This window comes from Pongo pygmaeus, chromosome 14 (genome assembly GCF_028885625.2).
Source record: "Pongo pygmaeus isolate AG05252 chromosome 14, NHGRI_mPonPyg2-v2.0_pri, whole genome shotgun sequence".
In the NCBI taxonomy this organism is placed as follows: domain Eukaryota; kingdom Metazoa; phylum Chordata; class Mammalia; order Primates; family Hominidae; genus Pongo; species Pongo pygmaeus.
In genome coordinates, this window is record NC_072387.2 from 69,114,377 (window position 1) to 69,258,555 (window position 144,179).

General features: G+C 39.5%; 1 long non-coding RNA gene and 1 pseudogene across 1 annotated transcript; one reads left to right on the forward strand and one right to left on the reverse strand.

Annotated features, from left to right (window-relative positions):
• Positions 1-1,351: 1,351 nt before the first annotated feature.
• LOC129011183 (uncharacterized) lies at positions 1,352-48,896 on the reverse strand. The gene is made up of 3 exons (XR_008493265.2): positions 48,748-48,896; positions 13,568-13,782; positions 1,352-1,951 (listed from the first exon to the last, which is right to left on the reverse strand). It is a non-coding gene; the product is annotated as an uncharacterized LOC129011183 (long non-coding RNA).
• A 6,579-nt stretch (positions 48,897-55,475) lies between these two features.
• On the forward strand, positions 55,476-56,746 carry LOC129011641 (TAR DNA-binding protein 43-like; annotated as a pseudogene).
• Positions 56,747-144,179: the final 87,433 nt, after the last annotated feature.

Consider the following 144,179-nt stretch of genomic DNA (forward strand, 5'->3'; position numbering starts at 1 on the left):
CACTCCTGGGAGGGTTTGCAGGAAGCACACAGCAATACCAAAGCCCTTGGGACTCCTGGGTTTGAGGCAGATGCAGTGCAATTCCAGTGGTCTCTTCTGTTCTACTGTAAGCCCATCTCACCTGTTTCAGATCAGTTTAGGTTCCAGTGGGAATGAAGAGGAAAAACTTCCTTTACAGTTTCAGCTGTCAGAAAGCTGCTGTTTGCAAATTCCAGGCTTCCAGACAACAGCAGAAAGGGTTTGCTCAGAAAAAAAAAAAAAAGTTTCCTAAGTGCTGTAAACCATGTTTTGGAGCTTGCTCTGGGAGGACATCAGAGGTTAGATTAAATGGAATAAAACTAGTAATAGTAATAATAATAATAGTGTTAGTCTGTTCTTATCTAATGGGGGAGATTGGGGCAGGTGTTTTCTGCATCCACAGCTGGTGACCTTCTTAAGTGTTTTCTCTCCCTCTCTGCATTGACTTTTCCCTCTGAGTTTTCTATACCAAATCTTTATTTCCTAGAAAGTTAAGGTAATTACTAACTTTTAAATCTATAAAAGCTGGTAGATAAGCTTGCTGGCTACTTGCCAAGACAGCTTTCATTGACATAAAAAAATTCTTTGTTTGTCATAACTAAATATATTAAGATATACAGAACATATTTTGAAGTTAAATAGTTTCAATTTCTTCATAATTAAAGTAAAACAAAGTTATCTTCTAGTGTAAGTTAGCACTCTGTCACTAAGATCTGTGTGACCTTGGGGAAGGGCTTTCTTGTGTCTAAGTTTCCTCAACTGTAAAACTATAAGCCTAAATTAAGAAATCTTTAAAGCGCATTTTAAAATATTAATATAATTTCTAAATATTTTAAAATATTAATATAATTTCTAAATCAAGTCATGTAGAGAACCTAAAAAAATAAATTCTCCCTTGATATTGGACTTAGCCTTACATTAACATTAATTCCAAGAAGCAAACTTTCGATTTGACTGGGAATTATATTCTGTTTGAGTTTGGGTGCTACGTTTGGAGATCACGATGTACCCTACTGAAGCAGCATGTGAACACCAGGGAGAAAAATAACAATTACTTCTTGAAAAAGAGTGATGAGATCATGATCAAAGACTGGTCTTTTTGGTTGAGATAGAGAAAGTGCCAAATGTCTGATAACATTAGATTAATTTGAGATCCAGAGAACGTTTGGGTCAAGCCAACACATTTATCTTTATTTGAGCTCTTAGCAACCTGTATGGCAGGTGTTTATTACTCTTGGACAAGTGCCTTCTGTTTATCTGGAAAGCGTTCATTGAGACATGAGTCTCCATTATATAAGTGTGACATGAAGTGGTAAGAAGTTGTCATGCAAACTCATGTTGTAAGGAACCATGTTTTATTAGGAGAAGATGTTCATGATGCAGAATTTCTTAGAAAAAAATGCAGATTAGACTCATGTTTACATCATCCCCAATTATAAGATCACCAGAGAAAATGTGTCATCGTCCTCCATGGAGTTGTGCTTATTTCAGCCAAAATGATTTCTGATGCATATCCCTCCTTTCTTGGTGCGTGGTAAACAATAACTCCAGCTGTCAAGTGCTGATGCAAGAGATGGAAATTCCATTTTTCTTTTCTTCTACAGGAAACACAAAGATCCTCCATGCAATCTTCTGGGCTATTGTCATATAGTATGATTTATGTATTTCTTGTATGTTCCTTTCTTTTTAAATCTGGAAGTATATTCTTTTGTTTTATTGGGCTATTTATTCTCTTGACATCCTTGGATGTGAGTTAATGGAACCATGATAAAAGGATAGAGAAGTAGAGCAAACAAGCCTGATGGTATAGATTTAGGACTGCCTGACAGATTAGGGATAGCAAGGAGAGGAACAAAAGATAAAATCACCTGATTCATGTGCACTGGGATGGTCCAAAAAAAACTAGTTCTTGAAGTTTCACTTTGCTGTAACTCTGGAAAAGAAACACAGAAAAGATTAGGCTATTATTATAGGAATTGAGAAAAAATGTCTTCCTTTTAAAAATGAATTTTGATATACAAAGTCTAAAAGCTTAATCTAAGAGCCTAGAACAATGCTTTGTGCTCAATGAGCATTTTATAAACATTTGTTACTTAAAGTCAGGGAAAGAGTTTATGGATATGAGAAGAATGGAATGGAGTGGACACACAACTATTATTTTATCTGCATAGAAGAGAATCCACTCCCCTTCTGGCTATGCCCCATTCATATGGCTGAGATTGGAAGCTGCCATCCTCCTACAGATTCCGCTGTGGTGATTGATGTAGAAATGGAAACCTAAATTAAAATTATCCTAGTGCCTTCCTCTACGGTAATTGGCCCAAAGAAGAACACTTCACAAGAGCTGAGCCGACTGGAGGACTTCTCCCAATTTTTCAAGTTGGAACCATGGAAAGTGATAAAACTGGAATAACGTAAGCTTGAAAACTGCTGTCGCCGAGTGTCCCATACTCCATACTCAGGAGGAAATGAGTCTGAGATGGTGAAGTCAACCTGTGGATGGAGACAAGAGGGAAAAGAGTCCTGACCACATGTGACCTGGTTCCAGCTGTCCCCTAGGTCCAGTTTTATCTCTGCCCTTTATAATATTTGGCCACTTGAGCCAACACTGCCCCATGAAAGAGTTTTAACTAACACAAGGAAAAATTAAAGATGAACAAGATAGATTTGGGAATAATCTAGGCTCTAAGCAACAGGAGGTAAAGGATTATATCATTCATCTTCTTAATCACAGTGCATAAAATAGTGCTTGGTACACAGTTGGCAGTCAATAACTCTACAGTTTTTCAAAATATATTTATTAAGTGTCTGGAGAACATGCTAATTACTGAGAATAAAATAGTGAGCAAGACAAGTGCAGTCCTTTCCCTTAAGAAGCTTTCAAGTGGAAAGCACAGAGAAGATGATAACTGGCAATGATATCATAATAAAAAGTAATACTTTTTTTAAGAGACTGGGTCTCACTCTGTCTCCCACACCAGAGTACCAAGGCATGATCATAGCTCACCGTAGCCTCAAACTCCTGGGCTCAAGCCATCCCCCTGCCTCAATCTTCCAAGTAGCTGAGACTACAGGCATGTGCCACTGCCCTTAGCTAATTTTTAAAAAATTTTTTGTAAAGATGGTGTTGCCCAGGCTGGACTTGAACTCCTGGCCTCAAGAGATCCTTCTGCCTCAACCCCCAAAGTGTTAGGATTACAGACATGAGTCACCACCCCTGGCCAAGTAATACTTTTTTGATGGGGGAATATATGATGTTATAGTTTTGGTGTGACAAGTAGACAGCCTAGCTAATCCAAGTTAAAAAGGGAATTATTAGGTAATGGGGTGTCTCACAGAACACAAGAGGAGGAACGCAGCCTGACTTTTGGGAGGACAGGGACTGGGAATTGGACAGTCATTGTCTCCCTAGGAAATGTTCTTTCTGACTCTCCTCTCTGCTTCTCCTTTTCTTTACCCCCAAACTGTCTTATTTGCTCCCCAGTCCAAGTGCTGTTGTAAAACTGGTCACAGCTTTTAAGTACAGACCTGTCCAGAGAAGACAATTATATTGACCAGAATTCCCCTAAGGAGGAATATCTACTCTTGAAAGTAATGCTTCAATAAGCTCTTCGATTAGCTGATTGGCTTAGTGGGTGAGCCCTCAGGGCATGCTCATGTCTGAAAAGATGATTGCTGTAAATTGCTATGCACAAAACAAGGAGGAGAATTAGTGTGGCCCAGGAGAGAGACAGAGTTAGGAAGGAAAGGGAGAAGGGAGGGACTGAATGAACTCTCCCCTCTCCATTCCATTTATAGTAAAGACTATTAAAATTATAAGATACTGGGGATGATAGATATTTTACTGGAAGCTAACAAAAGAGCTAAGTTGTCTGGGTTGCAACAAAACAAGACAGTGCCGGGAGCAGGGACAACCAAGTTACGCAAGCTAAAGACCTAGCCACCTGGAGAGACTAGCATATTCTCTTTGTTAAATTTCAGATGACCAGGAAATAATTCTGCTTGGCTTATCTTGGGACAAGTGGGGCTGATAGAAGGGTGGGATTATGTACAAAATGACTGTTGGATCCACATTTATCTTGGGGTGGGCTGGGGTGTTTTCAGTGGAATGTATCTGAGTTACCGGCGGCGAATCTGTACAGGTTTACAGCAACCTCAGTTCTTGCTTCCTCAGAAGAAAGAATTCCACTGAGGGGCATAAGGCAGAAAAACAGACCAAGGCAAGGTTCAGAGCAGGAGTGGAAGTTTATTTTAAAAGGCTTTAGGATAGGAAAGAAAGGAAAGTACACTTGGAAGAGACCCAAGCAAGCAACTTGAAGGACAAGTGCGGCATTTGACCTTGATCCTAGAAGGCTGACCCACTTCTGGTGTCTTGCATCCCTTTCCCATGATTCTTCCCTTAGGGTGGGCTGCCCGCATGCACAGTGTCCTCCCTACCTTTGGGAAGTGAACACTCCTAGTGTGTTTAGGAAGTTGTATGCATAGCCATCTGAGGCTTTCTTCCCTTTTCTGATGGAGTGCCACCGGAAAGTCATGCTCCACCATTTTGTCTCACAATGCGCATGACCAGGAAGTTGCTTTTTTTCATATCTGCATTCAGTCAACACTTTGGTGCGACAGGTGTAGACCATCAGGAAATGGCCTCTCCCTGGCACTGGCTGCCAATTTATCACTTTTAGATAGGGAATGTGGTAACTGCCAAACCATCATCACTCAACATTCCTGGTGGAAGGGAGGGAGCCCTCTCCTGCCCTGCTCATGCTTAACTACCTGTAAGCATGTAAGGGGCAGTTAACTATCTGTAACAGGGGGGCAGTTAAGGGAATTTCTGGTGAACTGATCAGAGCTTTTAAAAGGTCTTCAAAACAGGGACAAAAATGGGTGTCCAGAATATATGTGTGAGAGACATCTCATCGAAGCTAAATATTGAGTGAAAGAATTAATACACAGAACTTTATTGGATGGCTTGGCAAAAGCTGTGATATAAACAGAAGAAAGGCAAAGCTATGGGTCAGCAGAAGTCTAGAGTAAGAAAAAGATATGAGGTGAACAGAGAGTCAGGAGAATCTGCAGTGTCAAGAAAAGTAGAAGCCAAGGCAGAGAGAAACACTGGAAGCCTGTGATGAAGAGGTTGAAATAATGAGACACAACCATGTGGTAGCTGAAGGGTGTTCCAGTTCTCCTTGAGGTGTGACTTGGTGAGCAAAGAGCTATTATCCTGAAGGCCTGGTTGTTTTAACTCCTGGATGTTTTTCTGTGTGTGTGTGTGTGTGTGTGTGTGTGTGTGTGTGTGTGTGTGTGTGTGTGTGTGTGCGTTTACCTTACCTACCTTCCTTCCTTATTTTTTAATGCATCCTTACAAATAACTCCTATTACCTGAGATGCCCTAGGCATGTTTATGATCCTGAGAATCTGAGAGAGTTTAATAACAAAACCACCAAGGAAGAAAGGAAGGAAGAAAAGAGAGAGAGAAAGAGAGAGAGTGAGAGAAAGAAGCAAGTGTGATCAGAGCTAGCGTATTCATTCTTATTATCAAGTAAAAGCTGACTTCTCTCCTCCAATTGCTGTTTTTTTCCTCCCCACCTCCACTTCTTTATTCTTTGTGATCCTTTCTCTCCTAGCCTTCAAAAAAAAAAAACAAGAACAACAACAACAAAAACACCAAACCGAATCCTACCTACTTTTTCCTTTCCTGTTCTATTTAGCTACAGTATAATGATGTACAGATGCTCACCAGGTTACTCAACACTTGACTTATGCAAATTTGACCTTATACAAATTATTATATAAGGAATACAGTAAAGTTTTAGAAATGTAGAAAATTGGCATTTTATGTGAAAACAAAAAGTAGCCTAGTGCGTAGATGAATTGCCTCCCAAAATGTTTTGATGCATCATCTCACATTGCCATGTGTTAGAATCACAGCCCTCCATCTTTGACTGTACCATAGTACAGGATGCAGTTAAGCGCTCAGACCCTGGGATCTGGCTGCTTGGCTTTGTATCCTTTTTCTACCATTTTCTAGCTGAATGACCTTGAGTAAGTCACCTAAAGCCTCTAAGCCTCAGCTTTCTTTCTTTTTTTTTTTCTTTTTTGAGACAGAGTTTCGCTCTTGTTGCCCAGGCTGGGGTGCAATGCTGCAATCTCAGCTCACTGCAACCTCCACCTCCTGGGTTCCAGTGATTCTCCTGCCTCAGCCTCCCGAGTAGCTGGGATTACAGGCATGTGCCACCACACCTGGCTAATTTTGTATTTTTAGTAGAGACGGCGTTTCTCCATGTTGGTTAGGCTGGTCTCCAACTCCCGACCTCAGGTGATCGCCTGCCTCAGCCTCCCAAAGTGCTGGGATTACAGGCATGAGCCTTGCCATGCCTGGCCTAAGCCTCAATATTCCAATCAATGAAGTAGGAGTAATGTTTTCTTTCTCAGAGTTGTTATAAGAGATAGATCAGGTATGGAGCTTCAGTGGCACAATCAGCTAGTGCGTGGTACTCATACAGAAATAGATCAGGTACTCTTAGCATAATAGCAGCCTGTAGTAAATACCCTTGCTAGTAAATTCAGAGTTTAATGTTGTTGACCCCAATGGCAGGCTTCTTCTTTTCCTGACCTACATATTAAATCTTTTTCTACTTTTAAGTTATGACAAAAACTGAAAAGAACAACTGCATAAACTAGAGAGAATCTGTCATAGCAAATCTAGCACTGTGGGGGTTCAGATCTAAGATTAGTCTTATTTTTTTCTTAGGGGAGTTGAACTGAGCTACTATAGTGATGAAGCGAATTGATATTCCTCCAAAATGCTTTTCCAGATGTTTAGCAAAGCTCTCAATTCCTTCTATTCCAATCATGGTCTCTCATTCTAAGTTCTCCTGGATTATTAAGTGAAGGGGGTGGGTGGGAGGGGGTTGGATGGGGTGGGAATACTTAAACCTGGTTTGGAGAAAGTGAAAGTGAAGGGAGGAGAGCAACGTTGAAGATTGTAACCTAAATATTCTCCCTATAAATACAACTTCCTGCAGAAACTCAGGTCAGATGTCTTTAAGCTGCAATACAGTAGAATAAAACATTCTCCATCTCTCACTGAATGGAGAAATTATCAGGCTGCATTTAAAAAAATCTCCTTTTGTGGAACTAGTGAGAGTCTCTGGGAACCAAGTTCATATCCATAATAATGAAGGTAGATAAGGGTACATGACTCAGATTCTGCCCATCAAAACCAACGATCCAAGCACCATGTGAAAGGCTTTGATAAGGCCCTGTGAAGACAGTTTATGCAGTTTATTTGTCACTGAATATGGTTTCATCCTTAGCACAACATTTTTAAACAGCTTGATTTTTAAAAAATCAATAGTCCTTGAGTAAGAATGATATCAGGACAACAATCTTCAATTTAATATTGAGGGCCCTTTTTCACACCTTTTTTAGCTTTAAACTGACTTGTATCGTAGTCTAAATTCCAACAGTGACTTTCAAATGCTTCCAGATTAATTCTTTCTTACTTTTGTCATATAGCACAGGTACAGTCTCTTTTTTACTAGTGGTTTTCAAACTTGCGTTTTGAGCTGAGGAATCTCTTACCAAATAAAATCTGACTCAACCCAACAGCATAGTGGAACTGCTCAGGAAGTATCTCCTATCAGGAAAATCATTGGAAAATCATTGCCCTGTACCAAAAATACTTTCACTGACAGGTTTCCTAGCCAGAATAGAAGATGTAAGTTCCTCAAAAAATGTAAGTTTCTCAAAGAATAGAAATTTGTTAAGTAACATATGTAGAAAATAATATATAGTAACTGTAGTCATGAAAAAGTTGAATTCCAAGATTAGGCTTTGTGACCAGAAATAGAAATGGCTACACAGGTTCTAGACTGAATTTCCCAGTCTGCATTCCCCATCTCCTGCAGGTTGGAAGGGCTGGGGCTCTGGAGCAGCACATTAGCAATTGGCTCTCTTGCCTCTTTCCTGAATGGATATCCTCCCAATAATTCAAAGTTGTACATGTCGTAAGCCCAGGACTTTCAAACTGGGTAACTGATCCAAACACTGGGAATGTGGGTCCAGAATATGACCCATTTGGAAGAAATCCTAAATGGGTCATATTCTGGACCCACATTCCCAGTCAAGACAGTACAAATGATAGTGGCAGGAGGCAGACAAATGCCTAGGCAGATACGGGCAGGTTGCTGGTGAAACCCCACTTTGAAACCAAAGATGGTTTAAACCCTGAAAACCAAGCCACAATCTCAGATAAATCCACGGATTGGATTAAGAACATCTCTTTCTGTTTGGCGCACTTTCCCCTGATTGATCTCCACCCTTCACCTATTTAACATATACCTACCCTTCCCTAATTGGTTTTTTACACTGTCATGCCCACCTTTTGTGGTGCTTTTGTTTTAGCCTCTTTTGCATACTCACAAGCCAATCAGCATGTACTCTCCCATCCTGAGCCCATAAAAGCCCCAGACCCAGACACACTGAGAGAGGGACCACCCAACTTTGGGTGGGAGACCACCCTTGCCTCCTCTCTCCATTGAGAACTGTTCAATTGCTCAATAAAATTCTTCTCTGTCCTCCTTACCCTTCTGTTGTGAGTGTAACCTCATTCTTGGACATGGGACAAGAACTCAGGAACCACAAAATGTGGGTACAAGCTGTAACACAGGCAGGCTGGGGCACACCCAGTCCAGCTGTGGGCTGAGCTGGTGCACGAGCCAGGCGCAGCCTGGTGGGCCGAGTGGATGAAGTGCCTCCTGCAGCAGGCCTGGAGCCAAGTGAGGCCTAGATGGGGGCATTGCTGGCCATGGAGGGCCCCAACTGGCAAAGTGGCAGACAAAAATCCTGCATCACAAAGATATACTCCTAAGTTGCTTAGACTTTGACATAAGACTGGAGAGAAAAGAATTTTTCTTCCAGCACAAGCATGCCAAACCTTACTTTGCTAAAGGGAACTTTGATCCTAGAGGCACTATTCTACAAACAACAATTCCCTGCATTATATTTGAGAAGACTAACCATCTTTAGGATGAGCCCCCATTTCCCAGTTCTAGAGTGGGATCCTTGGTTTTTATAAATCTGCAAGGGAAAAACATTTCCATATCCTAAACAAAGCTACCTGGCAGAATAGCAGTGTTAGGCAGATTCAATAGTAATGCCCTACTTGCATAGCGCAAAACTAGATGTGTCAAAGCGTTATGAATTGTTCATAGTATGTGACAATCATGATTATATATTTCAATGTTGTACCTTTGCATTGAAAAGCTTCTTTGCCTGTGTTTTCAGTTCCTCTGTTGTTCCTTCAAAGCAGGCAGCCACCATCTCTGAGAGCTGCTGCTATTAAAGTAAATAAGAAGTTATGTGCTTCCTATCTGTCTCTTCATAACTAACTCTCTTCATTAAAGTTAGAAGGAACAGTGGTATGCTGAATCTGGACAATACAGGCTCATTAGAGCTGACTGTTATATTTTCAGGAATTTTATTTTATTAGGTTGGTGCAAAAGTAATCAAAAGTCATGGCAAAAACTGCAATTACTTTTGCACCAAACTAATACATCCCACTATTAAAAATTAAATTGTATAACCTTAGAATTAAATAAATTTCTTCTTAAAAAGGTAACAAATAATCCAAACTCTTCACATCTTAGTGATTTTACTACATTTTACAACAATCTATACCCAATATTTATGTTCATTTTACCTATATGGTAGAAATATCATATAAAAGTGTGCAACTCTTTTCCACTCCACATTCAGCGATGTCAGGTGAGTAGCTTGAAATCAACTATGAGCATTTACACCATGGAAATTGGCAAACATGAAAAAATAGGGCTTTCATTTCAAGAGAACTAGTAGTTAAATGTTTACCATCACACCATTGACAACGAGAGTATGAATAGATGTCAATTCCTTTGCCAATACTTGACAAAACAATTACTTATGTTTACATGACTGGCTAGTGAGACATTTTGCCATCAACTAGCTATTTTTATAATGTTGTGAGCCTTGATACTCACAACTGAATTCCCTCATTCTCTCTTTATCACCAGTGAAAATTGTAAATCAGCAGCAATAAAGAATTAAATTGGGTTTCAACAAGAAATAAAAATGATGCCAATCAACTATGTGGGTAGCATTTTATGCTGTTAGAAAATAATTAAATATATGAAACTCATAAATCTATTTCATGAATATATCAGTCAGAGATGGAGAAAAAGCTATCACAAGGGGAGGGACATAAATTGTGCTTTGTGAAAAGAATGTACTAAAATAAGGAAATGCACTGCATGGGTTCATAATTTGGTAATAATATGAGTTCATTAGTTGCTATATATTTGCTGGGCAGTAGTTTGTCCCTGATAGAAAGCTTTGCTGAAGATCCTGGGATCAGGTCACAGAAGAATGATTTAGTGAACATCTAATGGCTGTTGTCAATGTGCTCACATTCAAAGCCAGGCCCATCTGTAGAGGGGGGTCCCTTGTGTGGTGCCTTTCTGTTTCGTTTCCTTCACCAGGGAAGCCACAGTGTTGCTGCTCCCTGGGAGTCCAGGCCCTGAGCCCCAGAGAATATTCACCTCCACCTATGTCCTACATCCCCAGTCCTTAATGTTTGTCTCAGGATTAACCTTATTCCTGAATAATTAATCCTAATAACATTTTCATTGGTAAGTAAGGGATATGTATGTGTGTGTGTGTGTGTGTGTGTGTGTGTGTATGTGTGTGTGTAAGAGTTCTGCTGTAAAATTTCAGAGGACCAAAAAACTCTGTGATAAAGATAAATAGTATTTAATTTAATATATTTTAAAAATTAAACTTAATGCAAAAAACCCATGATTCATAGAATATCAAAATCTGAAATAAAGACAGGATTAGACTTTAGGATAAGGGTGCTGTTCCCACTAGTGAACCAGGCTTCCAAGTGGAGTGCCTTTCTTCCAATTTTCATTTGTCTCCCCCGAGTTTGCTCAATTAGCTGTTTCTTTTCTCTCCTAAATTTTCAGCTTCTAGCTCTGTATAGGCATTCATTTCCCAAAGCCTACAAACTTGCTAAAGTTCCAACCACCTTTGAAACAAAAACAGAAGCAAGAACTGCCTCATTTCAATTCCTTTGATTTTTCTCCTGCTAACATCCCACACATTTTCCTTTATACCAAAGTTCCTTGAAAAAGTAACCTGTGCTCAGTATCTTTATGTTTTTACCTCCCATTTGGCATTTCCTCACTGCACAATATTCATTATTCCTGTCTTTTGTGTGGGGGGGGGATACAGGGTCTTGCTCTGTCACCTAGGCTCGGGTATGGTGGCACAATCTCGGCCCACTGCAACCTCCGCCTCCTAAGTTCAAGCAATTCTGTTGCCTCAGCCTCCCGAGTAGCTGGGATTACAGGTGTACAACACCACGCCCAGCTAATTTTTGTATCTTTTATTAGAGATGGGTTTCACCATGTTGGCCAGGCTGGTCTTGAACTCCTGGCCTCTAGTGATCCGCCCACCATGGCCTCCCAAAGTGCAGATATTGCAGGCACAAACCACCGCACCTGGCCATTCCAGTCTTTTTGAGAAATTTCTTCTTTTTGACTTCTATGATATCACATTTTTATTATTCCTTCTTCTACCTCCAAACATTCCTTCTCAGTCTTACTTGGAATCTCATTTATTTCTGCCCTTTCTTAAAATGTTGGCAATCATCAGGTGCTAGCATCATCCTCTGCTTCCCTCACCCCTCCTTCAATGACCACACCAACTCCCATGAGAGAACTATCAAAAACAAGCACACAACACTTATTTCCAGCTCTGAAGTCTCTCCTGGGATACAGATTTTTATATAGACAGCCTACTAGACAGCCCCTCTTGGCCACTCAAGGACACCTCAACCTCAACATATCTTAACACACTCATTACGTAGCTCATTCACCACCACTCTGGCTGGCTTTACCTCTACTATTTATCTTGTTGAATGGCACTAGGAATTCAACAAGGAAGCATGAAGCCACTCTAGAGTATTCCTTTTCCTCAAAGGCTAGAGACCTGAGTACTCCTAAAGACGCCACCTCCAGCATCCGTGGAGCTGCCAACAGAAGCCCTCAGAATTTCACTTAGTGTTTGCACACAGGACTTGTGGGACAACCTGTGATCCTGGAATGACATCCCACATTATCACATTGTATTCCTCTTCTCTGCCCTCACCTTCTGCTTCTCTTATTCCTGCTTCCTCTGTGCCAGAAATGCTAGTCTTCCTGCTTCTCCCTGGGCGTTTCTTCCTCCAGATACACAGCTCTCCACATTCCTTTGCTCATCTGTCTGCTGATAGAAATATCTGTCATTGAGGCCTTTCCTAACCGCCCCACGTAAAATTAGTAACCTACTCCCCTACTGTTCTCTTACCTTCCTATCCAACTTCATTTTCCTTCATAGCACTTATACACACCTGACTCATTTTGTTTGTTCATTTTTCTTCTCTATTAAAATGTGCATCCCCTGAAACCAGGATCTAGCTTACTAACTATATTTCCATCACCTAGAACAGTGTTCAATCTTTAGTAGAGACACAATATACATTTGTTAAATGACTGTATGATTAATTCCTGTCATACCTACTCCTTCAACATTTATTGTCTCAGTTTCCTTGGATATTCCTCACATATTCAATAAATATTCACTGAGCTTTTCATACGAGACCTGCAGAGTGCTGGCTGCTGCCATTGTCACTGCTGCAGGACTCATTGTCTCCAGCCTGGACTCTTGGAATTGTCTCGTAATTGGTTTCCTTGCTTACAGTCAGTTCTCCTTTTTGTCTGTTCTTCAGGCTGTTGCTAGGTTGTCTTTCCACCTTAGCTCAAATTGATAGCTTCTCTGTGAAGCCTTTCTCAATAATTTCAGTAGAATGTCTTGACCTTCCTTGTGCCTCAATGTGCCTTGTACAGATGGCTGTCATAGCACATATACTATGGCACTTTGCTGAACATATTTATATATCTGTCACATATTATTTGACTATAAACTCACTGAGGACAGATGCTATAGTCTTTTATTTGCCCTGAGTTTTATTTATCCTCACTGTTTAACACAATACCAGGGCTATCATGAATGCTTGATAAGTATTTGTTGAATAAGTAACATCATAGTGTTATCAACAAATTAACTGTCTTTATGTCAGAGAGTCTAAAGCACTTACACACAAATCATAGTATGTTTTTCCAACTTTTAAAAAAATGATGTGAACACACATCTTTGTATGATAGGTAAAAAGCAGGTATTATTATCTCCCTCTAACAGAAGGAGGATTGGATTTATATCTGCTTCCTAAGATTAGTTTGCACCCATAACTGGATTGATAGCATCAAGTCTAGTGTGCCCATTATTAAATTGGATGCTGAGGGATTAGCAAAGAAAAGTAGAAACATTCTCTGCCTTCAAGGATCATATTACCTGAAGGAGAAGACAATACCCATAGAAAATAGGTAGGAAAATGGGCCCACTGAAGCTCTTCTAAACAATCCTAAAAATGGACCACTCAAATACTGAGAGAAAGGAAAAATGCTGAAATTACCTCTGTAACCAAACTGGACCTTCTATTGGAGATCAGCATCCGTATTCAGATGACAGCTGCTCTACGCAGAGGGCTGTACAAGATGGAGACAAGTCACCTCTTCCAAGCCTGCAGTGCTCCCTAATGGCCAGCTGTCTGGAGCATGCAGCAGAATCACAGCATCCTGACAGTTTAATTCTGAGTATCACTTCCGCAATTTACCTGGAGGGAAGAAGCTGAAGGCAGAATACATAGGGAAATGATGATGAATTCCTAATGACTATTCTAGGTTAAATACTACTGACAAGTCAATGGGTAGAAGGTTTCATTTTGAAGGAGGCTGCTAAAAAGTGACTAACACCCTATTTCTAAAACTAAATCAAAACTCTACCAGGGATTCAGCTTCAAAATTGTGATGGTCTGGTTTTCTGGGAAAATGACTGTGTACAAAGAGAACAAGGCAGGGAAGTCAATTAACATTTCTAGGCACTTTTCATGTGTTTTAAATAGTTCTTTCAAACCCTCTCCCAAATGAATCCTCACAACAATATTGCAAGATAAATATTACTAATTCTGTTATTATAGATGAGGATATTGTAGAAAATAAAGGCCCGCATGAAAACAGTATGTCTTTCTATGAGTGTGGACTCATGAATACTTATGTAATCAGTAGGTTATAATCTATTAGTCTCATTTATTTTGTTGCCTTTCCCAGTTTTGACCATGGGGAGTTCCCTCAAGTGGACTCTGGTGTCCTTTTCACATGACTCATCAATTTTTTATCATTTCCTTACTTTCTGGCATCACAAGATATTTCAGGCTCCCCTTGTATTTCTTTTTTGTCAACTCTGGAATCAGCCAAGGAGCACTGGTTCCTTTTATTAGAGAATGGTTTTAAAATGAAAATGAGATCTGAGTGCTGGTGGGGCTCATTTGCCAAGGTGTTGTTGTTTCTAGGTGCTCACAGAGAAAACAGATAAGAAATATATACATGTATACACATACATAAGTTCCACATACATCCATCTACATCTTTTTCTATCTCTAGCTATCTCAAATATATCAGAAACACAAGTTCACACTGATACCTCAGATTCCAAACCACCACCTCAGGGTTCATTCTAGCCTGTCCCATCTCTGTCTCCAATAGTGAGGAACCAGACTCTCATTACCCCCAACATATTTATTTGAGCAGTCCTAGAATATATACAAAGTAGTTATTGAATTGCTAACTCATACTCCAGTGAAAAACAAATTCAGTAACTAACAATATTTGTGAACAGTTTTTTTTTTGTCTTTAGCCTTGCAAAATATAGTCAAAACATTGTTTTTCAAATTTGTTACTGTGTTTCATTTTGGATGTTCTCTACTTCCTAATTCATTTTGACTATTTCTTCAGTATGACTAACATGATCATGATACCAAAAGTCAAAGCATATGTGTGCGTGTGTGTGAGTACATATATATAGATATATAGAGATCTAAAGGTATAATCAGGTAAATGTCACCTCCCTTTAGCCCTTCTCCTTTGCTCCTGCTCTCCCATTCTTTCTATTGAGTCCCCACCCATCTCCTTTGGGTAACCAATCTCATTAGTTCAGGTTTATTCTTATTATGTTTCTATTTGCACAAATAAGAAGATACATGTATATTTTCTTTTCCCTTTTTTCCTTTTTTTCTTTTCATTCTTTCCTCTTCTTCTTTTTTTTTTTTTTTAGAGATTCTCACTCTTTCCCAGGCTGGAGTACAGTGGCATGATCATGACTCACTGCAGCCTCGACCTCCTGGGCTCAGGTGATCCTCCCACCTCAGCTTCCTGAGTAGCTGGGACCATAGGCTCATGCCATCACACCCTGGTAATTTTTGTATTTTTTGTGGAGAGACAGGGTTTCACAGTGTTGCCAGCCTAGTCTCGAACTCCTAGGCTCAAGAAATACACCCACCTCATCTTCCCAAAGTGCTGGGGTTACAGGCATGAGCCACCACACCTGGCCTTATGTGTGTACTTTTTAATACTATGTTATACACACTAGGATGTACATAACATCCTAGGATTACATTTGGCTTTTTCACTTAAAAGTATGTCCTGGGGGCTGGGCGCGGTGGCTCATGCCTGTAATCCCAGCACTTTGGGAGGCCAAGGTGGGCGGATCACCTGGGGTCAGGAGTTCAAGACCAGCCTGACCAACATGGACAAACCCTGTCTCTACTAAAAATACAAAATTAGCCAGCGTGGTGGCACATGACTTAATCCCAGCTACTCGGGAGGCTGAGGCAGGAGAATCACTTGAACCTGGGAGGCGGAGGTTGCGGTGAGCCGAGATCGTGCCATTGCACTCCAGCCTGGGCAACAAAAGTGAAACTCTGTCTCAAAAAAATAAAAAACAAAAAACCAAAAACGTATAACCTGGAAATTAATCCGTATCACTAGTTTCTGGCTGAACATTCCTGGTCCTTTAAGTAACAAGCTTCTGCTTTGTCCCCCAGTTCTGACAGGAGTTCAATCGTCCAGAGAGCCTTTCTCCTCAAGATCCCAAATTTGGCTGAGGAAATGTTTGTCTCCCTTTTATTTTTGTTCTTTGAGGGGACTTTTAGTCTATGTCTCTCTTGGGATTTAGATAACACCATCCCTGGGGCATGGCCGAATCTGGCTTCATCTTTGAACTCTGTCACTTAAGGGGTTCAGTGCTGCTTCAGAGACCAGGTGGCTAGGGGAACGTGTGTAAAAATGGAATTAAATGCACCTGAAAAAGGTATGGACTTAGAAACAATATGGAAACATGAAGGCATCCATCTGGGACTGGCTTTACCTTATCTTACCCTCCTCCTTCCCCATCACACTGTCTGTTTCTTCCTTGAACCATCTCTACTTCTTTTCCTTTTCAAAGCAACTGTAATGTTTATTTCATCTGCTCTCGTCTGTGTGCCGGCAGAAAGGGGATTATTTCTTTTCTCCAAGGTTTCCCCTGTTGAATGAGGTCCTTTGATAACAAACTTTCCAAATCAGTTGTTTCCTAAACATATTTTCAAACATTCAACCAGCTTTGGTCTTTGCTAGATCCTCTTTTGGGAGTGCCTTTCTACCCCTTCTCTACCTGGAAAACTCTGGCTCAGCAGATAAATATATCATTATCTTTGTCACATGGTCCCAGTCTCCCTTTTCCTGGAAACCCTGTGGAATGAGTTCATCCCTCCTCTATGCTCCTACAGCTCCCTGTGTACTCCTTATTACAGCATTTTCCACATTATGTCATTATATTGTAATTAGATGTTTGCAGATCTGTCTCCCCCCACTAGACCATGACTGCTTGAGGCCTGGCATAATTATGTTTCATTCTTCTTTGTGTCTCCAGTGCCTTGCAGTATCTGCCACATAGTGGGTGCTGAGTAATGTTTAAATGATTTCATTAACTATACTTTGTCACACATGCACAGTCATTTAGCACAGATACAGAAAGGGAGCAACTCTGAAGAGATTTCATGCATTCTGCTAATAAAGAGGAAACTAAAGCACTGTGGTTAAGTCAGAAGTTTCTGATTTTTAGCTGCTGATTAGGTCTTGCCCCACCCTTAAATTGAAAGAGGCACTGAATAAAATGGTCAGGTTTTGCACAAGTTCAACCCATGCCAACAGGAGAAGTTTCACTCTTGCCCGGACCAAAAAGTCTTAGAATTACAGTGATGGATGGGCTTATGGAATGGCTCTTCCTCTTCTAGGAGCAAATGTCTATAATAATTTAGGTCCCATTGGGTTGTGTCTCAACCATGCAACTGGATTTATTAATTTGACCTTTTAATTACTAACAATCTGCTGACCTGAAATTTCTTCAGATCCTCAGAGCAAGGAAATAACCTTCTCCAGGAGAGAGAATAAAAATAAAACAAAAGCAAGTCTGGCACCCAGCTATGTTGGTGTCTTCCAAAGTATGAACACCGTAATAAAGGCTTTCTGCTTCTGTTTCATTATGTGACAGTCAGAGACTGTAAACACTGTCGGTGGCAGAGAAAACAGTGTCTAGAAACAAATAAGAGAAACTAAAGATGAAACTGGGAATATGTGCACAGCTTATGCTTTGGTATTCTGTGGTCATGACAGCTTTTGCTCTTATGAAAGTACTGAGTGTGGTGTTCTTTTTCCCTGTAATGATTTCTGAAACTGTGTGACTTGTGGAATTTGCCTTAAAAAATGCAGTGAGTGTTTAATCGCTCAGGGTGTGAGTAACCACATTCTGTTCGACTATGCTTCCAGTCCTCACTTTCCTCCTTATCAGTGACAGTACTCCAAACACTTGTCTCAATTTTCAGATCAAAGCTGATGAAAAACAGACCTCTAAAGGGTTGAATTGCCTTCTGCATTTTTGTTCATCGGAAGAAAATACCTATACCACTTGAAAGGGCTGAGTTTTTTTAGTGCCTCATCTGTAGATTGTAAATTCTGTTTTGCCTTCCTGCTTTGCTTATTTCTTACTCTGTCAATGTCATCTGCTTCATGAAATGTATCTTTTAATTAATTATTCTTGTCTCAAGTTGCCTGCTGTGGCTCACTGTCAGGGCAAGAATTCATATCGGTAAAACAGGATATGTTGCTCAATGGAAATATCTTGGCTTATTTCAACATGAGATTAACTTCATTTACCCAATAATCACCTTAAATGATTTTTCAGATAAATCTTTTTGTTGTTTCTATTTTATTTGAAGTTGCATACAACATTGCTTTTCTAAAAGAGCAGAAATTTGGAAGCATGAGAACATAACTATAGAAGACCCTAGAAGTCTGATTGAAAAAACATTTAGAAGGAATTCTAAAGCTAGAAGCCAAGTCCAACAACACAACAGTAACAATTCCATTCATATTCTGATCTATGGGAAATCTCCAAAAAAGGCCTCCCAGAAATGCATAATAAAATATGGATAGTTTTGAATAAGTTACACATGGTTTGCCTGAGTTTATTAAAACAATAGAATCAGTTATAAATAATGCAGAAAAGATTAATAAAGTAAGTGAAGGTAAATAAATTTAAAACAAATAGAAACAAGGTGGGTGACAAAATAAACAAACCTCTATGACTTTTCCAAAGGCAACCTTTAAAAACAATGGTAGGCACGTTCTCACTCATAGGTGGGAATTGAACAATGAGAACACTTGGACACAGGAAGGGGAACATCACACACCGGGGCTTGTTGTGGGGTGGGAGGAGGGGGGAGGGATAGCATTAGGAGATATACCTAATGTAAATGACGAGTTAATGGGTGCAGCACACCAACATGGCACATCTATACATATGTAACAAACCTGCACGTTGTGCACATGTACCCTAGATACATGTGCACAAAAAAAAAAATGGTAGATTTTCAAAGCTATTTACTAAGGTGAACAGAAACAAACTTTGTATTCTTTGGAGAACCATAATTTAGTCCTGTTGGGAAGAAATTGAGGTTCAAGGATTTACATGTACTGGTAGAGTATTTCTGAAATGATAGGATCAGACGTATTATTGAATTCAGAATTTTTAAAAAATTTTGGAATATTTGCATATACACAATGAGATATCTTAGGAATGGGACCTAAGTCTAAACATGAAATTCATTTATGTTTCATACACGCCTTATACACATAGCCTGAAAGTAATTTTATGCAATATTTTAAAATAATTTTGTGTAAGAAAGTTTTGACTGCAACCTGTCACACGAGGTCAGGTGGGGAATTTTCCACTTGGGGCATGATGTCGGTACTCCACAAGTTTCCTATTTTGAAGCATTTTTTTTTCTTTTTTTTTTTTTGAGAAGGAGTTTCACTCTTGTCGCCCAGGCTGGAGTGCCACAGCACGATCTTGGCTCACTGCAACCTCCGCCTCCCAGGTTCAAGCAATTCTCCTGCATCAGCCCCCCAAGTAGTTGGGATTACAGGCATGCACCACCACACCCGGCTAATTTTTGTATTATTAGTAGAGACGGGGTTTCACCATGTCGGCCAGGCTGGTCTCGAACTCCTGACCTCAGGTGATCAGCCCGCCTCGACCTCGCATAGTACTGGGATTACAGATGTGAGCCACCGTGCTCGGCTTTGAAGCATTTTTGATTTGGGGTTTTTGGACTAGAAATGCTCAACCTGTATTTCTGAAAGGAGGATATGCTTTTCAGTGTAATCCTTCAGGACTGAATTTGTATTCCTTTCCTAAGGGGAATGAAGGGTCATTCTTCTTTTAGTCCAGATATTAGGAGCACTATAGTAATGCGATATTTGGTTATTATGACTGACTGCATGGTGTGGAAAGGTTACTGGACTAAAAATGAAGGACTGTAGGTTCTCATCCCAGATGCATCATTAACTGGTTTTGTGACCTTGGGAAAAATCAATGAATTTGATAAATATTTCTTAAGCACCTAGGTACTATGTAAGATGTTGGAGCTAAAATGGCAATAGGAAAAGTTCTTCAACTTTCCCCTGAGAAAGACTGGCAGTAAAAAAATATTAATAAAGAGCTACACGTGCCACAGTAAGAAATAGATGGGATGGGGCTAGGGACAGAAATAGGCTTTTCTGTCCAGGAATTTCAAGCCCTTTGGCCTTGCTAGATTCGAGAGTGCTTGACAAGGTGGGCTGAAGATAAGTCTGGAGTCATAGTCAGGGACCAAATTGTTTAACATCTTCTGCATTACAGTAAGAATTTGGACATTAATGATGTATCCAGTAATACTCAAATTTTAGTATGCAATCGAATTACTTGGAGGAGTTTGTTAAAACACAAGCGTCTGCCCTTGAGTGACAGCATCCAAATCTCCAGTAGCAGGACCAGGACACATGTATTTGACAAGCTCCTCAGGTGCTTCTAGCGTACACAAAAGTTTGAGAGCCACTGGTATAGTCAATGCGGAACCACTGAAGACCCTGGCATGAGGGGATAACACCAGATTTGTATTTTAGAAATCACTCTGCAAAGAGCATAGAGAACAGACTTGAGGGGTGTGATCCTGGAGACAGGGAGATTGTTTAAAAGATGATTTTCTTTATAACTCAGGACCCAGCCTCCTCTCCTGGGTATATATCTGAGAAAAAAATCCAATATATGTACCTTAGGAAAAAGTAGAAAAGTGTTCATAGTAGCAATGTGTGTAGTAGCAAAAAAAAAAATAAGACTATCCAAAATATCTATGAATAGGAGAATAAATTGTGGTATTTTCCCATAAGAGAATTTGCTACAACAGTGAAAATGAATGAATCAAATCTATATGCAATTAAATAGATGAATCTTACAAACACATGGGTCCCCCTATCCTCAGGGGATATATTCCAAGACCTCCAGTGGATGCCTGAAACCTTGGATTGTACTGAACCCTGTATATCCTATGTTTTTTTCCTATACATACATACCTATGATAAAGTTTATCATTTATAAATTAGGCACAGTAAGAGATTAACAAATAATAATAAAATTGGATAATGATTATAATATACTGTAATAAAAGTTATGTGAATGTGATCTCTCTCTTTCTCTCTTTCCCTCTCAAAATATCTTATTGTACTGTACTTAGCCTTCTTCTTCTTGTGATCTGTTGATTTGATAACTGAGACCGCTACTACGTGACTTACACGTGGGTAGCATGGACGTGTGGATATGGTGGACAAAGGGATGATTTGTGTCCAGCTGGGAAGAAGTGGGACAGTGCAAGATTTCATCATACTACTCGGAATGGCATGTGATTTAAAATTATGAATTGTTTATTCCTGGAATTTTCTATTTAATATTTTTGGACCACAGTTGACCATGGGTAACTGAAACTACAGAAAACAAAACTGTGGATAAGTGGGGACTACTATAGAGTTTTGAGAGTAAAAAAAGCAGTAATGAAAGACTACATACTGTGAAAGTTGTTGGAATCAAAATGGACTGATTTATGTCAGGCGCTGGCAAAATGGAGTTAGGCAGTCATGAAGTGGGGGGATGCTTACACATATTTGCCAGAAACTACCACAAAAGATTCTGCAAAACCCATAATGTTGCATAAAACCACCACAACCTTGCACACCGCCCCCCACCAAAATAAAGAAGAGAAAAAGAAAAAGAAAATACTTTTGTGAGGACATCCGCCTAGCAAATGCCTCTGCAGTCTTGGCCTGATGCTACCCTTATTATTGATCCTTGTAGCCAAGGATAATTGTCTCATAACAACTTATGTAACCCTCCTCATTTTACCTTTAAAAACGCTTGTCTTTCTTTGCCTTCCTGGATGTGCATATGATTTGTCACAGCATGTGTCCCACGTTGCAATGCCCTATTTGTTCCTGACTAAACTAAATATTTTTAGATAGCCTCTCTCTATTTGTTATTTAGGTTGACAATACCATATGATACCATTCAAATATGGTTTTAAAGTGAACAAAATTAAACAGTTATATACACACATTGTTTTTCAACAAAGCAAGGGAATAAAACTACACAATTTAGGACAGCATTACCACTTGTAGAGGTCAGTGGATTTGGCTAAGGATAAAATACACAATATCTTCAATGGTGATGATAACATTTTATTTCACTAGTTGAATGGTGGATTGATGGCTGTTTGTGTTTTGATTATGCTTCACAACTTATATTTGGTAACCAGTCTGTAAAGATGGCTCTCCAAAGCACGGTGCCTCCCAGTGTTCATGCTTTTTTATAGTCCTCTCCCACATTGAACCTGGGGGTTTAATCAAGAGGATGCAGCAGAAGTGACACTGTGTGACTTCTAAGCCTAGGTCATAAGAAGCCTTGTATCTGCCTCCTGGGCCTCTCGGAACACATGTTCTGAGAAAGCAAGCCACCATGCAGGAAGTCCAAATATCCAGACTCCACCATGTGAGGAAGCCCAGGTTAGCACATGGAAAGGCTGCCTGGAGACAAGGGATGTCTGGCTAGCTATTCCCAGCTGAGACACCGGTTATATAAGTGAAGAAGCCATCATGGGTGTCCAGCACAGTTGAGTCTGCAGATGACTCTAGCCCCAGCCACCATCTGACAGCAACTGCAAGAGAAACTCCAAGAGACAACTGCCCAACTGAGTCCAGTAAACCCTCAGAACTATGAGAGAGAGAGTAGTACATCACTGTTTTAAGCCACAAAATTGGAAATGGTTGGTCATACAAGAGATAGCCAGAACATGATATCACATCTATTATTTTGTATGCATCAAACACTACTATTTTTTTTTCAGAAATGAGATTATTAACACAAGTTGGAATCAGACAGTCTGGCTTCAAATCCTGGTTCTGCCACTCCTAGCTTCTGTGACTTATCCTGAATAAGCCACTTAACCTCTCTAAGAATCAGTTTTATCATCTGGGAAATGGGGAAAATAATAGTTCCTACCTCATAGGTAAGTTGGGAGGCTTAAGAAATACTGACTTTGTATATTCTTATCTAGGCAGAAGGTAAGGACATTACAACTTGTAGGGACAAAGCAGTACTACACAAATTTGCTTCTTTTATGGATCAAAAGAGGAAAGGAAAACGCTTTTGTAAATGAAATGTGGATTATAGCTTAAGAACTCCTATGAGTATTCATGGTAAACAGGATTCAGCTGGAACAAGTGGCTATAAAGTCTGTTCCCACTCTGTGGTTTTATGAAGATTCATTGATTTCCTGCAGTTTATTTCAGGTATAAAACATGTGAACTCGGATTTCTCAGAGATAGATTTCCCTGATTTTAGCATTATCTCTGTCCATGGCTTCCCTCTCCTGTGGAACTCTCCACTTTGGGCCCAGTCATCTCACGTTAGGTGAAAGCAAACAAATAAAGGCGTCATTCAGTCAATCCACTCGATGGCTAGTTAATAGATCACATAGAAGGAAGGGGCAAGGAAGGAGGAACAGGAGACTGATAGTGCTGTTCTTTCTGCAGGGCATTTGAAGTCCGGGAACAGAAACTGGACAAGTGATTTTAGGAAGCAATCTTGTTTGAAAGATGATTAGACTCTAGGAAGGGGTGAAATATGACCATTGTGCATCCCACAGATATCCTCAGAATATGATGAAAGCCAATTTCTACCCTTTCCCATTTAGCTTGGTCCACAAACTACACGGTTCAGGAGGATTAGCAAAATGCCAGCCAGGAGGTAAGCATTGTCTGAAAAGCCTGTTGCCCGTGGAGCTTGTGAACCACAAAACATCAATATTGACATCAGCTGGAGGAGATCTGACGGGAATCAGGCATGGCATGACTGCAGGCTGCGTAGGGGCTAGGCACTCTATCTGCAGACCCTGGAGCTCGCCCGGATCAGAGGATGACTTCCATCTGTTCTCCACACCCACCGGGGCAGAACAAAAAGGATGGGGTTATAATCCAGCAGGAGGTATATGGGTTAGTTGAGCTCCAGAGGTCCCTTTAAGCTCTAATTCAATGAACACTGTCTTTCTTATCTCTGAGAAGAGGTAGCATTTTAAAAAACTGAGTTTGCTTTTGAAAAAAATTATACTTGTGAAGTATTTGTTGAAACTTCATAAATATCTGTGCTTTAAAAAATATTTTAACTGCAGTTAAATGTTCAGATTTACTAGAGAGTTGCTGCAAAACTTCAGAGCTTTATTTACATAATCTTTCTCTTTACAGATTCCTTCTTTCTTCCACTGAATTTTGAGGAGGAAAATAAGTCATTTCTCCTCCAAGAAGTCCCTCTGCTTCCAGCAGTCTGCTATGGTTTTTAGTGGCAATCCTAAATGTCAGAAGGCAGGGTGAAACCTGTCGTGGAAGCTTCAAGGTAGGATCTTTTGATACTTAGCTAGCAAGGTCTTGTGTTGTTTAGCCATGTATAGTATCTAGAGGATTGCTACTATTCTCCCTTTCCTGTGAATACGTATATTCACATCTCTACCTCACTGAGCTCTCCTAATTCCAACGCATTAACAATTTTTCAGACTGGGTGCGGTGTCTCATGCCTGTAATCCCAGCACTTTGGAAGGCCGAGGTGGGTGGATCACCTGAGGTCGGGAGTTCGAGACCAGCCTGGCCAACATGGTGAAACCTCGTCTCTACTAAAAATACAAATTTAGCTGGGTGTGCTGGGGCATGCCTGTAATCCCAGCTACTCGGGAGGCTGAATCAGGAGAATAGCTTGAACCTGGGAAGTGGAGGTTGCAGTGAGCTGAGATCGTGCCATTGCACTCCAGCCTGGGTAACAAGAGTAAAACTCCATCTCAAAAAAAAAGGAAACAATTTTACTTACAGAAAAATGGCAAACACCGTACAAAGATTTTTTCCTAGAACCATTAGAGAGTAAATTGTTGACCTGATGTCTCATAATCCCTAAACACTTTAGTCCAAGGGCATATTCTTACATAACCACAATACAAGTATGCAAATCAGGAGATCAAAATTGATATTTTACTACCATGTAACTCTCAGATTCCATTCAAGATGTGCCAACTGTCACAACGATATCCTTCACAGAAAAAAATCTGGTTCACAATCAAGTGTTTCCATTAGTTGTTATTTAAGTTGCCTTCACTTTGGAATGGGTTTGTCTTTCCTTGACTTTCGTTACTTTGACAATTTTGAAGATTACAGATTTGTTTTTAATAGAATGGCTGTCATTTTGTTACCTCATGATTAGATTCACAGTATGAATTTTTGGCAGGAATGCCACCAAAGGGATGTTGGTTCTCATTGTATCCTATCAGATGGAATGTAATTTTGGTTTGTCTGATGAGCTGATGTTAACTTAGATCATGCAATTAAAGTCACAACTTCCAGTCTTATCTGTATTTACCTCTTCCCCTTTTAAATCAATAAATGCTTTATGGGGAGATACTTTAAGCTACATAAATATCTTGTTCCATATCTAACTTCCTGTTTATTTCAGTGTGGACTCTTGGATTCCTACTTCATTCAATGGATTATAATGTTACTATATTTATTTTGATACTCAAATGACAGTGGGATCCCCTTGAAGGTGGTTCCCATGTCCTTTTCACATGTCCTCACCATTTGTTTAGTACTTTCTTACTTCCTGGCACAAGAAGATGTTCTAGGCTCATCTGGTCCTTTTTCTGCCCCAGCCCTGGAATCAGTCATTTCTCTAAGGACCCCAGTTCCTTTTAATGGCAAATGGTACTTAGAAACTAAACTTTGGTTGCTAGGTGTGCATATTGCTATTGGGGTGTTGCTGCTCCCAGTTCTCTCGGGCCTTTCAAGCCCTTTCTTTATAGTTTAAGAAAATTACCCATTTGTCACTTGTGTTGCAAGTAGCTTTTCTCAGTGTGAAGTTTTTGTTTTGACTTTATTTATGATGATTTTTTTCCTGTTCAGAAATAATTGGTCATTTTGCAGCCCAGTTTGCCCACCATTCTTGTTTTGCTTCTGGGATTAATTTATTAGCCATTCCACACTTCAGAGTTAAAACATTTTCCCAATGTTTTCTTCTAATTCTTTCCTAGAAAAATATTTTTTAAAAAGTCTTAAAGTGCACATACTTCTATGTTGGTGAAGAAAAAAATTGGGTTTCATTTAGAGAGCAAGCTCAGTGCCACAGACTGATTCACTGTCTGAGGAAAACCAAAGACAGATCCAAGTTTTTGGATATGTAAGCATTTTGTGAACAGTTCTAGGAGCTCCTTATCCAAACTAGTGGTTTTCTTACCCTGGTTGACAATTATCACGATCTTAGGAAATTTTCTCAGACATGCTGGTACCCAGTATCCACCACACAAAGCAATTGAATCAGAACCTCTAGGGATTGCTGGGTAAGGGCTTTTTTTAAGTGCTACAGGTGATCCTAATGTGCTGCCAAGACTGAGAACCACTCATCTAATTATACATCCTCACACTTGTCTAATGTACATACTCACACATGAGTAACTGTTTCCTTCAGACTAAGCAATTCCTTTTTGGTTATTTCCTTTCTTGGTTATCTTCTTTTAAAACATATTTTTTTCCAAAGATTTAATATATCAAGTTTCTAATAATTTAGACTAGTGAGTTTAGCAGACTTTTAAAATGAGACACAAGCATTATAGTTATGCATGTGTGGAAACTATGCATGCAGCACACCCACTGTCCTGCACTGGTTGTACACAGAAGGCAGCAGCTACCTAGGTAAAGGTGATATGGGTGGAAATGTTAATAGGAAGAAGCTTTGCCTTCAGAATAATCTCAAGGGGAACCCTGAACAATACATTTGGAATTTTTGAAAACAAGAGCAAGCTGCAAGTTACGTGATGTTAAAAATATGACCCATTATCTGAGTGATTATGAGCAAGTTACTTTACTTTGAAGAGCCTCAGTTTCCTTATTCACAAAAATGAAGCTGATATTAATACCTCTCTCATGAGATTGTTGTGAGAATTACATCAGATTGCAAAGGTAAAGCCCTTTACACGTACCTCACATAGAAAATACTCAGTAAGTGGTTGCCTTTAAGTAAAGAATAGCTACTCTCACTCCTAGCCAGTACCACTTCTAACATATAACTTTTTCTGCATAAACCAAATTGCACTTTGGCTTAAATTTGCTTCTTGAGTGGCCTGTATATAATATTCAGTAGTATCACTATTTAATATTAATCTTAGAATAAGAGTTTTGAGCTGAGACAGTTTTTTTTTTTGGTAATGAGTATGCATTTGTGATTTCTAAGAAATTTCAGTAAAGGGAAAAAATACATTTAAAATAGGTTGAATAAATTTTTCATTCTAATTGTTGGAATTATTTGGGGGTGACGAATGAGTCCAAAATTATAAAAATTGCTAAAATTGTTTATTGCATTAAAGTTCTAGTGCTGTAACTCTTGTATTATCATGTGTATGTATCATACATTCTGGAAAAAGTAATGTCAGAACATGAGGCAATCATGGATGTTACTGAACATGGATATTTATTATGGCATTTAAATTAATATTACAAATAAAATATTAGGTGACCTTATTTTACCTGATGTATTTTAAGAGTCAAGCAACCTTGTGACAGTTTGAAATAATAGACAAAGCATCTCAGAAATAGGCTCAGAATTATGTAGCCTGAGGCACGCACAATTTCCTATGGTGTCAAGTAAAATGAATATGAAGTACATCCTTAATAAGTAGAAACAAAAACTGATAGCCCTTACAAAGGGGGAATTCTCTTAAGCTTTATATATATATATGAAAAATCTATCAACATAGTTCTTTTATTTAAAGGAAATTGATGGTTTAAGTAAACTGTATTTATATAGCCATCAATTCTCCTTATAAAGATCTTCCACAGGGAAATTTTTGCACCTGTTAATCGGTTCCAAGACACAGTCAGTTGACAGAGTTTATATTGATGCCTAAATCAGGCCACAGGTTGGAGGGGTTGGGAGAATACTTGCTTCCAGCCAATAAATTTTTATTAAGCCTCCAGAATGAATTAGCTCTATATTAGGGACTGAGATAACTATGGGCTTGTATAATATAATAAAGGATATGTGAAATATTAGGTAATGATAACTTTTTTTTTTTCTAAAGAGAGAGATTTATTTGGATTGAAGTAGTCAAGGAAAGCTTTGTAAGATAGGACCTGACTTGGAACCTAAAGTTTCCGGACAGATGGAAGTGGAGGAAAGAGAAAGAAAGCATTCCAGGAAGATCAATGTGTAGGTGTAAACTTAGAGGTTAGAATAAGCAAGTAGTGTGTGGGGGCTATATTCATTTGTTTTTGCTATGTAACAAATCATCTCCCAACATAGTGACTGAAAACAAAGGCCATTTGCCATTGTCCATTATTGTAAGATTGGATGGGTGATTCTGCTGATCTGGGCCAGGATCTGTGGATGTCAGTTGGACTTGCTATCAGTTGGGATGCAGTTAGCTGGAAGGTCAGGCAGGGGTGGGCTGGTCCGGAGTAACTCACATGTTAGGCTCGTTGGCTGGTTGTTGGTTGGTTGTTGGCCGAAGTGCCTCAGCTCACCTCTGTTTATTCTCTCATCTTCCAGTTGCCTGGTATGTGCTTGTTCTCCTCACATGGTAGGGATACAAGGGAGCAAGAGCAGAAGTGTTCCAAAGTCTCCTGAGGCATACCTGGCACACTATCACTTTTTGCTAAATTCTATTAGTGAAAGCATATCACAAGGCCAGCCTGGATTCCAGCGGTAGAGACTTAAATGGGAGGAGCTGCAAAGTCACATCATGAAGGATACAGGGAAGGCTACTTTCACAATCTTCCACATGGGCCATCTCACTGAAGTATGGAGGATATGAAAAAAAATACAGCAATTCTCGAGGAAGATTAGTTTGGCAATAGTCCACAGAGATATGAGAATTCATGGAAGAGACTGAAATTAAGGAGATATCAGGGTCTGCACCAGTAAACCTGGTGAGAGGTATTAGGACCATGACAAGGATGGAGGCAGTACTCTAAGAATTTTTGTTGTTTTGTTAAAAGTAACTACCACATAAATGGTTTCATCCCTTTGGAAATATTTGGGAGCATTTTTGAATTGATCTTGGCTCACAGTCATATGTTTCTGAACTGTGTATTTTCCTGTCTGTATCTTTGGGCTGCAGCCTGTCCGGGGTCTTTGGTTGATCATGAGCACATAACATTGTGCTGACTCCCCCAAACAGTACCATATATCCAGCAAATCTGCTGGTGTGAGCACTTTGGGTACACATTCATCAGCATTCAGCTGTTCAACAACCGAAAGATTTTTTTATGGTGTTTGCACTCTCCTGAGTGGAAAGAGTTTCCCAGGAGATTTGAAACAATATTCCAGTCTTGGTTTCTTGGATCCTGTCTGCAACTTCAAGAATTGGTATTCAAATACTGAAACTGTTAAGTAACTTGTTTCATTCCTTTGTTGATGGGACTGTCCCAGCATGATGTTATCAGCTATGAGGTGCTAGATATCATCCTGAATTAACATTAACTCTACTTAGAGCAATAAATGATAGTGTTACTGCTTTTGGAAGCTGCAGATATCACTTCAGGTTAAAAAGGGGAAGTGTATTTATAAAAATCCTAAGACTTATGGAACAAGTAACTTTCACAAGAATTAAACAAAATAAAGACCATACTGATTTTTAAAAGTATTTTATATTTCTTCAGGAAGTCTGAAGAAAAATCTAATAATTGAGTTAGGTCTTAAAGAGATCTTAAGAGGTCACTCTGAGAACACCTGTCTTAGAAGAGAAAAATTAGCTAATACCAAGTAAAGATTTCAGATACTCATCATACTTTCCAAATTGATTAAAAAATTTATTGCTTTAATAACTCAAAGTTCAATTGTTATTACCTACCCTGATATTCTTTTCAAATGGCCACATTGTTTTGTTCTAATGATTTTGCTTTTCCAAAGACCCTAAATCTTATATGCAAAATTTAATTGCTTCCCATGAAGGAAAGAGGAGATGATGGAAATGCCTAGTGTGGGGCTCCAGAAAAACAATGCATTTATCTCTATTTCTGTCTGTTGAGATGTTTTAAGGTTAATAATTGGGAATTGCTCATTTTAAAGCCACATTGCATTAAAAAAAAGACACATGCTTCCTGCTGATAGGATTTTCAGACTGCCTAGGATTTATTATAATTTTGTGAGAGAAAAATCTTAATAGCTCAGTGATCAAATACATTATAAAATAATTTTATAAAACCAAAGTGTTTATAATTTTTCTAATTGTTCCTTGTAAATTTCACTTTCCCCTCTTGTACAGTTATGCTATCAGGATTTAGAATTTTAAATTGCATCTTTCATTCATTTTACAACAGTATGATGAACGTTTTATCTTCCCTGGGAATTATTATTTCCAGAGGTAATAAGAACAGTCATCTGTTATATGGTCTGCATTTCTTGAGTTGTTTTCTGTGCTTTTTGTTGTCAGCTTAGCAAAATTAATTAGATTAATTCCCTAAATTTTAGAGAATATTATTAGATATCAATTAAGCATTTATAAATGGTAATTTTAGATAGTAGTTTTATAGACTAATATTAAAAGAAAGTAAACTTACCTAGATTCATATATTTTAATGCTTAGTCTTTATCATACACCCCAAATTTTATGAATATTTTCATTGTTTTTTGTAGGCATCTAGTAAAAAGTTGCTTGTATGTATTTTGAATAAAATTTTAGCTGACCTTCTTGTTTGTTTATCTATATTTTCAAATAGATCTAGGTACTAGTATATCCTCCAAAAAATTAAAACCACACACACATACATGCCTAAAACAGATTGGTTGCTGATTCTAAATGCCTTGCTAGATGTCCACTTATTTTATGCTTTTATTATTTTTAAAAAGTTATTCTTCAAAATAATGTTTAAAAGCCAACATGCACACAGTTTAACCAGTAAGTAAAATGATATACCCTGCCCCACTTCTCAGCATCCAGTCTTACTCAACAGGGATACCAACTCAGCTCTTTTTAAGTCTTTGGTAGATAACGTTTCCCAGGCTCCTTTGCAATTATTTGCAGCCAAGTTATTGAGTTTAGGCCAGTGGAATATGAGCAAAAGTGATGCAAGCCACTTCCAGGCCCATCAAAAATTTCCCCGATATTACTCCCAATTTCCCGCGAATGGAGGGGACTCAGGGACCTAAAATAATGGATCCTTGAATCACTGTTTGGAGGAGAGTTGGTCTCAAGAGTTGCTGTTGGACTGATGCATAAATGATAAACTTATTGTGCCAAAACACAGAGATTTAGGGATTTTTTTATAGCAGTTAGCCCACCCTGACTAATAGATATTTCTTGATCTACTGCCTTTTTTTGGTTTGTTTACTGTATATCCTCTAGTAGCTTGCCAAAAAAATAGAAAGATACATGGTAGGTAATGTTTCTAAATAATTACATTTTTCAAAATGTCTTTTTAAAATTCTCACACTTGATGCAATAATTTGACTGTTTGAAATACTGTTTTCTTCAAAATTTCAAAGACATTTCTTTAAGCTTTCAATATTGCTTTTTTCTTTCCCTTTGTTTTCTCTGCAATCTCTTTCTAGAAATCCTTTTACTCCTATCTGGAACCTCTGGGCCTAATCAGCTTGTCTTATTTTTCTTGCTTTTAATCTATTTGTCTTTTGGTTCAACTTTCCTTATCTCTCTACCATCTTTAGCTCCCAACTCTTCTACAGAATTATTTCTGCTGTATTATTTTTAATTTCCAAGAACTATTTTTATCTTCTGATTATTTCCCTTCATCTTTTTCATGGATACAATACACAATATCTTTTCTCTCCTCTCTCAAAGTGTTAGTGGTAATTTTTAAAAAACTTTTTTTTCTGCTTTCTTTATGTGCTCTAGATTTAGTTCTTGTTTCTTTCTTTTTCTCACATCGGAGAATTTCCTCATATACCTAGTGGTCCTTGGATGTTTCTTCATATTTAAGAGTGAAACTGTGAAAAGCTGACTAGTTTTTAATCAGCTTTTGTTTCTTAAATATTTGGCAGATTTTTCTAAGGGACTTAAATACTGGCATATTTTTCTATGGGTCTTCAAACAGTATTGGTGATCAGGGTATATTCAACATGCTTGGATGCCAGATTGTTTTCCCTGTAATGTTTCAGCCATTTTTATTCCACCAGAAAGAGCAAGTCATTCCTAGTATGTGACTTTTTTGCCTCTGCTATTATGCAAGAAAATTCAAAACCAGTTTCTAAAAATTTATCATCAAATTTAAAACAATGTTGTCCCAGGTTGAGTATTGCATGTCTTTAAATGTAGTCAAAAAAGAGTAGAGGCTTGCTTCATGGTGATGCTTTGTTTTAAAAAGTCTTGCCAATCATGATGGCTTCACTAATATCCTAAGAAACAAAACACATTCATGTGGAAACAAGATATAGGTAATTTTAAAAAATCATAGCCAGCTTCATTGCTAATATTAGTAGATGTAAATTCATAGTTCACAAAGTCTTATTCATAATTTTGATTTATTTTGACCAACTTAGAGTCAGATCTTGGAATCACTGTTTTGACTTCCCTATGTGAAGGGAGTAGTGGAAATGTTTTCACTGCTACTTTATTGTTCACTTGTGTTTATATCCCTAGTGTTACTTTTGATCAGTGGTTTGTTTGTAGGATCCTTTTAAGCTAATTGTTCATTTTATGAATGTCAGTTAATGCTAGATAATATAATATCCCTTAAACAATGTTATAACTGCAATATGTGGCTATAAGTTGAAATTTGACAGGAGAAAAAGTGCCACTGTCAATGCCTCTGAGTTCCAGAATGTCACACTGCCTTCAAAATTCCTTTCATATTATACCTCTCAAGCATCCACTAGACAGAGCAGGTGAAGGTGCCAGAGTTGTTCTCTACATTACATTAGCAAAGTTTAATTTCCTACTTTTTCTATAAGGCAGTTTTTATAAAAATTACAAGTTCTAATATTTTCTTCCATCACTCCTATGGAATGTTTTCACGTCTGCTCTGGAGACGAGTCCACTCTAAACCATTGCTCTTCATGGTATGGTCCACATACCAGCTGATTGAGCATCCTTCAGAAGACTCTTAGAAATGCAATATTCAGGCCCCTCCCCAAACCCACACGTTAAAGTGTCAGAAACACTGAACTAGAATAAACTTCTGTCCCAGGTGGTAGAAGCCTGGATGTTGGCATTCTGAACATAGGGTCGGGGCTTGAAGATTCACCTTTCTTGTGCAGTCTTCCTTTTAATGCCCTTGCTTTCAGCTCTATGACTCACTCTCAGCAGAGGCTCTGTCCAGTGTTTCCCAAACCACTACTTTTTCCTGGTCAATTTCTTCAGAAATGGAATTTGCATAGAGGCATCATGGTTTTTTTAACCTCAGTGCCTTCACACAGACTTTTTCTGCTTTCCTCTGCCTGCCTTTTTTTCTCCCTCCTTCTCTCCTTCACATTGCCAACCCCTATTTGTCCTTTCAAGACCCAGTTCAAGTGGCAGGTCTCAGGAACATTTTCTCTGGCCTGACTCCCTCACCATCCCTTAACAACACAAACTCGTGAACAACAGAAAGGCCTCTTTGGGGGCACTTATATTACCCCATGTTTACCTCTATCTTTTCATAGGACTTAGTAACTGCTACTTTATCTCTATCTTTAACTAAACTGCAAGCATTTAATGGCCTTTACTTCCCCAATACTCAGCACAAGGCCTGGCACATATAGGAAGTTCTCACTAAATATCTGTCAAATAAAAGGGTGTGTCTGGGGCCCAGTGCAGTGGCTCACACCTGTAATTGTAGCGCTTTGGGAGGCCAAGGCAAGCAGATCACTTTAGGTCAAGAGTTCAAGACCACTCTGGCCAACATGGTGAAACTCCATCTCTACTAAAAACACAAAAATTAGCCAGGTGTGGTGGCACACACCTATAGTCCCAGCTACTCAGGAGGCTGAGGCAGGAGAATCACTTGAATCTAGGAAATGGAGGTTGCGGTGAGCCGAGATTGTGTCACTGCACTCCAACTTGGGCGACAGAGAGAGACCCCTTCTCAAAAAAAAAAAAAAAGAAATGTGTCTGAACCAATGTGGAACAGCTCTCTTCATCTACAGTTGAAGCACAAATATCCTATAAAAGTGTCTTCATTTATGTCCCAGCAGTATGGAGCATTTATCCAGCCTTCTTTTGCTCTGGGCAGCATTTCTACCATCTCTGGTTTCTGATTTGCTATCTCTTATCTACAGTTGCTCTCTCAGCTTGAACCTTTTGGATTGAAGCCAGATAAGGGCTGGGTGCAGTGGCTCACGCTTGTAATCCCAGCACTTTGGGAGGCCAGGTGGGTGGATCATGAGGTCAAGAGATCGAGACCATCCTGGCCAACACGGTGACACCCCATCTCTACTAACAATACAAAAAATTGGCCGGGTGTGGTGGCACGTGCCTGTAATCCCAGCTATTCGGGAGCCTGAGGCAGGAGAATCACTTGAACCCGGGAGGTGGAGGTTGCAGTGAGCTGAGTTCGCAATGGTTTAGAGTGGACTCGTCTCCAGAGCAGACGTGAAAACATTCCATAGGAGTGATGGAAGAAAATATTAGAACTTGTAATTTTTATAAAAACTGCCTTATAGAAAAAGTAGGAAATTAAACTTTGCTAATGTAATGTAGAGAACATTACATGTAATGTAATGTAGAGAACTCTAGCCTGGGCAAAAAGATCAAAGCTCCGTCTCAAAAAAAAAAAAGTCATATGTAGAAAGCTGAAACTGGATCCCTTCCTTACACCTTATACCTTATACAAAAATTAATTTGAGATGGATTAAAGACTTAAATGTTAGACCTAAAACCATAAAAACCCTAGAAGAAAACCTAGGCAATACCATTCAGGAGATAGGCATGGGCAAAGACTTCATGACTAAAACACCAAAAGCAATGGCAACAAAAGCCAAAATTGACAAATGGGATCTAATTAAACTAAAGAGCTTCTGCACAGCAAAAGAAACTATCATCAGAGTGAACAGGCAACCTACAGAATGGGAGAAAATTTTTGCAATCTACCCATCTGACAAAGGGCTAATATCCAGAATCTACAAAGAGCTTAAACAAATTTACAAGAAAAAACCCCATCAAAAAGTGGGCAAAGGATATGAACATACACTTCTCAAAAGAAGACATTTATGCAGCCAACAGACACATGAAAAAATGCTCATCATCACTGATGATCAGAGAAATGCAAATCAAAACCAAAATGAGATACCATCTCACACCAGTTAGAATGACAATCATTTAAATGTCAGGAAACAACAGATACTGGAGAGGATGTGGAGAAATAAGAACACTTTTACACTGTTGGTGGGACTGTAAACTAGTTCAACCATGGTGGAAGACGGTGTGGTGATTCCTCAAGGATCTGGAGCTAGAAATACCATTTGACCCAGCGATCCCATTACTGGGTGTATACCCAAAGGATTATAAATCATGCTGCTATAAAGACACGTACACATATGTTTATTGCAGCACTATTCACAATAGCAAAGACTTGGAACCAACCCAAATGTCCATTAATGATAGACTGGATTAAGAAAATGTGGCACATATACACCATGGAATACTATGCAGCCATAAGAAAAGATGAGTTCATGTCCTTTGCAGGGACATGGATGAAGCTGAAAACCATCATTCTGAGCAAATTATCACAGGACAGAAAAGCAAACACTGCATGTTCTTACTCATAGGTGGGAATTGAACAATGAGAACGCTTGGACACAGGGCAGGGAACATCACACACTGGGGCCTGTTGTGGGGTGGGGGGCGGGGGGAGGGATAGCATTGGAAGAAATACCTAATGTAAATGATGGGTTGATGGGTGCAGCGGGCCAGCATGGCACATGTATACCTATGTAATGAGCCTGCACATTGTGCACATGTACCCTAGAACTTAAAGTATAATAATAAAAAAAATAAAAACCAAAAAAAAGAAGCCAGTTAAGCTGCCTACCTTTCTTTTCCACATTGACCCTGTATGCTAATTCCTGACATAATTTCAGCACCAAAGAGCATACTTTTGTCATTTCAAGGATGTAGTAAAAATGAAATCATAAATGTTACCTTGGAGAACTGGCTTTTTTACTCAGCATAATTCTCTAGAGGTTCATCTAGTTATTACACATATCAATAGCTTGTTCCTTTTTGTTGCTGAGTAGTAGTCTTTGGTATGAATGCACCATATGTTTAACTCTTCATCCATTGAAGGACATCCCCTCTCCTCCTCTCCTCCTCCCCTCCCCTCCTTCTCCCCTCCCCTCCTTCTCCCCTCCCCCTCCCCTTCCCTTTCCCTTCCCCTTGCCCCCTCCCCACTCTTCTACTCTTCTTTCTTTTTCTTTTTCTTTCTTTCTTTCAGGCTATTTTTCAAAGTGACTGTATCATTTTACATTTTCATCAACAATATGCAAGTGATTCCATTTTTTCATATTCTTTCTAGCATTTGGTGTTGTCACTATTATTTATTTTAGCCAATTTGATAGATGCATAGTGATATCTAATTGTGGTTTTAACTTGCATTTCTCTGATGGCTAATAATGTTGAACATCTTTTCATGTGTTTACTTACTCTCTGTGTGTTCTCTCCAGTGAAATGTCTCTCCATGTATTTTGCCAATGTTCTGATAGTATTTTTTTTTTTTTACTGTTTAGTTTTGAGAGTTCTTTATATATTCTAGATACAAGCTCTTTGTCAGATATGTGGTTTGCCAGTCTGTGACCAGTCTTTTCATCTTTTAATAAGGCTTTTCACCAAGTAAATATTTTAAAATTTGGGTAATGTTCAATTTATCAAATTTTTTTATGCATTATGCTTTTGGTGTCAGGTCCAAGGAGTCTTTGTATAGCCCTAATTACTGAAGATTTTGTTTTTTATTAAAAGTTTTGTCATTTCACATCTTAAATTTAAATCTATTATTCATTTCAAGTTAATTGTTCGAATAAGATATAAGACTTAGGCCAAGTTTCTTCATGTTTTCTTGAACTTATGGCTGTCCATTTGATACAGTAGTTTGTTAAATGGGTCATCTTTCTTCCACTGAATTGCTTTTACACCTTCGTCAAAATCTTTTGGGCATATGTATTAGTCTGTTCCTGCACTGCTGTAAAGAAATACCTGAGACCGGGTCACTTATAAAGAAAAGAAGTTTCATTGGTTCATGGTTCTGCAGACTGTATAGGAAGCATGGCTGGGGAGTCCTCAGGAAACTTTCAGTTATGGTGGAAGGTGAAGGGGAAGCAGCACAATTTCACATGGCCAGAGCAGGAGGAATTGGGGGTGGGGGGACGCACATGCTAAACACTGTTAAACAATCAGATCTTATGATGACTTACTATCACAAGAACAGCACCAAAGGGGAAATACACCCCTATAATACAATCACCTCCCACTAGGCCCCACTTCCAACCTGAGGATGACAATTTGACATGAGATTTGGGCAGGGACACAGACCCAAACCATATCAGCATAATTGTGTGAATTTATTTCTGGATTCTCTATTCTGTTCCATTGATCTATTTTCTATCCCTCCATTAAGACCACAGAGTCTTGATTAATGTAGCTATATAATAAGTCTTAAAACAGAACTGATTCTTTCTGTTTTATTCTTTTTTCAAAATTACTTTAGCTATTCTAGTTCCTTTGCATTTTCATGTAAAATTTAGACTGATCTTATGCTATTTATCTACCAAAAACCTTGCTGAATTGTGTGAAACCTGCATATCCATTTGGGGAGAAGCAATATATTTACTATTTTGACTCTTCCAATCCATGAACATTGTATGTCTCTTCATTTATTTATATCATTGATGTCTTACATCAGCACTGTGTGGTTTTTAGTATACAAATCAGGTACATGTCTTGTTAGATTTACACCTAAGTAATTTTTAAAAGCTATTGTAGAAGTATCAGGTTTTAAATTTCAGTATCAATTACTAGTATATAGAAATATAATTAATTTTTACATGTAGATCTTGTATCCTGACACATTGCTAATTTCACTTATTAGTTCTAGATTTTTTCTTTTGTAGAATTTGAAATTGTCTTTCTTCTGTAATAAGGACCATTTTATTTCTTCTTTTCAGATCTGTATGCCTTTTATTTCCTTTTCTTGCCTTATTACACTGGCTAGAAATTCCAGTTTTATGTCAAACAAGGGTAGTAAAAGTAGATCCTTGCAATTTAACATTAAGTATAATGTTAGTTGTAGGTTTCTTTTGTAGATGCTCTTTATGAAGTTGAGTAAATTCCCCTCTACTTCTATTTTTCTGAGAGTTTTAATCATGAATGGGCATTGAATTTTGTCAATAAGTTGGTCTGCCTTGATTTATTTCATTGGATTATGTCAAATTGATTACATTGAATGATTTTCAAATATTGAATCAGCCTTGCATCCCCGGAATAAATCTCTTTTACTTATCATGTATAATTCTCTTTTATATGTTGCTAAATTCTACTTGCTAATATTTTTTCTTAAATTTTTTTTGCATCTGTGTTCATGAGAGATATTGGTCTTCAGATTTCTTATTCTGCACTGTCTTTGTCTAGATTTGGTATATAGAGTAATACTAGCTTCATAAAATGAACTGGGAATCTTGTCTTCTAGATTTTGGAAGATGTTGTATAGAATAGGTGTTAATTCTTTAAATGTTTGGTAGAATTCTCCAGTAGAACCAACCATCTGGGACTGAAGAATTCTTGTTTGGTGGTGTTTAAAATTATGGATTTAGTTTCTTTAACATTTATAGGTCTATTTCAAATTATCTATTTCATATTGGATGGATTATGGTAGTTTTCTCAAGGAAACTACCTTGAGAAAGGTTGAGCATCCCTCATCTGAAAATTTGTAATCTGAAATACCCCAAAATCTGAAACTTTTTGAGTACCAACTTGACACCACAGTGAAAAATTTCATGTCTGATACCTTTGCTTTGTGATGGTTCAATGTACACAACTTCGTTTCATGCAAAAATTATTTAAAATATTGTATAAAATTACCTTCAGGCTGTGTGTATAAGGTTTACATAAAAATAAATAAATTTGGTGTTTAGTCTTGGGTCTCATCCCCAAGATATTTCATTATGTATATGCAAATCTTCCAAAATTGGAAAAAGAAAATCTGAAACCCAAATTTCTGGTCTCAAGTATTTCAGTTAAGGTATACTCAATCCATATTCCCTTATTATCTTTTGTTATGTCTGGAGAGTTTTTAGTGATATCATTTGTTTCATTTCTGATATTGGTAATTTGTCTTCTCTCTCTTTTTCTTTGTTAATAATACTGGAGTTTTTTTTTTTTTTTTCATACCCCAGTTGCACCTGGAACACCAGTGAGACAGAGCCGTTCACTTCCCTGGAAAGGGGGCTAAAGCCAGAGAGCCAAGCAGTCTGGCTCAGCGGGTCCCACCCCCCACAGAGCCCAACAAGCTAAGATCCACTGGCTTGAAATTCTTGTTGCCAGCACAGCAGTCTGGGGTCAACCTGGGACGCTCGAGCTTGGGCTGGGGAGGGCCGTCCACCGTTGCTGAGGCTTGAGTAGGTGGTTTTACCCTCGCAGTGTAGAGGTTTGTCAATGTTCTTGATCTTTCCAAAGAACCAGCTCTTTGTTCCATTCATTTTCTATGTTGTTTTTCTGTTTTTAATTCCATTGACTTCTGCTTTTTATCATTTGCTTTCTTCCACCTGTTTTGGGTTTATTTTGTTCTTCTTTTATCAGGTCACTGAGACGGAATGTTATAGTATTGATTTCAGAATTTTCTCTTGATTCACTTATGCTTCTAGTGTTATAGATTTCCCTCTCATCACTGCTTTAGCTGTGCCACACAAATTTTGACATGTTGTATTTTCATTTTTATTCAGTCCAGCATATTTTGTGATTTCTTCATGCTTCTGACCTTTGTGATTTCTGATGGGCAATCTACTGTCATTTAAATTATTTTTCCCCCATTAGTGAGGTGTCATTTTTTCCTAGCTGCTTTCAAGATTTTTTCCTTGTCTATAGTTTTCAGAAGTTTAATCACTATGTCTTTTCACGCATTTCTTTGGGTTTTGTCCTGTTTGGGCTTTCCCCCAGCCTCTTGAATCTATAGACTTACATTTTCTGCCAAATTTGGGCAGTATTTAGTCACTATGTCTTTGAGTACTTTTTAAAGTATAAATTATTTCTTTTTAAAGTATTTAGAGAAACCTTATTTTTCTTCTCCTCCAGAACTAGGATGACACAAATGTTAGATCTTTTGTTATAGTTCACCATGTCTTTCAGGCTCTTTTCATTTTATTTTTTAGTTTATTTTCTCTCTGTTGTTTAGATTAGGTAATTTCTTTTTTTTTCTTTTTTTTTTTTTTTTTTTTTTGAGACAGAGTCTTTCTCTGTTGCCCAGGCTGGAGTGCAGTGGCGAGATCTCTGCTCACTGCAATCTGTGCCTCCTGGGTTCAATGATTCTTATGCCTCAGCTTACCTGCCACCACACCCAGCTAATTTTTTTCTATTTTTAGTAGAGATGGGGTTTCACCATGTTGGTCAGGCTGGTCTCGAACTCCTGAGCTCACGATCTGCCTGCCTCGGCCTCCCAAAGTGCTGAGATTACAGGCGTGAGCCACCATACCCGGCCAGATTAGGTAATTTCTTTTGCTCTGTCTTCCAGTTTACTGATTCTTTCTTTTGTCCCCTCCATTCTACTGTTGCACTCATTTTATTTCAGTTATTGTATTTTTAAGTTATAAAGTTCCCCTTTGGTTCCTTTTTACATTTTTTATTTCTTTTCTGGGACTTTCTATTTTTCATTTGTTTCGAGAGTGTTTATACTGTTTGTTGAAGTGTTTTTATGATGACTAATTTAAAATCTTTGTCAGGGGTAATATTTAACATCTCTGTCATCTCACTGTTGGCATTATTGTTAGTATTTTTAATTAAGTTTAAGGTCTTATTTTTATTTTTCATTTTTTTATGAGATGAGCTCTTGCACTCTCACCTAGACTGGAGTGCAGTAGTACAATCATGGCTCACTGTAGCCTCAATCACCTGGGCTCAAGCTATCCTTTTGTGTCAGCCTCCCAAGTAGCTAGGACTGCAGGTGCATGCCACCACACCTAATTTTTGTATTTTTATTTTTTTGTAGAGATAGGTTCTTGCTACATTGCTCAGGTCTTTGTGTTATGATGAGTGATTTTCAAATAAAATCTTAACCTTTTTATATTTTTTAAATGAGACTCTGGATCTTATCTAAGCATTTTACTTTAACTATCTTTCTCTGTCAGGAAAAGGGGAGGGAATCTCTTTGTTACTGCCAGGTGGAGGTAGAAGTCCAAGTTTCCCACCAGCCTCTTTTGACACCTGGGGAAAAGAGGTGCTTCACATTACTGCTGAAACTGTGGGACTTATGGTTCCCCCTGTGGTCTCTGTTGACACTGCAGTAGAGATGGCCTTATTATTACTAGTTAATGGTGAAAGCCCCCACTATCCTCTGGGCCTCTTCTGATACCACTCCAGCAGGGACAGGGAGTGGTGCCTCATTACCGCTGAATGGGGGTGGAACTACAGACTCTCAAATGGTTTCCAGTGTTACTATGAAGAGAGGGGATTTATAACCAGTCAGCAGGAATGGATGTCCTGGCTTGTTACTTGGCCTTCTCAAACAGCCCTCTGGTGGGGGTTTTGGGGTACCTAGCTATAGTGATGTGTGTGATTGAAAGTCTCAGCTCCTAAATCAGCCTTTGCAGGCACGAGTGAGGTTGGGGCCACAGTCTTAACTGTGGTGCTTCGCTCTTATTGTCTAAAAGCTTTCTGCCTTGCTAGACTGTCCTTTTTCTGTCTTTGGCTAGAGAGAGCAGATTTTTGTTGTGGCTTTTTTGTCTGTTTGAGACCACTGGCATTCCAATATTATTGGCTTCTTCAGCTCTAAGTCTGGGATATATGAGGCTAAAAGAAAATTTAGGAAACTCATCCCCATTTCTTTTCCTATGTCGCAAAATCTCTTGTTGGTCTGTCTTCTCTCTACCTTTCAGTATCTTCTTGTATTTGTTTTATGTGTAAAGCTCAGGGTTTTAAAATTGTGTTTAACAGGACAAATAGGAAAAATACATCTACTCTATTTTCCCAGAAGCAGAAATTCAACACATTCCATTTTAAGATGAGGAAACTAAAACCTTGGGTAAGGATCTGCAGCTACTAGTGGCATGACAGAATTAGAAACCTACTTTTGCAGCACCTCATTCAGTGCTCTCATCATTGTAACAGTGAAATTTGGGTATCTTCTTGATACTGAAAGGATGTGTACCTGTGATGATGTAACAAGAGACAGTGTCAAAAAAACACTGTAGGGACTGCCACTGACTCCCGGCAACTTTTTTTCTTTACTCTGTGAAGCAGTGTCATTCATCTGGGGTAATATCCAAGGTTCGTTGCCTCATACCAAGGAAATCAAGGACATGACACACCATAGTGAGCTCAAGAGTGGAAGTTTAATAGGCAAAAGAAAGAGAAGAGCTCTCTGTGCAGAGCAGGGTCCTGGAGAAAAATGGGTTGCCAGTTCCCTGGTGAAATGCATGGGGTTTTATAGATGAGCTTGAGGAGGCAGTGTCTAATTTACATAGGGCCCAAAAGATTGGTCAGACCAGGTGTGACATTTACATAGCACGTAAAGAAGCTGGCTGCTCCACGCTGATCTTTTATTATGCAGATGGGTTCTCTGCCTGGCCGGCGTCATGTTGCCTGTTCCTTTACTGTACAGGTGGTTGACAAAAGGAAAGATGGAGCCTCCATGTTGAACACGCCTGGCCCCCAGGTAGCCTTTTCCTATTGACACAGCTGCCGGAATTCACCCGTGCAAGCTTCCAGCTTGTTTATCTATGTCTGCAGCTCGATTTTACGGCTGTTCTTTGTTAGAAAAGAAATTATTTGGGGGCTGCTTTTTGTTAAAAGAGAAGCCTTACCAAGGACTCTCTTACCCTAACTGCCTAAATAATTTCTTTTTACTTCCTGTATCATCTGTACTCTTTAAGAACCTCTGCACTGTTTTAGCAGCCTCACCGTGTTGCCTGTCTCCAATGATGGGTCCAGAGTTTCCATATACGAGCAGTTTGGAGGCAGGAATGTGAATTTAAAGGAGAGCTGTGAACTTATAGCTATAGCCTAGCAAATGTTCTGTTTTTACTTAATTATATATTTATAGGAGGTAGAATGGGAGATGGCTGATGGAAATAGCTTGAAGTGTTAAATTGCCTCAAGTCATCCAACCACCTGCCTTATGTATTTTTAAAATTTTATTTTATTATGGCGAGAACACTTAATATGAAATCACCCTCTTAAATTTTTAAGTTGTATAATACAGTATTGTTGACTATAAGTACAATGTTATACAGCAGATTTCTAGAAATTCATCTTGTTTAACTGAAACTTTGTTTGTTGATTACTAATTTTCCATTCCCTCCATACCCCAGTCCCTGGAAACCACTGTTCTACTCTTTGATTCTATGAATTTAACTATTTTAGATACCTCATATAAGTGGAATCATGCAGTATTGTTTTTTTGTGCCCGAAATATTTCACTTAACATAATGTCTTCCAGGTTCATTGATGTTGTTGCAAGTGACAGGATATCCTTCTTTTTAAAGGCCAAATAATACTCCATTATATGTATATACCACATTTTCTTTATCCATTCAGACAGATTTGTTTTCACATCTTGGCTGTTGTAAATAGTGTGTCAATTAACATGGAAGTACTAATGTATCTTTGAGATCCTGATTTCAGTTATTTGGGACAAATGTTCCAATGTGGAATTGCTGGATGATATGATAAATATATTTTTAATTTTTTGAGGGACATCCATAGTGTTTTCCATTGCAGCTGTAGCATTCTGCAGTCCCAACAACAGTATGCGAGGGTTTCAACTTCCCCACATCCTTACCAACTCTTCTACAATTTTCCAATTTATATGGAACTACAAAAGACTATAGCTAACTAAATCAATCTTGAGAAAGAGGAACCAAGGTGGAGTCTTCACACTTTCTGATTTTAAATATATTACAAAGCTAAAGTAATCAAAACAGTGTAGTACTCAAGTAAAAGCAGACATATAAACCAATGGAACAAAATAGAGACTTCAGAAATAAATCCATACATATATGGTCAACTCTTCTTTGAAAAGGGTACCAAGAAGACACAGTAGGGAAAGAATAGTCTCTTTGAGACTAGTAAATGATGTGGGAAAACAAGATATCTGCATGCAAAAGAATGAAATAGGACCTTTATTTTGTGCTGTACACAAAAATCAACAGAAATGGATTAAAGACTTAAGTGTAAGACCTGAAACTATAAAACCCCTAAAGGACACATAGGAGAAAAGCTTCTTGACATTGGTCTCAAAAATGATTTCATGGAAACTATAGGCTGAATGTTTGTATTCCCAAATTTGTATGTTGAGACCTAATCCCCCCATGTGAGAGTATTTGGAGATGGGGCCTTTGGGAGGTGAGTAGGTCATAAAGATGGAGCCTTCATGAATGGGAATAGTGCCCCTGTGAAAGAGACCAGAGAGAGCTCTCACCCCTGTTGGTTATGTGAGGTTACATATGGAACACATGGAAGTAACAGTGGAAGATGGCCATCTATGAGGAAGTGGGCTGTACTAGATATTGAATCTGCTGGTACTTCCCAGTCTCCAGAACTGCTAGAAATAAATTACTGTTGTTTATAAGCAACTCAGACTGTGGTATTCTTTTTAATTTTTTTTTTTTTTTTTTTTTTTTTTTGAGACAGAGTCTCTGTCACCAGGCTGGAGTACAGTGGCGCCATCTCTGCTCACTGCAACCTCTGCCTCCTGGGTTCAAGCGATTCTCCTGCCTCAGCCTCCCTAGTAGCTGGGACTACAGGCATGCACCACCATACCCAGCTAACTTTGGTATTTTTAGTAGAGACGGGATTTCACCATGTTGGCCAGGATGGTCTTGATCTCTTGACCTCGTGATCCACCTGCCTCGACCTCCCAAAGTGCTGGGATTACAGGCACGAGCCACAGTGCCCAGCTTGTAGTATTTTGTTATAGCAGTCTGAGCATATTAAGACAATGGATAGGACACCAAAAAGCAAAGTCAACAAAAACAAAAATAAACAAGTAGGACTACATGGAACTAAAAAGCTTCTGCACAGCAAAGGAATCAACAGAGTGAAAAGCCAACCAATAGTATTGGAGAAAATATTTGCAAACCATATATCTGATATAAGGGGCTAATCTCCAAAATATTAAGGAACTCCTACATCTTAGTAGCAGAGAAACTAATAACATGATTTAAAAATGGGTTAAGGACTTGAATAGACATTTCTCCAAAGAGTACATACAAATGTCCAAAAGGCGTATGAAAAAATGCTCCTAATCACTAATCAAGAAGTATAAATCAAAACCTCAATGAGATATCACTTGTTTTGTTTTAAGCTATAATGATAACAATATGCTGATATGATAGCCTCTGTTAGTTTTAATTAATTAATTTAGGAGGAAGATGGGATATTTAGGTTAACATAAATTGGAGGTTATCTTTGACATCTGAAGATTAAAGAACACCTTAATGAGTAAATTTGCTTATTTTGCCCCTACTGTTGGCATCAGGTACACATCTATATCCACATAAAAGCAGAATCTGTCACTTCTGAGTTCCGCTTATCCTTGCATAAGTCTCAAGTATCAAAATTGATTTTTTAAAATGTTAATTTGAAAAACAGCAGAGGTAAGATTCAAGGATGCTTGCTCTTAGAAAAGGATTATTTATTAAAGGAAAGACTTGTCTTTTGAAAATTATTATCGTAATTATCACTAAGAACCCAATTCTATATTTCTTATTAAGGCAAAATCCCTATTAGGCTAACACAAGAAGGATGTTGATTGCAGTGGGATATCTGTCTGAGTGGGGCTAAGTAATCATCTTTGAAATGTCACTCAGAGGGAATTAACAGGGTAGAGGCTATTTTCTGGCAGATCTCAATACATTTTTTTTAAATCGTCAAGGATTTGATGTTGGCCTTGCATAGGTTATTATTTTGTATAACTCCAGAAGCAATATTTAGGACTCAAAAAATGATATTGGAACAAAGAAAATAGCATAGAAATCCAAGGAGCCACATCAACTCATTGACTATGTTGAGAGTCACTGAATCATGTACTCTTAAAGTCATTTGGTCCCAACTCACACTGGTGAGTAATTCTTTTCTGCAGTCACCTTGCTGCAGTGTTTTTCCATCTCATGCCAGGAAAATTGGAGACCTGCAATGACAGGCCATTTCAGTCTCTGTGTGCTGACTTCCTTGTCTTCATTTGTAGGCCTTGACTCTATTCCTCAGGGCCATGCAAGGGTTTTGTGAGTAAATAATGAAAATGCAGTTTAGCTTAAGTCATTTAAAAACATGAAAAACCTTAATACAATAGGCACTTGACATTTTGAAAGGTTACACGACAAAACTTTTAATATTCTCCAGACATGAAAATTTTGCTATAGAACATAATTTCTTCCCTAAAGTGTATCAAGTTCTCAAGTAGCAAACTACAGCCACCCACCACTGAGCTTCCAGATGCTAAGAAGTTAACTAGTTTTATTCACTCCCTAAGAATTTGGTAAAACACTTTATCTCTGTAATTTCCACAGCTTATTCATTTCTTCATTCCTTTACTCATTCTACAGAAATGTTTGAAGGCCTAGTCTGTGACAGGTACTGTACTAAGCTCTGGGTATTTTGGGGAATAAAACAAATTTAATCCTTGCCCTTAGAATGTTAACAGTCTAGAAAGAGTATCAAAACAAGAATAGAATAGACAAGTAAATAAATATAAATTATACTAAGTGCACTGAAGAAAACAAACACATAATACATAGTATTACATATTGCAGAGGAAGACCTCTATTTTTATTTTTTTGTTTAGAGATGAGGGTCTCACTATATTGTCCAGGCTAGGGTGCAGTGGCTATTCACAGTCACAGTCATCACGTGATATAGCTCAGATCTCCTCGACTCAAGCAATCCTACTGCTTCCGCCTCCTGAGTAGCTGGACTACGGGCATGAGCCACTGTAATGCCTAATGTTCTTGCCTAGCCACACCAAAGAATTGGTGTGGTGGCTGACCACGGCGAGTGATAGAGACACAGACTGAGGAGAGTGGGGCTGAGGAAATAGGCCCTGAGTATGGGGGCACTTGTGGGCCTTTGTCATTTGGGCAAAGCTTGCAGGCTTGGCACAGGACAGTATTGTCACAAAGGGCAAAGAAAGCCTGTACATAAGGGACTTCACTCCATTTACCTTCCTTTTTACAGAAAAGATCTAGTTGTAGAATGGTGTTATAATTAATACTTCCCTCAGGGGGCCAAGTTTCTCCATTTTGTAAGGAGTACTGTGGTCAGGCATTGGTACAGAAGAAAATCAGCCGCTTCTTTTTTAAGGTTTCAGGGTTGAATTTGTTCCAGTAATTCAGGATACATCTTAAGGGAGTGTCCAATTTTGAAGGTGTGATGCCCATCTGGAATTTTAAACACAGGGATGCCCGCACCCCTCGTTAGTCCTGGGACTTGTCTTCCCTTAAGGCATCCCCTAAGGGTCAGGTCCAATTGTGCTCAAAGCTCATGGGCACTTTTCCTGAGCTCTCCATCTACAGCGTTTAACCATGCTTACCAGCAGGATGGAAACTTCCCTTGCCCCTGCTGTGGGCCCATTGACCACTAAATGGAGCACAAGGACTGTTGGATTTATCGTGGTCCTTCTGCCAACACATCCTACCTGTTCCAGGGTGGCAAGGCTTGAGTCAGGGGCACCACTGATGCTTGCATGCTAAGGCCCAATTTATGTGGGCCTGGCCATAAAACCGTCTTTCAAGGAGAAATCTCTGAATTAGCCACAGGAGGCTTAGTAAGCTTAAAGAGGGTGGTGGATGTCCTCTAAGCCAGGGCTGAGAGAACAGCTGCTGTACTTTAGCCTTCTGTCCCCATTTGCCATCAAAGGAGTAAGCCCCCCTCTCAAGGCGGTACCAGTATCCTGTGTCCCAATTGACTATATTTTCTTCCATCCAATACCAATTATTGAATGGTTGAAACAACAATTCAACGGCTCTAAGACCTGTGCCTATGCACCACAGATTGTACTTCAGAGGCACCAAGGAAGGGGAAAATTTATCTGGGGAGCAATGGAGGAAATGCCCTAAGGCTTCTACTATCCACATGAAAATTACAGACCTGCCTTTAAATTGTCCTGATGTGGGGGACCATACACTATGGTGGGGAACTGGCCCTTCAAAATAGCCATCAAATGACGACACCTGCCTAAACCCTGGAGGGAACCATGAGCAGGGATCTTTTGGGCACCACCTGAAGAATTAAAGACTTCTAAATAGGGAATCTTGATCCTGCCTAGCGGGAATAACCTTGTTTATGAGATTAAGAAAGAGGTCTAACTGGCGGACATTAGGACCCAGGAGGCAGGAGTCAGAAGATGTGGCTGTCTCACGCTCAGTAACCTGTGCAGGGGGAGCCTCTGGCGGCGCCAGGGTCTCAACCAGGATATCTGGGAGACTAAGATGTCTGCTGAGCACTCCCGGGTGTACTTCAGGACCACCACAGAAAGCAAAAGAGTTGGAACTGGTTCCAGGCCAACCGGCCAACCAACGCTCCTAACCCCGAAGGGTCAGGGGTTGTTAGAGAGCCCTTTTCCGGACAGCCTGACACCTGTGTCTTCAGTCCGGTGGCCGTACTAATCGCCTTTAAGTGGCCAACAGGTGCCCGGTTTAGCCTCCGAATTCTAAGGAAGGACAGGACAGAATAGCAAGTGAAAGAGGTCCGATCATACTCACCATGTGACGATCTAGAAGCCTTTTCTGGAGACTCCTGGCTGGCTCGCCAAAATGTAACACCTAAGGTTCTTGCCTAGCCACACCAAAGAATTGGTGTGGCAGCTGACCTCAGCGAGTGATAGACACAAGGACCGATAGACAGAAAAAGCTGTAGGCTTTATTGAGTAGACGGAATGTACAAAGCTTCCACAGTGTGGAAGGGGTCCCGAATGGGTAGCCAGAGTTAGATTATACAATTGCCTTTTAAACTCTTTAAGGTGGGAAATACGTGCTGTGGGAAGATGTTACCAGAGCGAGAAAAAAAGACAACCATTTGTGACATGTCTTAGATCTTAAGGAAAACCGGAATTGCAACTTAGGTTTTTTTTATTTTATCACCTTGCAGCGGCATGGCAAAGGAGACAGCATCTTACGGGACTTTACAAAGTATGTTCACAAGAAATTGGGATTGGGAGTATAGATAAGGTCCACTGGTCACAGAAAAATGGGCAGTTAACATTCTTTTTACTTTAGTTTCGGGGGAGGGGGAAGGGGAGAGGAGAGAGGGAGAGAGGACACAGGGAAACACTGCAAAATTTTTGCTGTTTATGGCTTTCTTGGGGAAGAAAACACATGCAGAAATCCTGGTGTTAGGAATAGTTTAAGCATATATCTTCAATATTATCCATCCAGGACCAAAGTAAGTCCTGATGCAGGAAATGAGTGAGTTTCACAGCTTTCTGAGCCCCTACTCCACCCAGGAAGCCCAGCCGGCCCCTCCTCTCACCGCTGCACTGGGCTGTAGAGGAAGGCAATAGAGGAACAGCATATGTAAAGTTCCTAAGAATGGAAAAACCATGGGGCCTTTGAGGATTGAAAGAAGGTCAGTGTTCCTGCAGAGTAGTGAGAAAGGGGAAGGGGCCGGGAGATAGTTGAGTTTTGTGAGACAGGAAATAGCCAAATCATGTGGGGTCTTTGTAGACCATGGTAAGGAGTTTGGATTTTATTCTCATGCAGTAGGAAGCCAATGAATGGGTTTTAATAGAAAAATGACATGTTCACAGATCAGGTCAAACTCATGGCAATCCAGAGTAGCCATTTTGCAGTAGGGTCTAAAATTTGCTTGTTAACTCGAAGGAAAGGCAGCCAGTAACAATCTGTGACATAGGAAGATGACTGTAGTTGTTGTGGAGAAAACCGGTTTTTGGAGTCATGTCAGTACTCAGTAGAGAAGCCTGCAACATAGTCAATGTGAGATGGTAGCTTAGACTAGAGTGTCAGTGGTGGAAGTGAAGAACAGTGGAAGGACTGCCTTGTTGCTTTTGAGATGCTGGGAGACATCTGAGAGGAGATAGCTAGCAGGAACCTGCAAACCAGAACTTTGAAGAGAGATTTTGGGTGTAAAGTTGGTATTCGGGAGCATATAAATGGAATTTAAAGTCATGGGAACTGAAGAGATCCCCTAGAAAGAGGGCAATAAGGAAGAAAAGAGAGCTCAGGACTAAATCCTGGGGAAAGGCAACAATTAGAAGTCAAAAGGAGATAGGGGTTCACAAGGAGTGTGAGGAGGATTTGGCAGAGAGATACAAGGAAACCCAAGAGAGGATGGTGTCAATTAAGGAAAGAGTTAAGGGGAGAAGGGGAGAAAGAAAGATAAAGTGTCTACTGTATTGAATACTGGTAAGGAAGAGGCTGTTTCCTGATTTCAAAGAGCATAAACATCAAATCAAATTTAGAAATATTTATCATACTTATTTCATGTGTGTTTCACCTACTATCATGTTTCTCCTGCAGGAGTGATGACTACTATCTGATTCATCAGCACTGTCAAATCTCATACTTTAAAAAAAGACTTTAATCTTTTTTTCTTTATAAATTTTGATTCTCCCTGAATTCTCTGGATAATTTCCACAATTCTCTTTATTTTGCTAACATATGCAGAATCTATAATCTTCAAAAGTCTTCACTTTTCAAATGCAAAACTGTTTTAGATGCAGTTTATTGTCTTTTGAAAATTATCCATGTTCATTTAAAAACAGATTAGCTCTTCACCTTCAATGTATTTGAATTGTCATGTTACAGGAGACTTGGAATATTAAGCTTATCAGAAAGTTAGGACAAGTTTTCCCTAGAGGGCGGAGAGTAGTTTTAAATTCGAAGTGGAAAAAAAGTTCCATATCTTAAAATAGAAGCAAATTTTTTCTCCGTTTCATATTCTCTCAAGATATCCGCAATCCTTTTTAAACTCTCTATTTATTATTAAATACAAGCAATTTAGCTCCTTTGTAAGGTTATGCAAATAACTCATCCAGAATTAGCATTTAACACGCGGTTCTTACATCCACACAAATGTTTTGTATAAAGTTGTTTTAAAAAGATTCAAATCTTTATAATTAGGAAGGGAAAATATATTAATAGGAATAAAGGGATACTCTGCTAATCTCCCATATGTAAATTAGCTTATAATTTCCATCATTTACTTTAGAAGCAACAGAACAATGGAACTTTTATTCTTCAATATTGCTGTCTCTCTCCTTCTCCAGCCAGAAAGTCTGTGCTTATACATGTATATCTAAAGAAAAATAAGAAGCAATGTTAAATATTTTAGTTTTGTGGGAGAGAGATGGTTGGGTAACTTGTGAGTGGGATTGAAGTTGATACTCTGTGCTTTGGCAGCCTAAGGGATAAAATGCAATGTAGACCCTCTTGGGTTCTCATTTCAACAGCTTGCATTTCCTTTTGCTCTTTGTTAGTGGGGCTGGATTCATTCCTGCCTACCTGGAACCTTCCTCCACAGCTTCCCACTCCTTCCCCAATCTTTACATAGAGGACATTCTCGTAGAATGTATGAGGAAATTGTTCATTTCCTTGAAGTGCTTTCTCTTTGCTTTAGTCTTTAGCTTGGTCTTTGGAAAAGAATATCATGCAAATTGCAGATAGACATTGGTTAGCAGTATAGGCTAGGTTCTTCCATCTCACTTATCTTCTGGGTCTTGGCTTGTATCTTCCAGTATATCAGAAATCAAGTGCACTGTCCTGGGAGTTTGGTATAAGTTGGTAAACTGGAAGTAGGATTATGAAGGATTCAAAACTGAGTCAGACAAAGAACTGTTGAAAGGATTAAGTCGCTGACCCTGGAAGTGGAAAGGGGAGCTCTGAAGAGACTTTAAACAGAAAGTGGAGGCTGAGGCTGGGCGTGGTGGCTCACGTCTGTAATCCCAGCACTCTGGGATGCCAAGGTGGGTGGATCACTTGAGGTCCGGAGTTTGAGACCAGCCTGGCCAATATGGTGAAATCTTGTCTCTACTAAAAATGCAAAAGCTGTAATCCCAGCTACTTGGGAGGCTGAGGCAGGAGAATCACTTGAACCTGGGACGCGGAGGTTGCAGTGAGCCAAGATCATTCCACTCCACTCCAGCCTAGATGACAGTGTAAGACTCTGTCTCAAACAAATAAAATAAAATAAATAGAAAGTGGGTTTAAATATGTGCCTTATAGTTGCCAAGTGGTAGAACTAGGAAAATGGGTGAAACATATAAGGGATGCATGTTTCTCCTTCAACAAACATTGAAGAAACTGCCAGGTATCTGGTAGAGCTCTGAGAAACTAGATGCAAGATGGAAATCAGCACTTATTCACTTCAAGGAAGTTACTGTTCAGTGGGAAAGACATGCAAGCAAACAATTATAACAGATCATGATAAATGCAAACACTACATATTGTATTCGGTGAGAAAATAGAGGAAGGCAGCCTGTATCTGCCTTGGGGACAGATCTGCTTGGACTATCTGCTTGCGGGTGCCAACGGCAGCTCCTCCATCCTCACTGACACCACTTCATTCAAAATTCCATTATCTTTCATCTGAGTTTCTGCAACTGTCTCAGAGCTGGTCTTCCTGCCTTCAGCTTTGCTGCTTCAATTCTTTCATCCACATTGCAGACAAAGTAATATTTCCAAAAAGGAAAACCTGATTCCCCCACTAAAAGCCTTCAATAACTTTTGATTACCACAAAAACAAAATCCAAAAGCTTAAGGGCCTCTGCTTCAATCTCTAACATTTTCTTGCTCCCCACATTTAAGCTCTATTTACAAAGAACTACTTGCCACTTTCCTAAGTCACCATTTCTTTGTAACTCCTGGGCTTCTGCACATGTAGCTATCTGCCTGAAACCAGCTGCCCTCAAAATCTACACATATAGAAGTAAAAAAAGAGAACATATTTGCATGCGCACACATATTGTGCATATATCCATGTGCACCCACCCACACACTTCCCATTTCTACCCTTGCCTTACTAACTCGTTCTTTCTTCCTCTGGTCCACAACACCCCAAGACTCAGTGTTATTCCTCCTTGTGGGTACACTCCTATGTGGCACCCTCTGTGCATACCTAATCAATGAACTCATCACACTGTATTGTACTTGGCTGTTTACTTTTCCATCTTTTTGTTGTTGTTGTTGTTTTTGATACGAGTCTCACTTTGCTGCCCAGGTTGGAGTGCAGTGGTGCGATGTCGGCTCATTGCAACCTCTGCCTCCTGGGTTCAAGCGATTCTCTGGCCTCAGCTGGAATTACAGGCGTGTGCCACCATACCCGGCTAATTTTGTATTTTTAGTAGGGATGGGGTTTCACCATGTTGACCAGGCTAGTCTTGAACTCCTGACCTCAGGTGATCTACCCACCTTGGCCTCCCAAAGTGCTGGGATTACAGGAGTGAGCCACCGCGCCCAACACCATCTTTTTTACTGGAGGAAAATCTGCTTGAGTGTGGGGACCACATCTTATTCCTCATTATATTCCCAGCAGCTACCATAGTTCCAAGTACATTGTAGAATGTGACTATATATTTGTTTAGTAGATGAGTAAATGAATAAACTTTTGAAGAATGCTTTCTAAAAATGTGAGAACATTCTCATATTTTTGGATAGTATACAAATATATGTTACATATCTCAGTTGAGTGATGGTTCTAAAAACTTTCAAAGGTTCTTCAAACCAAAAAACTATGATTATATAAATCTTTCTCAGATCATTTTTAGAAAGAGGTAATAAATAAGTAAATAATCCATCAACTATTTCTTACCTATGGGCAGTGTGATGGTTAATTGTATGTTGACTTGACTGGGGTGTGGGATACTCAGATATCTGGTTAAACATTATTTCTTGGCATGTCTGTGAGGGTGTTTCTGAAGGAAATTAGCATTTGAATTGGTGAACTAAGTAAAGCAGATTGTCCTTCCCAATGTGAGTGGGCATTGTCTAACCTGTTGAGGGCCCAAATAGGACAATAAGGTGAAGTGAGGTTGAATTCTTTCTCTATACCTGACTACTTAAGCTGAGGCACTGATCTTCTCCTGCCCTGAAACTAGGACTTACCCCATTAATGCTCCCAGTTCTTAGGCCTTTGGGCTCAGAGTGGGATTGATATCACCAGCTTTCCTGGGTCTTTAGCTTGCAGGTAGCAGAGGGCATGAAGAAACTGAGGCCCAGAGGGGTGAAGTGAGATGCTCTTAGTCACAGATAGGCTCTAAATTCTTACCCCAGTACTTTCTACCACAGTCCACCATTTCACAAATAAGGCTGCTTGGGTTATTTGGAATTTCACTCCCCATCTTATTTCTAATTATTTTAGACCAGATTTTCCTTGAGAGAATGAGTTCCTAATGGGAGCCCTACACTGGTCAAAGCAAGTCTGTTCTGTCAAGGACTCTAAGAGACTCTTTCCTTCTGGCATCTTTCTTCTAGACTCAGTTAACCAAGAGAAGGGGCTCATGGTGTACAATCGTCTTGAAAGTGAGGCTTTACAGCATCAACTAGGGGAAAGTACTAAGAGTAAGTCTAAGGCTGACTTTCTTCCCTCAGGCTCTCAGGATGGCAGTTATTCTGGATCCACCTGGATTCCTCATGTTGCTGTTGCCAGGCACATCCATGCCAACCTCCAGGTGTCTCCTTTCCATCAAAAAGGTGGTGCTATTTAGACAAGACTTTCCTCAGGAATGCAATGATTATTGTGATGTCTGCATAATTTCACCTTTTGTCAGTCATGAGACAGGAGGAGTCCTCCATCAGATGATAAGGATGCCTGAGTTACTTTCTCAGCCTTACAGGCAGTTCCATAAGTGACCATCCTGCCCTCTTTGTTGGTTCTATGAAAAGAACTCAGGTTATGTCAATAAACAAGACATTTATGGTGAAAAAACATATGGGAATGAGGAGAGCAAGTGCTTCAGGGGATTAGAAAAAGGCCTACCTCAAGGCCTCACAGAGAAGGTTTGTATTCTGGTATTTTGTGATTAACGTGACTTAACTTGTGTCTCCTGTTGTTTCTGAGGAATTTCTTTCTACATGTACATTTTATACTTTATGACTATGGCATTATTAGAGTGTCTGCTCATTTATAACCTTTACTGCCTAATGGCCTCTGCAAATGGCCTTCTCTGCGAGTCCTTTCACCTTCAACCCCTCTGCTAATTGCTCAACTCTGTTTTTTATTTCACTTTCAAATTCCTGAGAGAAAAATCTCATTGCCCTGCCTAATCAACATCATCCCTTGCTAGACAAAGCTGTTCTGTCAAACCACCTAATGAACCTCTGGATAGCCTGTATATTGGCTGGCCTTTTATCACTTGGTCTAGGAAATGTTGTGTTATATAAAATGTTATATAAAATGCTTAAAAGGGGGGCAAAGCGGTCGCTGACTTGGTGTCCCTGTCGTGCTTCCCAGCAGTGGCCTAGCAGAAAAGTAAAAGATGTCTGAATATATTCGGGTACTGAAGATGAGAAGGATGAGCCCATTGAAATACTATCGAAAGACGATGGGACAGTGCTGCTGTCTATGGTTACAGCCCAGTTTCCAGGGGCGTGTGGCTTCGCTACAGGAATCCAGTGTCTCAATGTATGAGAGGTGTCCGGCTGGTAGAAGGAATTCTTCATGCCCCCGATGCTGGCTGGGGAAATCTGGTGTATGTTGTCAACTATCCCAAAGATAACAAAAGAAAAATGGATGAGATAGATGCTTCATCAGCAGTGAAAGTGAAAAGAGCAGTCCAGAAAACATCCGATTTAGTAGTGTTGGGTCTCACATGGAAAACAACTGAGCAGGACCTGAAAGAATATTTTAGTACCTTTGGAGAAGTTCTTATGGTGCAGGTCAAGAAAGATAGTAAGACTGGTCATTCAAAGAGGCTTGGCTTCATTTGTTTTATGGAAGATGAAACACAGGTGAAAGTAATGTCACAGCTACATATGATAGATGGACGGTGGTGTGACTGTAAACTTCCCAATTCTAAGCAAAGCCCAGATAAGCCTTTGAGAAGCATAAAAGTATTTGTGGGGCGCTGAACAGAGGACATGACTGCGGATGAGCTGCAGCAGTTCTTCTGTCAGTACAGGGAAGTGGTGGATGTCTTCATCCTCAAGCCATTCAGGGCGTTTGCCTTTGTTACATTTGCAGATGATCAGGTTGCACAGTCTTTTTGTGGAGAGGACTTGATCATTAAAGGAATCAGCATTCATATATCCAATGCTGAACCTAAGCACAATAGCAATAGACAGAAAGAAGTGGAAGATTTGGTGGTAATCCAGGTGGCTTTGGGAATCAGGGTGAATTTGGTAATAGTAAAGGGGGTGGAGCTGGTTTGGGAAACAATCAAGGTAGTAATATGGGTGGTGGGATAAACTTTGGTGCATTCAGCATTAATCCAACCATGATGGCTGCAGCCCAGGCAGTGCTACAAAGCAGTTGGGGTGTTATAGGCATGTTAGCCAGCCAGCAGAAACAGTCAGGCCCATCAGGTAATAACCAAAGCCAAGGCAACATGCAGAGGGAGCCAAACCAGGCCTTCGGTTCTGGAAATAACTCCTATAGTGGTTCTAATTCTGGTGCAGCAATTGGTTGGGGATCAGCATCAAATGCAGGGTTGGGCAGTGGTTTTAATGGAGGCTTTGGCTCAAGCATGGATTCTAAGTCTTCTGGCTGGGGAATGTAGACAGTGGGGTTGTGGTTGGTTGGTATAGAATGGTAGGAATTCAAATTTTGCTAAACTCATGATAAGTATATTGTAAAATACATATGTAGTAAGAATTTTCAAAATTGGTTTGTTCAGTGTGGAGTATATTCAGCAGTAAGGAGGTATACCTAATGTAAATGACGAGTTGATGGGTGCAGAACACCAACATGGCACATGTATACATATGTAACAAACCTGCACATTGTGCACATGTGCCCTAGATCTTAAAGTATATATATATATGAAGGAAGAACTAAAGGAATTTTATAAGTTTTGTTACAAGAGCTGGGTACGGTGGCTCATGCCTGTAATCCCCGCACTTTGGGAGGCTGAGGCAGGTGGATCACAAGGTCAGGAGTTCAAGACCAGCCTGGCCAAGATGGTGAAACCCCGTCTCTATTAAAAAGACAAAAGTTAGCCGGGCGTAGCGGCAGATGCCTGTAATCCCAGCTACTCGGTAGGCTGAGGCAGGAGAATCGCTTGAATGTGGGGGGTGGAGGTTGCAATGAGCTAAGATCGTGCCACTGCACTCCAGCCTGGGTGACAGAGTGAGACTCCATCTCAAAAAATAAAAAAAAGTATATAAATAAATAAAAATAAGTTTTGTTACATGAAAGGTTGAAATATTGAGTGGTTGAAAGTGAACTGCTGTTTGCCTGATTGGTAAACCAACACACTACAATTGATATCAAAGAGTTTCTCCTGTAATATTTTATCCCTGGACTTGTCAAGTGAATTCTTTGCATGTTCAAAATGGAAACCATGGATTAGAACTACATTCTTTACTCCTTGTTTTAATGTGAACCCCACCATATGGATTTTTTTCCTTAAGAAAATCTCCTTTTGGGAGATCATGGTGTCACAGTGTTTGGTTGTTTTGTTTTGTTTTTTAACATTTGTCTCCCCTCATTTACAAAAGCACAATATGAAGCCTTCATTTATTCTCTGCAGTTCATCTCATTTCAAATGTTTATGGAACAAGCACTTCATTGAAAGTAGTGCTGTAAATATTCTGCCATAGGAATACTTCTGTCTACATCCTTTCTCATTCAAGAATTCATCATCACGCATCACAGGCTGTGTCTTTGATGGTGAGTGTCCCACTTTTATCCACTACTCTTTATTTCATGGAGTTGTATCAACGCTATGAACGCAAGGCTGTGATATGGAACCAGAAGGCTGTTTGAACTTTCGAAACCTTGTGTGGGATTGCTGGTGGTGCCGAAGCATGAAAGGCTAGTATGAGCAAGAAAAGGAGAGAGTGTGTGCAGAGACTTGGTTGTGCATAATGGATATTTTTTAACTTGGTGAGCTATGTCTCTCAATCCTGCGGCTTTGGTGAGAGAGTGTGCAGAAAGCAATGATAGCAAATAATGTGCAAATGTTTTTTTGCATTCAAAGCACATCCACATCTGTTGGAAGACCTTAAATGAGTTCTTGTTCTTAGATAACCCACATTAGTTGAATGTGTTAAGTAAAACAATACTTGTACCCCTGCTACCCCTTTGTCAACTGCTGTGAATGCTGTATGGTGTGTGTTCTCTTCTGTTACTGATATGTAAGTGTGGTGATGTGAACTGAAGCTGATGGGTTGAGAACATGGACTGAGCTTGTAATGTGCTTTGCAGGAGTACTTGGAAGCAGAGTTCACCAGTGAGCTCAGGTGTTTCAGAGAAGGGTGGAAGTTCTAATGTCTGTTAGCTACCCATAAGAATGCTGTTTGCTGCAGTTCTGTGTCCTGTGCTTGGATGCTTTTTATAAGAGTTGTCAATGTTGGAAATTCTTAAAACAGATTCAAATTTAAAAAAAGCAAAACACTAAAGGGACTATCTAAATTTGCTTTCCTTGACCAGCAGCTGTGGATGGGGGATTCTCAAGAGAGCCAATAAACTTTGGCCTAACTACTCCGTACCCCAGAAAGAAGTTTGAATGTGGTGATGCTGTTTCCTCTCTCCTTGTGAGACTTCACTGGCAGCACCTCACGTTCATGCATGAAATGAAGTGACTCCATAGCTTCCAGGCAAATAATAAACCAGGCTGCTCTTTCTGATCTCCCCAGAAGATTCCAGATCCCTGTTGAAAAAACTGGTAGCCTAAATGTGGAGAACAACTTTAGATTCCTGTGTGCTCAACTTTATTCCATATAGTAATTTAGGCAACAAGAAAACTGGACTGTGGGCCCCTTTGAACCAAACCTTAAATGCACTTTGAAATGTGATTTATTTTCAGAAAAAATGCTTATTGGCTAAAAATCCAACCTTGTGATAATTTGGATATTGTAAATGATGCAACTGTGCTTTGGCCATCTTTATGGACGAAGGTGCTCCTGAGTTATGGATGATTCATTCCTCACTGTACAAAGCATTTGGCATTACTAAACGGAGCTTAAATTGGAGAGACACCATACATTACACATGGAAAAAATTTGCATTTTAATATCTCCAGAATGCTATTAAATATCTCAGAAAGATCCATAAAGGAAAGTGTGTCCTAGAGCTTGAAATAGAAAGTGATAGGAAAAGGTAGAAATAGAGTTCCTATTTTTCAGAAAGGAGCCATATCATCCCATAAATCTTTGAAAAGAAGTTTTCTTGGGCTCTGCTCTAAGCATTCAAATGCTTCCCAGGAGCACCTTGACCTTAAATTAACATTTATAGAGTTTAGCTGACATCAAGCTTTGCAGTTTAATGGAAGGCTTAAAGTTGAAGAAGGTAAGTAGTCTAAATTGGTAGTGTATATTAAGTCCTGAATAAGGATGCATTTCTACAACTACCACCATTTTCATTTATTTCCCCCTCTAGAACAATAATAACAATTGGTAAAATATATGAAATGCATTTTCATTCATGAATAATACATTTTTATATGTTAACCTCATGGAAACAGGAGCAGTTCAACAGTAAGAGCAGCATTAATGCTGTCATCTTAAGAAAGGGTATATAGGTGACAATGTTTGCACTATATGACCTTGATAATGTTGTTTTCTGTAGAACCTGTGATTTAAATGTGGGTTGTAAGAAATATTAACCAAGTGTTAAAATAATAAAGCAGTACCTTTAAACATGAAGAAAAGAAGAAAATATACAGTGTTGCCTACAGATTCTATTACAGATCAAATGAAAATGAGGTAAGTTCCATTCTGCTTAAACCAGGAGTGCATTCTAAGTAGAATATGAATGTCTGGGGAGTAATATATAAAGCATGAAGATGGTTTTTTAATACTGCTAATGAGTTGCCCCTTGGTTGTATTACAGATAAAAATGGGTTTCCAATATACATACACATTTCTACAGTACATAAAGCCTGATTTATAAACGTTCAGCATTAGCACACAAAGGAAAAGTCCATTTCTCCAGATGTTTAGTCTGTCAGAATAGCAGTGACTTGGCCTCTAGGAAAGATGTTTTCAAAACAGGAGGCAACTAGGAGAGTTAGTTCTGCTCTCAGATCTAGGCAAAAAGGCTCCAACTCTGGGCCCTGGGTTAGGCCAGGAGCAGGGTAGCAGGGACCTGGTCCTGTCCTCCTCTCCCCCTTGTGTGTTGGAGCAACTTCCTCAAAAGCTTCTAAGCCCTCCTTTTGTGGCTGAGACCAGCCAGAGCAGCAGTGCCATCCCAGCAGGATGACCTGAGCTGGACCAACACCTGTGGGGGCCCTGGACCCCATGGCTACCCATTAGGGTACTCTCCAATCCTCTCTCCCCACGTCCAAAGTGTAAGTCACCCAGATTCCCTTAGGAATCCCAGTACTCAAATCTGTGGGGCCATCCTAGGGCCCTGTGGCCAGTTGCCAGTTGCCATTTGCCAGTTCCCAGAGGACAGCCTGGTGAGCAAGTGATTCTTGCTGGAGGCTCAGTATTTCTTTTGCTGGATTGCATGAGATGAACCATCAGAATGGTGCTAACAAGCTGATTTGGGGTGACTCAAATTGTTTATGTACACAGTAGCTCTTTAAAAATATATTAACGGTCTGGGCGTGTTGGCTTATGCCTGTAATCCCAGTACATTGGGAGGCTGAGGCAGGTGGATCACTTGAGGTCAGGAGTTTGAAACCAGCCTGGCCAACATGGTGAAACCTTGTCTCTACTAAAAAATACCAAAATTAGCCAGGCATGGTGTCGCGCACCTGTAATCCCAGCTACTCAGGAGACTGAGGCACAAAAATTGCTTGAACCTGGCAGGGTGGAGGTTTCAGTGAGCCGAGATCACATCATTGCACTTCAGCCTGGGCAAGAGAGCAAAACTCTGTCTCTAAAAATAATAATAATAAATAAACATATATTTACCTTCCTCCTTCCATCCCAAGGTAAGGGTGGCCCTGTAGTTATAGTAAGCAACAAAGATTACAATCTAGCCAGATTAAAGTAAGACAAGAAAATTTCCCTTTCTTCAAAGTTGATGACATACATATCACTTATATAAGAACCAGGAAGTAAATTAGTTTTTTGTTAGTGGAAAGTCTGTGAAAATGAGGTGCTTCATAAGAAAAAGAAGGCCAATGTGGCTCATGCCTATAATCCCAGCACTTTGGGAGGCTGAAACAGGAGGATTGCTTGAGTCCAGGAGTTTGAGACCAGCCTGGGCAACATAGTGAGACCTTGTCTGTACAAAAAATGAGCAAAATTAGCTGAGTGTGGTACTGTGCACTTGTAGTCCCAGCTACTAGGGAGGCTGAGGCAGGAGGATCACTTAAGCCTGGGAGGTCAAGGCTGCAGTGAGCTGAGACTGTGCCACTGCACTCCAGCCTGGGCAACAGAGTGAGACCCTTTCTCAAAAACAAAAACAAAAACCTTTCTCAAAAACAAAAACAAAAACAAAAACAAAACAAACAAAACAAAACAAAAACAAAAGCAGCAGCAGCATGAGGAGGAGGAGGAGGAAGAAGAATAAAAAGGAGGAGGAGGAAGAGGAGGAAGAGGAGGAAATAAAAAGGAGGAGGAAGGAAGGAGGAGGAAGAAGAAAGAAAGAAAGAAAAGAAAGAAAGAAGGAAAAGATAAACCAGGACATATTGACAGGTACTTCCTTATGAAAACATTTATCGTAACAGAGAAAGCCAAATATCTTTTCTAGAAGACTTCCTTGCTTAAACTCTGTTTTGGACCTATTGGACTCCTCTTGGACATTGCCTCATGCCATTTTAATCTTGCTTCCTGTTGTAGTTGCAGCTACTGTAAACAAGCTTGCAGGAGCTTTGGCCCATTTTATGCTGAAAGCACTGCTTCTCTCATAACCTGCCCTGTGCTCTTCATGCTGTGGAATGGGACCCTGTGACTCTGGAATTGGGTGCCAAAGGGCAGTGCTAAACCCCCAAAGGAGATCCAAGGGGCATCCTAGAGCCAATGGATACATGCTTTTCCCCATGATCCTTTGGGTGGACTCTCTATTTGGCCACCCAAGGTAGCAGCATGGTAGAGCTCCAGTAAACTCACAGAGATGACCAACTCAAGAATATATCCTTGATTTGGCTTCTCTTCCTTCCTCGTTTCATAATCCCTAATCCTTCACTCCTGTTCCCTGGGATTCCTTTCCAAAATAAACTACCTGTTCAAAAGCCTGAATCTCAGGCTTTGTTTTCCCAGGGGGAAGTCAGGCTAAGACAGCAGACTCATACCACAGGTCACAGCAATTATTCCCCTGATTTCAAATGGCCTCTCCATGAATTATCTGTCACTTAAGCATGTCTCAGTGCATCACAAAGAGCCCTCCATATGTACATGTGTTTATAAAGTTTATCACGCTGCAATAAAGACACACATGATTATCCCATCACTTCCTGCTAAAGACTATAAAGCAGGGCCCGTATCTCATGTTCCCTTGGTTCTCCCTTTCAGCATCCAGGATGTTGTTCCAAATTCAATGGATAATTCATAGTGTTGTGCCACTGGTAACCTGCAGACAGTGGCTGTATAAATATCTGTATTAACTGTAGATCTCACTCATAGATCTCACTCAATACAATCACATAAGTGAGGGCAAGAAAAATATTTTCTTCTAACATGAATATTATGAACAACAAGGTACTATGTAAGATATATAACTGGCTTTATAAAGATACAGACATTCATTTATCTTCTCCTTACCTACCAATGTCGTTGAAATTGGCATAAAATCACCAACTGCTGTGTTTGTGTAGAATAAAATGATTGTCAGAAGATTCAGAAATTGTCATCATTCCTAAGGTTCTGTTTTTTAGGGAAAACTTTCACAGTTATGCAGAGTATAATTTAGATGACTGAAGCTAGGCTGCCAAAATATTCAAGTTTCTTTAAGACTTAAGAACATCCAGGATCCACAGAAAAAAATGAGATGTATTTGTTTAAAATGAACAGGCAAATCAAAAGTTACACACAGGCATACATATATACTTTCATATGATCAACTAGGCCTGCAACATTTGCAGGTAGCAATTTTCCACAGTCCCAAAGGAAAAGTGGGATGATTAAGTGTTTCTCTTGGACAGACTTCATTGCTCTTAAAAAGGAGAAAGCTCTAGATAACATCTGGTAGTGATACATTATTGGAATACATTCTGGACAGTTCTTCTTTTGGTCAAACAGCTGGAATCCTTTTTTTTTTTAAATAAAATTTTGATCTGCCTAATCTTCAACTTCCTCCAGTTTGGAAAAAAGAAAGCATGAACGGCAAAGAAATGTGCCTTCTTTATAATTACCTGTTCTGTTCCAGGCATACAATGTAATGTTCTACACGTGTTATTCATTCCTAGCACAGTCACAGAGAAAAATGCACAACTGATAAGTTGTATATGAAAAGATGTAATCAGCACATTTACATGCATTTTATTGCTATATATCTGCTATATTTTTGTTGTTAGTATCCTACATCAGTGAAGTTCTAGTTCAGAAAACAGAAGGAGGATAGATATTTCAAGCAGAGGGACTTCATGCAGAGAATTATTTACTCAGGTGTTTGAAGGTTGAAAGAACAGAAAGGGAATGCTGAGGTAGCCCTGTATTAGTCAGGGGTTCTCCAGGGAAACAAACAATAGGAGATCTCTCTCTCTCTCTCTCTCTTCCTCCCTCCCTCCATCCTTCTCCCTCCCTCCATCCCTCTCCCTCCCTCCATTCCTTTCCCTCCTTCCATCCCTCTCCCTCCCTCCTTAATTCTCCCTCCCTACATCTCCCTCTCTGCCTCTCCCTCTCTCACTCTTCCCCTCCCTCTCTCCATCTCTCTTGCCTATATAGATAGATAGACATGGATAGGTACATAGAAAGAAATTTATTATGAGGGATTGGCTCCTGTAATTGTTGGGCCTGAGAAGTTTCATGATCTGCCATCTGCAAGCTGGAGGTCCAGGAAATCTTTTGGTGTGGTCACAATCCAAATACAAAGCCTGAGAAATAGGAACACTGATGTCCAAGGGCAGGGAAAGAGAGTTATCTCAGCTCAAGAAGAGAAAAAAAATGTGCCCTTCTTCAGCCTTTTTCTCTTATTCAGGCCCTCAATGGATTGAATGATGCTCACTCACATGGTGAGGACATTCTTCCTTACTCAGCCGTGAAATCTCTTTCAGAAACACCCTCATAGACACATCCAGAAGTAATATTTTCCCAGCTATCTTGACATCCCTTAGCTCAGTCTGGTTGACACAGAAAATTAACCATCACAAACCCTGATGTTAGTAACTGCTGAGAGCAGATACTACCCCTAGGCCTAGGGATACAAAAGAGAAGAGAAGAGAAGAGAAGAGAAGAGAAGAGAAGAGAAGAGAAGAGAAAAGAGGAGCTTGGAGGAGGCCTCCACCCAACCCCACTGCTGATGTTGGTCCCTGGGTTGGGGGCATGTCTGCTGCTGGGAGTGCCAAAAGAACTTGGAGGCTGTAGCAGTGGCTGTCCAGAAATTGGAGAACATGACAGAAATATCTTCTCCCTTCTTTCTGCCTTCCAATCTCCTGTCTGTACCTTCTGTTAGCCTAAGAGAAGGTAGAAGTCAAGGAAGCCTTGGAAATGTTTTGTAAAATCGCAGGCCCAGCATCACACAGCAGATCATAGAAAAGTGGCTTTAGTGCTGAAAGACAATATGCAAATCATCAATCCACAGCTCTGCAATAATTATTAGTTAATATAGTACCTTTTTGTCTAAATTTTTGTGCAAGCAGGCACGTTTTACTTTTCCTTAAGACTCCTTGAAACCATTTATAGTTGTTTTATACCTTGGCACTTTGTGATCACAAGGGGTACAGAGTAAGATTGGATCCTGTCATTTTTAATACCCCTAAAATACTATTGCAAGATGAAAATATTACATTGATGTTTTATTAATTCATATATTCACACATTTTAAATTATGTTCTTATGCATTTTTTATTTTGGCATTTGATATTATTATTCAACTGACAGATAAACAATTTTGGAAAGCTAGATGAATTTTCTGCTGGCTTCGAATCTAAAGCCCTGCAAAACTTCAGGTTACGTTCAGCTTTCCAAATTCAATGCCAGATAATGTGGTTTGAGATCTACTTTCATTAAACATTGTCGCAGCCAATTTTCCACAGAATCACAGTGGGCTTGCATTCTTAATTGGCTTTAAATTAGAAACATGTAACCACTCTTCCTAACCTTTTCAATTTGTCACCTAATGGCCTTTCCCGAAGATTCCCAGAATATTAATTTCTTTATATATTATATCTTTATACATAAAGAGGTATTATTTATTGACTGTTACTAAGTCATGCCCAAAGTTAGAAGTAAAAATGCTTTATTCATAGTGAGAGAAGATGGTGAGTAGGAAAGATTAAAAACTCAAGAATACTTGAGATCAAACTCAGTTATGACATTAATTGTCTATGGTATACTTATGTGCTGTATATTATTTTTATAGCAGAATTTCTCAATCTTGACACTGTTGACATTTTAGGCCAGATAATTATTTGTTGTGGGGAGCTGTCTTGTGCATTGTATGAAATTTAGTAGCATCCTGACATCTAACCACCCGATTCCAGTAGACTCCTTAGATCTCGTGACAACAAAAATGTCTTGAGGCATTGCTAACACTCCCAGGGGCACAAAAATGACTCCTCCCCCTAGTTGAAAATGTAAGTTTCTTCAACTAATTATAATTCCTTCCCATGATGGGCCGGGCGCAGTGGGTCACGCCTGTAATCCCAGCACTTTGGGAGGCTGAGGCGCATGGATCAAGAGGTCAGGAGATCGAGACCATCTGGCTAACACGGTGAAACCCCGTCTCTAGTAAAAACACAAAAAATTACCTGGGCGTGGTGGCGGGCACCTGTAGTCCCAGCCACTCGGGAGGCTGAGGCAGGAGAATGGGGTGAACCCGGGAGGTAGAGCTTGCAGTAAACCGAGATTGCGCCACTGCACTCCAGCCTGGACGAAAGTGCAAGATTCCGACTCAAAAATGATAATAATAATAATAATTCCTTCCCATGATGATGTAAGCATAAGATGAGATACCTGTGTGTGTGTGTGTGTGTGTGTGTGTGTGTATATATATATATATATATATATATGTATAGTCCTAGCATATGCCCAACTCAGCAGATTAGTGCATAATTGATATAAATAAGTGGCATAACCCCTTGGAGTAAATTAATTTTTTTTTGGCTATGGAAACTTGCTGCTCAAAATGTGGTCTGATTAACATCAATTGGGATCTTTAATTCTGCATTTAAAATTTGGGTATTCTGTTCATCATGGATTTTTTAGTATTCATTTTGATTTTTCAAAATATTGCATTAAAATATTATTATCTTGATTACTGAATTTTTTGTCAACCCTTAAATTTTGTGCCTAGTCCTGGCCCTGATAAAAGCAGAAGGTCAGGCCCCAGGTCAGTCTTACTAAATCAGAATTTGCATTTTAGCAAGATCCTCAGGTGATTGAGATGCATAATAAAATTCAAGAAGCACTGCTGAAGTGCTGTTGGGATGGGGTGCAGGGGGGCGGGCAGGATTGGAGAGGACAGTGTGGGGCACATTTCAGATATCTGTTCCTCAGGTCTTCCTCATGAGCCTTGTGGATCAGTGGCTACGGAACAAGCCGAAGCTACCAGGACAAGCTGCTTTCATGAGGGGTCGGGTGAGACATCTTTCTTTTCGATGCCTCTTTGATAAAATGTGGCACAAAGTGGGAAAGAGGCGCAATCCCCCCTATTCTGTGACAAACATGGTGAAACTTGCATGAGAAGTCATCAGGGAATGCGACCATCCTCTAAAATGACCAGTTTTCTGCTTTGGAAGCCCTGGGAGACCGTGCCTTTGCGAGGAGGATGCTGGCACCCTCAAGTGGATCCGTGGGCCATGGTGTGAATGAGGAATAGGAAAGGAGGGCACGTGTGAGACACGTAGAGAAAGACAAGACGGGAGAAGTCCCAGCTGCTGTTCCCCATTCAACGCCCCCTTTCAGTAGGAAGTAGCCAGACAGAGTCGTCGCCCAGAACCCCCTAACAGCAGTTAGGGTGATGTCTCCACAGGGGGAAATGAGGTAGGAGTTATTAAGAAATTATTTTAGGCCAGATGCTGTGGCTCACGCCTGTAATCCCAGCACTTTGGGAGGCCGAGGCGGGTGGATCACGAGGTCAGGAGATCGAGACCATTCTGGCTAACACGGTAAAACCCCATCTCTACTAAAAATACAAAAAATTAGCCTGGCGTGGTGCGGGAGCCTGTAGTCCCAGCTACTCGGGAGGCTGAGACAGGAGAATGGCATGAACCGGGGAGGCGGAGCTTGCAGTGAGCCGAGATCAAGCCACTGCACTCCAGCCTGGTCGACAGAGAGAGACTCCGTCTCAAAAAAAAAAAAAAAAAAAAAAAAAAAAAATGTAATTGGGCACATAGAGAGGAAAAAGGGGTTCTTGGAAAATTTTCCATAGCTCTTGTCTAGCATGAAAGCCCTGGCTGTTTGACCCGGGCCAGCCAGCAATCTTTGACATGCAAATGCCAGCCGTTGGAAACTGCGTCCACCCAACATGGCAATTCCCACCGTTTTCCTCTTGCCTTCCCTCACATATGCCTGGCAGCATGGCCACCCCCACATATCCCCACTTATGTGGAACATCATGCCGCCCTGCATTTGCGTATTAAAAGGCTAGGGTGGGAGGGCCAGTTTTTTCACGGGCTACGTGAATGACATGCCTGGTCAAACCAATTCCCTGAGCCCTGTGCAAATCAGACACGGCCTCCTCTAGCCATCACATATAGCTGGCTAGTATTACCTAAGTGTGGGGTTCCATCTCTCGGCTTTGGAGCCCCCCTCCCTCTGTCTCTGTACAGGGGAACTTCTTTTTTTTCTTCCCTCTTTCTTGCCTATTAAACGCTCCTTAAAACCAAAAAAACAAAACAAAACAAACAAAAAAACCAAAACAAAAACAAAAACAACAACAAAAAAAACAAAAACAAAAAGAAAAGAAATACAGTCCCCGGGTGGGGTTTTCAGGGGTCAAAGGCCTGCAATATTTGGGCGAGGGCAGAAGCCAGTGAAGTTATCTGTAAATCAGGTAACTGCACTAGAAGCCATAAACTAGAGAGAGGGAGGACAACTTAGGTGACATAGATTTATTTATTTATTTTTATTTGAAATGTCGAGGGTCTCCTCTGCCTCCAGCAATGGCTGGGTAAACAGGGGTGACATGCATGTGGTTAGTCTTCAACAAATAATAATTACATAAATGCATGGATCCTGAGATTGAACATTTGACTTGGGCCATATTAACACTCTTCTCTACATGAATAAATTTTAGACCCAGAAATAGTTATTGCATATTATGCCAACACTAGTTGGTTCTTAAATCTGTGGCCTCCCCTAGAACTCAGTTATGTTGAAGAACAGGCACATTTTTATGCATACAGAAATTGCATTAGTAATTGATATATCTCACATGTGTTTGTACTGTCCTGTTAAAGGGTATGTAGAGTGGCTGTTGTGCTTAATAAGATATGAAATTGCTTAAAATTGTATTACATTTATGTCATTTGCTATATTCCTCTTTAAGGTATACCATATGTATAATTAATTCCACAGAGGAGTCTCTGTGTGTATGTGTGTGTACCCACATTATGTTAAAAGAATGTTAAATGTGTGTATACTGTATATATGTATTTTTAAAAGGGTTCCTATGCTTAAAAAGTCAAAAACCCTAAATAGTAGATTATACTTTTATACTTCTATTTCACTGATGAGGACACTCTCAGAAATTAAAGTTTTGCTCAGATGATTAAAAAATGTGCAGCATTAAAAGTCGGTATTAGAATTTTCTGCTTCAGACTCCCATGTCCTCGGGCTCAATTCTCTCTGCCACTTTAACTCAGCAGACAAAAAGTAAACTATAAGAAAGCAAACTATTTTAACTATGAAAGGTGACCTAAAGAAAAATCATTTCAAGACCAAGTTGGTTGCAGCAAAATTCATTAGCCTCCTCCAGGATGAACGCTGGTGTCTGGGTGACATTCCAAGGTTACTAATGCTTGTCAGTCCAACAACTTGCAGACTGTACATGATGGGGAATCTTTGGGGTTTGGCATCAAAGGAGAAAGGATGTAAAAATGGACCTGATGGATGTTCTGAGGTTGTTTGATCTAAATCCAGAGAAAATAGCAGCTATCACAGCTGATGGAGTACCCGCTATGACTGGGAAGATGAATAGGACGGAGGAAAAAAAATTAAAGTCAGAAAAGCTTGTGCCAGACATTTTATCATATCTTTTTATTTTATTTTTTACAAACTAAGCTTGACAACTTGGAAATTCCTTTGTGCAGTTTATAAAATAATGAATTCTAAATGAGGGCCTAGATTCACCAACAGACCAAGCAATTATGTAAACAATTTCTGTTCCCCAATATGGCTCCCTGTCATTGCATTTTCAAGTCAAATCACTTGCACGAGGTGGAACAGTAATATATATGACACATATCTTTGAAGCATTAGCGATCAGACATGGTGAGATGCCAGTTCCCTGATGTCCCAATGACAAGAAAGGTATCTTGTGTTACGTTTCCACTTCTGATTTACACTCAGAGAAGAGTCAACTGAAAGACAAAAGTGCTACAGGATAATTTGTATTCTCATATCATTTCTCCTACGTTTGGTGGCGTTTATTTTCTGATTTCATTACCATGGCTATTTCTTACTTTCAGGCTCCTTTTAAACACACACACACACACACACACACACATGCACACACACACACATGCACACACACACACACACACACTTCTTAAAAGTTACAATTAGTCATGTGGTTTCTTATGCGTCTGCTTTAAAAGTATTTACTTGTGTTAATGCTGGTCCTTTCTGTAGCTTACTAGCTCCTGGTGAACGAGTACCAAGTGTATTATGCCCTTTGTGTTCTCCCCACACAGTGAGTGTTCAATAAATACTATTGACTGACTGACACATCTCCCTCCTTTTCTCTTTGTCTCTGACACCTCTGCTTTCTTCCAGAAATGATATTTTTTAAAGTGGCAATGTTCCCTACTTTGGACTTAAAAAAAAAAAAAAAGCTCTTCTCAGACTCAAACTTTTTCCTTATATAAGATTTTCAACACTAGACAAAATACAGGTGGAAAGAAACTGATATTCTCCTACCCCTTAACAATAAATTCTGTTTTTAATTGGAGCGTGACAAGTATCTCACAGAATAAAAACTTTCTCTCCAAGAACAATGTTAGTGTGCACATCTCCATTGAAGTAGCCATTAAAAAATAATAACACCTCCTGCCTGTCCTACCCACTCCAACAACTCCTGACTTCAGGGCAGGGTATTAATGGGCAGCCTCTGCTTTATTTTTCTTCTGTCACACGATGGGTCAGAGACACTGTCTATAGTCAGTGTCTCTGTTGTTCTCTCACAGAACTTAAATAACAGTTTGTTCTCCTTTTGAAACAGAAGCCCAAACTACAATTATTTTTTTAACCTTCCCTTAGGAAAAGTCTTGGCAGTTCACTGATATCCGGAAATATGGACTTTTCAGGAGACATAAAAGTGTCCCCTCCATCAACCTGAGCATTGTTTGATCTCATAGAGGCAAGGTAGCATGCCTTTATTATTGTTTGCTTTCTGTATTAAAGCTATTATGGGCTGTACAGTTGTGGGAGATGTTTGTTCCAGAGGGTTTGCCCTCATGTCACATCCTTCCATTTGTGTCAGCCTCCTGGAAAAAGTGCAGGTGAGAAAATCTCAACCTAATGTGGCACCTGCTCTTCACAGTCTGTCTCTACACTCACAGCAATTAGAGGAGGAAGCAGTGCTCTCTTTGGACCTGTTTCTGTATCCTGTTTCTTTTCTTCTAAAATTCCTATTTTAAAGCCTCTTGAAAGAAGAAGAATATTCAGGAAAAGAGAAGGCCATAAATAAAAGAAGGATTAGCATGACACGCAAATGTGTATGAACATTTCTCTCTTTGTTCACCTGCTCGCAGGTGTCTGCCTGGTTGCTGCTGCTGATGCTGTGTTTCTAACATCCAAAGCAATGTAACTACTGCAGTTCCCTAACCTATTTCAAGCCCTAGGGATGCCACCAGAAAAAAATGACCACTGAATGTCTTAGTTTGGTTTTCTCCAGAAGCAGAACCCAAGATGAGGATTCTAGTGCAAATTGTTTACTTAGGAGTCGGTCCTGGGAAATCAGGGGAGATGGTGCCATTTGGCATCAGAGGTCTGGTGCTTTACATAGTTATGGGGGATGTCGGAGACAGGTGTCCAGAGTGGGATGGCTCCATTTTCCTATGGTGCTTCATCTATCTCCCTGGGCCTAGAAGCAGAACAACTTGTGGGAAGACAGTACAAAGAAAGGCAGTGGGGGCAAGAGGTGCTGTGACCCCAGTCTATGGCCCAGGGCTCTTCCTCAGGTGGAGAAGGGACCTGGGGAGTGACATCGCTGTTGGGCCCAGGTTCAGCAGGGGAAGCAGCTCAGGTTGTGGTTTCTTCAGTGAAGCCAGGACAGACACAGACAAAGGGAGTGATGACAACAACTGAAAATCTCCCTTCTCACTTTTTTGAACCAAAGAGAGCAAACGGGATGAAATGGGGCCGCGGCAATTGTTGAACTCTAAATTTGCTCCCTAAACGTGTCCCTAGACTGTTCTAGGGCCAGGAAGACAAAAATAAGAGGCAGTATCCATAGAATGTATACCACGCCCTGACCTGTGGGGCAGCCACATTTGACACGGGAAGCCAAAGCACAGATAAATAACCAAGGCCACACAGCCGGCAAATAGCAGAGCAGGGATTTGAACTCCCGCCACCAGACTCCAGAGTCTGCACTTCTGACCATTGCACATAGGGCCACAGGGAAATAACATTTATTCACATCCATGCTCATCTTCACTCCTGTCATTTTCCCAACATGCAGGAAGAAATGATGGTGCAGTGTCTTAGGAACTGCATAGCTTTCCTCATAGAGATTCTTGGATTTGGACATCATGTCTGGGGCTACCTTCTTTACACACCCTTTATTATTGGTTTCTGTAAGTAAAAACATGGTTTACCAAAGGATGCAGGCCTAGAACAGTATTCTTAGCATATGGCAAAGGGCACTGTGCTGACATTATAAACTCTTCATTGATTCACCTTTCACCTCTTCTGTAACTTTGTATTCTTATTCTCACTTTAACACACCCATGTTCCCCATCCAAATGATCCAAGTAAAGAAGTGGAAACCGTTCCTCTTTCCAAGGCAATGAGTACAATATGTAAGGGAAATCCAGCCAACATAACTCTTCGATAGTTCTGCCTGGAGAATATGCTTGGCATGATAATTTTTCCTCCCAGGAGGACAGGCAGTTATTTTGACAGCTTATTTCACTGTTATAGATAAAGTTTACATTGTCAATTAATGGGAATACACCAGGTAATAGTCATGAGCTCTCAGGGGATAATCTTGAAGCCTTTTCCAAATGTCCTTTATGGAAGCATATGGTCATATCCTCCACTTCATCACCAGGTCAATCAGCAGTTGCTCTTTAATGTGGTATGTTCTTCATGCACCAGTGCAATTTCCAAGCTCTATCCCATTTGTTTCTCCCCCCATGGTGCTTGAAAGTTGCTTAAGCCACTGATTATTGCCTTGCCATGAGCTCTGATCACTCTTCTGGATAGTAGGCATTCAGATGTCATCTTTAATTTGTGATATTAATATTGAACTCCATCACTGTTCAGTGATTTTAGTGAAGTATTTACATATAGACTAGCAAAGTGTTTGAGCAGTGCATTGAAAACTGTCCATTCCTAATTGGAACCGTAAAGTTTACCACAGCATCTGCATGACGTGGATATGATTTCTGGTTATAAAGCAGCCTTGGAGGTTTGCTTTCAAAAACAAATGAGATGTGTCTTTGCAGCTCTGTATTTCCTCACCCATTCTGACTGTTCATGATTGGTGGTGACAGTGCTCTAAGAACTGTTTTTTACAACCTCACACACTTTTAGGAAAGATTAACTATCTCAAAGAGTTTTTACTGGGAATCACATTTAAAATTAATGAACTAATTAGTTAAGAAATGTATTACTTTATTATGGAAAGAGAAACCTGGCACCCTAATGATAGGATGAAATGTCCTTTTATTTTATGACATTAGAGGAAGGTGGACTTGTTAAGAACATTTGGACCGCTACTATCAATTATATGATTTAAAGATCACCTCATCCTGTGAGAAAGATGGATTATCAATCAGTATTTGAAAGGCTCAAAAGGATGAAAGAGAGAAAAAGAGAAAAGAAAAAGGGAACATCTTCCTAGTTGTGTTGTTAGATGACCTTGCACCCTGGTATGTTTAAATTGCTTGCTTCCTATAACTCTATAAACTTCTGTGTTTTCATTTGCTGGATTAGATTGAAGTGTCAGCTATATTTGATGAATGGCATTGGTAATATATGTTCATGTTCGTCTTTGCTCTTTCTGCTTTTATTTATATAGTCAGTATAATTTATTTCTCCTGAAAAAGCTTTCAGCAAAAAAGATTTTTTAACGTACAAATACTTTTTAACAGGGCTCTGGGGTTTGTGATGATCAAATCACTCATCTTTCCTTCTTCGTTCTAGGTTTTTTTTCCCCCTCTTGCTTACTTTTAAAACTAGAGACTAAAAAAGAACATAGGAAAGCTCAGTGGTTGCACCATTGGGTATTGTAGTTAGCACTGTCAGCAAGCCTCTAGCACGGTCTATGCATATATTAGTGGAATGATATGAAGAATTGCATAATTATCTGGATAATTTAATTAAAAAATACCAGTCTGCAGCCTTTCCTGTGCAAACACTGTGTTCACTTATAAAGCAGGCCAAGCATAAGACTTAGAATTTATTGTGGTTCTAGCTGATTAGAGGGAATTTGTTTCTTTCTAAGGTGGTATTGAGAAGGACTCTGTGATGATCTTGAGGTAAAAATGGAGCACCTTGTTAACTGTGTAACCAGTTACTCACTCTGGTTTTTTTACTTAGATCAAACTATCATGTTTACATTAAAAGGCATGCCTACCTGTTTCAAAGCTCTCAGAGGGCTAATAGGTAAAAAGCGAGGTGAATAGGGAATGGTGGACTGAAATCACAGTCAACCCAGTTCAAGTCTGAAAACTACAAAATGGGAGATAGAGAAAACTGTGGAAAACATAATAAACACAAGGCTGAATTTTGAGGAGTGCCTTGTTTGTTCTTTCCTTTCTTTCTTCCTTTTTTTTTTTTTTTTTTTTTTTTGCTTTTTTAACCGCTTTATTAAGGTATGATTGACATACAAAAAGCTATACATATGTAATGTATACAACTTGAGTTTGGAAATAAACTTTGCCACGAACCTATCCATTACCTGCAAAAGTTTCCTGTCATCCCCTTTAATATTTTTTTTGTGGTAAGAACACTTAACATAAGATCTACTCTCTCAGCAGACTTTTTTTTCTTTTTATTATTATTATTATTATTATTATTATTATTATTATTATACTTTAGGCTCTATGGTACATGTGCGCAACGTGCAGGTAACTTACATATGTATACATGTGCCATGCTGGTGTACTGCACCCACCAACTCGTCATCTAGCATTAGGTATATCTCCCAATGCTATCCCTCTCCCCTCCCCCCACCCCACAACAGTCCCCAGAGTGTGATGTTCCCCTTCCTGTGACCATGTGTTCTCATTGTTCAATTCCCACCTCTGAGTGAGAATATGCGGTGTTTGGTTTTTTGTTCTTGCGATAGTTCACTGAGAATGATGATTTCCAATTTCATCCATGTCCCTACAAAGGACATGAACTCATCATTTTTTATGGCTGCATAGTATTCCATGGTGTATATGTGCCACATTTTCTTAATCCAGTCTATCATTGTTGGACATTTGGGTTGGTTCCAAGTCTTTGCTATTGTGAATAATGCTGCAATAAACATACGTGTGCATGTGTCTTTATAGCAGCATGATTTATAGTCCTTTGGGTATATACCCAGTAATCGGATGGCTGGGTCAAATGGAATTTCTAGTTCTAGATCCCTGAGGAATCACCACACTGACTTCCACAAGGGTTGAACTAGTTTACAGTCCCAGCAACAGTGCAAAAGTGTTCCTATTTCTCCACATCCTCTCCAGCACCTGTTGTTTCCTGACTTTTTAATGATTGCCATTCTAACTGGTGTGAGATGGTATCTCATTGTGGTTTTGATTTGCATTTCTCTGATGGCCAGTGATGGTGAGCATTTTTTCATGTGTTTTTTGGCTGCATAAATGTCTTCTTTTGAGAAGTGTCTGTTCATGTCCTTTGCCCACTTTTTGATGGGGTTGTTTGTTTTTTTCTTGTAAATTTGTTGGAGTTCATTGTAGATTCTGGATATTAGCCCTTTGTCAGATGAGTAGGTTGCAAAAATTTTCTCCCATTTTGTAGGTTGCCTGTTCACTCTGATGGTAGTTTCCTTTGCTGTGCAGAAGCTCTTTAGTTTAATTAGATCCCATTTGTCAATTTTGGCTTTTGTTGCCATTGCTTTTGGTGTTTTAGACATGAAGTCCTTGCCCATGCCTATGTCCTGAATGGTAATGCCTAGGTTTTCTTCTAGGGTTTTTATGGTTTTAGGTCTAACATTTAAGTCTTTAATCCATCTTGAATTGATTTTTGTATAAGGTGTAAGGAAGGGATCCAGTTTCAGCTTTCTCCATATGGCTAGCCAGTTTTCCCAGCACCATTTATTAAATAGGGAATCTTTTCCCCATTTCTTGTTTTTGTCAGGTTTGTCAAAGATCAGATAGTTGTAGATATGTGGCATTATTTCTGACGGCTCTGTTCTGTTCCATTGATCTATATCTCTGTTTTGGTACCAGTACCATGCTGTTTTGGTTACTGTAGCCTTGTAGTATAGTTTGAAGTCAGGTAGTGTGATGCCTCCAGCTTTGTTCTTTTGGCTTAGGATTGACTTGGCGATGCGGGCTCTTTTTTGGTTCCATATGAACTTTAAAGTAGTTTTTTCCAATTCTGTGAAGAAAGTCATTGGTAACTTGATGGGGATGGCATTGAATCTGTAAATTACCATGGGAAGGATGGCCATTTTCATGATATTGATTCTTCCTACCCATGAGCATGGAATGTTCTTCCATTTGTTTGTATCCTCTTTTATTTCCTTGAGCAGTGGTTTGTAGTTCTCCTTGAAGAGGTCCTTCACATCCCTTGTAAGTTGGATTCCTAGGTATTTTATTCTCTTTGAAGCAATTGTGAATGGGAGTTCACTCATGATTTGGCTCTCTGTTTGTCTGTTATTGATGTATAAGAATGCTTGTGATTTTTGTACATTGATTTTATATCCTGAGACTTTGCTGAAGTTGCTTATCAGCTTAAGGAGATTTTGGGCTGAGACAATGGGGTTTTCTAGATATACTATCATGTCATCTGCAAACAGGGACAATTTGACTTCCTCTTTTCCTACTTGAATACCCTTGATTTCCTTCTCCTGCCTTATTGCTCTGGCCAGAACTTCCAACACTATGTTGAATAGCAGTGGTGAGAGAGGGCATCCCTGTCTTGTGCCAGTTTTCAAAGGGAATGCTTCCAGTTTTTGCCCATTCAGTATGATATTGGCTGTGGGTTTGTCATAAATAGCTCTTATTATTTTGAGATACGTCCCATCAATACCTAATTTATTGAGAGTTTTTAGCATGAAGGGTTGTTGAATTTTGTCAAAGGCCTTTTCTGCATCTATTGAGATAATCATGTGGTTTTTGTCTTTGGTTCTGTTTATATGCTGGATTACATTTATTGATTTGCGTATATTGAACCAGCCTTGCATCCTAGGGATGAAGCCCACTTGATCATGGTGGATAAGCTTTTTGATGTGCTGCTGGATTCTGTTTGCCAGTATTTTATTGAGGATTTTTGCATCAATGTTCATCAAGGATATTGGTCTAAAATTCTCTTTTTTTGTTGTGTCTCTGCCAGGCTTTGGTATCAGGATGATGCTGGCCTCATAAAATGAGTTAGGGAGGATTCCCTCTTTTTCTATCGATTGGAATAGTTTCAGAAGGAATGGTACCAGCTCCTCCTTGTACCTCTGGTAGAATTCGGCTGTGAACCCACCTGGTCCTGGACTTTTTTTGGTTGGTAAGCTATTGATTATTGCCACAATTTCAGCTCCTGTTATTGGTCTATTCAGAGATTCAACTTCTTCCTGGTTTAGTCTTGGGAGGGTGTATGTGTTGAGGAATTTATGCATTTCTTCTAGATTTTCTAGTTTATTTGCGTAGAGGTGTTTGTAGTATTCTCTGATGGTAGTTTGTATTTCTGTGGGATCGGTGGTGATATCCCCTTTATCATTTTTTATTGCATCTATTTGATTCTTCTCTCTTTTTTTCTTTATTAATCTTGCTAGCGGTCTATCAATTTTGTTGATCCTTTCAAAAAACCAGCTCCTGGATTCATTTATTTTTTGAAGGGTTTTTTGTGTCTCTATTTCCTTCAGTTCTGCTCTGATTTTAGTTATTTCTTGCCTTCTGCTAGCTTTTGAATGTGTTTGCTCTTGCTTTTCTAGTTCTTTTAATTGTGATGTTAGGGTGTCAATTTTGGATCTTTCCTGCTTTCTCTTGTGGGCATTTAGTGCTATAAATTTCCCTCTACACACTGCTTTGAATGCATCCCAGAGATTCTGGTATGTTGTGTCTTGGTTCTCATTGGTTTCAAAGAACATCTTTATTTCTGCCTTCATTTCGTTATGTACCCAGTAGTCATTCAGGAGCAGGTTGTTCAGTTTCCATGTAGATGAGCGGTTTTGAGTGAGATTCTTAATCCTGAGTTCTAGCTTGATTGCACTGTGATCTGAGAGATAGTTTGTTATAATTTCTGTTCTTTTACATTTATTGAGGAGAGCTTTACTTCCAAGTATGTGGTCAATTTTGGAATAGGTGTGGTGTGGTGCTGAAAAAAATGTATATTCTGTTGATTTGGGGTGGAGAGTTCTGTAGATGTCTATTAGATCCACTTGGTGCAGAGCTGAGTTCAATTCCTGGGTATCCTTGTTGACTTTCTGTCTCGTTGATCTGTCTAATGTTGACAGTGGGGTGTTAAAGTCTCCCATTATTAATGTGTGGGAGTGTAAGTCTCTTTGTAGGTCACTCAGGACTTGCTTTATGAATCTGGGTGCTCCTGTATTGGGTGCATATATATTTAGGATAGTTAGCTCTTCTTGTTGAATTAATCCCTTTACCATTATGTAATGGCCTTCTTTGTCTCTTTTGATCTTTGTTGGTTTAAAGTCTGTTTTATCAGAGACTAGGATTGCAACCCCTGCCTTTTTTTGTTTTCCATTTGCTTGGTAGATCTTCCTCCATCCTTTTATTTTGAGCCTATGTGTGTCTCTGCACGTGAGATGGGTTTCCTGAATACAGCACACTGATGGGTCTTGAGTCTTTATCCAATTTGCCAGTCTGTGTCTTTTAATTGGAGCATTTAGTCCATTTACATTTAAAGTTAATATTGTTATGTGTGAATTTGATCCTGTCATTATGATGTTAGCTGGTTATTTTGCTCGTTAGTTGATGCAGTCTCTTCCTAGTCTCGATGGTCTTTACATTTCGGTATGATTTTGCAGTGGCTGGTACCGGTTGTGCCTTTCCATGTTTAGCGCTTCCTTCAGGAGCTCTTTTAGGGCAGGCCTGGTGGTGACAAAATCTCTCAGCATTTGCTTGTCTGTAAAGTATTTTATTTCTCCTTCACTTATGAAGCTTAGTTTGGCAGGATATGAAATTCTGGGTTGAAAATTCTTTTAAGAATGTTGAATATTGGCCCCCACTCTCTTCTGGCTTGTAGGGTTTCTGCCGAGAGATCCGCTGTTAGTCTGATGGGCTTCCCTTTGATGGTAACCCGACCTTTCTCTCTGGCTGCCCTTAACATTTTTTCCTTCATTTCAACTTTGGTGAATCTGACAATTATGTGTCTTGGAGTTGCTCTTCTCGAGGAGTATCTTTGTGGCGTTCTCTGTATTTCCTGAATCTGAATGTTGGCCTGCCTTGCTAGATTGGGGAAGTTCTCCTGGATAATATCCTGCAGAGTGTTTTCCAACTTGGTTCCATTCTCCCCGTCACTTTCAGGTACACCAATCAGACGTAGATTTGGTCTTTTCACATAGTCCCACATTTCTTGGAGGCTTTGCTCGTTTCTTTTTATTCTTTTTTCTCTAAACTTCCCTTCTTGCTTCATTTCATTCATTTCATCTTCCAGGGCTGATACCCTTTCTTCCATTTGATCACATCGGCTCCTGAGGCTTCTGCATTCTTCACGTAGTTCTCGAGCCTTGGTTTTCAGCTCCATCAGCTCCTTTAAGCACTTCTCTGTATTGGTTATTCTAGTTATACATTCTTCTAAATTTTTTTCAAAGTTTTCAACTTCTTTGCCTTTGGTTTGAATATCCTCCCATAGCTCGGAGTAATTTGATCATCTGAAGCCTTCTTCTCTCAGCTTGTCAAAGTCATTCTCCGTCCAGCTTTGTTCCGTTGCTGGTGAGGAACTGCGTTCCTTTGGAGGAGGAGAGGTACTCTGCTTTTTAGAGTTTCCAGTTTTTCTGCTCTGTTTTTTTCCCATCTTTGTGGTTTTATCTACTTTTGGTCTTTGATGATGGTGATGTACAGATGGGTTTTTGGTGTGGGTGTCCTTTCTGTTAGTTTTCCTTCTAACAGACAGGACCCTCAGCTGCAGGTCTGTTGGAGTACCTGGCCGGCCGTGTGAGGTGTCAGTCTGCCCCTGCTGGGGGGTGCCTCCCAGTTAGGCTGCTCGGGGGTCAGGGGTCAGGGACCCACTTGAGGAGGCAGTCAGCCCCGTTCTCAGATCTCCAGCTGCATACTGGGAGAACCACTGCTCTCCTCAAAGCTGTCAGACAGGGACATTTAAGTCTGCAGAGGTTACTGCTCTTTTTGTTTGTCTGTGCCCTGCCCCAGAGGTGGAGCCTACAGAGGCAGGCAGGCCTCCTTGAGCTGTGGAGGGCTCCACCCAGTTCAAGCTACCAGGCTGGTTTGTTTACCTAAGGGAGCCTGGGCAATGGCGGGCGCCCCTCCCCCAGCCTCGCTGCCGCCTTGCTGTTTGATCTCAGACTGCTGTGCTAGCAATCAGCGAGACTCCGTGGGCGTAGGACCCTCTCAGCCAGGTGCGGCCTATAATCTCCTGGGGCACCGTTTCCTAAGCCCGTCGGAAAAGCACAGTATTCGGGTGGGAGTGGCCCGATTTTCCAGGTGCCGTTTGTCACCCCTGGAAAGGGAACTCCCTGACCCCTTGCGCTTCCCGAGTGAGGCAATGCCTCGCCCCTGCTTCGGCTGGCGCACGGTGCACTCACCCACTGACCTGCGCCCACTCTCTGGCACTCCCTAGTGAGATGAACACGGTACCTCAGATGGAAATGCAGAAATCACCCGTCTTCTGCGTCGCTCGCGCTGGGAGCTGTAGACCGGAGCTGTTCCTATTCAGCCATCTTGGCTCCTCCCCTCTCTTTCTTCCTTTTTAAAAAAAAAAAATACAAATGGTCCCAGGCTTACTATGGTTTGCCTTACTATTTTTTAACTTTCCAATGGTGTAAAAGTAATACATATTTAGTAGAAACCATACTTTGAGTACCCATAAAACCATTCTAATTTTCACTTTCAGTATTTAATAAATTACGTGAGATATTCAACACTTTAGTATAAAATAGGCTTTGTGTTAGATGATTTTGCCCAACTGTAGGCTAATGTAAGTTAAACACATTAAAGGCAGGCTAGGCTGCATTTTTGACTTAATTTTTTTTCAACTTAACGATGGGTTTATTGGGACATAACCCCATCATAAGTCAAGGAACATGTATATTCTATCATTATCCTGAACTGCATCTTTCCCTCATTTCTTTTTTCATCTTTTTGCTATCCAAGAATTTATCCTGCTAGTTGAATCCAAGGTCTTTTTATTGTTTACCTAAAGGCTATTGAAACAATGATAGACACAGTAAAATGCCCAAGTTAAACCAGTTCAATCACAGAATAACAACATGCACACAACTGGATTTCTGCTTTGCATTTGTCTCTGATCCACAGAAATGACGATTACCATGACCCACTTACACACAACCTGTGTTCTGACTGCCCCAGGCTTAGATCCTGACTTGTCTAGGACTCTGTGAAACAAAAAGAGATGACATACATGCTTTTGGAAGACTCTGGACACATTTGTTCTGACACCAGAGAGTCAAAGAAGCTGAACTTAAAAAAAAAGAAAGAGAACATAAGAGTAGCAAATTACAGTCCTGCATGACTGAGCACCAGATACAAGCTCATGAATTTTAAAAATTAGAATTAAGTCAAATTTTATTTCTCATATACATGTGGATAAAGTGAAGAATGTGTTTATCATTTTTAAATGCAAAAATTTCTCAGTTGTGTGATTAACGTGCAAAATGTGGATCAAATTCTACCTTTGCCTGTTCTTTTGTACAACACTTTACAGTCAGTTGTTATAATTCCTGTTCGTTTGAGAAAAGAGTATGTTAACATTTAGGCTAACATTAAAATAAGGTTAATTTTAAAGAACTAGGTGTTTCTATAACTGCACAAGCAATCATTTGAGGATGCTTAAAATTATAAATATATAAAAATGTTTATAGCTTTAGCTCTGGAATAAATGTTGTATTATGATCCTTAGATGTCTAATAGACATCTCAAATTTAGCACAATCTAAACTGAACTCTTCATATTTTATTTCCCTACATCTTACTCATAACTACTTCTGCTACAGTTTTCCCCATTTTTTTTTTTCAGTTTTTGTTTCTTTGTGTTTTGTTTATAGGTGAAGACGTCTTGCTATCTTGCCCAGGCTGGCCTCTAACCCCTGGGCTCAAGTGAACCTTCTGCCTTAGCATCACAAGTAGCTGGGACTACAAGAATGCACCACCATGTACAGCTCATATTCTTTCAGGTTTTTATTCTTCCAGTTGTTCAGTCCAAAAACTTCAGAGTCTTCTTGACCTCTCTATTTCTCTCTCACATGCCATAGCCAATCTTTCAGCAAACCCTATTTATTCTACCCTCAAAATACTCCTCAAATCTCACTACTTCTCCTCATCTCTATTGCTACCACTCTCTCTTTCTCCTCTGAATTACCATAAGACTTGTCTAACTTGCTGCCTGCTTCCACCTTTGCTGTTATAGAGTGCATTCTCAACAGAAAAGCCAGAGTGATTATTTACAAATATACATCAGGGCACAGTTCTCATCTGCTCAAACCCCTCCAATGGCTTCCTTGACACCCCCCAGGGTAAAAGCCAAAACTTGACAATGCCCGATATAATATGGCTCGCATTGCTTCTTTGACATCATCTGTTATGCTCTCCTTTGCTCATTCCATTTCTGTCACCTTGTTGTTTTTGCTGTTCCCCCTTCCTGGAGCATTCTTCCAGATATCCTAATGGTTTACTCCATTATAACCTTTAGGTCTTTGCTCAAAGGTCAACTTACCAATAAAAACTTTCTTTATTACCTATTTACAATTGTACATTACACCTCCTGCACTGCCTTTCTTCCTTTCCTTCTTATTTTTCTTCATAGTACATATTACTATCTAAATATGTATATACATACACATGCTATGTATATATATATACACACATTCATTATATATATAATGTTAGACTGATGTAGAAATACTAAGATAAACATACTATGTGTGCATGCATATTACTAACATACTATAGATATATAGACTATATATAGTCAATGTTTTTATGTGTGGATGTATATGTGTGTACACATATACACACTAATTTTTCTTTTTTGTAGAGACAGGATCTTACTTTATTGCCCAGGCTGGTCTCAAACTCCCAGACTCAAGTAATGTTTCTGCTTTGGCCTTCCAAAGTGCTGGGATTACAAGCGTGAGCCACAGCACCAAGCCTGATATTCTATTTTTGATCTGTACAAATGGCTATTTCATATGATTCAACTTAGTATTGTGTCTACATTTCCCCTCTGTTTCTTACCTTTTGCCGCCTCAGTCTTCTCACCTCGTGGCTTAGTTCTGGTTTGTGTTCCTCACATTCATCCAACCCCTCTCAATATCAGTGCCTAAGTGAAGAACTGGTATGTCCAGGGTATTTCATGACCCTTTCTTCCAATGCTTTCTTCATAAGCCCATCTGAGGTTTCTCCCACATCAGCCATAGGAGGTAGCAGTAGAAACATTGCAGGAGTCAGATGTATATGAGATGAGGATACTTACTTCTCCCATTAATCTCCCTTGCGTATTTCTGGAGACTCAGGACCAGCGTCTAAATTGGCCAACACATGTAGCTGGCTAACAAGCATGGTGCTAATGCTGTCTTCTACATACCTTTGATGAAATGATCATGTATAACAGGTGACCCAAGCAGATATGGTATAGTAATTTAAAATGGATTAATCATAAACAGAATAGGCCAAATTAAAGGTGAAGTTGGACACTGTGTAATAACAGGGCCTTGCTTTGGCCTTGTGGAAAATCAGAGAGTGAGCTTTGGAGAAAGACTTGGCCATAGGGTAAGGGTAGGGCTGGAGAGCTGAGCAGTGGGGATTACCTGGGAGTGTGATCAGTCTGCATTACCCAGTTCAGAGGAGGACACTTCCTAGTCAGCTTCTGGGTAGACAGGTGAGCCAAGGAGGCCTTGGCTGGTTTTATCTAGCCAGCAGGGGTGCAGATAGGGCAACAGGGGCATAAATGGAGGAAGTAGAAGGACTGGCAAGTTGGCCTTCCCACTTTCTTTGACCTTGGAGAGAGATGTGGTCCCTGCACCCATCCAGGAGCCCACATCCAGAATGGGACATAAATTGTGTGCTCAGGCATTCTCAGCCCTGGCCCAGCTACACCAACTCTTCATAAACCACATGGACTTTCTGGACTTTATTTCCCCATGGAAGACAAATACACAAAAGCCCTCGTACAACATGTTTTCCCCATCCCGCAGCTTCCCAGTCTGGGCCCACTCCTCACACCATCTTTACTGCCAGCTTGAACCTATGAGTAAGGTGGAAATCTCCTGGAACAAGTACAGAAAGGAAACCACTTCCTCTGCTGATAATGCAGATCATGTTTTTTTGACCAATAGATCACTAGAGAGAGATTGAGACAAATTTGTATGCAGAAGGACCTTTATGTCTTGTTTTGGTTGACTTTTTAAAAAACTTTTTATGTAAGACTCACAAATTGCCAGAGTTCCTGTGTATCCTCCACCTGGCTTTCCCTGATGATAGCCTCTTACATAATCATAATATATTATTAAAAATATATTATTGACACTTACATCCTATTTTTTTCTTTTTTTTTTTTTGTAATGTCTCTGCAATGCGATACCCTATTATTAACAGACAGATGAATCTTGTTTTATATCAACAAAAGAAGAGCTTCCATCTTTGATTACATTGGCTTTTGTCTGGGTTAATGCAAAGTGACTCAGAGTGGCATCCTCTTCTCTACATCTTCTGTCAGATTGATAAAATATGATTGTTAAGAATTGGATGGATAGGGCCAGGAGCAATGGCTTACGCCTGTAATCACAGCACTTTGGCAGGCTGAAGCAGGAGGATCATTTGAGGTCAGGAGTTCAAAACCAGACTGGCCAACAGGGTAAAACTCCATCTTTATTAAAAATACAAAAATTAGCCAGGCATGGCGGTGGGTGCCTGTAATCCCAGCTTCTTGGGAGGCTGAGGCAGGAGAATCACTTGAGCCCGGAGGTGGAGGTTGCAGTGAGCAGAGATGGCGCCACTGCACTCCAGCCTGGGAGACAGAGAGAGACTCTGTCTCAAAAACAAACAAACAAACAAACAAAAAACGAAAGAATTGGATGGTTGGAAAGTGAGTTAGCAAGTGTGCTTACATGTAATAATGACATCCCATTTTGCCTCTCCTTGGGTGCTGGCATTTGGTTGGGTCCTGGGTCTTTGCTGATCTCTGAGATGCATGACTTTCAAGTCAATACACACTATCAAACCACAGATTCCCAGTGCTCAAATATGTGGGGGACCAGCCAAAAAACAGCCTTTCAGCTGCTGAGTGTTTGTTAGTAAGAAGACAGGCTGTGCTCTAGCTAATTGAACTTCCATCTCTTTGAATCAGTCCCAGCTCTTGCTAGGACATCATGCAGCTTCATCATTTCATTTCTCCTAGTCATTCATCTAAGGCTGTATTATTGCAGTCTATACTATCCAGAAATTTGATTTTCCATGTGAATTGGCTGTAGATGGAAGTGGGTGATGAAACTGTGCTTTCAGTATGGGTCAGGTTCCAATGGTATATATTCTCCTGTCCTCTTCACCTATGTATCGTATTTAAGTTTAATAGATTCACATATATTCAAGCCCCAGGAATCCAAATTCCTTCCTCCACCAACTGTTTTGAAAAACTCTTCCAGGACTTTATGAAGATTAATCAGACACAAGGGGGCTTGGCAATAGAAGTCGCAGCAGATTTCTTTTATGGTTTCAATATCTTGTTTGCCTGGAACTTAAACATAAACTGATACAATCATTTTGGATACACCTAAAGGTCTTATCCAACAGTAAGACAACTGTTTCACCAGGTGCCATTATATTATGGTTCCCAGTAGGCTGTGGTTTGACAAATTGATGTTACCTGGACTGAGGCATGGGCCACCTTTCCAAGCCCACATCTAACTGTTGATTATTGAGGAGTGAAAAGATGCTTGTTATTGCCAATTAGACAGCTAAGTTTTGCTGACAAGATGCTGAAAACTTTTCTTTATCTGACTTTTTTTTGGGCAGAAATGGAAGAGATAGGATCCTGAAGTTGTTTCCTGGCTAATGGAAGGAGTAGGCAAATTGACCTCACCATCAGACCGAGTTTCCTTTGGAGCACTGTAGTAATTAGAGTAGAAATTACAGGCATATTCCTTGGGATATTATCTTCAGAGACTAAGATATTCAGTAGGAACCAAGATTTCATAGTGATGTTATTGCTGAGACAGCCTCGTGCAAATATAAAGCCCTAGAAATGACTTCTTTTATCAATCTGAGATGAACCAATTTTTACAAGCATGGATAACCTGGAAGAATCAGAGACTGATGCACTGGTTTTTCAGCCAGAGCAAAACATACGTGTATTTCTGGCAGTTTAGTGAAGAATATTTATAAGGAAAAGTGTGAAAGCTACATGGAAAATGAAAGGATAGTCTGATGCCATGTAAAAAATTTAGAATATGAGATTATAATCTTTTACTTCTTTAGGAAAATATGTAAAATGAAAAAAAAAAAAGCTTAACATCTCTTCAGGTTAATCCCAGTCCTGGAGTCTGTGACAATAATTAATGCTTCATTTGGTTTTGCTTTTAATTTTAGCTCCCTCAAACTGGCCCTGCCCCTGCTGGCCCCACTCTCAGCAGACAATCTTGCCTCCCAATTAATCAAGAAAATCGAGGCCATTGGGTACAATCTTTCTTAAATCCTGCCCCTCGACCTATAAACTATTTTCATTCATGCCTGCACTCAGTTTCTCTCACCCTGTCTCAGAGGCTGAGGTGTTCCCTTTTCCTGTTTAACGCCAAACCCTTTACCTGTCCCTTGAGCCAGTTACCTTTGGCCTCTTTCAGGGCCTTGTTCTGTCTTTACATACCCTTCCTAGGATTCAAAACTTTATGCAGAAATTTCTGTGCTAAACCTGCACATTGTGCACATGTACCCTAAAACTTGAAGTATAATTATAATAATAATAATAAAGAAATTTCTACGCTAAACTCAAGATCCTGAAAAAAATTTTTTCCTTTCATTGTAGTTAGCATTTTCCCAGCTAATATTCTATAATAGGTTGATATTTAAATTTCTTTTCTTGGGGCCAAATATACATTGAGAAGGGATAAAATGAATACAAGTGTCCACATCAGATTGACAACTTCTTTTTGAAACATTTTTATAAAATGTAAAAACTTGGTACCTATGGAAAAGCAATTAGAAACAATCTTTTCTACATTTACAAAGCATAACTCAAATCCCCTATTAATTCAGGAGGCAGTTTATCTTATTTAAACACCTGGTTTTTATAACAGGACACATATACTCTTATATACCGGTATTTTGATAATTCACACTAATTACATTGGACTAATTTTGGTTTGAAGCATTTTTTAATGTGCACATTTCCTCTTTTCTGACAAAATATGGTTATTAATAAAATATAACATTTAATTTTTAAAAAATATGTAGGAAAGAAGCTTGTCATTTTCTCTTGCATCATGGTAAGTTGCTACCAAATAAGCTTTATATTGTTTGTGACCAAAAGATTTTCTTCTCCCTTTCCATGTTATTTGACAGAGTCATTCTGACAATAATAATAATAATGACAACAAAATTAACATCAGTATACTGTGTCACAAATTGCAGGGCATGTCACAACATTATCTCTTGTTTCTTTTGATGTCAACAGTGTGTGGCATACAGCATATACTGACAGTGTCAGTAGCTCCTTTCCACAGGTAAGAAAATTGAGAGGGAGGAATCTTAAGTGACACAACTGGAAAGAGACAAATTTGCATATAAAACTATAACATCTGTCATTTAAAAGAGTAATTAAAGACAACACACTTGGCTTCACATCATATTTACACATAAACATTTTTGAGGGGGATATGAAGTGGTAGAACTGTTTCTGGTATAATTTGAGTAATCAAACATGCTTCTCAATTTTCACATTTGTGTATAGATGTAGATAGAGGATAAGGAATTGTTCCTTGTATCATTTTTATCATTTTCTTCCCAATATTTAGTTTGTGGTATTTGTTCAGTATTCTCCAAACACACAGTCAGTGTTTGGGAAAGGCTCTAAGTTCACTGTTTTGCACCTCCTTGAAACTTCTAGAAGGGAAACTCTGGCCTCACTGCATCCCTGATTGCCAAGGACTCATTTTCTGTTTTTCAGTTTAGGTGGACTTGGTTTTCCAAAATTGTTTCTTCTGAGAATTATATTCCTGACTGCAGCACCTATTCATCTTGCCTATCTATACATTTGAACATGAAGGCTGAAAATTCACTTATGCTTTTCATAATGTCACCGCGTTTCACACATCATTCCTGGGTTTTCTCTCACCCGCCCTTACTGCCTCCTTCAGTGAGCTTGTAATCCATCATCTTACATTTTCATAATATTTGTGAGCAGACCCTTCACTTAATTTTCAGCTTTCACTTGCTTTCTCATTGTATAATGTCTTTGAAGTTCAGGCTGTAAACTTTGTCACCCTCTCTCTATATTCTGTATCTTGTGCCTCTAATACTCGTTATTCTTATCTCTGATTACTGCCTCCAGGTCCTATTCTCTTGTAGTCGCCCCTTTCCACTCCAGGGGCACCTACTGTTCATTCACAGAACCCTGGGAGAGCGAGTAATTGCTTCCTCAACACTTTCCATTTCTTTTCCTATTTTCTCGCTTATCCCTCTGTATTGTACTCAATATGGTCTCCGTGTTTTCAAATTGCTTTTCTCTTTTTTCAGATTAACTTACCCTAATCATTAAAATGATTTGAAATAACTGTATCGTACCATCGCTAAAACTCAGACTCAACTTGTGGACTTTTATAGTCCCCTTTTTGTATTTAGAAGTTGCTCCACATCCCTTATTCTGATATGATTCTTTGTTTTGTATGCTAAAACTAATTAAACCTAACTTACATAGAATTCTTTTGACAACAGACCAAAGATAAACTAAAATTTTCCTTTGCATTGCTTTCTGAAAGTGGGGCATATGGAGCAAAACCATAAATAAGATTGAGGAAGTACATTTAATTCCTTGAGTTATGCCATATGTTTGAAAATAATTATATAATTTCATAAGCTAAGTATAAATGAATTACCCATTATCAATGAAAAAATTGAATTAGAACCTTTATTCAGAAATTGGGTCAATAATCTAACATTTTAAGACATGTCTACATTTATATTTCATTTATTTAAAAACAGCTCCAAAGTTTGCTTTAGGGAAGGTTTGCTTTTGTTAGGTGTGCCTTTCTATGGAATTTTTTTTTTTTTAAACTTGCTTTGAGCTCAGTTTTCTTCTCTGTATCCTGATCTTATCACATGTTCATTTACATAAAATTCTGACTGTCCAATGTCTTTCTTACACATATTTTTCTGAGTCATATTTTAAGCTGCAGTGGCTTTGAGGCTTCATTTCTAAACTTTTTTGTTTACTGGAAAGTTTTTTTTTTTAGGTGAAATTCGCAAAACATAGCATTAACCATTTTTAAGTAAATAATTCAGTGGCGTGGAGTACTCTCCCAGTGCTGGTTTCACATAGTTCCAAAACTTATTCTACATAGTTCCAAAACTTTTCACCACTTTGTGCCCATTAAGCAGTTGCTTCCCATTCCCAGCCCTTGGCAGCCATCAGTCTGCATCCATCTCTCTGGATTTACTTGTTCTTCATAGTTCATACAAATAGAATCATACAACATATGACCTTCTGTGTTTGCCTTCCTTTACTTAGCACAGTGTTTTCAAGGTTCTTCCACTGTAGCATGTAACAGTATTTCATTCCTTTTTATGGCTGAATAGTATTCCACTATATTTATATACTACAATTTGTCCTTTGTTCCATTGATGGAAATTTGAACTGTCCATCTTCTGGCTATTATGAATAATGCTGCTACCAGCATGCATGTGCATGTATTTGTTTGAGTGCCTGTGTTTAGTTCTCTAGGGGATACATCTAGAAATGGAATCACTGTGTGTTACATAATTCTGTGTTTTATTTTTTTGAGGAACTGCAAATGTGTTTTCCTCAACTTTTAAAGTTTGTCTTTAACAAAAACTAAAGTTTTAGATGAAATATCTCTGAAAGTCAGTTTTCCTTGAATTGCACCCAGAGTCTTAAAATTAAAATCATCAGCCGGGTGCAGTGGCTTATGCCTGTAACCCTAGCACTTTGGGAGGCTGAGGCGGGAGGATCACCTGAGATCAGGGGTTTAAGACCAGCCTGACCACCATGGTGAAACTCCATCTCTACAAAAATACAAAAACTAGCCAAGCATGGTGGCGTGTGCCCGTTATCCCAGCTACTTGGGAGGCTGAGGCAGAAGAATCGCTTGAACCTGGGAGGTGGAGGTTGCAGTGATCCAACATCATGCCACTGTACTCCAGCCTGGGTGACAGAGTGAAACTCCATCTCAAAAAAAAAAAAACCTCAAAATAATCAATCACTTGATTATTTTTGGTTGACGCTTGAAGAACACGGAGGTTAGGGGTCCGGACCCTCTGTGCAGTGGAAAATTCTTGTGTAACTTTTGATTCCCTAAAAAGCTTAACCACTAATAGCTTACCGTTAAACAGAAGCCTTACCAATCATAGTTGATTAACACATATTTTGTATGTTATATGTATTATATACTGTATTCTTATGATAAAGTAAGCTAGAGAAAAGGCTATTAAGAAAATCACAAGGAAGAGAAAATATATTACTGTATTAGTTTGTTCTCACACTGCTAATAAAGACATACCCAAGACTGGGTAATTTATAAAGAAGAGATTTAATTGACTCACAGTTCAACATGGCTGAGGAGGCCTCAGGAAACTTACAATCATGGTGGGAGGTGAAACAAACACATCCGTCTTCACAGGGTGGCAGGAAGGAGAAGTATGAGCAAAAGGGTGAAAAGCCCCTTATAAAACCATCAGATCTCATGAGAAATCACTCACTATCACAAGAATAGCATGAGGGTAACTGCCCCATGATTAAATTACTTCCCTCTGGCTCCCTCCCACAACACATGGGGATTATGGGAACTATAATTCAAGATGAGATTTGGGTGGGAACACAGAACCAAATCATATAATTTCTTCCCTGGCCCCTCCCAAATCTCATGTTCTCACATTTCAAAACACAATCATGCCCTTACAACAGTCTACTAAAGTCTTAACTCATTCCAACATTAACTCAAAAGTCCAAGTCCAAAGTCTCATCTGCGACAAGGCAAGTCCCTTCTGCCCAAGAGCCTGTAAAATCAAAAGCAAGTTAGTTACTTCCTAAATACAATGTGGGTGCAGGCATTGGGTAAATACTCCTGTTCCAAATGGGAGAAATTAGCCAAAACAAAGAGGCTACAGGCCCCATGCAAATCTGAAATCCAATAGGGCAGTTATTAAATCTTAAAGTTCCAAAATGATTTCCTTTGACTCCACATCTCACTTCAAGGGCACACTGATGCAAGAGGTGGGCTCCCACAGCCTTGGGCCACTATGCTCCTAAGACTTTACAGGGTTCAGCCTCCTTCCTGGCTGCTTTCATGGGCTGGTGTTGAGTGTCTGTGGCTTTTCCAGGGACATGGTGAAAGCTGTTGATAAATCTACCATTCTGGGGTCTGGAGGATGGTGGCCCTCTTCTTACAGCTCCAACAGGCAGTGCCCCAGTGGAAACTCTGTGTGGGGGCTCCCACCCCACATTTCCCTTCTGCACTGCCCTAACACAGGTTCTCCATGAGAAAACTTCTGCCTGGACATCCAGATGTTTCCATACATCCTCTGAAATCTAGGTGGAGGTTCCCAAACCTCAATTCTTGACTTCTATGCACCCTCAGGCTCCACACCATGTGTAAGCCTCCAAGGTTTGGAGCTTGCACCATCTGAAGCAATGGCCTGAGCTGTACCTTGGCTCCTTTTTGCCATGGTTGGTGCTGAAGCAGCTGGAATGCAGGGCACCACGTCCTGAAGCTACATAGAGTAGGGGGCTCCTAAGCCCAGTCCAGGAAACCATTTTTCCCTCCTAAGCCTCCAGGACTGTGATGGGAGGGGCTGCCACAAAGGTCTCTGATATGTGCTGATGACATTTTCCCCACTATCTTGGTGATTGACATTTGGCTCCTTGTTACTTATGTAAATTTCTGCAGCTGGCTTGAATTTCTCCCCAGAAAAATGGGGTTTTCTTTTCTATTACATCGTCAGGTTGAAAATTTTTCAAACTTTTATGTTCTGCTTCCTTTTGAATGTTTTGTCACTTACAAATGTCTTCCATCAGATACCCTAAATCATCTCTCTCAAGTTCAAAGTTCCATGGCTCTCTAGGGCAGGGGCAAAATGCCACCAGTCTCTTTGCATAGCAAGAGTGACCTTTATTCCAGTTCCCGACAAGTTCCTCATCTCCATCTGAGACCACCCCAGCCTGGACTTCATTGTCTGTATCACTGTCAGCATTTTGGTCAAAGCCATTTTACAAGTCTCTAAGAAGTTTCAAACTTTCCCACATCTTTCTGTCTTCTGAGCCCTCCAAGTCTCCAAAAAGTTCCAAACTTTCCCACATTTTCCTGTCTTCTTCTGAGCCCTCCAAACTATCTCAACCTCTGCCTGTTACCCAGTTCCAAAGTTGCTTCCACATTTTTGGGTATCTTTACAGCAGGGCCTCACTCTCTGTGGTACCAATTTACTGTATTAGCCCATTCACATGCTACTAATAAAGACATAACCAAGACTGGGTAATTTATAAGGAAAAGAGGTTTAATTGACTCACAGTTCCACAGGGTTGGGGAGGCCTCAGAAAGCTTATAATCATGGTGGGAGGCAACGGGGAAGCAAACATGTCCTTCAAAGGGCAGCAGGAAGGAGAAGAATGCAAGCAGAAGGGGGAAAGCCCCTTATAAAACCATCAGATCTCATAAGAACTCACTCAGTATTATGATAACGGCATGAGGGTAACTGCCTCCATGATTAAATTACCTCCCACGACACGTGGGGATTATGGGAACTGTAATTCAAGATGGGATTTGGATGGGGACACAGTCAAACCATATCAATTACTATGTATTAAATGGAAGTGGATCATCACACGGGTCTTCATTCTCATCTTCTTGTTAAGTAGGCTGAGGAGGAGGAAGAGAAGGGGTTTGTTTTGCTGTCTCAGGGTTGGTGGAGAAAGAAAATCCATGTATAAGTAGACCCATGCAGTTCAAATCCATATTGTTCAAGGATCAACTGTATATTTGGGTTTTTTTTTTTTGAATGATATGAGCTTCAAGAAAAACATCCTTACATTAAATCATTGAATACAGTTATGTACTAGAAACTAAAAGTTTCTCTGGTATGTTAGGTAATGGAGGAGGTTAAGTAACTGGTGACTGGTCACTGATAGAAGGCCTGACATCTCCCTCCCTGGGTCACCATAAAACTCACTCAGCTGCATTCTCAGGGACACAGGAAGATTCTACAATCTTCATAGAGCATTATAGTAAAGTTATTAGTTTCAAGTAATTTTCACTTTTTATTTTCTTTACCTTCTTATTTATGTGTTCTTTAATATAACTGACTTAAATCTGACTTTGAAAGCAGCAGCAAAGAAGAATGCAGGAAAGAAAATAGGGAAGAGGAAAAGGGAAAAAGAGAGAAAAACTGCTGAGGTAAAAAAACCTAATGTAACATTAAGAAAAACATTTTAAACAAACAGCTTTGGCCATCATTTGGTTTCAGGAGTGCAATTAACCCCATCGATTATTCATATTGAGGACTATTTTCAATAAAATACTCCTATATTGACTCCATTCTCTTTATTTTTCACAATTAATATTTATGTCTTTCCTGTGAGTCACCTTCTTTGTAGGAAATTTAAATATCCAAAGAAGAGACTAATTTTAAGGAAAAAAATTAGCCATCTCTTCTTGTATTTGTCAATTTTGGTATTTAAACTTATTAAACAGATCAACCACAGATGAACCTTTACATTTGAGTATTCTACTATTGTTTCTCAGTGTTAGGTGACAAGATTTATTTTCAACAAACCCCCTGTGGTTTCCTGTAATGTTTTAAGGAAAATTAAATAATCCCTGAGAATTGAAATGCAAGGATGAAATTACATATTATGGTGGCAATGTGATGTCATGTTTACTTTTATTAAAAATGAATATATCGGTTTAGATTTATTGGACAATAGTTTGTGTCTTCAGAGTCCAAGCTTTAAAGGTTCATTCTGTACAGTAATACTTCAGTAAGATACATCTCCCTCGTCTGCAGGATCTCATTTATAAGCTAGGTTCACCTTCTGCTTCCTGCAGTAATAAATGTTTTTGCCTGCAAGATTTTAGATGAGATATTGTGTTCCTCTTCTTATCCCCTTTTCAACCTATTGCCCCATAGGAAGGGTGTTCCTTTTTTGTGACCTTTGAAGGAAAAAAATTCACTAGATTCATTTTTCCAAAGCAGCTCTTCTAATGTGTTTGGAATTGCTTTCTGAATACTGTCTCTCACGTTACCGTTGAGATGTTCTGTTATACGTGAGATAGCAAATAGGAAAAACCACTTAGATTGACTTCCTTCTCCATTAAAAAAAATAGCTTCAATTCAATACAAACTATTTTTCTCAGATTTCTATGTCTTTGAGGCTTTTGATGTTTAAACATGTGACAACTGAGGAAAAGATGCATTTAAATATGCATAGAAAGCAATGTAAAACATCTATCATCGAATTGCCTGAAAACTCACTTTTACCTGAGTAATGTTTTAACAGAAGATGATAAGTATATGCTCTTGGAGCATGCTCACTTGTGTGTGCAGGGCAGAGTGTCTTTTTGTCCTTCCACAGATTCTTGTCCTAGCATATTGACAGGCTCACTTCCTTGCCATTGTGGGTCTGGAAGGCGCAGGAAGCCCTGGTCAGCTTCCACAATGCACCAAAACATTGCTGGAAAATGAACCAGGCAGGATGCACCCAGGTGCACCACTCTGGGGGCATCCTGTCTGGTTCATTTTCCAGCATTTTTCTGGCCAGTTCATTTTTTTCTTTAGCTCCTGTTCATTTCTCCTTCCTGAGAGAAGGGCCTTCTGGGGCAGTGTTCCAGTGGGTTATAGAATATTTGCAGCATCCACAGAGGATGGCCAAGAAAATGTGCACTCACAACAGGAGGAGGAATGATTATTAGCTAAAAACATGAGCATGAGACCACAGAAGAGCAGTCACCCAAAATCCGGGCCCTAGAATACAGCAATTAACATCTTGAGCTTCTGTTTCCTCATCTATGAAATGGGGGCAATATTATCTGCATTGGAGCGGGTTATAACATTAAAAGAGTTATTGGGTGATGAATAAATGGTGGTTATTACTGTGTTGTTTTAAATATATCTTAAAAATAGAGAAACTACCACTTAAAACCAAATTCAATTTCACAGAACACATTTAATTGAAAAGCCTTTTAGGAGTTAAAATTCTCAAATTTGTCATCTTCCAACATTTTCAAACCAAACATTAGATATAATAAAACCCTCCTGGAGGAGAACTTTTAGAAATCCCAATTTGGAGTGCAGAACAGGAAGCTAGGGGAAACATATTTTTATTTTCCTCCCAATTAATCTGTCTATGTCTCATTTCTACTTCTCCAGCTCTATGCAGCTATATGGTATCTGGAGGCCCTTAAAAGATTTCTATTTTATTTTTCCTGAGACGATAAATATTTTGGCATCACTGATTCTCAAATGTGAAAAGACTGGAAATAGAGGAATAAAATCAGGCCTACCAAAATTTAACTGGAGAAAATAATCTTAGCTCTATTTCTCCTAGTTACATTGGGTTTAACTATACAATTTAATTACGTTGCAATAAAAAACTACATAATGAAAGTAACCATGCCAAGGACCTCACATAGAGAGAGCACACTAATGTTTTCATTTACTTTGTTGTATAAGGGAATAACTTTAGAATGATTTTCTACAACACAGATGATAAAATAGGCATCAGTCAATATGAAAGCCATAGTGTTCCTACTACGTGCTGGGCATTGCATTACATGTTGCAGACTTTCCAGAGACAAACTAGCCCCTGCCCGCTCAGAGCTAATGGTCATGGGAGAGAAATAAGACATTTCACAAATATCAAAACTATAAAGCATGTAGGAAATGCAACAAAGGTTAAAAAAAAGTATTTATGAGAACAAAAAATAATGGAAGCAAGGACTTCCTGCTGAGACCTTTAGGAAGGCTTTGCAGAGTGGTGGCATTTAAACTGGATTGGATTTCAGCAGAGGGTACAGGTGAGGTTAGGGAGATCCAGGGCAAGAAAACAGAGTGAACAAAGGCGTGGGAACAGTGAGTGGTCTAGTGTGGCTGAATTTCTAGGAGCAGGGAGAGATGAGGCAACTGCTGATCAAAGGTGGGTCATATGGGGAGGGATTGTACATATTTGATAGACACTGACAGGAAATGAAAGATCTGGGAGGAAGACTGAGAAGGAAAGGTCTCAGAGGACAAAAAGACCAATGGCTTTAAAGCCAAAAAAAAGAAAGTGTTTACTGCTGGTTGTGGGAGATCAGTGGAAGAAAGAGATAAATAAAAGAACAATGACAAACTATGCCAATATTCTCCACTTGACAGAGATATTTCTAGGCTGGAATGGAGGAAAAGAGGAGGTGTGAGGAGGGATGACTGGGAAACTAACATCCTTCAGCATGCAGCTTAAATATAACTCTGTCAAGGAGATCATCTTTGACGCTGCCTCCTCTGTCTAAGCTAAGTCGGATCCCTGCAGCTATCTGGTCTGAGTTAGTCCCAACAGGAAATGGGCGGCACACTCAAACTGGGAAACTGATGAATTCAACAAGGAGATAATCCACAAAGGTGTATGCAGGGTTAAGGGAGACCAATAATGCCAGCCTGGCCCGTGGGAGCTGTGACCACACCCACGCCTGAGTGGCACAGGAAGTGGTTCCCAGAAACTGCAGAGGAAGGCAACTACTGTCATACTATGGTCAGGCTGGGAGGGAGCTGGGACTATAACTACCCTGACCTTGATACATTTTGGCCCTCCTATCTCCTGCTGAACCCAAAGGGAAGCCAGTGTACAAGGGAACTCACTGATGCTGCCCAACGAAGCCAGTCTCCCATGGCACAGAGCAGAGAAGAGAGAGGATGCATTTGGAGGAGGAAATGAAGATAATCTATCCCATGTGTTCTCATAGTTACTATTTGTAGCACTTGTCACAATTTTAAATAAAAAAGGGATTGCATAATTAGTTGTTTAGCATCTGTCTTCCTATTAGAATGTAAGCTCCCTGAAGGCAGATACCTTTTGCGTCTTTTTCTCTGCTGAATTTCTGGTACCTGGCCCAATGCCTTATATATACTTATATATAGAATGTCTCAAGAAATATTTATTAAATGAATGAATGAATTAATTAATTAAAAACAAACTTTATCTTTAATATTTGTTATAGGTTGTTTTGTTTTGTTTTGTTTGAGACACAGTCTTGTTCTGTCACCCAGGCTGGAGTGCAGTGACACGATCTCGGCTCACTGCAACCTCCACCTCCCAGGTTCAAACCATTCTCTTGCCTCAGCCTCCCGAGTAGCTGGTTTTACAGGTGCCTGCCACCATGCCTGGCTAATTTTTTTAAAAAATATTATTAGTAGAAACAGGGTTTCACCATGTTGGCTAGGCTGGTCTCGAACTCCTGACCTCAAATGATCTGCCTGCCTCAGCCTCCCAAAGTGTTGGGATTACAGGTGTGAGCCACCATGCCTGGACTGTTGTAGGTGTGTTTTGAAAGAAACTGCAAAAACAACAACAACAACAACAACAAAAACTCAAATGAGGTATACTTGGTAGTTAGCTTTGAATTCATTTTAAGCTTTTCTTGGAAGAAAACTGCTAAGCTGAAAGTTTCTACTCCTAGTTGTGGCAATAATTTTTTTTTTTTCACTGATTATCTTGCTGAAGTTAGGCCCTTGGGATAGATCTTTGTGTAATTAGCAAGAGAAAGCTGAAGGTCCTGAATATCTGTCACCATTCCACATGTAATTCTGGCAGCTGGAACTGGAGAAAATACACTCACAGAGCACTTTCATATCTCTGAATCTTCTAGAGACTGCAAAAATTGCTTGCTTATTTTATTTGCCTTGTGTTCATCAAATAAAGGTCAATAAATCTGTATTGACTAAAAAATTCACTTAAATCAGTAACAAGATTCTTTATCAGTTACTCATAGGGAGAAAGCTCTACCAGAGTGACGTGAAGTGTGAACTGTGGTGAATACAGGGGAGAGTTACATAGTAGGGAGGGTCATTCATCTATTATAATTATTTATCTTCTAGACACTGTGCTCAGGTCCTGAGATATAATAATAACCACATAGGCATATTCCCTGCTCTAAAAGAATTTCCAGCATAATAAGAGAGGCAGACAATAAGGAAACATAGTGGGATAGAGTTGCAGGGGAAGCACTGTAGGGGAAGAGCTGTGAAGGAAGAGTAGACTGTTCCATGGCTCTGGGAAGGCCAGTGATTCAGACTTGTGGGTGCAGTCAAAGAACAGGAGAGCGGGAGAAAGTGACATCTGGGCTGGGGCCTGAGGGAGGAGTAGGAGGTAAGGAGATTTGGAGTATATTCTATGTATAACGGGATGCCAGTAAAGTGTGTGCAGGATCCAATTTGCGTTTAAACAGATTACTCTTCCTGCAAAATGGATTGAAGAGGGGCAGGAGTGGAAGCTAAGCCTGTTCAATGGAATATTCCAAGTGTCCTGGAAGAGTGGGAACTGTAGATAAGAAGAGAAATTGGGCCAGGCGTGGTAGCTCACACCTATAACACCAACACTTTGGGAGGCTGAGGCAGGTAGATCACATGAGGCCAGGAGTTTGAGATCAGCCTTGCCAACATGGTGAAACCCCATCTCTACTAAAAATACCAAAATTAGCCGGGCATAGCAGCATGTGCCTGAGTCCCAGTTACTCAGGAGGCTGAGGCACGAGAATTGTTTGAACCCGGGAGGTGGAGGTTGAAGTGAGCTGAGATCACGCCGCTGCACTCTAGCCTGGGCAACAGCGTGAGACACTATCTCAAAAACAAAAGAAATGGGCATATTCTGGATATATTCTAATGTGTTGGAGTGAGAAGGAGGGAATGAGATGAAGCAAAATATCACTTAGATTTTTGACTTGAGCATCTGGGTGCATAGTGGTTCCATTATTCAAACTGTGAAGCCTGGCAGACAGACAATTTTGAGGGGTAGGGAATGCGTTGGACAATTCCATTTTTAGATGCACACTAGACATTGAAGTGGAGACATATAGGCAGTTGGATGTATGAGTCTGGAGCTCAGGGGAAAGAGGAGAGTGCCCAAGACTACATTTGAGAGTAAGCAGCATAGAGGTGATGCTCAAAGCCATGGAGAAGGAGGAGGTTGCCTTCGGAGGGAGGGAGGTTGCTTGTAGATGAAACAAGGGAAAAGGAGGGAGTACAGGACCCTCCAATATTTGGGGTGGAAGAAAGAGAAGAAGGAACCAGCAAAGGGTTCTGAGGGAGTAGAAGAGAACCCCTAGAGCGGGAAGAATTTCTAGAAACAGAAAGTTATCGAGTTTGTCAAAAATTGCTAAAAGGTCAGAATGAGGACAAAAAGTGTCCATTTTATTTGGCGACCTAGGGGTCATTAGTGACCTTGAGAGGAGCATTTCATTGGAATGGTGGAGGCAGAAACCAGGCTGAAGTTATTGGAAGAGAGAATGGGAGTGAAGAAGTGAAAACAGTAAGTATAGAACCAGTTAGGGGACACCTTGCAGTGAAAAACAAAAGAGAAATAAGGAAAAAGCTAGTAGGAAATGTGAGGCAAAGGATGGTTATTGTTTTAAATAGGACAAACACAGCCTATCTGTTGTACTGATCAGATGAGCCAATAGACAGGGAGAAACAGATGATACTGGAGAGAGGAAATAATCAGATGAATGAAGTCCTTGAGGAGAGGGGAGATGGTATTCAAGTCACAAGAAGGGGGCAGTAACAAGAGGAAGAAGTAACACAGGAGAACCTGAAAAATAGGTAGGTTTTTCTATTTGGTAGCAGGAATAAGAGAGTTCTTAATTCTATTCCATCAATCAACAGCAAGGAAAGGTCATCAGCTGGAGTGAGGAAATAAGAAAGTGTGGGAAGTAAGACTTGTGAAAGAGTGATTTCAGGCTGGGCGCAGTGGTTCATAACTGTAATCCCAGCACTTTGGGAGGCCGAGGCGGGTAGATGACTTGAGGTCAAGAGTTCAAGCCAACATGGTGAAACCCCATCTCCACTAATACAAAAATTAGCTGGGTGTGGTGGTGCACGCTTGTAATCCCAGCTATTTGGGAGCCTGAGGCGGAAGGATTGCTTGAGCCTGGGTGCTGGAGGTTGCAGTGAGCTGAGATCGTGCCACTACACTCTAGGCTGGGCTACAGGGTGAGACTCTGTTCTAAAAAAAAAAAAAAAAAAAGCGATTTCAGAGAGTGGGAAAGCAAAATAAACCCACTAGAAATGAGCAGGATAGTTGGACACTGTTGGATGTTCATTTGAGTTTTGTGATCATGAATTTTGATGCAACCAGTCACCCCATGGGTCCTATGTATCATTTTCCTAGCAAATGTTAGCAACTTTGGTGCAGATATGTGTTCAAAGAGGTTGGAGTTTTGACAGGTGAATATGATGTAAGAAAAGAGGGGAAAGTTCATTGAGGATGGTTGCATGGAAGTGCTGGACCAGGAACTCTAGACTGGGAAGCAAAGACATGAAAACAGAAGAGAAATGATGAATAGTCAGAAGTGGTCAGTTAAATAAGCTAGGTACATGTGTTAGGCCATTCTTGCATTGCTATAAAGAAATACCTGAGGCGGGGTAATTTATAAAGAAAAGGGGTTTAATTTGATTCACAGTTCTGCAGGTTGTACAGGAAGCATGGTGCCAGCACCTGCTCCTGATGAGGCCTCAAGAAGTTTTCAATCATGGCAGAAGGTGAAGGGGGAGCAGATATATCACATGGTGGGAAAGGGAGCGGGAGAGAGGCAAGAAGTGCCATGCTCTTTTAAACAATCACCACATGAACTCAGAGCAAGAACACACTCATTACCGTGAGAACAGCACCAAACCGTTCATGAAGGATCTTCCCCCAGAATCTAAACACCTCTTACCATGCCCCACCCCCAACACTGGGGATCGCAGTTCAACATGATATTTGGAGGGACAAACATCCAAACTATATCAGCACAGAAAGACAAATATTGCAAATTCCCATCTCACTCATATACAGGAGCTAAAAAACTGGATCTCATGAAGGTAGAGAGCAGAATGTTGGTTACCAGAGGCTGGGAAGGGAAGGGTTGGGAGGATGAAGAAAAGCTACTTAAGGAGTACAAAAATATAATTCGATAGAAGAAATAAGTTCCAGTGTTTAATAGTACAGTAGGGGACTGGGCGCAGTGACTCACACTGTAATTCCAGCACTTTGTGAGGCTGAGGTGGGTGGATTACCTGAAGTCAGGAGTTTGAGACCTGTCTAGCTAACTTGGTGGAACCTCATCTCTACTTAAATACAAAAATTAACTGGGTGTGGTAATGCGTGCCTGTAATCCCAGCTACTCAGGAGGCCAAGGCAGAAGAATTGCTTGAACCTGGGAGGTGGAAGTTGCAGTGAGCCAAGATTGCGCCACTGCACTCTAGCCTGGGTGACAGAGTGAGACTCCATCTCAAAAAAAAAAAAAAAAAAAAAAAAGGAAAAAAAAGGAAAAGAAAGGAATGATAGTATAGTAGGAAAATTATAGTTAAACATAACTTGTTGTGTATGTCAAAACAGCTAGAAGAAAAGATTTGTAATGTTTCCAGCACAGGTAAAAGATACATCTTTGAGGTGATAGATATCCCAGTTACACTGATTTGATCATTGCACATTGTATACAGAAATCTGAATATCACATGTAACCCCAAAATATGTACAATAATTATACATCAATAAAAATAAGTAAAAGAAATGTAATTTAGAACTCTAAAAGAATTCTAAGGAATTCTTCAGAATTATTATTTCAGAATGTTTTTGAAAGACTTAGAAACACAAACACTTTTTGTTTTTGAAAGACTTAGAAACACAAACACTTTTATATAAGTCTCAATTATATTATCTAATTCAGGGTGAACACAGAGTGACTGCTTTTCTTAGGAAATCAAGCCTCCTCTCACCTTTCTTTAAAAAAGAAAGTGGTCACTTAAACATGTCAAGGGGGCCAAAGAGTTATTACAGTGTCTACAGAAGAACAAGGGGGCTGGAAAGATAGGAGTTTGTATTTAAAAGGCAGCTTATTAGCCAGGCATGGTGTCTCATGCCTATAATTCCAGCGCTTTGGAAGGCTGAGGCAGGAGTACTGCTTGAGCCCAGGAGTTTGAATCCAACCTGGGAAACATAGTGAGACCCTGTCTCTTAAAAAAAAAAAAAAAGACAGCTTATTGAAAGTGTGATTTCAGAGGAGTGCTGTTAGTGTTGATTAGGATGAGTAGGCTATGACTATAGGTGTGGGTGGCTGGAGCAGGATGAAGGAAAAGCTGACTAAAGTTGAGTGGGCCAAGACCAGAGAGACTGGGATGTTTGACATCCTGTGATGTCAAAAGTCACTGAGAATGGTGCCAACTGCAGGGGTGGAGAGGAAGACAGTGAGCAAAACTGCTCAAAGAAAAGAGTCTGGGAAGGGCGTCAGTAGATGGCAACTAAACAGGGGACAAAAATGCAGCAAATAAGTTAGGAGACTCAGAAGATCTGGGGCTTTGAAGGAAGAGAAATGGCTTGGGTATGGAAATGAACATTCTACCCTTTAGTTCTAGCCCAAGATAAATGGAGTGCATGAAGGCTGTAAGGGAGCCATATCCTCAGGGAACAGCCTGGTTTCGGTTGTAAGCAGAAGTACAAGGCACATTCAATAAGTCGGAGTTACAGGGGAGTTTGCTGATCATGGATCTAGAATTCTATAAGACAAAAGAAGTGCTAAGAGAGGAGAGGAAAGGGTGAGGGATTGGGTAAGATTAGGCACTGTATGAGGGAGAGTCTGAAAAGGGACAAGGAACAAGACCAAGGTGTGAGGGATAGAAATGGAGTCTTGTGAACAGACAGAAATCGGGCCCCTGGGAACTGGGCTAAGACTGAAAAACAATTTCTTTTGAGATCTACAAAATAAATCTGTTTTCCCCTCTATTGCTCTGAAATTGATACTGGCTTTCTTTTAAGGAATGAAAGGGGTGCTAGGAAAGGTAAAAGAGAAAAGATGCTGAAGAGAACAAAAAAAATTATTTCAGTTATTTGCAAAATATAGGGGTTTTATTTCTGATCAAAATATTATTAACTGTTTTTTCTGACAATTTGCAATGGATAGAATCTTTAAGAAGCAAGAAGCAATCCCTTAAAATTCTCCTACTGGAGAATGCTACTGCCAGTACTTTTTGCAAACCTATTGGTTGCCTCTGCCAACACATGTTTTAATCTTCACTGAGCTTATATAGATGTGGAGAATCACCATGGAGAGAAGGAAAGCTGAGAAAGCAAAAGCTCACATTCTATGGCTCTGATTGTCTCAAAAAGAAGAGGAAGTGATATTAACAGCAGAGAGTGGCTGGAGTAGGGAAGCTTGGAAGTGTTAAGGAGAGTAGGAAATGTCCACATGGCTGCTATGGTGATATCTACAGGAAATCAACATGGGAAGATGAATAGTTACTGAGCACGTCAATAACAGAATTCTGCTGATTTCCCCCCCGAGATTCAAAAAGTGGGCATTCTACCAACTCCACCAATACTAGAAAAAAGGTCATTAGAGTGCATCGCTTATTTAACATAATCCACAGCAATTTTTAAAAGATCACATCAGCCAAACTGAGTTTCAAATTCTCCCCTGTAACTGCTACAGATATCATTGGTAGATACCATAGGATGATTCTCCTTTTCTCTCCAGCTAATGACTTAAGAAATGAAAAAGAAAGAAAAAAACGAAAGAAAAAACCTTTAATTTAGATCTTGACAAATATATAAAAATGAGAAAATAACTTTTAAGTTAGTGGTGGTCAACATATTTTGTCAAATGCCACATGCTTAGGTGAGAGGAGGCTTGATTTCCTAAGAAAAGCAGTCACTCTGTGTTCACTCTGAATTAGATAACATAATTGAGACTTATGTAAAAGTGTTTGTGTTTCTAAGTCTTTCAAAAACATTCTGAAATAATTCTAAAAGAATTCCTTAAAATTATTTTCCTAAAGAAAACTTCCACATTTTAAGACATTTATGTACTCTTAAAAAAGTTTTTTTTAACTTATTTTCTCCCTTTCTTGTTTGTACAACTCTCAATAAGTCTGCTGCTAAGCATCTTAATCTCCAAGGTCATAATTTTTTCTCTTTCTTTCTCTTGACAGCACCAAGGCATGAGGTGGCTTCAGGTTCATGAAACTGTGGACCCGGAGAGTAGAGAGGTGGACAGCACCAAGCCAGGAGGGCAGCTGGGCATGAGCCTTGGACGAGCAGGAGCAGAAGACGAGGAAATCAAGATCTCACACCAGGTCTCCAACATCAGGGAGTCTGAGGCCCCAGACTAGAGGTAGAGGCTGGGGAGAATCTGTAGGCAGGGACAGGACCAGGCAGCTGCAGATAGAGAAGGGGGCACTCACAATGTCAAAGAAACTTTATCTTTGGGAAAAACTCTCTGTCTGCCCCTGCTTCTGGTCTTTCTAAGGCTATGGTAGCTATGGGCTAAATAAGCAACACCAGACAGGTGACTAGGGTGAGGGCATTTCCCTGAGATGCAACCTGAGAAAGAAATGCATATTAAATCCATGAATCTTGTACCCCTGTGGTTTTGAATTTGAGATAAAAATTCTCCTGGGTTTGTCCTTACTGAATGGATAAGGGTTCCCAGTGTATAGGTTTTTAATTGGTTTTATTTATTTATTTTTTGTTGTTGTTGTTGTTGTTGTTGTTAACCAGGCAATTATGTTCTTATCCATTATAAAGAGGACAACCTCAAAATATATCTTCTGCCCATAGGGTCTTATGTCCTTCAAGAACCAAGTTTCAACTGTTGAGTTTCTGGAAATTTCCCCTCTTTTTCAGGTTTCTGTGTATTTATAGCCAACAATCAAATCTAGGAATAAGAATAGCTACCTTTAGAGCAGTGTCCTATGTAGAGTAGGTACTCACTAAATTATCAATTGGATTAATTTATAAATGATTGTCATTATTAGCATGAATAAGCATATATTACATGCCAGATGACATTTTACATTCCTTATTTCGTTATATCTTCATAATAGTTAGAGATTTCTTTTTATCCCCACTTTATAGAAAAGGAAACCGAATCACAGAAAGGTCGTACTGCCTCTTTCAGGATATACCAATTATGTGTGCTAGTAAGTAGTGGAGCCAGGATTTGCACTCACGTAGTCTGGACCAGATCACACTCTCAGTCACTATGGTTCTAAGTCCAGTATGGTAAGAACCTAAGGTGGAGTTAGGAGAAACCAAACAGGTATACAGAATCTGGAAGGTTTTAAAATTACATTGTAAGGATCATTTTACATTTTTTATTATTAAAAATGTCAAACAAATTAAAATAGAATAGTATAACAAACATTTGTGTGCCATCACTTAGCTCCAAAAATTGTCAATCTTGCTTCATCTAAACCTGTAGCTCCCACCAATGCCCCAAATTATTTGAAGCAATTTCCCAATAACATATCATTTCATCTGTAAGTATTGCATATATCTCTAAAATACAGGCTCCATAAAAATTTGTCAATATTATTTCAGATGTAAAAGAAAATATAAAATAACCAAATAATGAGACTATTCTGAGTCTTTAAGTGCTTAACTTAGAAAAAGTATCAAAAATTCTCTCAAGGTGGAATGAAATAGAGAGAAAGTTGTTCCCTAATGGATATAGATATTCCTGAAACAGAGAAAGTGTAGGTGCCTCTTTTGTTTGAGACGGAGTTTCACTCTTATTGCCCGGACTGGAGTGCAATGGCATGATCTCAGCTCACTACAACCTCTGCCTCCTGGATTCAAGCAATTCTCCTGCTTCTGCCTTCCGAGTAGCTGGGATTACAGGTGCCCACCACCACGCCCAGCTAATTTTTGTATTTTTAGTAGAGACAAGATTTCACCATGTTGGCCATGCTGGTCTTGAACTCCTGACATTAGGTGATCCACCCACCTCAGCCTCCCAAAGTGCTGGAATTACAGGCATGAGCCACCACGCCTGGTCAGGTGCCTCTTTTAACAGCGGATAGAATGTTGAAAGTAGGGTGAGGTGTTATAAGTAAGGAGAGAAGTATAGTGTTAGGGTATGCTGTAATTCAAGTTTTGAGGTTTCTCCCCTTTCTCCTTTATTTCCTACTTAACAGTATGTGTCAGATATTGTGTTATTCTTAAATATAATGTGGTGAATAAAACAGACAGTCTCAGTTTGTTCAGAACAGACAGAAATTAAACATATAATTCCCTCAAAATAAAAAGTTAGAAACTGTGAAAGAGTGAGAGAGAGAGAGAGCACAAGATACTACAACAAAAAATGATGGCAAAGCCCCATTTGAATTGAAAGAGGAAGGTGCTGGAAATCCATACTAAGTGACTGGTACTGTGACCCGAAGAACGACTGGCGTCAGCTAGATGAAGTGTCTGAGTAAGAGGGTTTTGGGCAGAGAAAACAGAAGGTGCAAAGGCCCCACAGCAGGCAAGAACTTGTCAAGCCCAAAGGCCCAAAAGAAAGCTGGTGTGGCTCAGTATAAAGGGGAAGGTGAGTCGGGAGAAGATGAGGTTGGAAAGATGGACAGAACCATGTAGACCAGATTAAAATACCTGGATTTCATGTAAAAGGTCAAGTCATTGAAAGGTGTTAAATCTGGAGAGTGCTTTGGTCTTTTAAGATACCATAAAGATCACCTTGGTTGCCATATGAAGGCTTCAGTGGATGTCCTTCAGGAGAGGAATTAGGGAGACCAGTTAGGAGGGCATTGCTGTCATGCAGGTGACAGAAAGTGTCTGAGGAACAAGGAAGAAAGCTGTAAACTGAAGGTATATTTTGGAGGTAAAATCCATAGGATATAATGATGAATAGTTGAGATGGCTGCTATAGGAGCTCATATTGATATCATCCCATCATCCCAGGGCTTGGGTTTTTCACATAAGAATCCTTTCTAGGCCAGATGTAGTGGCTCATGCCTGTAATCTCGGCACTTTGGGAGGCTGAGGCAGGCGGATCACCTGAGGTAAGGAGTTTGAGACCAGCCTGACCAACGTGGCAAAACTCCGTCTCTACTAGAAATACAAAAATTAGCTGGGTGTGGTTGCACGTGCCTGTAATCCCAGCTACTTGGGAGGCTGAGGCACGAGAATTGCTTGAACCTGGGAGGTGGAGGTTGCAGTGAGCCACGATTGCACCACTGCAATCCAGCCTGGGCAACAGAGTGACACTCTGTCTCAAAAACGAAAAAAATTTTTTTTAAAAGAGTCCTTTCTAAATATTGATGTCTCCTTGACAAGCATCTAGAGAGTCTCCCTGAAGAGGCCATCATGGAGCTGAACCTGTTGACTGGTATTTCCATTGTTTAAGTATTGGACAAGATCTGGAAGTCCATTAAGCCCATGCAGTTCTTGGGGGATTAACTTCCATAGGTAAAGCTAAGGAAGTCATGGCTTCCAGGGCTAGGCCAAGAAGTGAAGGCCAACAGGCAGGCTACTATCCCCAGGAACATCCTCCCTGCCCAGCCCATTGCAGGTACCACACTGAACACATCTGCAGGCATCTCAAGTTGTAGCTGCAGATGGGGACTGGTGCCTCCCATTTTTATTTTAGCCATTTTGTCTCCTGCACCTACTTCCTTCATACAGTCTAATCAAAATGACACCTCTGGGGCCTGGGTTCTCCGTCCAAGCCGAGAGAAGGCTCCTCTTTTTCAAGGTAATATTGAGGTAGTAACTCGGGTTTTTGCTAGTGCTTTGTTTACTAAGAATCTGCTTAAGTAGGGGTTAGGGAGGGAACCATGCGAGGCATGACCAATGAGGAGAAGGAAGAAAGCCTATTGCCCCCCTGGAGCCAGTCTTGTGCTCTCCTGTAGCTGGGCCACTGCCTTAGGGGGCTTTAGTCACTCCAGTGGAAGATAAATGTAACCTACATGATGATGTAAAAAAATAACTATTTCTTTCCTTCCTGACTCTAGAGGAGCTGGCTCCAGAAGGTTGAGGGCAATCCTAAATTAAGATTATATGCTACATTTACACTCTCTCTCTCTCTCTCTCTATATATATATATATGTATATAAATAATGATATATATGTGTGTATATATATATAAAATGATGCATGTATATATATGTATATATATAATGATACAAAACAAAAACCCTTCTGGGGTTTCTAGTGGTAGTTGAAATAGTCCCACACAAAATCATTAGAAAGTATTAGAAATAGTCCCACACCAATATGGGATAAGCTCCTTGACTTCTAAGGGGTAAGAATGCATCCTGCTGTGTGTTTTAGAATGTCTTCCCCACCTTGTTTTGTGGCAGAGAAATGCCCCTTGATCACGTCCAAGTGTGTTTTTCACTGTCTTATTTCTGAATCATGTTCTAATTGCTTAGCCCTGCCACATGGGCCCAATGTTCATTTTGAGTATAATATACTAAATGTTTTTTTCCATATCAGTATAATAAAGGAGTGATGTGCAATGAAAAAAACATTGATGGCCCTATCACTTGTCTGGTCTCATATCATACCTATAATAATTGGCAATGTTAATTGAGTATTTACTATGTGCCAAGTTCTGTACTAAGTGCTTGACTTTGATGTCTTATTTATTTATTTATTTATATTTGAAATGGAGTCTCATTCTGTTGCCCAGGCTGGAGTGCAGTGGCACAATCTTGGTTCACTGCAACCTCTGCCTCCCGGGTTCAAGCGATTCTCCTGCCTCAGCCTCCTGAGTAGCTGGGATTACAGGCGCCTGCCACCATGCCTGGCTAATTTTTTTTTGTTTTTTGTTTTTTGTTTTAGTAGAGACAGGGTTTTACCATGTTGGTCAGGCTGGTCTTGAATCCCTGACCTCAGGTGATCTGCCCACCTCGGCCTCCTAAATTGCTAGGATTACAGGCATGAGCCAACATGCCTGGCCGGATGTCTTATTTAATCATTGCTCTAACTCTGTGGAGTATGCATGATTTTTAGAGATTAGGCAATGGAAACTTACAGAGGTTAAGTGACTTGTCCAGTCACATGTTAATAAATAACAGTTCTGGGAATCAATCTCCTCTGTCTTCAAAGCCTGTGCTCTTAAGTACAATATGACATTGCCTCAGTATATCTGAAGTCATAATGAGATAGTAGACTGCTTCCAGAAAGGTCTCCAATGATCCCTGCCTCCTAATATTCACTCTCTCATGTAATCCCCTCCCTGTGTGTAGTATGGATCTAGTGACTAGCTTTTAACAAATAGAATGTGGCAATGGTGATGGGATGCCACTCTAAGATTAGATGATAAAAGACTGTGACTTCCATCTTAGCAGCACTCTGACTTGCCTTATTGCTCACTTGCTCTTATAAAGCAAACTGCTATGCTGTGAGCTGCCCTATGGAGAGGCCCATAGTGCAAGGAACTGAGGGTGGCCTCCAACCAAAAGCCCATGTAGAAATGAATACTGCCAACAGCCACATGTGTGCGCATGGAAGTGGATCCTTCCTCCCTTGAGCCTTGAGATTTCTGCCGATCAGCTGACACTTCGATTGCAGCCTGTGAGACTCTGAGCAGAGGACCTAGTTAAGCCATGGCCAGATTCCTACTTTACAAAAACTGTTGTTTCAAGGTACCAAGTTTGGGGCGTAACGTGTTACACAGCAGTAGGTAACTAATACAAATGATAATGTTAATATTAATAATATTAACAACTGTCCTAGTATCTTGCATTTATGTAGTGTTTCAAACTTTTCCAAAGAAAAATCAAGTTTCGGAATAATGAAATTAGAAAAATATATTTCTAGTATCTTCCCCTAAAACATAGCAGCTGCACTTGAAAGAACCACCTGTATTTTCAACAAGAAAAATTGGTATTTATTCACCTGTTTTCATTACCTTAATTCCCATCTCTAAAACCATTTGAAATATGGTACCTAGCAAGGGACCTTTTTCTTCTTTGTACTAAGCTGTTAGCAAAGAGATATGTTTAAGCATCTGGCCTGGGTGTTCTTTAGGACCTCACATTTGTAGCAGCCAGTTGGACTTCTTAGCCTGTGCTGGAGTTTCCTAATCCCTGTATCAATTCCTGCTCCAAGAGAGGGACATGGATTTTAAGCTGTCAATCAATATTTTTGCCAGTTGAGATGAAATATAAGGGGTAAAAGAAAAAAAGTTAACATAAGACCAGAGCTCAAATTGGGCAAGACTACAAAGAATTTTTCCAGAAAGTTTTCCCAGAAGGAGCTAATTACTGTGGGAGAAAGTAATCTTCATGTTTGGCTTGAATAACCACAGAAACAACAAAATGCAAATATTTAAAAAATAATGGGAAAATAGAAGAAAAATTTTGATTATACTCTCAGTGGGCTTACTTTAAAAACAAAAACCACTGAGTGTATGTGTAAATGTGTATATACCTACACATACACAGTAGCAGAAAGAGAAACATAAGAAATTGACTAAAAATGTACTTATTTTGCACATAGTTATAGAGCAAGGAAGTCCTGAATGTAATTGTAAAGGTTACACCACAGAATAAGATAAACACAGGCCGGGCGCGGTGGCTCACGCCTGTAATCTCAGCACTTTGGGAGGCCAAGGCAGGCAGATCACGAGGTCAGGAGATCGAGACCATCCTGGCTAACATGGTGAAACCCCGTCTCTACTAAAAATACAAAAAAATCAGCCGGGCGTGGCGGCCTGTGCCTGTAGTCCCAGCTGCTGGGGAGGCTGAGGCAGGAGAATGACGTGAACCTGGAGCCAAGATGGCGCCACTGCACTCCAACCTGGATGACAGAGCGACTCTGTCTCAAAAAAAAAAAAAAAAGATAAACACAGTCTCTACCCTGATATAGCCTAAATTTTAGTGGGATAAACAGATAAGTAAAAGCTAACATAATAAATCAATAAATAACTACAGGTTGTGATCGTGATTGAAAGTAAAAACGAGGAATTGTTTACACTGGACATTCAGAAAAGGCTTGTCTGAGAATGAAAGAAAGTGGGGTCAGCTATGTTAGGAGCTGGGAGAGAGGTTTCCAGATAAAGGGAATAGCAAATACAATGGCCCTAAAATAGAAAGAGTGTAGACTGTTCTAGAACTGTCAAAGGTCAGTGAGCCTGGTGAAGGATGGTATGAAATGAGGAAGTGATGGTCATAGGCCAGATCATTTAGGGCCTTATAGGCCCTGCAAAGGAGTGGGATTTTACTCTGAATTCAAAGGGAACTTACGTTCTCAAAAGATCACCCTTGTGGCTATGTGAGGAATAGCTATAAACAAGCTAAAGTGGATGTCTGAAGCTAAGTAGAAAAAAAGCCTATTGCACTATTCCAGGCTAGAGATGAGAGTGGCTTAGAGCAGAGGTTGGCAAAAGACATAAAGAATAACGGACAGATTTTGATGGTAGAATGAAAAGGACTTAAAGCTGAATTCGATGTGGAGGCTGAAGGATTGGACGAATCAAGGAAACCTCTTGGGTTGAGTGTTTCATATGTGAACATGGTGCCATATATTGAACAGAGAAACCCTACAAAGATCTGTGTGTTGAGAGATCAGGAGGTTGGTTTTGAACATGCAGTCCGAGATGTCTCTAAGAAATTCAAGTAAAGATGTAATTTAGAAAATCAGATCTATGAGCTTGAGCTAATATTATATTATATATATATTATGAATATAAAGTCAATCACATTCTGTAGTCAGCCTAAATATATCAATATACACAACATGAAGGATTATGCTTAGTAATGTAATTCTTTGATTTTACAGAACTGAAATAAATCTCAGATTTTTCAAGTCATTTTTTACTTTTAATTGTCCAAATATAACACCATTTAATTTTTTTTCAGCTTCATGCTTTCTAATTTTTGAATATTTGAATTCTCCATTATAAAAAATATTAGAAATATTTTTTCTAATATTTAGAGAGGTCTAAAATTTATGGAGCACTTACAACAGAACAGGCAGAAACAAAATAACATTATTTCACTTAAATTCATAACAATCCTCTAAGATTACCTCCTTTTAGCAGGTGAAGAAGCTGAGGTTCAAAGCATTTAAGTTAACTTGTCCAGTGACATATGATCAGGATTCAAAGCCAAGTTTTCTTTTGGCACTTAAGGCCACATCCCATCTTTACAGAAGATGCAAAGCCCACAGCGTCTCCTTTTGTTTCTCTTTTAGTTTCCATATTTTCCCCCCACTGTTCTTACATCTCTTTTACTGTTCAACCCAACTGAATTCAACAAACACTTGGAGCACTCCCCTACATTTGTATGGCTGCTAATTGCATTTCTGCTGAGTTTTGGACATGTTCTGTTCTTCACCTCCACTATTTGATGGTCTTCTGCCATTGTCTCAGCTGCTTAATAACACGAAATTCCCCATATTCCTTCTTCTCAAAATGTCATAAATAGCTGCTATTGCCTTGGCAATTTCCTGGACTTCCACATCCAGTGAGGATTGGCTGTTACCTAAACTGTTAATTTTCTCCTGGCCATAATCCACAGGAAACTATGTTCATTAACTCTGAAGCTTGCTTCCTGGAACAAACAACTTGATTTTCTTCCTCTTTGCTTTTTGTTCTTCTATGTTTTCTTACTATATTTCCCATTCTCTTATTTCACTTTTAATTTCATTATTTTCTTTTTATGTTGTTTTAAAAATAATCTAATGCCCGTTTCTAGTCTCAGTTTTTTCCCTGCATTTCTATTTTTTTGCTAGTTGGAAGTGCACTATTTGAACCAGTTAGTACTTATTTATTCATTTGTTTAAATAGACTAACAGCCCCAGCACAGGACTTGACCATTCCATATCCGAAAAAAATTGGTAGTTGTCGTGGAGAGAAATACCTATCTTAATTAGATACATTAGTCAAAGGAACATCACATGATTTTTTTAAAACAAATTCCTCTGTAGCTATTTCTATGTGCCTGTCACTGTTAGAAGACATGAGCTATTACTTAATCTTCCTATTCACTCTGAGATAGCTACTATTATTATCTTGTTACAGATGAAGAAACCACAGGAACAGAAACTCAGAATAGAAAATCTATATCAATTTTTACACATGAAAATAGAACCTGACCCTTATCACCTGACAGAAGTTTTATATTTGGGGTATTGTATGATGGAAAAAAAAACAGAAAATGGGGTCTCTTACTGTGTAAAGAAGTGTAACGCTCCCAGAAGAAAAGAGTTCCACAGGGAGATAACTGAGTAAGGAGACCTGACTTCCTCTGTGCGCAGGAAAGGCAGCTATGAAGGAAGACTGACCTCCTTGTGAAGGTAGAAGTCTCTGGTGTCTTTCCTTTTGATAACAAAATAAAAAATTTATGTTAGCTAGAAACTTATCCTTTACTCTGCTAGTGCTCTACTAGAGCAATCTGCATTTACCTGTGCGTGATGTGCTTGTTTGAAGAGACCAAAGGAACATGGTGCCCTCAGGGAAGACGGCATCAGCTTCTTGAGTGGACCGTGGGTCACAGTTCCACGAGGTGATGAGCAGTGCTGTTTGGCAGTCTTAGAGGAGTATTCCAAAGAAATGTAAGACAAAACCTGGCAACCCTTATAGACTGGAGAATGCTTCCCCGAAAGGGGAAAAGAGGAAACTAGGAAACATTTGCGTTTCATAATACACATGAATTTTTCATAACATAGAAGCATGATTTCACAGATAATCTTAAAAATAATCCAATAATAATATGACACCCTGATAGCATTGTAAGTTAAAAAAAAAATCACAAATCCACTGGTAGCCTAACACCAATGAAACGTGTACAAATAACGTTTTGTTGAGAGTTACTCCTTTATCAGTAGCAACATTGTTGAGTTCTATTTGGAACCACAATGTATACATGAAGTAAAGTCTATTATTTGGAACTTTATAGATCAAATGAAAATAAGCCTACACTGTAAGTTTAACCAAAGAATGCAAAATAAACTAGATTAATAATGATGAAGTGAACAGTCCTATATAATTAAAGAGTAAGACTAGTAGTGAAGAAAATTGTGACTAACCCAACATAATACTGTTGATACACTGATGATAAAGGGTACTTTCAAAAAGCAGAAAGAATTTCAAGTATCTGCAATGTATAAATAGTGAGCAGTTTGCAAATCTGTTTAAAAGCCAGTAGAATGTTAATTTAGAGTCCCTAGTAAATTCCAAAGTAAGTTTAATTTAATTTATGAATACCACATTGTAGTAATTCTTAATAACTACTTACAAATTATTAACTCTCTTAGAAATGTTTTGGGCAGCATGTAATAGAAAACTCCAGCTGATATTGACCTAAGCCATAAGAATTTTTACTGTTTATGTAACAAAAGCCTGGAGGCATATGATTTGAGGATTAGATCAGCACCAGATTTTAGGGTACTTGGTTAATGTCTTTGTGATTATCTTGGACATCCCTGCAGCACCAAGTACCACATTCTCGGGCCTCAAAATTTAAAGACAAGAAGCAAGAGTGAGGCCACAGTGGTGAGAGAGCTCCTCCCACAGGCCTGTTCCTGTTTATCAGGGAGAGAAAAAGCTTTCCTAGAAGCCTGCCCATTAGACCTCTCAGGTCACGTTGGCCAGAACTGGCTCCATGGCCATGCAAGCTACAAAGGAGACCAGGAAAGTAAATATATGGGTTTTGTTTTGTTTTGTTGTTTTTTGTTTTGTTTTGTTTTGTTTCCAGCTTCTAGAGAGGGAGAGATGAGCAAGGAAGAAGGAAGCTGGAAATGAGTGTTGGGCATCATTAATAAATGTTGGCCATGTTTTCTGTCTTAGTCTATTTGGGCTGCTATAACAAAATACCTTAGACTGGGTAATTTATAAACAATAGAAATGTATTGCTCACAGTTCTGGAGAATGAGAAGTTCAAGGTCAAGGTGCCAGCTGATTTGGTGTCTCGTGAGTACCCATTCCTCAGAGGTGGTGCCTTCTATGTGTCCTCACATGGTAGAAGGGGGAAACGAGCTCTCTTAGGCCTCTTTTTTAAGGGCACTAATCCCACTCATGAGGGTGAATCCCTCTTGAAAAATCACCTCCTACAGGCTGCACATTTTAATTTTATTGCATTGGGGATTAGGTTTCAACAAATGAATTCTCAGGGGATGGAAACATTTCGACCATAGGATTTTCCATGTTTAGAAGCTCTTTCTCTGAATTTCTTACAACATGAAGCCAAGACTTCTTACATGGCAGGCCTTTCATCGGCCTATTCTCTAGCCTTCTCCCCACCTTCTCCCATAGGCAACTGAGGTTCTGACCATTGTAAACCAATTGCAGTTCCTACACCTCAGCATCCGGACCTATACATTTACATCTTAGCTTTTCTATTTGCCCTTGAAAGAAACAGTGTGTGAAGTATGTCCCAGCCTTCTCTATAACCCCAGGAAAACTCCATTCTTTCCCCAGCATCCTGTATTCTTCTGTATCACTTGATCACATTGTTTTGTGTCTGTTTATTTGTGAGTCTTCCTCGCCAAACTCCAAAGGGGATTTTACTATGCTCACTTTGGGGCAGCACCTTGCACATTGCCAGGCATGGAATTATAGCTTCCTAAAGACTCCTTGAATGAAGGAATGGATGGATGAAAATATAAGTCTTTGGCCAGGTGCAGTGGCTCATGCCTGTAATCCCAGCACTTTGGGAGGCTGAGGCAGGCGGATCACTTGAGGTCAGGAGTTCAAGACCAGCCTGGCCAACATGGTGAAACCCCATCTCTACTAAAAGTACAAAAATTAGCCTGGCCTGATGGCATGTGCCTGTAATCCCAATCACTTGGGAGTCTGAGACACGGGAATCGCTTGAACCCGGGAGTCAGAGGTTGCAGCGAGCCAAGATCATACCACTGCACTCCAGCCTGGGCGACAGAGCAAGACTCCGCCTCAAAAAAAAAAAAAAAAAAAAAAAGGAGGGAAGGAAGGAAGAGAGGAAGGAAGAAAGATATAAATCTTTGGATTTAGTCCTTGCTGTCCTGTGTGTGAATGTCCTGATATAAGCATAATTTTCTTTTTTTCTGCAGTTTTGCTCTCCTGCACGTTTTCCCCTGGACACACATCTTATCTGTGGAGCACAGCACCAACGGGCTGCTCCTTCACTGGGCTGCTGATTTGTCCATTGTCAGTCCTCTGCAGGCTGCCTCCTAAGCCTCAGGTGCAGTCTGACACCTTGCTGCCTTTCCTCTCTGCATTTACAGAGGATCTCCTCTGTGTTGTATGCCTGTGATACTACAGGGCAGCTCAATCTCAACAAGGCCCTGTCTGCTGCCTCCAAAAAGTCCTGTCCACTAAAGTAAGCCCGTTTCTTACCTCATCACTTGGTTACCAACTGTCTTTACTGATCACATTTTTCTTGTTATATCCTCTAATAGGAGAGAATATTTTTCTTTATCAGAAAACATTGTGTTATAAAAGAATAGAACTGATTTCCTATTTGAAGATTTTCACCACACCCAAAAGAGAAAACAAGAGAACACACAGTTTCTAAGGTTCTCCCTGGTTTCCTTATTGCCTGGTCCCATTATGCCTGAGGAGGAGGGGTGGAAGGAGAAAGTTCAGCAGGAAACATTTCACTCTTTCCTGCCTCTTATTTATTTATAATTTTGAGAGTGCTCCATCTCCAGGAGGGAAGTAATGCTTCTCTTCTCAAATTTCTCACTGACTTTCAAATGGGCTTAAATACCGATTTCTTTAGACTTCTAACCTAATATATTCTACACAATATGAATCTGAGGCTCGATTTCTAGGTGGGTGGGTAAGAGGTGGAAGGGGTTTGTACTCAGAGCTCAGAACTGAGAACAAGTTGAAAGATTTGCCAATGTACAGGGGAACAAAAAATGTGCAGAGGTCTCAGGAGTGCAGGCTTCTCTGCTACAACATGAGTTTTCATAACTTGAACTGACTTTAATATGATGGATTCATTAGGGAACATTGTATTTTGTAGATTGCATTGGCTATAATTGGACAGAGATTGGGAATTAGCACCAATCAGAGCACAACTGCTGTTCTGGTTGCAGCCAAGTTTGTTTAAATGGCTGGGTGATAAGATGGCTGATGAAGGCGGTAATGCTATCTTTAGATAAGCACTGAGCTAATTGGTAGTTCTGAAGGTTGCTGGAAAAGAAAAGCAATTAGTTCTGCAGTGACACAGAACTGGTCTTCCAAAAATATGGGGAAATTTTTAGTTATTAAAATAGTGTAGGTGGGAGATTTATTGGCAATAAGTGGGTAGAGACCAGAGATGCTAAACTCCCTGCAATGCACAGGACAGACCTACACAAGGAAGAATTGGCTTGCCACAAATCTAAAATGCCAAAAGTTGCGTGTCCCTAATCTTCTGCCCCAAGGATGGATATACCAGCTGGAGAGAAAGCAATATTTTGGGTTTATAGCTGTACATGAAATTATTAAAGGAAAGCCTTTATTCTGGACATCTTGAAGTCAAAATGCTATGGTTCCTTCAGCGTCTTTCTCACTGAAACAAAAGTTGTTGTTTTCAAAGCTATTTTTTCTTTTATGTAACAGGAATTTTCTTAAGAAGACAACTGAAAATCTCTTTTAGCAGAGCAGGTAGTAAAAGAGGAAGTACTTCCCAGTACTTGAAATATTACAGAATCCCTTACCTAGAAGTGGCGTTTACTGTACTTGTCAGTTTTCCCCTCCACTTTGGGCAATATTTCAGTTCAAAAGAAAACTGCTGTGTGAGAGGGAAAGTTTGGCCAACTTATGCTTCTTTTAGATGGTGTTGGTAAATGTGAAGTATCTTCAATTTGCCTTCACTTTAGAATAAAATTTAGCTTACTATACTTACTCTTAGCCCTTAAAAAAACACATCTCTTCCGATGAAAAATCAATTCTCATGCTGATAGTCCACTTTAAAAGTTAATCTGTTTTTTCCCTGGTTATTTCTAAGATTTTCTCATGACTTGTAAGTTTGATTACTTTATCCCACAATTTCACTATATGTCTAAGAATAGATTTGTTTCATTTATCTAGCTCAAAATAAAGTATGCTTCTTCAGTCTGAGGTCTCCTGTCTTCATTTCATTCTGGAATTTTCTTAGCCATTTATCTTCTTATCCCAATATTTTCATTCTATTTTCTATTTCTCTTAACTTCTCTTTCACATTTTCTATCTTATTATTTCTCTGTGCTGTGTTCTGGGTTATTTTCAAAGATTTATCTTCAATTCACTAATTTTTTCTTCTGCTGTATCTAAACCGTTATTTAACAAGTCTATCAAAGGTTTATTTTTAAGTGACTGTTATTTCCTTTCTATTGTTCTTAAATGGTCCAAATTCCTTCAGCTTTAAAGTTTTATTCATCAAAAAACCTGTATCTTTGAATATCTTAAATATGTTTATATTAAAGTCCCCTTTAGATTGCTGTATTGTCATAGTTGTGAAATCTCCTCTTTGTTGGGTTTCTTGTTTACCACTAAACTCTCTTATATATTATAATTTCTTTTTATGCATTTGCCTTCTTTAAGTTATCTTTCCTAGCAGTATCATATGAGCCCTAGAGGTTTCCCTTAGGAAATTTTCCCATAGCCTCTACTGAGATTCTGAACTATCATGTTTTCCAGTTTGAGATTTCTGCATAATGTGAATAATGTAAATTTAGATACTTTCACCTGAGCATAGATTTGACTTTTCCATGTAGACTCCTCCATATCCCCAACCAGATGGGCTGTTTCTGGGCTCTGTTTAAAGTCTACTGGCCTCATGACAGGAAAATTCTTCCTTGGCTTCTCACTTTAGGCAATGAATCTAGTTATTGCTGTGTGCAGGCTCTGCACTTTGAGTCTTATCTCTACAAAGTATTAAAGCCTCAATTATGGTGTCCTGGTACTTCATAGGCAATGAAGCTTCAATTCCTCTTTACTTGGAGACTTCTTCATTTATGCAACCTGGATTTTTTTTTTTTTTTAGTGTTTTGTTTAGATACATGCTATTAAAATATTTTAAATGTTCTATCTAGATGTCTATGTTTTTTGATTTTTTGCTTTTCTGGAGGAGTGAAAAGGATTTCCCCTTCTGCTTAGTCCACCATTTGGACTGGATGTCATTCCAGGTCTTCTTGTCTTTACCACAAAAGTAATTTTCACTCTGGTACAGATTAGATGCTCAAGAAATAGTTGTTGAATTGTTATATAATTAAAGTTTATAGCATACTTTGGCTGAATTGAACCTTGTATACAGGAGCTTTAAATCAATCTTAAGGAAAATACACAAAGCAAGAGAAGAATACTGTTTTTGACAGTGTGTCAATTTGCTTATTCATTTTATAGTGGATGTTTCTCTTTTTCACTATGGAATTTCCTGTTAGGCTTATCTGAGAAATTTATTCTTTATAGTCCTATAATTAACCAGAAGAGTTTGGGGCTTTGGTTTCAGCAGATTTGGGGTTTAAATTTCAACTGTGCCACACTCAGATGTTCAAGCCACATCGTAGGGACTCCACAATTACTTGTTGAAGGAATAAATGAATGGATGGATAATTTAGCTAAGGATCAGTTCTTCCTATGCGAAATGTGGCCAATAATAGTAACCGCCCCATAGGGCTTTAGAATTAAGTGAGCTCACCTCTGCAAAGGACCCAGCATAGCATTTAGTGTAGAGTAGGAGCTTAGTGAGTGTTAACTATTATTATTATTCCATATAGTTACTTGAAATGCGTATCTCAGGGCCTAGACATAGAAGAATTAAATAATTATGCATTCCCTTAACTTCTTTAACTTTTCCTGTTACTTTCATTCTTTATATCTTCTTTTAAAAGACGTCTACTCTTGGCTGGGCATGGTGGCTCATGCCTGTAATCCTAGCACTCTGGGAGGTCGAGGCAGGAGGATCACTTGAGGGCAGGAGTTCAAGACCAGCCTGGGGAACACAGTGAGACCCCCATCTCTATTTAAATTAAAAAAAAGAAAAAAAGTCTACTCTTTATAAGGCCATGCTCATAAATGTCATTAAGAATCCAATTTGAATTCATAGTTCTATGATTTCCCCCATATTTCTGAAAAAAATCTGATTTTTTAAATATAATATTGGAATGGTTGTTCTCCAAGTAAGTATTTATTACATTATTAGAAAAATTAAATCAAGAAAGTAGAGCCAAGTAGAGGTCTCGCATCACTGCACCAGTGAAAATACCTTATCATATTATTCTAAAGGAGGAAAGATTTCCCTGACTTAATAGATATTAAAAACCAGGAAGAAATAAAAACACAAATTTCCTTGAGGTCATTCTAATTTTCACTGATTACTTTTTAAAAGGGAGTTAAAATATCTTAGAGAAAATTAGATCATCATATGGTTTTTGTGCTATTATTTTCCCTTTAATATTCAACTACAATTTATGTAATTTAAACTATAAATTTTTAGAGTTCTATTGTTTCCTTGCTTGATAATAAATACAGAAAGGTATAGTGCCATCTTGTGAAAAAGATGCAGAACTGCATTACACTAATTTATTTGTGTAAGTTAAAATACAGCAGGGGAAAGGGATATAGAGCTAAAAGTTGTACATAATAAAGATTAATCAGCATATTTCTGTTAACTTAGCTGGATTTAATATTAAAAAATAGAATTTAGGTGGGTTTTCCATCCGCCTAAATATTTCTGTAGCCTGGATAATAGCCAGAAAGGCAAGGGTAACATATTGAGTTGAAATTGTGCAAGGGGAACTACCAAATTTCAGAACATTTTTATTCCAAAGGGAAACAGAAGAGAAAAACATTATGTCTGATGCTCTGAATTGCAAAGCTGTGTATATGATTGAACCAAAGATGTTGCTAATCACAATGGAGAGGAGAGGTGAAGCACATTACAGGTAAATTCGAGGGCCTTGGAATGATCTGATTAAATAGACAAAAGTGGCTACTTGCCTACTGACTCAGGAGCACTGTCCTTGACTGCTTTTCTTATTGAAACACCCCACACGTATGTATGTTGGAAATTGTTACACATTTTCATCAGGATAGTACAGAGATCTGGTGAAGGCACTAAATAGGAAATGAATTTGTATTTGAGGTGTTTTTTGTTTGTTTGTTTGTTTTTTTGAGACAGGATCTCACTCTGTCACCCAGGCTGGACTGCAGTGGCACGATCTCAGCTCACTGCAACCTCTACCTCCTGGGTTGAAACCTTTCTCATCCCTCAGCCTCCCAAGTAGCTGGGACTACAGGCACACACCACCACACCCAGCTAAGTTTTATATTTTTCATAAAGATGGGGTTTCACTATGTTGGCCAGGCTGGTCTTGAACTCCTGACCTCAAGTGATCTGCCTGCCTCGGCCTCCCAAAGTGCTGGGATTACAGGTGTGAGCCACCATGCTGCCCATGTATTTGAGGTTTTATAGAGGGCCAAATGAAAAGAACAAAGATTGTTTTTGTTAGGATGGTCTGATAGAAAATGAAGATGAGGAGACAGAATCAGGGAAATAGTGATGGTTGGGGGGTGGGAGGTTATTAAGTGAGGTAAAGAGATGGCAATAGCATTTGAAACAGAATCTCATTTTTTTGTGATATCATTCTGATGGCCAAAAAGATAGCTTCCAGGAAGTATGCTGAAGAAAATACTAAGGACAAAGAAAAGATGGGAAAACAGTAGGTTCATTTGAAAGGTTTCATTTGAAAAAAAAAAAGTTGATCATTCCCTTATGATCCCACTCCTATTACCAATATTTTGTTTCTTGATTGTGTAATGGCCCATAAGAGTTGTCATCAGCAAAATAATTTAACTGCCTCTCCTCCTTGCTATATACTTACAGAAGTGGTCATGTACATGCGGTGAGGCATGAAACTAAAGGAATTTTACTCCTAAAACCTTGCTTTGAATTTTCTTGCCTTCATGGATTTAACTTAGATCCTTTAATGCCATAATAATTTGGTTTCATATTGAATGTCCTTTGGGCTTTCATTGTCATTTATTTTTTTAAGAAGTTTTCTATGAGTTCAAAATAATCCTTTTGGTGAAAAGGCAATTCAATTATAGTCACAGCATAAAAGAAACCCAATGTGATACAATTCGCTATCAAGATCAGATTTACTGCTAAACCCAGATGATTTTATAAAACCAAAATTTGTGTTTGCATTTTGGGACACTTGACTGAGAGGCTTGATCAGAACATAAAGTGTCAAATAAAAGTGAGTCTCTCATCTAAATAAGGCAGAACTGAATTAAGAGTTTAAGTGACTCTTAGGGAAATAAGTTACCTTGGCATGCCATTTATGCAGGTTTGAAAGATGATTCTTAGATACTGGATCTGCCCTGATACCCTTTCACTCATAGGCAGAGGAGAAAATGTCCAGTTCTTTCCATATCATGGAGGTTTCCCATGCCACAGGAATGCTTAACACACACATTCCCAACCATACCAGGACGGCGAATAGATTGTATTGCAATTCATTTTAAGAGGCACCATTCTTTGAAGACCTGTTTATACTCAAATTGGTGATGGCACTTAGTGGCAAGGTGACCTTAACCTCTATGTCTCAGTTATATTCAATCTGCAAAATGGGGTATTAGTATTGATCCCATAGGCTATTATGAGATAGCAGTGCTTGGCATAATTTAAGCTTCACCTAATGTGAGCTATTATTATTATTACTACAAATAACCAACATATAAATGAATAGGTTTACATGTATATGTTTAGACACTGCTAGTGATTATAAAGATGAGATAAAATTCAGCATTGTATGCCTAGAAAATGGAATTTTCTGAAGAGTGACTGATGACCAAGGATGAGATATTTCAGGATGAAAGAATTCTGTAAAGGTTTAAGTGAAACAAAGGAGGGAAATAGCGGAGCAGAGAGATGCTTTCGTAGACATGGAAAGAAGAATGTTACACGTGACCCTTGAATAACATGGCTTTGAGCTGCACAGATCCATTTATATGTGAAAACTTTTCAAAAAAAGTTACAAAGAGTATGCCTGCCTGTTCTGCCTTCCCTTTTACCTCCTCCACCACTTCTGTCTCCCTCCCTCCCACAGCAAGACCAACCCATCCTCTTCCTCCTCCTCCTCAACCTACTTAATATGAAGATGATGAGGATAAAGTGCCTTTGATGATCCACTTCCACTTAATTGAATAGTAAATACATTTTCTCTTCCTTATGATTTTGTTAATAACATTTTCTTTCCTCTAGTGTACTTTATTATAAGAATAAAGTGTGTAATACATATGACTTACAAAATATGTGTTCATTGACTATGTTATTGGTAAGGCTTCTGGTTAACAGTGGGCTATTAGCAGTTAAGTTTAGGGGAAGTAAAAAATGATATTCAGATTTTCGAATACATGGGTACTGGCAGGGTATCAGCTCCCCAAACTCCTATGTTTTTCAAGGATCAACTGTAGTTGTTAGTAGGTGCTTAGTAAATTTTTAGAGTGGGAATTGATGGCAGAGGTTCAGAATAGGACCAAAAATACTTAAACAAATCAAGAGCAGTGGAGGGGAGGTTAGAGATGGTTACTGAGGAGTTGGCACAGACCAGAGAGATATGGGACCCCCATAACTTCCATTCTCAGTTTCTCACATATTTATCCTAGCATCTGTAACTATTTTGTTGAATTTCATTGTTTATATTCCCATTGTCCTCTATTGCTATTCAAAATGTGGTCCTAGGACTAGCAGCATGGGCCTCGCCTGGGAGCCTGTTAGAAATGCAGGCTCTCAAGCCCTATCCCAGAACTAAGCACTCACAAGTGCATTTTTAACAAGATGCCCTGGTGCTTCCTATACATGTTACAGATTGAGAATCACGACTTTCATAGACCTTAAGCTTCTAGCATGGCACCTGGCATTTAGTCAATTCTTAATGGAAATTTATTGAATGAATTAAGTTGAATTCCTAGAAGCTACCAAATTGAGCTACAGGTGGAGATGAAGAAAGTAATTTCAACCCAAAACCAATGCCTTGAGCTACAGCTAAACTTTTAGTGACTATAGAAACTAAGTAAAATCATGTGGGCTGGGCACAGTGGCTCATGTCTGTAATCCAAGCACTTTGGGAGGCTGAGGTGGGCAGATCACTTGAGCTCAGGAGTTTGAGACCAGCCTGGGCAACATGGCAAACCCTGTCTCTACAAAAGAAAAAAAATACAAAGAAAAAACTAGCTGGGCATGGTGGCACATGCTTCTAGTCCCAGCTACTCAGGAGGGTGAGGCCAAAGGATCTGAGCTGGGGAGGTGGAGGCTACAGTGAGAGGAGACGGCGCCACTTCACTCCAGCCTGGGCACCAGAGTGAGGCTCTGTCTCAAAACAAACAAACAAAATCTGCCTTGGCTCAGAGATAAAAAGTATGGTGTGGAATGAGGAACGAACAGAGTGATTAAAGATTGGAGCTAGAGGGCAAAGGGACCCTGGGAAGAAAGGGCAGGAAATAGCCCACCAAAACCCTGGGAATATATATAAGAATCCTTCCACAGCAGTACAATATGTCAAGTTCTTAAACTATTACTTGTGTCCTACACTGAGGAAGATTGTGCGTGGCAGTGGGAGAAGCCTGGGTGGGAGGGACAGGCAGTTTAATCATACCCTGCTTCTAGGGGAGGTGAGTTATCAGGGAACTTTGTTTAGACAATTGACGCAAGGATTTAAATTGCAAAATCATTATGTAGAAGAGGCCCCTACCCACTCTTACAGGGCTACATTTTTAGATGCACAAAGAAATTGCCACTTAAACAAGTAATAGTTCATCATAATACCCACTTTTTGAGTTGACCCTAACTTACTGGATATGCTGACAATGACTTTGAAGTATTCACTTAAAATATACATTTAAAATATTCATTTTATAGGCTTCCTTTAAAATAAAGTATCCCTGTGTTTTAACTTAGCTTTGAAAAGACAGAATCATCTTTCATCTCTTTACCTTGTATATAACCTACCCATAATTCTTATCTAACCTTTGTTCACAATCTGTCTCACATAGATTTCTTCCCTTACATTTCTGAAGCCACTGCCTTGATTCAGGTCCCTGAAAGGAGGTAGCAAGATGAATTTTCTCCTTTCTACCTTTAAAAAATATATCTTTCTCTTTGAAATATAGGTTTTTTTCCCCCAGAAGCATGCCTAAAACAGTTTTCTAACTAGGAATTTGGTATCATGCTTGAACTTTGGAGTTGGGTAGAACTGGGCTTGACTTTCTGCTCCATCTCTTGTTACATGTGTCACTGTCAATTACTTAACTTCTCTCCTTCAGTTTTCTCATCTGTAAAGTGGCAATAGCCATGGTATTTTTCTCATGGAATTGTTATGTAGAAGCAAGATAGTACATGTTTGTAAAATAAATGCACACTAGTGGTTAGGAGCACAGACTCTAAAGCCAGACTGGTTGGTTTAATGTTCGGCTACCTACTAGCTCTGTGTCTTTGGGCAAATTGTATCATCTGTCTATGACTCATTTGAAAAATGGGGATAATGATAGTACTTACCTCATAGAAGTCTTTTTTTAACCTTAATTTATTTATTTTTTTATTATTTATTTTTTATTTTTTATTTTTTATTATACTTTAAGTTCTAGGGTACATGTGTACAATATGCAGGTTTGTTACATATGTATACATGTGCCGTGTTGGTTTGCCGCACCCTTAACTCGTCATTTACATTAGGTATTTCTCCTAATGCTATCCCTCCCCCATCCCCCCACTCCACAACAGGCCCCAGTGTGTGATGTTCCCCACCCTGTGTCGAAGTGATCTTATTGTTCAGTTCACACCTATGAGTGAGAACATGCGGTATTTGGCTTTCTGTCCTTGTGGATAGTTTGCTCAGAATGATGGTTTCCAGCTTCATCCATGTCCCTGCAAAAGACACGAACTCATCCTTTTTTATGGCTGCATAGTATTCCAACCTCATAGAAGTTTTATGAGGAATAAATGAGCAAAGTGCTTCATCGTGTCTGGTACATAGTAAGTGCTATACACGTTTCTTAATTTAACGATTGCACACAAGATGCGTTCAATAGTTGTTTTTCTATCTCCTGCCTTTGGTTTCATCACAATCTATCCCCATTGGTTCCTTTCAGATCTTTCTAAAATATCCATCTCCGCATCAGTTAGAAGGTTGTGGTCAACATGAGAGCCTTCCTTATGGAGCTAAGATTGCTGCTGAAGCTCATAAGTACCACATCCTTACACAACGGAATTCACAAGGGGAACAAGATGGATTTGGAGAACGCAGTAGCAAGATGATTTTCTCGTTCTACCTTTAAAAAGGTATGTCTTTCTCTTAAAAGGTATGTCTTTCTCTTAAAAGGTATGTCTTTCTCTTTGAGAAATGTTTTTTTTCCCCCAGATGCATTCAGTGGATTTATTTTACAGCTTATTGCTCAGACTTGTTATATTGCCAGAGCTAGTGGTCACCATCGATTAAAGCTAGGCAGGCCAAAAGAAAGAATGGCTACTGGGGAGCCAATTAACAGTGTCTGCTATGCTTTCATCGTGTCACTTTCTTGCCCTGCTTCAAAACCCTTTCATGTCACCCCATCGCCTCTTCAAAGTGCTCTCACCTTGCTCAGCAGTTATCAAGACTCCTCCATGAGGTAGCCCTTCCACTTCTCCAGTCTCATTGCCATGGACCTCCTCTGTATAGCTCTACTGGTGCCAAACCATTCTATCAGCTATTACATAACCATGATTTGTACTTTGCTGCTGTTATGGTCTGAATGTGTTCCTCTAAATTAATATGTTGAAATTTAACTGCCAATGTGGCAGTATTCAGCAGTGGCCTTTCGGGGATGACAAAATCATGAGGGTAGCACCCCATGAACGGGGTTGGTGAACTTAGAAGTTTGAGAGAGCACCCCAACCCTTTTTGCCCACTCTCTGCAATGTGAGGATGCAGTGTTCCTCCCCATCAGAGAAAGCAGGATTCAAGGTGCCACCTTGGAAGCAGAGATCAGGCCCTCAGCAGACACTGAACCTTGATCTTGGACTTTTCCACCTCCAGAACTATAAGGAATCAATTTCTATTATTTATAAATTACCCAGTCTGCAGTGTTTTGTTACAGCAGCAGGAATAGACTAAGACACCTGTCCTCCTTTCCCCGTACTTTATTGTCTGTAACACATTTATCTTTTCTCCCTCTTCCAGCTACCACAATACACATGCTTCTCGCTCATCTCTGTGTATTAAATTGAACATTTCCTTAAAGGTCCAGATTAAACGTCTTCTCTTTCCCTGAAACATTGTTTGATCTTCCATGACAGAAAGACCTTCCCTTCCTTCACGTTTCTCACGTTGATTGTATTACTTAAATGTTCTTTGGTATTTTAGTTATGGAATGGGCCATGTATTTTTCACCTTTATGTCCCATTTGTCCCAACTATGCTTAATAATAATAACAATTATAATACTATTTATTGTTTACCATAGATGGGTATATTTACATTGAGCACTTTACATGTATTATCTCACTTATTCATCACACTAACTCTTAAAGGCATAAATATTTCCTTTTTAAAGATGAGTAAACTGAAGTCAATGACAGATAGTGACTTGCCTTAAATTAAAACTCAAATCCTGTATTTTCAAATAGTGTGCTATATGCTTCTTTAGTTACTTACTTTTCAAAGTAGTAAGTCTTTATTATGTTTAAAAGAATGAAAGAGTATTTGTATGATTTTCTAATAAAGATAGCCAGTCTGTATAATATGTACCCTGTGCTCACTTGTCTTCCCCTCAAATGTAACCCTAAGAAACAGAATTATGTTTTGTTTTTTAAAGTATCTGAATAGCTATTTATTCTTCTTCTGGCTTTTTTTTAATTTTTGTTTTTGTTTTTGTTTTTTTTTAAGATGGAGTCTCACTCTGTTGCCCAGGCTGGAGTGCAGTGGCCCGACCTCAACTCACTGCAACCTCTGTCTCCCGGGTTCAAGCGATTCTCCTGCCTCAGCCTCCCAAGTAGCTGAGATTACAGGCATGTGCCACCATACCCCACTAATTGTTTTTGTATTTTTAGTAGAAACGGGAGAGTGGGGGCTCTCCATGTTGGCCAGGCTGGTCTCGAACTCCTGACCTCAAATGATCTTCCTGCCTTGGTCTCCAAAATTGCTGTGATTACAGGTGAGAGCCACTGTGGCCAGAAAGCTACGTATTCTTCTATTCATTCAACAACAAATTCCTAAATAAGTTGAACATATACTGCTTTTGTGTACCAAGTAATATGCTAAGTCACAATACTTTGGCTCTATACAACTATTCAACAGAAACTTGCTTAAACATAGAGTGTGTTTTATTATCTCCCTTAACAATTGGTAGGAGGTTGCTAGGCGGGTGCAGTGGCTTAATGATGTTAGGTCTTAGGATTCATATCTCTACAATTCTCTTGACCTAATAATTGCAGTATGGATGCTGCAACTCCAGAAATCATGCCTTCACATAACTGCATTGAGAAGCAAGAAACAGGGAAATGCAGGGCAGAGTTATGTTTCACCATCTTTTTATTATCAGGGAAGAAAAGCTCTCCTACATTTTCCAGATTTCTCAATGCTTTCCACTGGCCACAGTTGGATTACATGCTTGCCCCTGGAACACTAGTCCCATATTGCCTGAGATGAATCTTCTGATACTTGAACTAAATTGAGATTATGTTAGTAAGAAAGAAAAGGAAATGAATTTTGAGCCAACAACAGAAATGTTCTTGTTAGATGAGTAATGTACACGTGAGTGAAAGGGGCACAGTTTCTTGTCCCGATGAAGCTAACAACAACAACAAAATCACCTAGAAAGGGTGATAGATATTACATTTAAAAAATAAAATTATACATTGTGATGAGTAATAAAAAGGAAATAAACAAGGAGCTGGGAGGTAGACTGATGTCTACTTAGGACAGGGTATTTCTGAAAAGACCTCTCTGTGAAGGTGACATTTAAACTGAAACCAAAGAAACAGAATGAGTCAACCATGAGCAGAGCAGAGAGGAGTGTGTAGAAGCATGTATAAAGACCCTCAGTTAAAATAAAAGAAAGCAAGTGTGACTGCTGATTGTTGGTAGTATAAGATTAGAGAGGGCTGGAGACCTAGCTCTTCACAAAAACCCATTCTCTTCTTCTTTTGTAGCACTAGAATGCAGGCCAGGTGAATGGAGATACAACTGCAATATATTTCCCAGGCTCCCCTCATTTAGGAGGAGCAGTGGCACGTCAGTGGGAGTGATGTGGAATACTTTTGGGCCAATAATGCATACAATGGGTGTACCTCCGTATCCTCTCTTCCCCCACTCCCACTGGCTGCATCCTCTTTGTAGCAGCTTCTTTGAATGTTTAACTGCACCCTCTTTGTGGCAATTTAAGCTTTGGATGTTTAGATGTGGAGAAGACTCTAAAATACTTGTTCTTAAAGTGTTGTCCGAGATCAGCAGTAGTAACATCACCCAAAAACCAGCTAGAAAGGCAGACTCTTGAGCCCCAACCCAAACCTACTGAATCAGAAACTCTGAGGATGGGGCTGATATCGTTTGTATGTTTGTCCCCTCCAAATCTCATGTTGAAACATAACCTCGAATGTTAGAGGTGGGACCTAATTTGAGGTACTGAATCATGGGGCAGATCCCTCATGAATGGCTTAACACCATCGCCTTGGTTTGAAGTGGGTTCTCAGTTCGTGGAAGATCTGGTTGTTTAAAAGAGTCTGGGATCTCCCCTTTCTGTCTCTTGCTCCCTCTCTCTTGCTTCCTCTCTCACCATGTAAAGTGGCCTCTCCCACGGTGCCTTCCACCATGAGTAAAGTTCCTTGGAGCCCCATCAGAAACTGAGCAGGTGCCAGCACCATGCTTCCTGCTTAGCCTGCAGAACTGTGAGACAATTAAATCTCTCTCTCTCTTTTTTTAATTAGTTACCCAGCCTCAGGTATTTCTTTATAGCAGTAGAAGAATGGACTAACACAGGGCCTAGCAATGTGTGTTTTAACAAGCTCTCCAAGTGCTTCTGATGCATGCTGGAGTTTGAGAGCCACTATTCTAAGAGAAGGAGAAAACACAAAATGAGAGAAACGCGAGTCCCTGAATATTATGTGGAATAAGGCTGGATATATGAATCTGGAGCTTAGGAGATAGTTTTGGGTGGGAGACGATCAGCTTAGTATGGTATTTAAAGACATAAGAATGGGTAAGATAACCTAGGCAGAGGGTTAGAGACAGAAAAAGAAGAGGACCTAGGATTGAGGCATCCGTAATTTTGACATTCAGAGGGAGGGAAGAGGTAGAGTAGCCTACAAAAGAATCTGAGAAGTTGTGGCTAAAGAGGTAGAAGGCAAACCAAGAGCTAAGAATGTGATGTTATGGAAGTCAAGAGGTTAAAATGTTTCAGGGAGGAAGTTGGGGTCCCCTCTGCTGAACTCAGAAATTCTCTCCTCCTCACTGAGTAGCGCCATCGCATATTTTGGAGAAGGGACTCTGACTCAACAGTGAATCTGAAAGAGTAAAAAGCAATCCTATGCTCCCTTGCCAATGTTTGGTACAAGAATGAACCTGAGGCCCAATTCTGGCAAGAAGTATATTAAAGACTTCTGAGAAAGTCCTTTCTTTCTCTTACTAGACAGCCACAGGAAGCCAGTGACTTTCTCTCCCATTGGATGTAAATAGTAGCACTGACTGTAATTGGCAGCCATTTCACAACCATGAAGTGATCATGAGGGTACCATTTTAAGACCATAAGTTTCCTCATCTGTAAAATGGGGATAAGGCTAGCATCTACATCATAAAGGATGAAGCTGGCACTTTAGACTCCAATAGAGATTAAAGTAACCGAAGTCCTTGATGACATGGTTGAGCTGCCAAATCTACCAAACCAAACTTTCTGTTATGCAAGTTAATACATTTCCTTGTTGTTGAGTCAGTTTAATTTAGGGTTTCTGTTACTTGTAGCTGGAAGCCGCTTATCTGATACAGTGATATATGAAGGCTGCTTCTATTTTTAATTGTCAGAGAGTCACTGATTTATTTCAAATTCTCAAGAAAGATTATTTGTATGAAGTATTGTTCAATGAGTTTTGTAAAGCACTTTTCTAATAAAATGGAATCAGCAACCTAATCTTATAAGACAACAAAAAAATCAGCTTAGGAATAATGGATTAAGCATTTTACTTATCTGAAAATGAATATATATTTCCTATTAATGCATTCTACAATTCAAGTCATATTTTAATATTAAAGCCTCACTGAAACTAATTTTTTGAACTCTCATTTGGCATAAAAGATGCAAATATTGAAAGTCTATGTCTTATCCTTCCCTCAACCTTGAGCAATTGTAGGGATTGAAAATTAGGTGTATGGAAAGAACACCTTGAATATTAAATATGCAAAATACTATAAACATGACAATATATCCACACAAAGTCAATGGTTTGACTGGTTGAAATATTGATATCTTAATTTCATTTAGAAAATTGATTTATTAAAATACAATGAAGCTTAATACTTCAAATTAATTTTATTTACTACTGGAACACTGAGGTCATAGAAAGAATGTTAATTTAGAAATCAGGAGCTTTGTGTATTAGTTCCATCCCTGCCACGAGTTGTGTGGTCTCAGGGACATAATTAACCTCTTGTTACCTTCTCTAGCAAAATTAGGAGAGGTTGGTAACCTATGGAGTTCTTCTAGTTTTCTAATTCTATAATTTAAATTGTGTCTTAAATTTCTAAAGTAAAAATAACTATAGACACATTTTTATAAACATGTTATAAGTTATCTACTCTGTTTCCAATTCCAAATTGGTAATTGCTTCTAATTCATAACTTGGTCTCTTTTCAAACATTTCTATTTGGAATTATTTACTATGAGCAGGTAGGAAGCTTCCATATAGATGAGTTTTAATTAAAATACTTGCATACTGTGCACTGGCAAGACAGATTTTAATGAGAGGTGCAAATAGATTGTCACAATGAAAAGCGAAAATTTCCTCTTTGTGTTGGCTGGAAACCGGATTAAAATTAAGAATGATTCTTAAACCAGCAGTGTATTTCATAAACCATGAGATTATCATTAACAATATTCTTATTGCAAATGCCACTGTTGACATTCTCACTTATAGTGTAGTATATGCTGCATCAGCAGGATTAGTTTTGGGTGTGAGTTTTATAGTGTTTGATTTGTGCTACAGTGCCTACAATGACAAACATGTTTCAATAGTCCAGTGACCTAAGTCAGCATGAGCAAATGTGAGCAGCAATGATGATTTTCTGTGAACCTTCTCAGATATTGGTAGACAAATGTTATATTTGTTTCTTTTGATCTACTATTCCTCGTATTTCTCCCTTCACACCTTCCCAACAAAAGATATGTATATTATACACGACTCTTAATTTGGGGCATTTTCTTAGTAATTCACTGCCTTCTCTAATTTTAAAAGACTGTGTAGAACTTAACCTTTGGCTTGATAAATATGATTCAATTGAGTGAAACTGCTGTTCTTTTGGAACTTAAAAGATAAAATGCCAATATAAATATGTGGTAATTATCACCAGAACTGTTCATTTTTAACTATTAAATTTAAACAAAGAGCAATTGCTGTTTGTTCATGCAAAACAAACAGTGCCTGCTTAAGATCTTTTTGATTAATCTGCTTCCCTGCATGCAGATTCTAGAGAAAACACTGCCTCAGGCTCAGTACACACATCTATGAAACAAAAAAAGCTTTGCTGTCCCAGTCGATTGTTAGAGTGTTCCCAGAAAAGGGGGTTTAGTGGTAAACAATGCAGGATCAGCTCGGGGAAGGGAGACCAAACCTCAGCAACAGGCCAATACATCCAAGGCTTGGCAGATGCAGCCCAGTTCTAGAACAGGTCTTGAAAACAAAAAGGGTGCTTTGTTGTTGGGGGAATGTGGTTGAATAGGTGAAGTATAGGGATTTACAGAGAAGGTAGCTATTCGCAGGCATATGCCAGATCATACTAGAAACTGCATCCAAAACAAGACAATAAGGAAAAAACTTTTAAAACCAAAACTCCTGGCAGAGTTGGTGCTGTGAGTATGACAGCCAGATAGAAGTCCCAGGTGCTGTGCTCAGCTGGATAGCTCACCTGGGTGGATGCCGAGGGCGGGACAGGCTGATAGGGCCAGATAGGAAGTAGAAGGCTGTGTTGAAAGCTCCCCCATGCCCTTCAAGCTTCCCAACTTGAATAAAGATCCACAGAAAATTACAAAATACCAAGTTTGGTTGGATTTCTTGTAGAAACTGGGGAAAGATGGAGATGGATGTTGAGAACATAATGAAGAACAGGGAAAGCATTCCCTTCCCAGAGAGCTATAGGAAATCACAGGGAGAGCTCTAGATGGACACCAGCTGGGACGAGCATTTCTATCAGCTCTGATGGAGAGGGGAGCCTCAGGAGATCCCTAGGTTACAGGAGAAAAGTGAACTGATGACTGCCTACCATATTTTAGGCACTACTGTCACCAGATCAAGGAAGGCAGGAGTGGGTTCAATCTTCTGGGAGTAGGGCTGGCAGGGACAAGGTAATGAGCAGATCCTAGCTGCTGGCAAGAGACATTGGTTGAGCTCCCACAGGGAGCTGGGGCTCTGACCAGGGTGGTTAAGGTCTGTGTGTGAGTGGTGGTGGGAGTTGTGGGTCTGTGGATGGGCAATGTCGAGCAGGGGAGAGGAATCTTAAACACCCAGGTGGAAGAAGTCAGTTAGGCAGCATGCCCCCCATTGGAGTTATTCAAAGGGTTCTTTTAGATGGATTCATAGGCTCCCCTAGCAATCTTGTCTCAGGCTTGAATATTTCACACCCTATTGCTTTCTTGGATGAAAAAGTTGATATGCAGATTCAATATCTTCTGATTTAATTTTGAGGCAGAGCAGAGTAGACTGCAGCTGCAGGGAGTCATCTGGACCATCTGGAAAAGGGCTAAGACAGGGACAGGAATTGCCATCAATATGGACAGAGTTTGATTTCTGAGGGGGCAGAAGAGACTTGTGAATAACTTATTATAGAACAAGTCAAGATAGTATGTGATCATTTGTCATTACATGACACACATTGGATAAAAACCAGGGCATTACAGAGCATTGATTCATGTATTAAGTAATTGTTGAGAAAGTGCTATGGGACAAGAACCATACTAGGTACTGAGGACACAAAGATGAATGATATCATCACTGTTCTCAAGAAGCTCCTTGTCTAGTAGAGAAGTGCATGAGTTAAATTAAAAAAAAAAAAAAAAAGCCTAATTTGCTATATTACATACAAGCAACAAGTCTTATGGAAGGCAAAGGGAGAATACCCTACTTAGCCTGGGAGCTAAAAACAGCCTCCCAGACAAAGAAAGTCATGTCAACTAGGATGTAAATCTTACACTGAGAGAGAGAGACAGAGAGAGAAAGAGAGGAAGGAAGGAGGAGAGAGCCAGGAGGGGAGTCGGGAGGGAGAGAGAGACAGACAGACAGACAGACAGACCTGGGACAGGGAGCACTGGGCTATAAAATCCTTTTTTAACCAGTAGTTGCTCTTTCAAACTTCCACAGGGAAATGTGTGCACAGGAACTAATGATCAGCTCTGCCCCTAAGTCAGTGAAATGAGCAAGTTAGGACAGACCATGGGGATTGTGCAGAGCAAGTGCCTACAACAAAAGTAACCCCACAATCCTTTGCCTCCTTCTATTTTGTCCTTCACCCTGATTTCGACCCAAGAGCAGACCAACTACCTCCAACCCCGTCAGGCTAAGGCTGCAGGGACAGTCCCTGAGCCCATTGCACCTCTCCAGCAACTGATGAAGGAACCACAAAGACTGTCCATGCATGGGTTTACCTTGTGATGTTTTTTCTCAGCCCAAGGAAAAGCTCTTTTCCTCTCATGGCACTCAGTAAAATGCCTTTAAGATGACCAAATACAACAATATTCCTCTATTTTGGGGGACGTGTATGGTGAAGGGACTGGGTGAGAGGAGCTCTCCAGAGAAGTCAAGAGTCCTGTATGCATGAAGTTTTGAAGCATGAAGAAACCTAGAAATGGGTATTCTTAACAGAGGGAACCATATGCCAAAGATCCCAGGCATGAGAGATCCCAGCAAGTCTAGGAAATGCCAAAGAATGCAACATGGTTGGACCCTAGGATGTGAGGAAAGATTAGGGGTGACAGATGAGGGGGAAGGCTAAATATCTTGGACGTTATTCTGTAGAGATTTATAGGGCATCAGATGACTTAAAGTAGTAGGGATATGATCAGATTCTTATTGTAGAACCATTGCCTGCTCATATAAAAAGCCCACTTAAGCCTATTTTGAAATTTACTTACTACTATCCTGATTCTCATTCAGTCTCAGAATTTAGTAAAATGAGATTCCTATAGTGGATGATTAACTGCATGCTCACTGCAAATTGGAACGTGTCAGAGAGTGTCCAGGAGGAATGAGGTTCTATTAGTGTGAAAGCAGCATTGTAGTCTCAGAATAAGAAACTACTGGGCACATTAGGTTGAAACTCTAGGATCAAGATAAGAAACAACATGAATGGCATCTTCCTATTCAGTAACCTCCCCAGTCAGCATACTGAAATGAAGAAGCAGCTCACTGAAAGGAAGGGAGATGAGGTGAACCTGCTTGGTTTAGGAACTTAAATAAGCTATGAGTAAGGATAGCTCTTTTTTTTTTTTTTTAAACTCCAAGACGGAGTTTCGCTCTTGTCACCCAGGCCAGGGTGCAATGGCATGATCTCAGCTCACTGTAACCTCTGCCTCCCAGGTTCAAGTGATTCTCCTGCCTCAGCCTCCCGCGTAGCTAGGATTACAGGCATGCACCATCACTCTGGGCTAATTTTTTTTTTTTTTTTTGTATTTTTAGTAGAGATGCGGTGTCAGCATGTTTGCCAGGCTGGTCTCGAACTCCTCACCTCAGGTAATCCACCCGCCTTGGCCTCCCAAAGTGCTGGGATTACAGGCGTGAGCCACTGCGCCCAGCCTAGGATAGATCATTTTTAAGAGCAGTTTAGAACAAAGTTTACATAATGATTCCCAACCCAGATCTAAAGACAGATTCTGCCAAGATTTTTTGGGAGGGGCACTGCATTGATAACCAATTGTTATGTAATTGCTGCATAACAAATTAACCCAAAACTTGGTGACTTAAAACAACAATATTTATTATCTCACAGTTTGTGTCGTGTCAGGAATCTGGCCATGACTTAGCTGGATGCTCTGCTTTAAGGTCTCTCACAGACTGCAATTAAGATGGCAGCTGGGCTGCAGAAATCTCAGGGCTCATCTAGAGGAGTATCTACTTCCATGGTCATTCCTGCGGTTGTTGGCAGGGTTTAGTTTTCTTGTAGATTGTTGGCCAGGGTCCACCTGCAGTTCCTTGCAATGTGAGCCTCTCCACAGGGCAGCTAACAACATGGCATCTGGTGTCCATCAGAGGGCAAGCACATCAGAAATCAGAACATTTTTGTAACTTAATCTTGGAAGTGCCCTATGCTCTATTTGCTAGCAGTTACGTCCAGCCCACTCTCAAGAGGATGAGATTACAAGCCATCTTAGGAGGTGTTTAATACAGGTAGGAAAACATGGGAAGAATAAGCCCCATTGAAAATCTCTCATTCTAGAGATAACATTGGAGATGGAGCCTGAGGTTGTAAATAAGGGGAACATGAGAGGCTGAGAAGGGGGATCTTCCCTTTTAAGCATTGGAAAGAGTATGGGGAAGAGAGGAGAGTCTAGAAGGTGGCAAGATGAAATACTGTCAGGATTTCTTAGGAAATAATGTGAGACATCTGCTGGGCAAAGAATTATAAGATTGGAATTCCATTTTGCTGCTAATGACTTACTAAGCAAAATTCTTCCGCATCTTGAAAATCTCAAGGTTGAACAGTCACAACTGGATGCAGGCTCTCTCCATAAGGCTGATAGGATGGCTTCTGACAGTCCCAGTCTCCCATCCTCCTATTCAGTAATCACAAGATGTTTCTGCCTGTAACATACATTCATTCCATAAAAGGGCTGGTTGGCCTGCTTATGTTACATGACCACTAGTGGACCAATCATTGTATGCAGGAGGGTGTAAGATCACGATTGGCCTACTCTGAGACTCATACCCTCGTAAAGGCTGGGGGCCTTGTTGTAGTCATTAGTACTGTTCAACAAGTGTTTCCATTTCCCTTCTAAGCACATGTAAGGAAGGATTGCACTTCCTTGGCCTGTTGGAGTAATTTGTGGCTTTCTTTGACTAACGAAACTAAACAGAAGTGATCGGTGTTACTTTTTAAAAATATAACAGTTTTATTGAGCTATGGTTTACATACCATAAAAGCCACCCTCTTAAATTATAGAAGTCAGTGGTTTTTAGTATACTCACAGAGCTGCTCAACCATCACCACTAATTCCAGAATATTTTAATCACCCCAAAAAGAAACTCCATACTCATTAGTAATTACTGCTCATTTTCTCCTCCCCCTATTCACTGGCTGTTACTAATCTATATTCTGCCTCTATGGATTTGCCTATTCTGAACATTTCATACAATATGTGCCCTTTTGTGACTGGCTTCTTTCATTTAGCTTTAGCTTCTTTCATAATGTTTTAAAGGTTCTTGCATGTTGTAACTTACATCAGTACTTCATTCCTTATCATGGTTGAATAGTATTCCATTTATGGATATACCACATTGGGTTTATCCATTCATCAGTTCATGGACATTTGGGCTATTCCCATTTGGGGGCTATGACAACTAATGCTGTTATGAACATTTGTGTAGAAGTTTTTGTGTGGACATGTTTTCAATTCTCTTGGTTATATACCTATGAGTGGAATTGCTGGATCATAGGGTAACTCAATGTTTTCTTAAAAAAAAACACACACAAAAAATTTCTCTACGGTTTTCCAAAGCACCTACACCATTTAACATTCCCACTAGCGATGCTTAAGGGTTCTAATTTCTTTGCTAATGCTATTTATTTTCTTTCTTTTTAACTTTAGCTATCCTTGTGGTATCTCATTGTGACTTTGGTTTGCATTTCCCTAATGATTAATGATGTTGAGCATCTTTTCACCTCCTTATTAAGCAATTGTATATCTTCTTTGGAGAAATGTCTATTCAACTCCTTTGTTCATTTTTAAATTGGGTTGCTGTTTTTTAATTGTAGGAGTTCTTTGTATGCTCTGAATACAAGTTTCTTATCAGATATATTATTTGTAAATATAGTCTCATATTCCTTGGGTTGTAATCTCACTTTCTTGATAGTGTTCTTTGAAGCCAAAAGTTTAATTTTGATGAAGTTCATTTTTTTGTTGCTGTTTCTGTCATAAAAAAGAAACACAAGGTCATAAAGATTTATTGCTATGTTTAGTTTTTACATTTAGCTTTACATTTACATTTTACATTGAACTTTTACATTTAGGTCTATGATCCATTTTGAGTTAATTTTTGTATATGATGTGAAGCTCAACTTCATTCTTTTTAATGTGAATATCTGGTTATCCCAACATCATTTGTTGGAAAGACTATTCTTTCCCTCTTTGAACAGTCTTGGAACCTTTTCAAAATTCAGTTGCCCATAAATAAAAAGGTGTAATTCTGGGCTTTCAATTCTGTGTCATTGATCTATATGTCTAACTTTCTACCAGGACATGTGTGTCTCTTCTATGTGAAGGCTTTAAGAGCAAGTGAATGATTTACCACACTTTGTTCCTCTGCCTCTTCATTGGCAATGCTCCCAAAAGAGGCTAAAGTCTTAGTTTGGGTTTCAGAGTGATAGAAACATGAAGAGCTCTGAAACAAAGCACACAGGCATACAGTGTGAGTGAAAATTAAACTTTTGCTTGAACTATCTAATATCCAGAGGTTCTTTGTTTACTGGTCTGTCCTGACAAATACAGAACTATAATTGACAACTCTACGTAGAGTAGGGGTCAAGTTCACAAGAAAGCCAGAAGAAGAGAAATTGGAAAGTATGCTGGATGAGCAAAACTAGCTATAATTTTAAACCCCAAGGGTTTTGAGCTAGACCTTATTGTAAATCTTGGTTACCTTACCAACATCAACACACATGACTGACTGTTGCATTTTGGGTACGGAGCTGCCAGTAATTCAGTGTATAAATGGTATGTCTACCCTCAGGATCTTACATTTTAATTGAGGAAACAGAATGTATACATGGAAAATAAACAACAATGCAAGGTGCCATGTAATAAGTGGTGCTAGAGAGGATTAAAGGAGAAGGAATGAGGATGAGATGTGGGGGTAGGAGAAGGTAGGAGGGCTTCTCAGCATTGTGACTTCAGCTGTGCCTTCTGGGAAAAGAAGGACTTGGATAATCAAAGAGGAGAAGGAAAATGCATTGGTACAGGTGAACAGAGGGGTAAGCAAAGAAATACCAGCCTGCTTGGGAGACAATAATAAATAGACCATTTTACCTGGGCCAAGAACGTTTGTTGAAAAATCGATGTAAAAAGAGTTTGGGGGCTAAATTGAAGAAGGCTGTGAACAATGAGCCTAAGTTTTATTATGTAGGTAGTGAAAAAATATGAAAATTTATGTAGAGGGAAAATTTTTTGTGTGAAATTTTGTGAAATTTTATGAAATTAATCTCATTGCAGTGACATTAGAAGCAGTACAGGAAATTCTACTTTCTCTCCTCTGCAAGTACCAGTAAAGGTGGCTCTTTAGACTTGCCTTAGCTCATCAGTACGGTCCTGTAGAGACCTGGAAGTACCAATTACTTCACTGGCATTCTCTAAACTAGAAGCACACTAGCTGAATATTATCATCTGATATTGGAGTTTTCTAAATTGGGTAGTATACTGTCAGTACACGAAATGATAATATGTATTGAAATGGTCAAAAAACATACTGAATGTGGGCTTCAAATTTTTGGATTCATCAGGGCCTTGCAAACAGACTACAGAGACAAATGGTAGACTTTAATAGTGAGGAAAATTGAAGACTCAACCATCTGAATGTGGCAATTATGAGCCATTTTGAGTGAGAGTTAGCAAATATTTTCCCAACTGTCAATTCTAAGAAACATGCAAACAGAATCTGTGTAAGTGAATGCAGCAGTGAACCTGTGTCTCTGTTAAACCACAGAGAAATGAAATAAGCTGATTTTAAATTTCTAAAGGGAACTTAAACCACCTGCTAAGTTGTAGAATTTAATTTGCAAGATGAATACTTGGCAATGTGACACTTCTTTCATAGCTTCATTTGCTGTTTTAATAAAAATGTTCACAATGCTTTGGTTCCATCTGTTAGAGAGAGTGAAAACAGCTAACCGTTATTCAAACAACAAAAAATACAGCTTTCTAGAAAACTATATCGAGTGCCACCAAAATGTAAAGAGGTATTTATAAATTTTAAACTTCTGCCTCACTTCTAAAAAATGTTGTAATTGCACTGCATCTTGGACTCAACATATAAATAATTTATGCAAAAATTTTAAATTTAAATTATTCCCCCACACTCTAAATGCAAACAAATGCTTTCAAAGTTATCATGACCATGAATCTTACTGCAGCAAGCTACAGATTTTCATTATAACAATTTGTAAGCAAATATTTGGTTATTTTTATAAGCCACAAATCTGGCTGAAGGAGAAAATGATGTATAATAAACAAAAACTCTGCAAACCACAAACTATGTTTGTTGCTGTATTTCCAAATCAGAGATAACAATAAGCTATAGTAAGGCAGCCTCCCTACATTATTAATTGGCTTTCCATAGCTTTTCCCTCAGAATAGATCAAGATTTTATAATTTTCAATAAGAATTATTTCTCAAGCACCAATTCCAGTATTTAATACAATGCTGGCAATATGGTAGACACAACCTATGTGTTTGTTGAGTCAGAGAAGTACGATAGCAGTCATGTTACATCAAGAAGAGACAATAAAGGGAGAGACACAGAGATGGGAACAAAATGTAGGAAAAAGAAGAGCCTTTTCAGGCCAGGTGCGGTGACTCACGCCTGTAATCCCAGCACTTTGGGAGGCTGAGGCGGGAGGATCACTTGAGGTCAGGAGTTTGAGACCAGCCTGGCCAATGTGGTGAAACCCTGTCTCTACTAAAAATACAAAATGCAGCTGGGTGTGGTGGTGTGTGCCTGTAATCCCAGTTACTCGGGAGGCTGAGGCAGAAGAATTGCTTGAGCCCAGGATGTGGAGTTTGCAGTGAGCCGAGATAGCATCACTGCACTCCAGCCTGGGCAACAGAGCAAGACTCCATCTCAGAAAATAAATAAATAAATAATTCAAGAGAGAGAGAGAGAGAGAGGGAGGGAGGGAAGGAGGGAGGAAAGAAGGAAGGGAGGGAAGGAAAGGAAGGAAGGAGAGAAAGAAAGAAGAAAGAGAGAGAGAGAGAAAGCAAGCAAGCAAGCAAGCAAGAAAGAAAGAAAAAGAAAGAAAGGAAGAAAGAAAGAAAGAAAAGAGAAGAGAAAAGAAGAGCCTTTTCAACTCTGTGTCCCATGGAATTATCTAAAACATTAGTTTCAGCTTGTCTTACCTTGAGGTACTGGCTAGTTGTACAGTGAGGAAAGCTAAGGCTGGCAATGACATATAAGGGGGTCTGCAGAATGTCCTATTGTCTTTCCTTTGCTTGTTCCTGTAAGAAAATTGTATATTTACCTTTCCTGCAGAAAGGTAGGGTTATGAGACACATCTTCTTGCTGTGTCCTCACTTGGTGGAAGGAGACCTAGGTTGCTCTCTGGCCTCTTCTTATATTAGGGCACTGATGCCATTTGTAAGGACTCCACCCTCATCACCTAACTACCACAAAAATGGTCCACCTCCAAGTACCATCAAGTTGGGCTTACGGTTTTAACCTTTGAATTTTAAGGAAACACAAACATTCAGTTAATTGCAACAAATATGTTTTAAATGGTAAATGAAACAACTATCTCCGAAAAAGGGACCACGAAGCAGGGCTATATATAAGAATTTTGTAAAATAACAGAAAGAAATGAAATATGAAGTGCAGAACTGAAAGTTGAAGCAAAAAGGTAAAGCAATTACATAAAAAGAGGAACTGGTTAGAAAACAAGGGAAAATAGACACTGTGGAAATTCGTGGGGATATAAGAGATAGAGGAAATAGAAATTAGGGAAGTAGAAAAAAATTGAGGAGATAAAAAGAATTAGAAGGAAAACAATAGAAAAATCATGCAAAGAAGCTTCAGTGTATGCATCTTGAAATCCTTAAAAGAAGAAGATGAAACTTAAAAAAATCCTGAAGTTAAAGATACTTTTTGATTCAGCCTATTGAAAAGGTATATACTAGTTCAAGGAAAATTGACCTAAAATGGTCAATCTGAAGATATATCGTAGCAAAGTCACTAAGCTAACAATTTTTTTATATTAATTTTAATTTTTTAAATTTTACTTTAAGTTCTGAGATACATGTGCAGAATGTGCGGGTTTGTTACATAGGTATACATGTGTCATTGTGGTTTGTTGCACCTATCAACCCATCATCTAGGTTTTAAGCCCCACAGGCATTATTTATCCTAATGCTCTTCCTCCCCTTGCCCTTCACCTGCCAACAGGCCTCGATGTGTCATGTTCCTCTCCCTATGTCCGTGTGTTCTTACTGTTCAACTCCCACTTATGAGCAAAAACATGCGGTGTTTGGTTTTTCTGTTCCTATACGCTATAATTTTTTTTTTTTTTTTTTTTTTTTTGAGATGGAGTCTTGCTCTGTCACCCAGGCTGGAGTGCAATGGTACGATCTTGGCTCACCGCAATCTCTGCCTCCCAGGTTCAAGCGATTCTCCTGCCTCAGCCTCCCTAGTAGCTGGGGTTACAGGCGCGTGCCACCACGCTCAGCTAATTTTGTATTTTTAGAAGAGACAGGGTTTCTCCATGTTGGTCAGGCTGGTCTCGAACTCCGTACCTCAGGTGATCCACCCACCTCGGCCTCCCAAAGTGCTGGGATTACAGGCATGAGCCACCGCGCCCAGCCTGTCAAGCTAACAATTTTATGTCTACCCAAGTTGTCCTTCAAGGACTTGAAGTAAATTTTGAAAACATTTTGAGCACTTAAGAACTTGAGGAATAGAATGTCCATGAGCCCTTATTGAGGAAATTATTGAAGGATAAACTTCATTAACAAAGAGTGACTAAGGAAACAATAGCAAAGAACTTACAGTGAGAATTAAGTTCATTTAACAATAAAACCAAGACAAATTAATTAGCTAATTAATTTCAAAATTGTGTACATGTATACAGGGTTTACTTTCTACCACTCTACTGTAGAAAGCAAACCTTGTATACATGGTCACAATTTTGAAATTAATTAGCTAATTAATTGGGAGAGTAAGGGGGAGAAAAAGGAAGATTGTCTCATCTGTAATATCTGAAAGTCACAAGATATTATTGTGAGTTGGCAGTTAAATACTAGAAGTAAAAGAAAATGAATAAACACCAATAAATATAATTGTATTGACTCATAATGGTGACAAAGGCAAAAAGGAAAGCAAGGAAGAAAACATTCTGATATTATCTCATAGGATTATGTCATAGAAACTAATGGTATCTAAAGAAATAAGGGTAAATCGAAAAATACAAATATAGGCCTTCCTAAATATAAAAAAAACTACATACAATACAAACAAATTATATTAAAAGTACTTTAAAAAACTCTCATCAGATAACATAGCATAAACAATAAGGCCAGATATATCTACCATATCCATAAGTGTAAATGAGTTTAACTCACTTCTGCAAAAAATTTTATTGGAGAATAAATAAAAATTTGGTTTTGTTCTATATGCAGGAGACACATATAAAACTTTCAGAAGAGTTAAAATTAAAGTAGTTCTTGGCCAGGTGTGATGGCTCATGTCTGTAATCCCAACATGTTGGGAGGCTCAGTAAAGGAGGATTACTTGAGGCCAGGAATTTGAGAACAGCCTGGTCCACATAGCAAGACCTCGTCTCTACAAAAATAAAAAAAATTAGATGGATGTGGTGGTGTGCATTTGTAGTCCTAGCTACTCAGGAGGCTAAGGCAGGAGAATCGTTTAAGCCCAGGAGCTCAAGGCTCTGATAAGCTATGATTGTACCACTGCACTCCAGACTGGGTGAAAGAGAGAGACCCTGTCTCTAAAAATACAAAATGAAGTAGTTCTTGAATTGTCAATATCAGATAAGGTAA